Here is a 108,309-nt window from a genome sequence, read left to right as displayed (position 1 = left end):
AAAGGGAAAAGGGTAACAAATTGTAATTCCGTTAAACGTCGCTTTTGAATTAGTCGAGCTCAACTAAAACAATTGTTGATACAGCAAAAAAAAAGTGTGCATGGAATATTTGAAGCAAATATGGAATATTTTTTATAACACTATTTGGATTGCAAAAATGTGTGAGCTCCGATGGGTTGTTTTTATAATTTTTTCTACTCTCCGGCTGAAATGGTCCGTAGAAAATGTGCTAACTTTAAGCTTGTTAACAGAGCTGCAACAAGTGGGCTCTAAAAAATAAAGCGGCATCTACGTCTAATGAATGGAAGTGTTAAAACGAAAGTATTGAAAAAGTCAGGTGAAAAATATGAGAAGTATTTGATATGTACACTCAGCGAAAAAGGGACCATGAATTTATAAACTAATCAAGTTCGGACAAGGTTAGATCTTATTAACCTTATAAAGTTTGTGCTTTTAGAAAAAATTTTGAATCCTAAAATTTCACAAGATTTGTTTTACGCTTGTGACAAGTCTTTCCTATAGTCTATCTTATTATTAATCTTTTGATCAAACTTAGATCTGGAATAGTCATGGTTAACATGTTCTTAATATATAATATATTAAGCGAAAAACTCTATTAATTCTACGTCGGATATATTCGAATTTGGAACAGCATTTTTCTCTGAGTGTACCATGTACAGGAGGCATGCCAGCAGTTAGGTAGGTATTATGACATACAAATTAGCAATTCCTGAAATAGCTTCAGGTTGCAAGCTCTGGGTGGTCTTATGTACATTTCAAACTGACAAACTGCTTGAATAATTTATTATAAATAATAAATAATAATAACATACATTCTTTATAACGTTTATCTTTTAAGTTATTTATAACTTGTGCATTCGCTAATTTAGGATTTCGAAAACGACATCTCTCCCCATCCATCACTCTCTCTCGCTCTCTCTCTCTCTCTCTCTCTCTCGCTCCCCCCCTCCTCACCCCCACCCCCCGCACTGGTACGTCAGCTAGATAAGTTTTACTCAAGAGACAATGACAATAATAATTTTCGCTAATTATGTCAATAAAATATGTACGAGAGCAAGAAACCCAAAATAGATAATGCCTCTACATTCCAGAACGTAGACTCGTTCCATGGCGTCTATATAAATTCAGATCACACTTGAAGATGTGATTGTTGGCCAATTCTTTGCGATTGCGCACGCAGTTATTAAAGACCTGTGGGTGGGGTCTACCAATAAAATCGGGCATTTTTATTGTGGGTATAATAAATTCACATGCCCAAGGACTTGGAGGGGGGGTGAGTATCTTTACATAAGTCCAAAATTATAACGCTCTAATCAGTTGTATCTATTTGCCAAGTTATTTATGCGCTTCACGATGCGAAAAAAAAATGTTAAAAACCAACAGACGAGAAATAATTGTCAGATACTGTTTTTTTTTTTTTTTATTTTCCCCCATCTGATTGTTGCGGCGTGTGTGCAAAGTTTATTTATGAAAGTACTCGTAATTTATAAATCACGGCGTTTTTGTGTTTAAGTTTGCAAATTTCTTTAAGTATGGGAAAGCACGATATTTCAGCACGAGTCGACTTCAAGCTATAATATGCCATTGTACGGACTTGAATGGTTCCTAAATCATATAAATCATGCATATATGTATATACAGAACAAATTTATTTAAGATCTACTAGAAGTGTTTGAGAATATTAATATTTCATTCTCATAAATTTCCGTTGGATATGATAATGGCTTGCAAGACCTTTGGCTAATGTTTTAACTATGTTTAGTTTTATTGTTTAAACAAATTGTATCACATATGTATTTATCAAGCGGTCACATATTTACTTGTCAGCTTTAGAAGCACACAACAATTTCCAGAGTGCTAATGAAATGCACGTTCAATTATTTATTTAATATGGTAATCATAACAATAAAAATTATTGAATTTTACGCAACAAGCGTGAATATGTCATGCTAGTAAATATTTGTAAATATGGCAAAGCTGCAAAAAAGCCTTACATATTGTAATTGTGGAAAAAACCAATTACGTAATTCTCATATCGTGTAAGCCATGGATAATCTTAATCTACCTGCGCATCATTAGTTCTAGTATTATGGCATCGATGATAGTAGCTATAAATAACGGTAATTAAAGCACAGTTATCAGCTGGAATATCAAAGATTTAGTGCCCTTGCCCTGGCGTGTTAATTAAATTAGGCTAAGCGATATGATGATCAGATTTCAATTAACATGTTTCTGTCGAGAAGCAAAAAATAATTAAATTAAGTGCATGCAATAAAGCTTTTAAAGAGGCACATAAATGTTTGGTCTGTTACATATGTATTGACAAAATTATAATATTAATGCTAGATTATAAAAATAAAATAGAAAATGGAGACAGGTAGCTATTGCTAGCATTTAGTTTTAAAACAAAGACTTCGATTAAACTAAGGATTAATTGCCAAATTAAACACTTTTTACTGACAAGCAATGCAAATTCCGTGCGGGGAGAAATTTGTCCAGCGCTTAAGAAATCCAATCAGAAAGCCAATCAGAAAAACGAAACTGTAAAAATGCAAATCAGCTGATCGTAGCGCGCGCTAAAAAGCTCTCGTTTTGTAGATCAACGTCATCAATCGAAACGGAACGAATTGTCGAACTGACCGAAGGTGATAACCGGGTCCGGAGCAACAAAACACCTAACAACGGCGACAACGCCAGCGGCAGCAGCAGCAGCAGCAGCGACAGCGACAGCGGCGACGGCGCCAGCAGTCAATGTCAGAACGCGAAGCGGCCGCGTTGTCAACGGAGCTGCTCTAGAATCGCTCTGCCAGCGGCCAACTTACAGCTTACAGCTTACAGCTTACGCAAAGCGAACGCGGCTAACGGCAAAAAAAAACACAACAACAAGTCAATCGAAGCGTCAATCAAACGCATATCAATCAAACGTAATATGTGCGATCACAACAAGTGCCTGTGCCAACAACAATAGCAACTAAAGTGAGCAAATCAAAGCACGCGTTCAACAGGTGTCACAGGTGTGGCTAAAGGGAAGAGCTGTTCGCTTGTGTTACAGCTTTTATATTATTCGGATGTTTTATATGTGCTTTTGACGCTGTTATTTTAATTATATTTAAATGCAAGTAAATTATGTGTTGTAATTACAGTGTCGGAAATTGACTTTCAACAAATATAAACAACAACAAAAATAGATAACAACTAATGAGTACTCTGAGTGCTTTGTATATTACAGGAGCATGTGCTACATTTGTTTAAGCAACCACACAAAATACTTGCCTCTACTCAGTTTTACATTCATTATATGTGACTTGTTTTGAAAATGTTCTTGTTTTTATACCCTGAACCCATTAAAAATGGGTACAAGGGTATATTGAATTTGTGCAAAATCCAAATGTATGTAACAGGCAGAAGGAAGTTTCTCCGACCCCGTAAAGTATATATATTCTTGATCAGCATCAATAGCCGAGTCGATCTAGCCATGTCCGTCTGTCTGTCCGTCCGTCCGTCTGTCCGTCTGTACGTATGTATGAACGCAAGGATCTGAGAACCTATAAGAGCTAGAGACTTGAAATTTTAGATGTAGATGCTCCTAGCTCCCGCGCAGATCGAGTTTGTTTCCGATAATCGATAACTTGCTCCGTTTCCAAGCAATCGATAAAAATCGATATCGATATCCTGTTTTTTGGGCAATTTTGGTAAATAATAAGAGCTAGAGTCACCAAACTTGACATATAGCTTCTAAAATGGAATATATATATGCATTTGATGTTGGAAGAAGAGGGTTCAGGGTATCCCCTAGTCGGGAGCTCCCGACTAGAACCTCTTGTTAATGCTAAATAATGTGTTTTTTATGCACATACGTTTAACTAAAGTGCAACTTCTGTCAATCTATCTCATTTGGCAAAAGTATTTGATAAATATAGCCAAATTGGAAAAGAGATTTACTTTCTGTTAAATGTCGTTTTAGTCGGACTTTCTTTTGGTGCTGAGGTGTAGGCACAACAACAAATGTCTCCGTTTTGAAGACCTACATATACTTTTTTCCCACCGACTTTCCATATCTGTTTCAAGATATCGACATTTAATACACGAGAGTGAAGTTAAGCTTAGTTCTTCAGGCTTGAGAGTTAGCTTTAGCTATTGACTATTGAACATTTTAAGAGGCAATTAAGCAATATCAAAACTTGAGCAAGCACTTATAGACATCCGAACTCCTTATAAAACAATATTCATAAGAAACGCAAATAATCTTATCGATAAGAGCTGACAAGTGTGAAAAATATGTGGAATTTGCATTGTAATAAATAAAAATAAAATTGCTAATATAGAATGAGAAAATCGCAGGACAATAAATAAAAATCGAATAAAGGAAATATATTATTTGTATTATACAATCTCAATCTTCTGGTATAAGATTTTTCAAGTCGCAACCAATATATACTCCCAAAAACCAATATAATATAATACCCTATACCTCGTTAAATTGAAACGCAGCCCAACAAATTGGAACCGTCAAAATAACATTTTATTGGCGATTTTTAAAGTTCTTATGTACGTTTTACACAGTGCCATAAGAAAAAAAAAACCTTATGGAATCGAAAATTATTTAAAGAAACAAAGTATACATATATAGCATGCAAACGACACACATTTGTATAATGCAGTTTTATTTTTTGTACATTTTGTATTTTTACATAAACTCCCAAAGCAAAACGAAAGGCATTATTTTCCGAGTATTTGCGGCTTATTATCAGCGCGCGGATGGAGTGAAAAAAATAAAAACCGGCTAAAACCGCTTTATTCTCGATTTGTTCTTGTTACTCTTCACAAAAATGCTCTATGCAAATTCCAGAAGTTGTTGAAGGGCCATGGGTTGCTGTAAATACAGGTGTATGTAAGTGTATTTACTTATTTCCTATTTGTGCAAAAATTAATACGCTTAGGTTCATAAATCTTTCAGCCATATTGCTGACAAAAGATTAAAACATTTTAATAAATCTTTGAAGCTAAACATGTTCCAAGCATTTTTATTATTAGGAGATCGTAAATCAAAACGAATTTGGCCACTTGGCTTTGGGACTCCTGGGTTACTCGGTTTTTGGCATGACGATAAGGCCTGCTAGGGTAGGAAAAGGCCTCGTGAACTAAACAAATTATTGCACTAAGATAAAATGTTCTCGCTGTGCTATACGATATCATTTGGAGTGATTAGAGAGAGCGCAAGCTGTTTTTACACAGCTCAGCATTGTTGTGGTTTTAAGGTTAAATATGTATATTTATTATTGTTTGTTTTTATTGTCACAAATATGTGCAAAACATTCAGTTTGGTTCTAAAATGCGCATTTTAAAAAGAAAAATTTAATTGAGCACAATCTCGCCCATACTTTTACTTTCCAACGTTATTTTCGCTTGCCACAAACAACAACAGGTCCTTTTGCTGAAAACTTCCTAATCCAACTCATACTGTCTCACTGCCTGTCTCACTCTCACAATATATCTCCATTTTGTTTTAGTTGCCTTCAGACATTACATTTTGCTCATTTATCGGTTATCCTGTTTATAAGTGTAAGCTTCACACACACACACATACGCAATCCGCGAGCGCAATGCGCTCTTAATTTACACTCTCTGCATTTTCGCACTCACTTCTCCAACGCGCACAACTCTCTCTTTCTCTCTCTAACAAACATCCAACTTGTTTTGCATACCAAGTCACAGCACATTAACATGTGTGGGCGATCGTTGGGTGGCGTGTGTGGAGAGTGAGGAGTGCTGCTTGCCCATGCATAATTTAATTAGCTTAGCTAATAAAGCGGTTCATATTCTGTTATTTACAACAGGCTATTTATATTTTTATCATTTCAGGCTAGAACAATAAATAGTCATCCGATGTGACCACCTAATATTGAGCACGGTTAATTAAATTTCAAAATAGAGTAGCTGCTAATTTCTGTCTGCAGTTGCCGTTAATCCAGGGCACAGATAAAGCAGATAATGAAACTGTGATACATTTGGCAGTTTCAGTTGTCGCCGTTGTTAATTAAGCCTTCACACGCTCAAGTGCGCCACTTCAAATAGAACGCATAACGCCACACCACCCCGCGCTACACTATCGCAGTTCGAAAGAGGCAACAACAAAAAGAAAAGGAAGCAAACGAAGAGGAACAACAACAACAAGTCAGTAGCGCACAAAGCTATCACCGGTAGCCGCATAAGTCGCCGTCGCCGTCGCCGTCGCCGCCGCCGACGCAGTAGCAGAGCGGCAACAACAGTTTTGCGAAGCATAAACGCTGTCAACGCCGCAGTCGTAGTGAGCTGCGCCGCTACCGCTGCCGCTGCCGCTGCAAGCTTAACGCATTTTTGTTTTTGTTCGTAGAGAAACTTTTCGTACGCGACTGCGCGCGATCGTCGACCGCACTCCCGCACAGTGCGCCCAACTTTACTCACTCGAGTCGCAGCAGCGCTTTGGGATGCGTTGGCGTCGCTGCCGCTGCAAAGGAAGTCCATCTTGTGACTTGTGCTTGGTGCAACAAAAGTGCAGCTAATTGAATTTAATGCACAAGTAAAAGGAATTTGATTTCATTTTCACATGTGACGCATACGCCGAGCCCAGCAGAAGCGAACGCAATGCGGAAAGAAATCGCGAGCAACAATCGAAGCAACAGCAGAAACCGCACAACAAGCGAATCTGCACAGTGAATGTGAATGCAATGCCAAAATCAACATAATAAATTGAGTGCAAATACAAAACAATATAAATTAACTATATATTACAGCGACACATTAACATTCAAGTCGTCAGCTTTTTATTGTGTTATTGCAACTTGTTAAACGAAAACTCAAACATGAAGATAAATAAAAACGGACGCGAATCTCTGCTGCTGGTGCCCTCGCCGAACCACACGTTGCCCGTGCGCACGTGCTCCAATGCGTCCTCGCTGCGCTTCAATATGGGTCACGAGCGCGACAAGAGCCCAGATGGTTCCGAGGAGGGCCTAGGCTATATGCACACGCTGGTAAGTTTCAAATAGAAATAGAAATAGAATAGAAAGAAAAACCTTTATTGAAATCAAAGGGGATTTATCTGAATTTTAAATTAAAAATAATATGCATTTTTACTTTATCATCCGACATTATAGTATATTATAGTAGGAAGCGCAAAATTCTTCGAGCCTTTCATTCTATAAAGTGCCCAAACCTAAAACAGCAAGAATCTTGAATACAAATTTTAAATCTCTAGATTGCAAGGTTTTTAGGTAATCTGCTCTATATAATAACATATTTGTGTCATGTTCCTAGAACTCTTATTATTATTTTTGAAATTATTGCTACAAGTAATTCCTAAAAATAATTCTTATAAATACCCTGTATAGATCCCTTCAACAAAGTCAATCATTGTTCTCTATATTCTATATATACGTTATGTTATACATTTTATAGATTTGTAATCGTATTGATTTTGGTTTTGCATTGCGATCACATGACAGCCTGATCATATGTTCATATTCACGTACGAAGATTGTGCACCTGATCTGGCTAGGCCAGCAAGACAACCAGTTGAGTTAAGACGTTATATGTGGTAAATATGTTGTGCTACAGGTGTGGGCACATCACAGCGATCTCTGACTGCGGTCAGGTTTTTACACTCCATACCTGTTGATAGGCTTAACGTATTTGATTTTAAATACGCATTAGACTCATTGAGTTTTTTTGCATACCTAATTATTGGGAATTTACAAGGGAATCCCCTAAGCATTTTGTTGGCAATAACAAGATAATTTGAACTTTGAATCTGTATATACATTTATAATAACATTCCGAATTTCTGCCTTGTCATCGGAAGCTTTCGTTGATATTGTTTTGGTCTTTCTCCTATTGCTTTTTTGCCTCTAAATGCTGACGGCATGGCATTCAACACTTTGTTGTTATACCCTGTTGGCGAATTCAGTGCGTTAAGGGTATCTTAAGATCTGCATCAATAAGCAATTTGACTTGAAAATAACTATAAATCTATCCATCCTGATGTAAGCAACTAGAAGAGCTAGTGATAGCAAATATGGTATGTAGATACCCTATTCGGAACTACTTTAAATAATGAATTGTCAGCACACTAATCGAGAATTATTAAAAAAAAAAAACATAAACAATGATTCGTGCCTCAGAACTGATTACAGGGCATCTTCCAGTCTGTATACACATACTTTCTAAACTAAATTTGCGTCATCGAAGCAAACGCACATGAAAAATTATGAACATAATTTTATTTAATTTTCTTCGTATGGTGGGATGGGCGGCTTTAGGGGTGGCGCCCCCTTTGAAGTTGCTTGACCTTTGCTGCGAGTGGGTCATCAATTTATCTGTTTGCCTTAAGAATTTTATTCGTAAGCGTTTTGCGTGCGATAAGAAGCAATTAGCGTCTGCGAGTTGCCCCCCAAAACAGAAAATATTTATAGAGCAAACATTTACACAGATCTTTGCCGAGCTCTGATGCTTCATGAAAGCTGCCAGAGATCTTTCCTGCAGTTCAAAGGCAGATAAAATGGCACACGCTAATGGAAAGATATGGGATTATATTCATAATATATGAACGCATCTGGGTTTTATGTCTTCTTTATGTCATTTTGAACAAGTAAATGTACAATATGGTAACAGACGGACTTTAAGCACATTTTTCACACTTTCATACATAGTATTAACAAAAATGTTTAACTGATTGACGGGTAAACTTTTCGCAGTTTTATACAAATTACCAAAATTGTTGCCAATCATAAATTGTTTCAAACTTTTTTTTGTTACGCTTACCGATTGAATTCTAATTGATTGATTGATTTAGCACAATGATTGAAATATCACAATTATCGTTTCATGAGTAAACAAAGGTTGCAAAAGAAAACAACCATATGATTAGTTTTATGTTACCTCAAAAAGAAGTGGGCTTGGCCTTTTAATTAGTCGCAGGGCATATAAAATGTTTACTTTTTTCGTAAGCTCCACTGATAACAGCCATTGCCGTGGCTCATTTATCAATTATTCGGCATTAGTTGGAGAATCCAAATTGGTATTCAATTGTAGTTTTAATGGGTTTAGGTATTCGAATCGGTTATTTGGAGATTTGCTGGTTGACTTGTTTTAACCTGCCGACAACTGCGTTTGTAAGTCTAAAAGCTGTTTAAATATGTTACAAATCATTCTTATATTTGCCGCCTAGATATAAGCCTAGATAAATTGAATAAACATCAAGGCGGCTTAAGAGATATAAACAATATGTAATTAGCTTTACATTTTTGTGGCCAAATGGTTGCACTCAACTGGGCGTATGCGTAATATTTGATGCTTAATGTGTAGAGGGGCACAGTTAACTGCGGAAAAACTGAATACTCCTTAAAACTCTTTAACTAAATCATACCAGAGAAATTAGCCTCCTACTAAATATTGAATACCCTTTAATACACTAACTTATACATACTACATAAGTTGTCTTTTCGCACAAACGAAGTTCGTTTAACGGGACGTATGAGTAATGTGCAAGACCCAAGTTCGTTAAGATTTATCCCCAAAATCTAACAACGTTCACTAATTAATTATTGAATAATGAACCCAAAGCCACAAAATTACACTTTGACATTTGTAATTAGCACCTGCCGCAGCTAAAAAAATGGTTACATTTTTGTATTGAGATATTTCTGTATATGTATATACTAAGTAATATTTATTTTTGTAACTTTAGTCAAATTTAGCAAAGTATAGTATACTCATATAGCATAATAATGCTTAATAAATGATATAACTAAATCTAATTACAAACTTATCTAAAGACCAGGGCCAAAAACGTGAATATCGAGCTTGAACTCTGAACGCAGCCTTATGCTTAAGGTATGGCATCAAATTATAGTGCAATATACTATATTAATTATTAAAGTAAGTAAAGTAAGCACAATATGTTTTTAGTTTGGTTTATCTAAAGACCACGACTTGTTATGATTCATATAGAGAGAGAAGCGGGCTTGAGCTCTGGACGCAGCCTTGCCAAATCCTCCGACAAAAAGCTTTGTGGTTAATATTTAAATCAATTAATACTTTTTTTAGCCCATTTAGCTATTTTATCTTAGATTACCGGTGTCGGCTATCGGTACTGCGGTCTGAGCCATCATCAATCAAATGGGCTTTCCTATCGCCCCGGCACTTTGATTTAGTGCCGGGATCGATTGGGGCGTAAAATCCGAATAGATTTGATTTCTAGCGTTCAATTGGCGGCCCGAACCGCTGCTGCATTCATTGATTATGAATTTTTATGGCCGGTTTATTGTTAAATACAATTAACAATGTGCTTTATTGTGGGGGCCTTAAAACCTGTCGACAGCCAGTTCGCGCGTTCGGCTGCCAAACAGTTGGCACGGGCCGTAAATGTGAATTGTGCCTGAGATAATATTGTATTCCATGCTATTTGAACTTACATAAGTTCAAATTTATCTCGTGCATCTATGCAAATATTACATGATCACGGTATTTGTTTAGCGATCGCATTCTGAATTTTTAATTAATTTTCCTGCTTCTGTTCGGCTTTTGAGTTTTGCACAGGTGTTGTTCTTGTTGCTGTTATTCACGCCTTTATCTTGGCCGGAATTTGGGGGTGGGGGGCGTCAATGTTGGTTTCCGTGCCAGCGCCCAAAGATGCCGTGTTCTTTAGTTGCCGTGCAATTGTTGCCAGATTCACTTTGCGTTTTGGTCAAAACTTAATATTTCCATACAAGTATAAAAAGTAATTTAAGACTAAGCTGTGCCATGTTTAAAAGAAATCGTAAGGTTTGTTAACTAATGAACATTTTCATAAATTCTTATAAAAACAAAAGCAATAAATTATATATGGACAGCAGAGCTTTATTGCCGGAGAATTTCTTTGAAATTGCAAATTGAAATATGATCAAAATAAAGCTTCATATGTCTGAAACAATCGTAAAATAATTTTAAAGCACCATTTTGCAACATTTGTTTACATTTGCTTTTAATAATTAATCGCGTTATTGGATTAAATACCACCACTTAAAAATAAATTGTTATAATTGCAATACACTACAATTCTTCAATAAGTGTGTAAAAACATTTAATATTCGAGAGGCTGCAAAATCTACAATTCATAAATTTTAAAAAAATATTTAAATATTAATTACCTTAAAAAGGATAAGATTTTCTTTTTAAAATATATAAAACGAGTTTGTGTATTCTAAAAAGCTAAATACATAACAATATATAAGTATATTGAATATAATATATTTTATTTCATAAAAATCAAATTCTTAAAAATCTGCTTAACACTGAGTACATAAAAAGGCATAGCTTGCCTGCTTTATATATTTATTTTATCTACGAAATAGAAATCGTTTTGCCTGCTTCAAATTTATTTACTCGATTTAAAATAATAAAAACTTGTTGCTTGCTCTTTTCTGGCTTAGTTTTGCGAGCATACAGAGTTCTTTATAAAAGAATAATAGTAAAATTACTTTATTTCTCAATGGATCGAATCAATCGAATTTATCAGCGTCGAGTGTGAAAATAAACTGTAATCGCTCTCAGATCGCTTATCAATAAATTTTACAGCTCAGCGCTCTTAATTTCCGCTCTCTTTGATTCTCTTAACTAACGAATTTTTAAAAAGCTTTTAATAATAAAATTGACGCATTTTAAAGCGACATGAACAAAGCTGAAGAGCACTGAATTAAAAAAGAAATGCAGGCAATTTTAAGCTGTTGTAAAATATATACAAATATATAATAAAATAAATACTTCAAAAATATATAAGTAATGTGTTTTGTGCTTATCTTCGATATGTGTCCAAAACTGATTTATGCATGTAATAGAAGTGGCAGGCTATTCAATTTGAAACCCCTTAATCTGAATTTATGTTGTTTTGTGCACAAATGTGCACAGACAAAAACTTGACAGCTACAATAATGATATAATAGTTATTGTACCGTTAAGGTAATACTAGACTTATTAAACTAGCAGACTTTCAAATAAATAACCTCTACAATTTATTACATAATCTATCTATTTTTGGTTTCTTTCTCTATTGAGAGATAGTTCTAAAATATGATACAGCTGCAATTTGTTCTTTTTTTCGGGCCTCCTAGTTACCTACAGATCTTTCAATCTCGCTACCTGATTTGGCCATATTCCTATATCCACCTCTAGCTGTACATCTACTCTTCCCTTGTTGTTAACACTCCCGTTAGTAATTGATTTGTGGCACGTCTTCTTTGCATAACTTCCTTAAACGTGTTACTGGCTTGCCTTTTTATGGGTGCCATGGCAATGCCCTTAAATCCTTTAAGAATAAGAGCAAAATATATTACATAGGTTGTTAAGATACTTGTAATCCTCGGCGATCACCCATAAATCTGCGACAGTGTATTCAACCTAGTTAGGGTTAGGCATACCATTAATGCCGTAATTTGAACGGGCGTCGTACTAAATTGAGAAACTCAATCAAAGCGAAACTTTGCACTGCGTTCACGACACTTACAGAGAAACAAAAAGCAGAAAACAAGATACATTTGTATCTGAGAAAATGCCGCATAGAAAATCACAAACATGTGACTCCGTGCCATGTGCATAATCCACCTACACATATCTGTAGAAAACACTTGAAGAGATTAAAGCAAGATGATGTCGTCGAAAAGTCAGCTCAATTTGAGCTCTTTAAGTGACATGGCACAGTGGGGCAAGTCGCACAAAAAATAGCTAATCGAACTGTAAAATTATGTGCTCGGCAAACCATTTGCCGGCACTGTGCAGGGTTTACTATATCATAAGAAAAGTCATACTTTGCCAAAGCAGCTGTTTGCAATTGCTTTTGTCCCACTGTGCGTCGTGGTTTGTTGTCAACCCAACAGAGTCATTTTCACTTTTGCTCTAGCACAGGCGGCACAAATTATTAAATTTATGAAATTTTATTGATGTCTTACACACAAACTTTGACCGCTCAAGTGCTGATGGTTGTGCGGGTGTGTGTGTGTGTGGGAATTGGGGGAGCGGTGGGCAAATGCAAGTGGGTTCTAAGCACTTGAGACTGTAGGCTCGGGTCGCCGACTACTACGAGTACGCTGGTATTGGTGTGCTAAATTCCGTAAAGTCTTGAGCCTAAACGAGACAATATCGTCGAGTGTGCTACAGATTCAGTTGAGTTCTAAGCTCGGTGCGAGCCGCACGCAGCTAAAAGTATCTGGCGGATACAAAAGTGCAATAGATACAATCAGGACGGGAAGCGCTCAATTAATGCAATTGCATAAGCTGCGCGCTTTGGTAGAAAATATCGAAAACTGATTAGCCCGTTAAGGCTTTTAGCCATGGCAATAGCCACGCTCGGTCACCCAGACTGTTGATTAGTTCCTGGCTCGTTTTTCGTATCGATATCGCGGCACTCTCTGCTGCCTACTTATACACACACACGCACACCCCAAATAGCCACCATGGTGTACTTTGCCACTCGCGACAATCGTGATCGGAACGGCAAATCCAAAGCCAAAGCCAAACAGCAAGTCGAACGCATCATACACGATGAAGAGTTTGGCGAAGAGAACGTCGAGCTGGTCGACTCCGAGTGGGCCGATTTTGAGAAGTTCATTCGTCAGTTGCGCCAGCGACGCAACAGCAACATATCCATGGAGGTGGAGCTGCGTCATGTCCCGCGTCATCCCAAAGTCAAGTCGCAGGCATTCTATCCCTGTCCGCCGCCAGCCGAGAATGGACCCGATTCCGACTCATCGGACGATGATGATCCGTTTGGATACATCGATACACTTGTAAGCAACACAATTTCTATCTATCATCTGTCAGTGGTTCTGGCAGGTTCAGTTCTACAGTACACAAACTGTTGTTAATCTATTCCATTAAGACATCCGTTTTAGTGATAAGATTTCTCGACCTATATGTAGCTTACCTAGTAACGAGTGCGACAAGAACGTTATCTTTATATCGATCTTGAGTGGCCCATGCACCACGCTATCCAATCAACAATCATGTCTGGTTATAACCAGGCTATATATCAATTTAATTGATCTTGTTCACTTTAACAATATGTGATTTGTATAATTATAATTATCGGTACCAGACAGCAAAGGGGGAAAACATTTAAATTTCTTTGCTTAGACTCAATAACCATAAGAAAAAGCAGAATTTCCAGAGCCACAAAACGTACAAAGATTAAATTGTATGCACTAAGACGTTCATCATAAACTGGGTAAGAAAAAATATTGGGAGCATTTTCCAAAATATATTAACAAGGCATTCAGACAATGTCCACAATCGTATTCCACATTTAATTTGGTTCAGTTATATCTGATTAATAGAAGTTTAAAGTCTACACCTTTACCAATTGCAATTATTTAAATTAATTTTTTAAAATTTAGTTATATTTTAAAAATATCTATTAGAATACTTTTTAATGGGTCGTTTCATTCGAATCTGAATTTTACACGATTTGATATAATGAAATAATAAAAGATTCTGAAATTTGAACTAGATTGAGCATTAATTGTGAATTCACAACATTCAAAGGTATTTACGAATAGATTTTAGAATTTGTTTTTTTGAGAAACCTATGTGAAAAACAGGAAAATTTAATTTACAAAACATTTACACTTTTAGTACAGTCAAGAGTTAGGGTACAGAGTACCCGAATCTTCGTGTAAAAGCAATGAACAAATAATGAATGGGAATGGGAAGACGAGCAAAATATATGTTGCTATTTATAATCGGATTATAATGAATAATATTTAGTGTTAATTATAAGTTAAGAAATTATTTCAATGTAGAAGGTAGTAGGCTGCAAAGAAAAGGGTGACCATGCTGCCCAAAGAATTTTTAACATTAAATATATTTTGAGGTTAAGTTTGACAAGATCTAAGAAAACGTTATGAAAAACAGTTAAATAACAAATAACATTTAAGTGAAAAGAAAAAGGATTATTTTTTATCAAACATTGTCTACGCACAAACAAATTGTTTATTTTCATAAGTCCAATGGGATTTTGAATTTATAGCAGCTTAATTGTTTTGAAATTTATAAAGAATTAAGAAACTTAAGCTAATAACAAGTGGCAAGAACTATTGAGAGCTTTCTAAACATTCTAACAATTGAGATTTTGTCGGCATAGCTGGTTACCCTGGCCCATGCAAAGCGTTGAAAGAAAATTTTCAATAATTTTTCACACAAACGGAAAAGCTCGAGAGCGTCCGTTTTAGTTTCAAAAAAGTTTTCACAAAGTTTAGAACGTTGTGTGAATGTCGGACAAATACGCGAAAATCAATAGACAAAACTAAGAAATAAATCGTTAGAAATTATAATCGATGTGAAAGTGTATGAAAAAATATTTAAAAAATAATAATATGGATATTTATAAATATTAATTGATATTTATGCATAAATCAAAATAGTGCGTTTGGGGAAAATCAAGTTAAAAATTATGGTGCATAAATAATATGATTAAAGGCCGAGCAGCGTTGTAAAAATGTTAAAAATAAATTGCAATAAAAATTACAACTGTTGACGGGACGGGCCCCAAGGGCAGCGACATGTAATTCCGACGACTTGCAATGAGAAATATCAACTGAGAAGAAGAAGAAGCACAACAACAACAAAAACGACAACAACAGCAACAACAACATCGGCGAAAACTAAAAATAATTGGCAACAAAATGCGAAACAGAAATTCGGCCAACAGCCGCAGGCATGTCAAAGGCCGCAATACGGATCTATGCGACTGACACAAAACACGCTTGCAGCAGCAACAACAACAAGAACAACAACAACAACAACAACAACGAGAACAACCAGAGCACGATCGAATATAGAACAATCATATTCGTCTATTCGAATTGAAATTCGCAACGTATTTGTGTGCGGTAGTCAAATCGGTTTGCTTCATGTTCAACAACAGTCGCACTCACCAGGATGAGTACATTCGGGAATACGCCTTTGAGCCGGAGCTGCTGATTAATCGCGCGGATTATCTGCGCGAAGAGGAGCTTGCCCACAAGTTAGCCTCCACGCCCGTCCGCCTGCGCTGGGATGAGGCCATTGCCAAACAGAAGCAACAACAGAAACGGAACCCCAAACCCAAGCCCGCCGAAACAGTCAGCGATGACAAGAATCAAATTGAGTTCGAAATTGAAGCTTTCTACTATGTAAGCATATGTCATTCAATACCCAAGCCGGTTCGAACCTAAATTTTCTGAACTGTATTAGTAGCTTTCTTTAAAAAATACTGTTACAAATTCTATAACATTTGTGTATACAATATTTAAAGCAAAATTCGATAAATGAAACTGACTAAATATTAAAAAACCAAATTTTTTTTCCTAAAGAAAGTATGGATATGCTCAAAATTGTTAAATACTCGCCTCACGCTGAGATCGCACTTCTTCGAATCATACATAAAATAAAGCATTGTCTAGTCAAAGCAGAGACACATTGCATATACCCAGCCAAAGCAGACCTTCGCCCAGACCTCTAAGAAATTAGCGGCGCTCTTGGTTTTTGCTTTCTATTTTTTGCTTACATTTTCTTTTATTTCCTTATAATTTTCTTTGGTTTTTGCTGTTTTTTTTTTGTCGCATGCCTGAGCAATTTTTATTTATTTATGTAGTTCCTTTTTGTTTTGACCGTGGCATATGTCTTAGACACCTTTCGAAATATATATTTGGATTGCATTTTAATGGGTTTTACTTGAGGCACTCGCGGAATAAACCAACTACTTGACTATAATTTATTTAATTTTTTTTAGCGGGAGATTAAATAATAACATGTATATTCAGAGAAGACAAGTTGATACAGACATACAAATTGAAATGTGAATATTTGTAGGTATTGATTAACAAATATTTATGATAAAATATAAATAAAATAAATTTTGTTATCTGTATAGAATACACGTTTATATGGCCGACATACTTTTCTTGTAATGTACTTAAAAAATTAATTTATTAGACATTTGTAAAAAATAGGAAAAATTACCTCAATTTCGAAAAGATATCAGGTTTTTTATAATTTGTTGACGGCATTCTAACTTCTCTTTCAATTGAACTATTAAAACCCTGTTTGCTCTTTGAGTAGAATTAGGCAAATGATTTTTCCTCTTTTATGACAAAAAGACTCTAAAGCTTATTTATCTGGCTTATCATTGTCGACTTCTTTGAAAATATCTAAAGTTTTCTTTTCCTTTGTTATTGTTATGGGAATTTCCGTGCATGAAAAATCGTTTCTTGACGAAAATTCTTGGCCCATGGGATATGTTCTCTTTTTGTGTGTTTGTTGCTTTGTTTATTTTAAAAGATGAGAGTTTTTTAAGTTATTTATATTGTATATTGGACTTTTGCCTGCTGCCAAACTGATCAACAAGTAAAAACGAATGCGTTAGTAAGTGTTTGGCATTCTTGGAGGATGGCGAAAAATGTCTATTTATTTGTATGCTCAATCTCCATATACAATTAAGCAAGCGCATAAAGACGTGTAATAGATAAAGAAAATTTATATATAATATATATAAATAATATATATAATACTAATACTACACTCTACATTTATGCACAGATGTATGGTCGTTACACGAAAGATCTAGGAGAATTTGCTAAAGATGAAGCCAGAAAACTCAAACTACTCGAAAAGCGACGAAAGCAAGAAGATAAACAAAGGAATAAGGTAAATTTTAAATATATGAACAATGCAAAGACTTTATTTGTTTAATCATGTGACAATCAACATAATATTCAATGCAAACGTAATGAGCAATATATAAATACTTAAGGTAAATCTTTTGTTTGTATATAGAATATTTAAATTAAAATGAAAATTCACTTGACATCATGTTCAATGGCGACCAAATTATGAAAAGTACTCGCATTCATGAATTCATAAACGCCATTTTGATTCAGCACACAAAAATAATTTGGCATCCATCCCAATAGACAGACCCATTGACAGTAGTAGCTATATTATAAATACAAAAGCAATATCCATATAACACATAGTTTGAGAGCATTTCGAGTGCATCGGTTTATAAAGCAGCAGTGCTGGGAAATATTTACAGGAATTGCTGGGCAAGCGAGCGACGCGTATAAAGCGCATCTCATCATGGGTCTGGAAGCATACACTGGCACGCCTGGGCGAGGACTGGGTGTTCCTAGCCCTGCTCGGCATCATAATGGCCCTGCTCTCCTTCATCATGGACAAGGGCATATCGATATGTACAAATGGTAAAAGCGCATCACAAGACAACCTATAGTTGAGCCCTACGCGTTTTTACGTACTTAATCTTTTGGTCTGATATCATTTTAGCTCGCATTTGGCTCTATCGCGATCTTACTTCACAGCCCTTCATACAGTATATTGCTTGGGTCTCATTGCCGGTCTGTTTAATATTATTCTCAGCCGGCTTTGTGCATCTAATCGCACCACAAAGTATAGGTAAGTGCACAACTATCTATGTTAAGTAGACTTTGGTATTTAGTTTTGTTCTTTCAAGTAAACCGTATTTAGTAGTTTTGTTAACAGCATATTTCGAGAGTATTTTTTATGTTTTATTCAACTAATCTGCCGAACGTGAAAGTAGTCTAGTTTGTAGCTCTAGAATTCATTGATATATTGTAGTTCCTTGGGTTTTCCAATGCAAAAACTAACCTCAAAACTGAAAACTATATTAATTTTTTTACTTACTTACTTACTTCGATGGTTGTTTAGGATTTAGTTAGTAAGACCAAGATATATGCAGTTAACGTTTGCATATTTAGACTACAGATTCAAGGTTTTCAGAAGATTTATTTATCTAAATAATTTTTCAACAATTCGAACCACTCAAAATATTCTCTTTAGGTTTATGCACCCAGTTACTAGCTTCTTAGATACCTCAATGTTATATATTTATCTGTTTTACAAGTCATAGATTACCATAGATTACCCTGTACCACTGCATTCCGGCAGCTGCCCACACCAAGCACACTTGGCACCTCCAATAACTGATATATCCCCTGTGTCTATATGTTATATACTCGAATTAAACACCTTATTAAAGAATCAAGAATATTATATTTATGTACATAACCAAGCACTATGCATATACTCAATGCAAATTCCACATACATATTGTATTGTATTACCATACCTGTGTCTAGGTTCCGGTATACCTGAAATGAAGACCATTCTGCGTGGCGTTGCGCTGAAAGAGTATCTCACATTTAAGACATTAGTGGCCAAGGTAATTGGTTTAACGGCAACTCTGGGCAGCGGTATGCCATTAGGAAAGGAAGTAAGTATGAAAAATTGATGCTAGCTTGAAAAGCGGCACACACACACACACACATACGAACACACTCACAATGTTTGGAAAACTCTTGAAAATATTAAAAAACACAAAAAAAATACTAACTTCGTCTCTAGGGTCCTTTCGTACATATAGCAAGTATTGTAGCACAATTATTAAGTAAACTCGTCACATCATTCCAAGGCATCTATGAGAACGAGTCCCGCAACTCTGAAATGCTGGCGGCGGCCTGTGCCGTCGGAGTGGGCGCCTGTTTTGCCGCGCCCGTTGGTGGTGAGTACTGGAGAGATCGATTAGATCCTCATTGATTAGCTGAGCAACAACAGAGAAAAAAAACAGCAAAACGATCCACCTGCAGGCGTTTTATTCAGCATTGAGGTAACCACAACCTATTTTGCGGTGCGCAATTATTGGCGCGGTTTCTTTGCGGCCGTCTGTGGTGCAACGGTTTTTCGACTGCTCGCCGTTTGGTTTCAAAATGCGGACACTGTGCGTGCGCTGTTTCTGACCAATTTCACAACCGAATTTCCCTTTGATCCGCAGGAGTTGTTTGTGTTTGCATTGATTGGGTGAGTCTTGAAGTCTTAATTATTAAAATTAGCAATTAAGGATTCTTCTCTTTGAACAGCTTCGTTTGCGGCTTGGGTGGCGCTACCTATGTTTGGGTGCATCGTCGCTACGTCCTTTTCATGCGCTCCAACAAACGCATGAACAAATTTCTGCAGAAAAAGTGAGTACCCAAGGCGTCGATTACTTATGTCAGGCAAATTTATTGATATCTATTAAGGTATCGATATTGACCGCCAGGAAACTGCCGATGCATATTGGACATAAAGCTCCGTTACATTTTTGAATTACTTAACACGTGTTCATCCATTTCAGCCGCTTTTTGTATCCTGGTTTTCTGGCACTGTTGGTCTCCAGCATTTCATTTCCCCTGGGCACGGGTCAGTTTCTGGCTGGTGAGCTCAGCACACATGAGCAGGTGACACAGCTGTTCAGCAATTTCAGCTGGTCACGCGAAGATTTGACCGTGGAACAGGCTGCCGTCGTGACCCACTGGATGACCAGCTACACCAGCGTCTTTGCCAATCTGGTGATCTTTACCATCTTCACGGCAAGTATTATAAAATATTTAGACTATATGCACAACTAATTGAATGTTTCGTTGCGCAGTTCTTCTTTTCCATCATTGCGTCCACGATACCTGTGCCCTCGGGCATGTTCATACCGGTATTTAAAATTGGCGCCGCATTTGGTCGCTTGGTGGGCGAACTGATGGCCTCCTGGTTTCCACATGGCGTGCGCTACGGCGGTCGATTGTCACCCATTATGCCAGGTGGCTATGCCGTTGTCGGAGCAGCTGCCTTCTCTGGCTCTGTGACGCATACGGTATCCGTGGCAGTGATTATCTTTGAGATGACCGGTCAGATAACGCATGTTGTGCCCGTGATGATAGCCGTGCTGGTGGCCAATGCGGTGGCAGCGCTGCTGCAGCCCTCGATCTACGACAGTATTATACTGATTAAGAAGCTGCCGTATCTGCCTGATCTGCTTCCCTCCAGCTCCGGCATGTACAGCATCTTTGTGGAGGACTTCATGGTGCGAGACGTGAAGTACATTTGGCATGGCATCTCCTATCAAAAACTCAAGGAGGTACTCAAGATCAATAAGACGCTGCGCTCGCTGCCGCTGGTCGACAGTCCAGAAAACATGATTCTGCTGGGCTCCGTTCAGCGCTACGAGCTAATCAAGATCATTGAGAAGCACATAGGACGCGAGAAGCGCATGGAGGTGGCTCAAAAGTGGCAAAAGGAGGCAGAGGAGCGCGCCCTGGAGGAGGAGAAAAAGAAACAGGAAGCGGAGCTCAAGCAACGTCGACCTTCACGCTTCGAGGTGCTGCCCGCACCGGACATACTCAGTCTGCGTCAGATTGCCAACGATGAGATGCTGCCGCCCAAGAAGCGCGCCGAAACCATGCACAGCTCCCTAACGCCACGCAAATCCATACTGAAGAAGACCAACTCCTTCAACCTGAAGACCTATGCGCCCGCCTCGCCGCACAGCCCCAGCATCACGCCCTACACCACCATCACGGGCAACTCAGAGTTTCGTATACGCTCCGCCTTTGAGGCCATATTTAAAAAATCCACCACGCTGCAGGATGTGCAACCGGATCCGGAAATGGGCTCCCTCTCGCCGGTGGCCAGCAACAATGAGATGCAAGTGCAGCGTGCGCCCAGTGCGCCAAGTACACCCGGCATATCCAAGAAGGTTCAGCTGGTAAGTCCAATATCTATGGTTCCGTGGGGAGGGTACGCTTAACTACTAATGGAGCTAAGCTCCACCATGTGCTTTATCTGTCACGCTTATTTGTACAAATTTTGCATTCCAAGCAAGCACAAAACAATTGGAACTTTGTTACCGATCAGATCATGCTGGTAAGTAGCTCCTCTGAAAAAATGATGAAAATAAGACAAATCTATATACCCTAATATCAGCTTTGGTATTCTGATGAAAAATCTCTCTCTCTCGCTCTCTCACTCTCTCTCTTTCTCTCTCTCTCTCTCTCTCTCTTTGTCTCTCTGTGTCTGGCATATTACTAATCCTATTCTATATCTGCAAGCAAGTAAATCCTATAACAATTCAAACGAAGGACACCAGACAAATGGTAATATATCATTAAATGAAGAATCTGTTTAAGGCAGGCTTCACAGATATCGCTTTCCATTAAATCCAAATTCATTTCCAAATTTCTTATGGTTGAATTCAAATGTATATTTTTCGTTGACTCATAAACTTTTAAGCTAATTTGTTTTTGAGTAAAAGATCCTTATTGTAGGTAAAGGGTAGTCAAAGAAAAATAAAGTATCTATAATTTTCCCGAAATACGACGATTATATTTAGGGATTTTCCAAATTAAAAATCTCGTAAGATATCTGTGACAGTCCGGAATAGTCCTGAAAGTAGCTGCAGCTCTTGTTTTTCTTTTCGCTCTTTGCTTAGCTATATTTGTATGCTCAAAAATCATGTGATACAAAATAATATCTATCAAATTTAACGCTTTGTGTATGCCGCCCGATAAGGATGACAAAGATGATACCATAACAGATAATACAGATTCGTATAAGCCAATTAATTTGCCGCTCAACGATGTGAATACAGATAAGACCTGCATTAAATACAAAACAAATAAAGTTTCAGATATTAATAGACATACCTACGAACCGGCTGCTGTGTTCCATGTTAACGAGAATCACATAGATAAACAGAAAAAGCCAAAGAAAAAGATTCAATTCAGCAGCGATGTGAGAGTCAAAGATTCGCCAAATCATAGCTATACGTTGGATGAGTTATCCGATAAGCAAGAATCAAATGAAATGGATGTAACGATAGAAGATGACGATCAGAAATCGATTGTTGACAACGAACCGAATGGAACTAAGGTAAGTAGAGTCTGTTCCTTCGTCTGTGTTTATACATGCTGTGTATTGTAATCCATACTAACCGATCTAATGTATATATATCCAACATTTAACCCACAACATTTTCTATTCTCTCTATTGTTCCAATCGTAACTGTTCTTGTATACACATATATATCTCAATGCACACACACACACACACACAAACAAACAAACAAACACATTAAACAGAATACGACTATTAAAAAGACGAAATCGGTGCAATTGGTATGTATCAATTAATAGATAGATCCATCGATAAATCATATATATAAGTTGTAGCTCACATAAACTGTCACTCCTATGCATCTGCCTCTTTTAGCCTAGGGAGCGCGTCATAGATATGTCCCCGGAAGATCAGAAGCAATGGGAATTGGAAGAGATGCTTAAGCCCATCGATTTGGAAAAGACACAGATACACATTGATCCCTCGCCCTTTCAGCTGGTCGAACGCACCTCCATACTCAAGGTGCATTCGCTGTTCTCCATGGTGGGCATCAATCATGCGTATGTAACAAAAATCGGACGACTTGTCGGCGTGGTGGGCCTCAAGGAGGTTTGTTCATATCAAATACCTTAACATGCACTTTAACAGCTGCTTATTAAAATCGTATTTGACAGCTTCGCAAGGCCATCGAGGACATCAATAGCAACAGCTTTGTGGCACATCCGCGTGACGATGAGATCGACTCCAAGCCAGCGATGGAGAAACCACTGCTCGCAGCCAGCGCCAGCGACAAGGCCGTAGACATGACCATCACCTCAATGGATTCGGCGCTTTCGAATTCCGACAATTGTTCCGATATTGAAATGGAGCATCTCAAGTCTTTAAATACGCCGGAAGTAACGCTCACAATGCCGCCAACCGATACAAATGCAAATACAACAATTCAAGACACAAACAATACACAGAACATAAGCAAATCTGTTTAAGTTAAGCGAACATCTTTTGAACTACATATGTTAACTCGTTAGCTACGGCAACAATGCTTGTTTAATGCTGTTGCAAAGTCTGTAAAGATACAGTTAAACACTAAACTAAGTTATGTCATAATTAATTAATTAGATTATCAAGTTGTTATGTATTTATATCTCGTTAGTGCATAAAGTCAAAGATATCGTGATCTATTTTTAAGTTGCAAGCAATGCGAAATAAAAGTTTAACAAATATTCAAATTACCATTGCAAAACTTATTCTAAACATCAAATTTGTCTTACCTGTAAACTCAAATAAAAAGACAAAGTTGAGCCTTAAACTACGGATCGATTCAAGTCGGAACCTCGACTTTGGATTCTGTTCGTGCGCCTGGTTGTCCTCGTTGTCCTTATTTTTATTTTGGTTACATTTAAAAGTTAAGTAATTCTTATTCAAATAATTATATTTATCGAACTGAGTTAATTTTTTTATACTCAGTGTACTGAACAAATCGTAGATGCAATCTCCCAAGTTAAAAGGCATCTCGGATTTAAGACTTTAATGAAAAGTTCAGGTAATAGCTCTTATGTTTATTTCAGCTATAGATGAATTCCGGGTTTATAAAAATGATCATATTACGATCACTTGAAATATTTACTCCACAGATTTTGGATACAGGTTGTCAATAACTATTGACCGGCTTTGTCAATCAATCAACTATTCCCAACAAAATTAGTTGAGCGCTATAAATTATTTTAAACGATAGGGATCTTTAATGAACCGCTTAGCCAGGCTAATTCTGTATCGAGTCATAGATTGGTTTGCAATATTGTAAATAAGATTCAAATTTATTAGAAAAGTTGCTAAAAACAAAAATTTAACTATTGGATCTGCATCCCATCCAAAAAAAAAAAAAAAAAATTTAAATGATTTTAAAAAATGCAACTTTCCATGCAACTACTTTAGAAGAATAATAAGTATGGATTGATTATACGGATGACTTGGTCTAAAATATGATATGACTTAATGTGCTTATTTTATATAAAAAATAAAATAAACAAGTAAGCCGGGAGCTCCCGACTAGGGGATACCCTGAACCCTCTTCTTCCAACATCAAATATATATATATATATATTCTATTTTAGAAATTATATGTCAAGTTTGGTGACTCTAGCTCTTATTATTTACCAAAATTGCCCAAAAAACAGGATATCGATATCGATTTTTATCGATTGCTTGGAAACGGAGTAAGTTATCGATTATCGGAAACAAACTCGATCTGCGCGGGAACTAGGAGCACCTACAAGTTTCAAGTCTCTAGCTCTTATAGGTTCTGAGATCCTTGCGCTCATACATACGGACGGACGGACGGACATGGCTAGATCGACTCGGCTATTGATGCTGATCAAGAATATATATACTTTATGGGGTCGGAGAAGCTTCCCTCTGCCTGTTACATACATTTGGCTTTCGCACAAATACAATATACCCTTATACTCATTTTGATTGGGTTCAGGGTATAAAAATATATTGTTGAAGCATGATAGTCCATGTTTTATTTGTTTGGCTTAAAGTGTAAGTCTTTATGCTTAAGAAGTAGAACTAAATTGGGTTTGATTCAAAATGCGCGCATAATTTTGATGAAATTTACATCATAACAGCTCTTGAATGAAGCAGAGAGCTGAAACAGAATTGTCGTACATCACTTTTTAGTCTTCAAGTTCCTTCGTTTGTTTTCTCATGATAAACATCGCTATTTTACCGACAAAAATATATCTTTTCAAATATATACATTCATTATAAGTAATTGCTATATATTCAATTTTTGCAATAGATCAATTTTTGTATTAATATCGATACAAAATCGGCTTTTAACTTCGAGAGCAATTTCGGTAAGTGAACTCTCGTAAAGCACAAACAGATCTAGTATTTTTTTAATTTCAAATATAAGGAAAATTGAGATTCTGTTTGTCTCAAAACATCAGACCCTTAAGTCAATAAACTGAAGTATTTTTGAAAAAAAAAACTATTACAAATTGAGCCTGAAAAAAATGTTTTGGAGGCAGCACGAGAATATGAAAGCCCGAAAACTCCCTAAAAGCTGCTCAGACATATTTGACGAAAATTGGACTAGGGTTTGCAACGGCAATTACCCATCGAAGATTATCGAAAAATATGTTGATAAATTAATGACAGCAGGCGAGCCATATGTAGTATTCAAAATTAAAGAAAGTGTGTATCTAATATCTATGGGCGAGTCCGCAATATTCAATGAGACCCAAATTGCATTAAATGTTAATGGAACTTTTGTTAATCCAAAAACTGGGAAAACAATCGAGAACGTGGTCGCCCTTACCTGTTTACCCTATAGATTCCGCTATACTGAGGAGCTCGTGGCGAACTGTTTGTACCCCGAAAACATGTCCGATGCGAATTATACAATACTCAACTATCCACTCTATGAGAAACAATCCATGCAAGCCCAAATGAAATACGGATATCAACTGGGCGGCGTGGTTGATGATGAACCCAGTTGTGCTATCTATTCAAAGAACTTCAATTGGTGGATTGCAGTTTTTATCGGCTTGCTGCTATGCTGGGCGATCATTTCAAGTCGTTTTCGAATATAAAACAGCGCAAAATTTCTGAATGTGAACAGTAAAAAACTTCTGCTGTTAAACTAGGTGGAGCCTTAACATATTCTGTACAAATTAGCAGCACGTTAACAGAACTTCAAGGTGCGGCTTTACATAATTCAAAGATGTTAACGATATTAAAAACCGAATTGCAAGCCCCACATACTAACGGGTTTTCAGCTTACACAACTACAAGATACCCAGTAAATAATATGTAAATTAATTTGACATTTGTAATATGTTAGAAATCGGAACAATTTAAACGACACGAGAAAGCTGTTCCGGTTTTTATCTATTACAGAAATAAAACACAACAAACAAAAATAATTATTTTCCTTCTTTGGTCGCTGAAATAACAGTTCTCATTGACAATGATTGGCAGAGTTTACAAAATTTTCGATTATCTTCAAGCATATTTAATGTTAAATAAACATATTTAAATATGTTAAAAGTAAAAAACAGAAGCTTCTTTCAATTCAAAATGCGTTCAAGGTTTTTTTATAAGTAAAAATAAATAGTTAGTTTTCTGCGAAGATTTCTTAACACTCAACAAACCCCACATCAAAAACGATTTTACAGGGCAGCTTGGCGAAAAATGAGAGCGAATGTCGACAGCACCTAGTAGGCTTATTGGCCAGTTGGACTCGCACAGTTTCGCCTGCGTCCAAGTCGACTGAGGCAGCAGTCGCAGCAGCAGCCGCAGCAGCAGCAACCTGAGGGCAACAGCTGTGGAAACTCCAGCGCATTTATTGCTCTGGGTTGATAAACCTATTTTGGCAGCGCTGGCGGTCGGATGTCTTCCGCAATTGCCAAAAAAAAAAAAATAAATAAAAAAATATTAACTTAAATAAAAAGTGCAAGTGTTGATTAAATAAAACTTAAAAATAACATCAAAATATTTCGATAATTAATATTATTAGGGCACTTATCGTGTGCGCCGTTCGATAGAAATCAAAATGAAACGCCATAGCCAGGGCGACGATGTGGAGCCCATTGTCTCGTCCTCGCGGCAGCCCGTGCCCAACATCGTAGCGCCCCAATCGCCGGATACATATTCCAATGGCTCCACAGCGCGGCAGGAGCAGGAGAAACGCGAGATCGCCGGCGATGATCAGGAAGATTTTGGCTACACGCATACGCTGGTGAGCGATAAGTGGGCTTTAAAAAAATATGAAACTCGCCCGAATGTCAACCTTTTTCTTTTGAGGTTAAAAATATATTAAGCATACGACACGTGTGCACAAGTTCTGAGAGTCCTTTGAAAATAAAATAAAGCTGTGGTTTCTCATGTTGTACAACAGCTAGGTACTGCTAAAAGAATCGAACTCTTGAAGTTCTAACTCTTGCATATACATACCTTACTCTTGAAATTCTATATAACTCTGTGAATCTACATTTTCTTAGTTCCAGTTTTAATTGAAATGATGTGACACATTTTTTTAAATTAAATAAAAGATATTTTTAACTAAATTTATTCACACGATCTATATACTTATATACTCTTCCTATATACTCATCTTTTAAACTGTGTTAAATTTTTTTAATTCCAATCAATTTAATTACAACTGAAATTGATAAATTCAGAACCTAACGATCTGTTTCCACATATCCTGGCCCATTGGTGCAGAAATTAGATATCCGTATGTACAGAGTATTGAGACATAGCGAAGACACAACCCCAGCGAAAGCTTTCGCACCATTAAAGCTATCAGGCTGCCAAATTCTGAAATAGAATCTTAACGCGCGACTGGTACGAGTTTAGTTAAACAATTGTAATGACAAAAACATTATAATCTGACAAATGGGTATAACCAAACATTTTATAATAAAAAGAAATATTGAATAAACAGCCGAAAGATATTCAATCAAGCCAATTTTTTGCTAGCTGGCTGGCTGGCTGGCTGGCTGGCTGGTGTTCACAGCTTGTGGCTATTGTCTGACAACTAATTGGCAAACATCTAGTGATAATTTGTCACTTACCTGGTCTAATATTTGATGGCATTGTGGCATGACTGGGGAGCAGGCCCGAGGCCCCAATTGTTTGCATTGCTTTTTAGATATGCAAATATCCACTTTTTTTCCACCTGCTTTGATTAATGTCACGCTTTTTTTTCCTTTTTTCAAATTTGTTTTTTTCTTTGTAATTTTATTCATTATTTTCCGGGCAAGCTGCGTTAATTGTGCCTAATTAGCATCGCTTAAAGTGTTTAATTCACTGCGCATGTGAAAAATGTGACTATATTATTTACAATTCTTTTATATTTTGCCAGAAAACATACATCAAAAAATATATATATATATGTATGTGGCATGTATTGTGCGACTATCTAAATACGTTAATTTTTTAGCACCTCACATGTGACAAATTCTGTCTGTTTTTTATTTGTCCTACCGTCTAAAATATTGATGAGTCATGTCTTTTTTTTGGTTTTTTCTTGTTTTTTTTTGGTATTGATCTGTAGATGTATGGCCGTTATTCTAGGGATCTACAACAATTTGCAGGCGATGAGGCACGAAGATTGCGCAAGCTCGCCAAGTTGCGCAAACAGGAGGATAAGCTCAGGAGTCAGGTTTGGATACAACTTACATAACATATAATTAATTAACGATAAATATAACATACACACCTCCCCACTCTCCGTATAGCTGCTGCAGCTGGAGTCCAATGATCCGACGAGATTGCACAGCATGTCCTCGTGGGCGTGGCACCATGTCTCCGATCGCCTGAGCAAGGATTGGATCTTTCTAACCACATGCGCCATTATAATGGCCTTGATATCTCTGGCCATGGACGAAGGCATACGCTTGTTTGTGGCAGGTAATACCAGCTTATAGCCTGATGTCCAGATATTTTTTCACTTTTCGCATCATTTCAGCGCGCTTTTGGTTCTATAAGGATATTACTGCCGATCCATTTGCCCAGTATTTGACTTGGGTCACAATACCCGTGCTAATGATATTATTTTCAGCCACTTTTGTGCATTACTTGGCACCACAAGCTGCAGGTAGGATGTGTCTGTTAACAATTTTCCCTCCTAAGCCAGCACTATAATTTAAACTTTAAGGTTCTGGCATACCTGAAATGAAAACCATTCTGCGTGGCGTTCCACTGAAGAACTATCTCACATTTAAGACGCTGGTGGCCAAGGTTTTGGGCCTAACATTCGTGTTGGGCAGCGGCATGCCACTGGGCAAGGAGGTGAGCTAAAAGCTTTTTATAATTCGCAACTAGAAAAAGTTTGCCTCGGTTTAGGGTCCCTATGTGCACATCGCCAGCATTGTGGCGCATCTTCTAAGCAAGCTGGCAACGCCATTTCGCAGCATCTATCAGAATGAGTCGCGTAGCACCGAAATGCTGGCCGCTGCCTGCGCTTTGGGTCTGGGCACCTGCTTTGCGGCGCCCATCGGAGGTGAGGCGGAAGCTAATAAGACTTAGTATAAGTAAACTAATGAATGTCATGCATCAGCTGTGCTTTTCAGCATTGAGGTGACCACCACATACTTTGCGGTGCGCAATTATTGGCGCGGTTTCTTTGGCTGTGTGGTGGGCGCTTCGGCGGTGCGACTTTTGGCCGTGTGGTTCCAGGGCGCTGACACAGTTACCGCTGTCTATCCCACCAATATCAGCACAGAGTTTCCTTTCGATTCGCGGGAGCTTGTCTTCTTTGCCTTGACTGGGTAAGCTCTTTGTTAGACTTGTAATCATTCGTCCTTTCTTTATATACATATATACCTCGTTATATTTTTATAGTGCACTCTGCGGCTTGCTGGGCGCCTCCTTTGTCTGGGTGCATCGTCAGTATGTGCTCTTCATACGCTCCAGCAAGAAATTGAATAAGTTTCTGCAAAAGAAGTGAGTTTATTTTTCGGAAATGTGATCGAAAAACGATCCTAATCCTGATTCCTAATCAGTCAATCGGTCAGTCTGTCAATCCGTCAATCAATCGGTAAATCAGTCAGTCAGTCAATCAGTTAATCAATCAGTCAGTCGAAAAACGACCTATTTCTCATGATTCCTAATAAGTCAATCGGTCAGTCAGTTAATCCGTCAATCAGTCAGTCAGCCAATTAGTTAATCATTCAGTCAGTCGAAAAACCTTTTCTCATGATTCCTTATCAGTCAGATAATCAGTCAATCAGTCAGTTAATCGGTCAATCACTCAATCGGTCAGCCAGTCAATCCATCAATCACTCGGTAAATCAGTCAGTCAGTCAATCAGTCAATCAATCAACCAGTCAGTTAATCAGTCGTTCAATCAGTTAACCTGTCAGTCAGTTACTCTGTCTGCCAGCTAACCTGACGGTCAATCAGCCAATCACTCAATCAGACAAAAAGTTTTCTGTATATAGGTAATATCATGAACGATTAATTGAATGCCGAGTCTCTTTTTAACAGTCGCCTCATATATCCCGGCCTTCTGGCCCTGCTGATATCCACGCTGACCTTCCCCCTGGGCACTGGCCAGTTTCTGGGCGGTGATCTCAGCACCGAGGATCAGTTGATTGAGCTCTTTAGTAACTTTACCTGGACCGAGAAGGATATGAGCGCGGAGCAGGCGAACATTGTCGCCCACTGGCAAACCAAGCACACCAGCATCTTTGGCAATCTGATTAGCTATACGCTCTTCCATGTACGTAGCTCTTGGCAAAGCCAGAGGACCAACCATTCATCCATTACTCCCACTTTCCACAGTACTTCTTCTCCATCATTGGCTCCACTATGGCCGTGCCGCACGGCATGTTCATACCAGCTCTGAAGATTGGCAGCGGCTTTGGTCGTTTGATTGGCGAATTTGTGGCCTGGACTTTTCCGCTGGGCGTGCGTTATGGCGACTGCATGTCACCCATTATGCCGGCGGCGTATGCTATTGTGGGCGCTGCTGCCTTTGCCGGCTCGGTGACCCATTCCATTTCGGTGGCCGTGGTCGTGTTTGAGATCACGGGACAAATTGCGTTTGTGGTGCCCGTGCTTGTGGCTGTGCTGGTGGCCAATGCGGTTGCCTCGCTGCTGCAGCCGTCCATGTACGAGAGTGTGATAATGATCAAGAAGCTGCCCTATCTACCCGATCTGCTCTACACAAACTCCTCGCTGTACAACAAGTATGTGGCGGACTTTATGCTGCGTGATGTGAAGTACATTTGGCAGGGCATCTCCTATCAGAGCCTCAAGGATTTGCTGCGGCAGAACAAAAAGCTGCGGTCGCTGCCCTTGGTTGAGAGTCCAGAAAATATGATTCTCCTGGGCTCCGTGCAGCGTCTGGAGTTGGTTAAATTGATCGAGGAGCAGGTTGGACGCGAGAAGCGCATGGAAATGGCGCAAAGATGGCGCGAAGAGGAGATCAAGGAGCAGTCTTCTGTGCGACGCCCGTCACGCTTCGACGTTGTGGCCGCCCAGGACATGCTGAATCTGCACCAGCTTAACGCTGACGAAGCCGAGGCGCACAAGTCCATACTGAAGAAAAACAATCAGCAGTCCAGCGACTCGCTGAACAGCGTCCACAGCAATTCTGAGTCCCCGCTGCGCACGGTTCTTCAGTCCATTTTCAAGAAGTCCTCGGATCCGGTGCTCGACCTCGAAACTGGTACCAATGAGCAGCTGCCGCCCGTGGTCAGTCCATCAAAGCGTGTGCACCTGGTAAGTGCTGTTGAATGTTTTTAAAAACTTAAGTCTCTAATCATTACCCAACTCTAGATTGGCGATCGTGTCGTCGACATGTCACCCGAGGGCAAGAAGCTTTGGGAGCTAGATCAATTGGCCAAGCCCATAGACTTTTACAACTCTGCGGCACGCGTGGATCCATCACCCTTTCAGCTGGTGGAACGCACCTCATTGCTGCGCGTGCACTCCCTGTTCTCCATGATGGGCGTTAATCACGCCTACGTGACCAATATTGGTCGCCTTGTGGGCGTGGTGAGCCTTAAGGAGGTGAGTCAACCATGGCACAACTATCCAAGCTATTTCAGCCAATGATCCATTGTTTTCTAGCTCCGCAAAGCCATTGAGGACATTAACAATCAGAGCTTTGAGCCTTCAGCCCGCGAACATCCGCCAGATGTAAAGCCCCTGCTCGCAGGCAGCTCCAGTGACGAGGGCGTCAATAGCACTATCACATCCGTAAACTCCATGTCTGGCGACATTCGAGCCAATCTTATGGGGGCACAAGGAAACGGTGCAGTTAATCAGGGCGCACACACCAGCGTTTAGCTGAGGATCACCTAAGAAACAAAAAAGGTTAGCGATTACCTGAAGGAAAACTATTATACTTAGTAAGGAGCAGGACTCAAAGCACACTTGTTTGATGCAAAAATATAAATCAACTATCTATAGAAATGTTGAAAGTTAAATCCAAATGACTGGACTCATCTGGTGCGCCGCCTTCAAAACTAAACTGAAAAATACTAATACTACATATATTTTAAGAGGTTGTACCTTAAAAATGTTCAAAAGTTTTGCTTGTTATGTATTTGAATTATGTTGATGTATCTTATGTCAATAAATGTCTCTCAATTTTGTTAATAATTTTGATTGAGAGCCATCAAGTAAAACGGGCGACCATAAGGCAAACTCTATTCGGGCAGGTAGATCAATGTGATCAAAAATATTCTCAGACTAAGCGATCCACAAAAGAAATTCGTATGAGGTGCAAAGCTTCATACGATCCACAATCAAATAAAAACCCGTGGGAACGGATAAAGCTGCATATTTTAATTAGGTTATTAAATTGCGAATAAGAACTAATGGACTTCGTACGTCGAAAAATCGAATACATATTTACTTTCTTTATCATACATATTCCTTTTTAGAGCTGCGAAACTGTAAAGAATTGATTGTATAAAAAGTAATTTACTTTATAGCCAACTCTACTTTAGTCAAATTGTTATGTAACCCCTTTGACACTTGTGTCAAATTTAGTCATTTTGTCAATAGAATTCAATTTTTGATCCGTATGAGTTTTAAAATTTCTCTCACTTCCAAATCGAATTTTATAGCCGTTAATCGTTAAAAATTGCTCATTGCAGAACCGAAAACGACTTCCCCCGGGCTTAGCCGGGTAATGAATGCTTGTTAGTGCTCAGTTAAGTAAAACTCGAACCATTAAACATTTTGTATATTTTGCATTTTTATTGACTTTTTCTTCGTTTTTATGTATAAAACAATATATCTTCATTTTTTTAGTATGTTTCTTTTTGTTTTTCTTTACTTTTGCATCATTTCGATCTCTTTTTGCCGCGTTGTTGATTATTTAAAAAAGGAAACAAACAATTCTTCGCATAGAAATATATTCGGACATTATTGTTTGCATTCTTCGTTAAAGATCTTTCAAACATTCCTGCGGTTCACAACGCTCTCAAAAACTCGCTCGTTGGCTATGCACACACTTAAAATATACTCTACTCCCATTGCGACAACAGAGAGTATATTGGCTTTCTTTAATTTTCGTTTTTTTTTTTTAATGAGTAAAGCAGCGCGTTTTTAGTATAATTGTGTACGGCAAAATATTACTCGTTTTTGAATGGACATTTTCTTGCAAAAGAATAAAAACTAAAGTTAACTTGTTTTTGTTTGTTTAAATTTATGTCGTATATGTAAATGTGTGTATGTGTGTGTGTGTCAGTTTGCGTAGTGTAGTGTTGTGTATAGTATACGATTCTTTTTTTGGAGCGCTGCTTGCTTAACATGCCTCTCGCTTAGTTCCCTTTACTTATAAATGTTATTACATATATTTTTTTTGTTTCGTTGCGAAACATTTCTCACAGTTTTACAAATTAAAACAAGAGCGTTCCTTAGTTTTTTTTTTCTTTTTTTTAGTTTTTTTTTTTTTGTTTTGCCATCATCATCAAATATCATCGTGAGTTCCTGTTTACAATGCAAACAAACTAGTTGTTTTTTGTTTTGTTTCATAGGAATACATATTTGTATAAATTTGTTTTAAATTATCTGGGGTACTCGCACTTAAATATTAACAAATTTCTTTCAAATTGTAACTGAATTTATTGTTTTTTAAAAAAAGTTTGATATTAATAGGATTGTATTTTTTGTTGTATTTTATGCATAGCAATAGTTAGATTCTCTTTTAAATTATTTTTGTTTGTTTGTGGAAGTATTGTTTTTTTGTTTTTGTTTTTTTTTTTTTTATAGTTTTTAGTAACAGTTTTGTTGTTCGGAAAAATAGAAGTATCTTCTTATGTATACAATTAGTTGAGGCGCAAAGCATTCTGACATTCTCTGATCTCGTTGGGGCGTAAACGTATGCAAAAAACAAAATTATTATAATAATAATTAAACAATTTTCTGTCTCCCTTAACCTCTGTCTACTACTTTTATTAGTATTTTTATATTGTTGTTGTTGTGGTCGTGTTTTGTTGTTGTTGTTGTTGTTGTTAATGGCACAGCGTCAGTTGATAGTTTTTCTCTTTTTCTTCATTCTTCAGGTGCATTTTACATTTACATTTTATATCACAATTTTTATTATTATTTTTATTTTTATTTTGTAATTAACACATGTTTTCCATTTCAATATTGTTATTTACGCCCAGCAAAAAACCTGTTGAGCAATGTGTCAAGAATTCTCTCTGCTTTTTTGTTTGTTTTACTTTAATAAATGTTTGTGTTTAGTGTTGAAAAAATTGAAATTTAGTTGGTAAAAAAGTGTTGGGGTATGCCCTTTAAGAATTTCTTTTAATTTAGAGCACTCAATATGTGTTTAACATGCATGTTAAAGGAATGGGAATTTGTTTTTTTGTTTGTTTTATGTTTTAACATAAATGTTAAGCGCATATTAAGCAAAATTGCCTGAGTGGAGTTTAAAGCAATAGTCAGCTATTTTATAGGCAATTGTTATATTACATTTATTTATTCCAAATAAATATAATACAAATTGCGTATAAAATAGCTAGGAATTCTCAAAAGTCCAACTAGGCAAACGCAAAGTCTGTGTACATGTGGGTTTGAGTGTGGGAACTCGAACTTTTGTTCAGAGCCCGTCAAAAATGTAACTCAGTTCTTCAACTTTAATGTTCGTTATGTTTTCTTTCTTTTTTTTAAGCATTTTTGTAACAATTGTTGTTAATTGAAATGAAAATTATCAAAATTTCAACAGTTTTTTGTTTGTATTCGTGTTGTACATTTTGGTTTTCCTTAATTGTTTACAAATTTTTTATAATTGATATATTTCGGCGAAAAACAGAAAATAACTAACAATAACTTTTGCTTCTTCTTCTAGTCTCAACAGAAAAGCACAAAAAGTTAAAATTTTTTTTGGCGCCAACTGGGTTTTTTTTTTCAAAAATAGAAATAGTTTCTACGTTTAGTTGTTTGTGTGCATGTGTGTGTGTGTGTGTGTGTGTGTGTGTGTTTGTGTGTGTAACTTGCTTAAACACAATTTTCATTCATGTTTTTGTTTTTATTTTCATAATAAAAAAATTATAGCGATTAGTTACATGTTCTTTTTTCACTTTTTAAATCTTTTTTATAAAAAAAGGTTTTGTTTATATATTTGTTTTTTTTTTGTTTTTGTTTTTTTTTTTCGAACGACTGTTTGGTTTTTCTTCGTTAACTTTCACGATTAAACAGCACGTTTGGATTGCTTTTTTAAGGCGCTCTTTGCTTCTTCTTCTTTCAGCTTGTTTCTTAAGAATCTTATCAACAGAATTTTAAACTTTGCATTAAATGAAGACGGAATTTTAAGTAGTTTCTTTCTGTCAACAGTTTTTGTAGAAAGTTTCAAGAAATTGTGTATTGCAAATGAATAATTATAGTTTGTTTGCTATTTTTGTTTGTTTGTTGTTTTGAGTTTGTATATAAAAAAAAGAATTATACAAAGAAAAAGAACAAAAAAAAAAAACCGGAAAAAAAAAGAAAACATTTAACATGTTCCTTTTTTTTTTTGGCCAAAACGCCGCAAGATTTTCCACAATTTCGGGCCAAACACTTTGCTGACCACAAGCAGCCGACGCCCGGTACAGCTGCTCTTGTTGTTGTGGATGTTGTGGTTCCAGCGCCCGTTTAGCCACTGGCCGTTGCGGTCTCACAGTATTCGGGCAAGTCACCGGGTCGCTGCTGCTGACGCATGCGCCTTTGCAGCAGTAGGCTCTCGCTGGGCGGCGACAGACCTATGCCCAATGTGGGCGGCTCATCCAACAGATGTGGCGGCACCTGCGATGAGTGCGCAAAGCGCCCGGAACCAATGCGCCCAGGCGGCTGCTGCTGCTGTTGATGGGCGCGTTGCAAGCCTCTGGGCTGGTTCATGCCGCAGCTGCGCATCGGCGCATAGACGCAGTCCTGGCGCCAGTTGCGTATCTGCGTGGCGGGCGAATGCTCATCGGATGGTGGCGAACCGCCGCTGCTGCTCCCGGCGCTGTTGTGCCGCTGCTGCTGTTGCTTTACCGCCAGCGGTGGTGCTGGTGTTGGCGTTACTTTGTAGCCAGCGGCACCGCCGCTGTGCGAGAAGCTGCCCAAATAGTTGCGCTGCTGATTGCCATAGTGGCCGCCACCGCCGCCAGTGCTAAATGGTGGACGATATTTGCGAAAACCGCCGGCGGCAACAAGTGTATGCTGCTGCGGCTGCTCCGATTGATGGCTGCTGCGATAGCGCCAGTTCTCTAGCCGCTGTTCGGGCCGTGGTGCTATATAGCGCTGTTGTTGCTGCTGCCGTTGCTTGCGCGTGTAAGCGTTGCAAATGGCAGGTGGCGTGGCCTTAAAACCATTTCCAGTTAGCTTCAGCTCGTGCTCATCATCGTCATCGTCCTCGTAATCGTCATCCTCCTCATCAATGTCGGCGTCCTCGTCATTTTGATATGCATCCAATGCAAAGTAAACATTTCGCTGTTGTTTGTTGGTGTTGCCAGCAGGCAGATGTTGTTGTTGTTCTGTCTGCTGCTGTTGTTGTTGTTTGCCAAAAGTCGTTCGCATTGTTGTCCCCTCAGCTGCAGCTGTCGGCGCTTTCGAATCATTAACATGGTTATTATCTTTTGGTGGGCATGTTGCACTTGCTGCTGCTGCTGTTGTTGTTGTTGCTGCTGGCACTGCCGCCGAGTTGACAACAATATTTGCAGTCTCATAAATTTCAGGTAGCTTTTCATTTAAATCACTAATACTATCCAATAGTTTAACATAATCATCATTATCATCATCATCATTATCGTAATCGTTATCCCTTTCATTGCCAGTTGTTGTTGCTGCTGTAACTGGTGTTGCTTGCTTTTTGTTGCTGCTGCTGTTGGTATTGGTGTTGGTGTTGGTGATTGTAGTAGCACTAATATCACTTGATGCTGTTTGTTGCTTTTTAGCCCCATCAACATCATCGTTCTCCTGCCTCGCCTCATCCTTAAACATTTCTATCTCCTGCGCATTGTTGCGCATTGTTGTTGTTGTTAAAGCAAATTCGCTTTGCTTCGATTTTTCCATATTATCAATAATAAGTTTATCTTTCTTCTCCTCCTCCTCCTCTTTCTCATTATCCATTTTCTGCTCCTTTTCTACTACTTTTACCTCTTCGTTCTCATCAACTTTGGCTTTCAATTCTTTTCGATTGTCAGCTTCCTCCTCCTCCTCATCCTCCTCCTCGCCCTCGTCGTACTCATCTTCTTCAGCTATGTCATCCACGCGCTGCTGCTGCTCATAAAGATAATCATCGCCCTCATCTTCGTCCAGCTCGCGCCAATAATGCTTGTAGTGCTGATAGTTCTCGCCATCTCTCTCCTCCTCTCCCAACTCATAACCTTCATCATCCTCCATCTCGTCGCCCTCAGCCTCGCTGCGGCTGCCATGGCCAATTTGGTGATGTTTCTCCTGCTGCTGTTGCAGCTCACGTTGCTCCTCATAGCGACGCGTCGCCTGTGCCCACTCATCGTCGACACCTTCGTCCAGGCGTCCAAAAGCCTCCAGCGCCTCATCATCATCGTCATCCTCCTCATGCACATTGAGCGTCTTAAAGCCACCACTGTTGTTAAATATGCCGGAGGCATTCCTTGAAGATTGACGACTGAGACTGCTGCTGGCGTTCCGCTGAGCCGTAGACAAGCGGCCGCCATAGCTGGACGATGAGGCGGGGGCGGCGGCGGCAGCAGCTGCTGTTGCCTTGCGCTGCGAGCGGCTGCGTGTGAAATGAGCCGGCGGCTTTGGATTATAATTCTCATCGCTATACGCATCCATGTAGGCCTGCGACGGCTGATAGATATTCGGGCGCTCCTTCATATAATCGTAGCGCATCGAAAAATGCTGCAGGATCACACGCTTCACGGCCATTGCAGACTCGGCAAACTGCGAGATCTCACGCGCAGACTGATGATTGCTGTGGGGAGAGGTCAAGGGATTAAAGTTAATGTATGCTTTCTTTAGTGGATAAGTCGAACCATACCGTCTTATATTGTTGGGCGTTTGAAGCGCCTTATGGCGACCCGCCTGCTTGCTTACTGGTGGCTCCTGTTCGCACATGCGTATCCAATTATGATGGAGCACCGCTTCGGCGCTGAGACGCTTGGAAGCCTGCTTAACTAGCAGACGGCAAATTAAATCTTTGGCCTCATCGCTCACATCATGCCACTCGGCTTCCGGAAAGGAAAAACGTCCTGTGATAAAGGAAAATATAAATTAAAATCGTTTCAAAATTTGTTTAAATTTTTTTGATATACCCTCTTGAATGGACTCAAAAAGCAGCTCCTGGCACGTGCGACAGTTTTCACCGCGATTCCAGCCGCAATCCTCGCCGCAATTGCCTGAAAATGGCGGATAGCCACAAAGCAAAATGTACGCGATAACACCCAAGGACCATAAATCGCAGCGCTTATCATAATAGTTGGCCTCGCCGACAAACAGCTCGACAACTTCGGGCGCCATAAACTCGGCGCTGCCGACCTGTGAATATGCCAAAATCGATTAGCAATCAGGAACAACTATATATATTATATATTAATCCAAGCTAACTCACTGGTGTCATTAGCTGCGGCGTGGCGGCTGGCGATGAAATGTCCGTGGTGAACTTAATACCAGAGCCCAAATCGAAATCACAAATTTTAATTGGGCACAGCGAATCTGTTTTTACGCACAATATATTCTCTGGCTTGAGATCACGATGAGCAATGCCCTTCTTGTGCAGAAAATCTAAGCCGGACGCGATCTCTTTAATGATCTGCGCCGCCTCATGCTCCGAAAAACAGATATGCTCCTGGATACGTGTCAGCAATGGGCCGCCGTTAATTTTCTCAAACACCAAATAGAATTTCTCATCATCCTCGAAGAACTCGATCAATTGCAAGATGCCCGGATGTCCCTGACAGTGATGGAATGTCTCCACTTCGCGAAAGACACGCGCACGCGCATGTCCCGGTATCTTATCGATAACCTTCACAGCATACTCCAGATCGGTGTAAATGTTAACACATGTTTGCACCGATGCATACGCGCCCTCGCCCAGTATTTCGCCCGTCAGCTTGTACAGCTCTAGAGTGAGAAAAGAGAAATCGGATTCCATTACAAAAGATCTTGGAGAATTGTCATATATATATATATAATACTTGCCCTGAAATGTTGACGAGTGCATCGAGGAGCTGATGCGTTTCTTACGCCTCTTCTTTTGCATCTCCTCCTTGTGCCGATTGAGCTCCGCCTGACGCTCCACTTCGGTCATATTGGGCGCTTCGCTTGACTCGTTGCCGGACACATCTTCGCTGCTGTAGCGCGTTAACTCATTCTGACCGTCTGCAAAATGGAAAAATTTGAAGAAGATATTTGTTATTATAAACTCAAGTTTAAAGAAATAACTAACTTATTTGCAGTTAGTCGAGTATTTAGGATATATGATGAAATAGCAGGCGTTCGATCTTTATCTATGATAGATCGAAAATTACTGTAGTTGCTGATTGCAACTGCTCTGCACAACGTTTGAAAGCGAACTGAAGCATTTGTTAAAACTATTGCCGAACTAATTGTAGGTCCAAAAATTAATTTCGTTATGCACAATAAGATATGTTTATAAAAAAAGTTGTTTACACTTTGTTTTATATCACAATGTTTATTATGTATTCTTTTTTATTCACATGATTTACCGATTGCTTTTGATTTTGATTTCTTGTTTATAAAATCTTGCCGATTAGAAACTATAGATGCATATATTTATATTTATTTTTATTTCCTCTCTACTTAAATCTAATTTCAAAAATTTTCCTTCGGTTTCTATCATAATTTGAAACAACGTGTAAACATTTTGTCACTTATTCTGCTATTCAACTCGTCGTGTTTGAGTCACCTTTTTTTTTTTAAAGGGGTTCCTACTCGGCTCGCCGTAGATCGTATCGTAAGAGCGTAACCAAAGATTGTAGGCAGCTGTTTGCAAATGATGACGAAATCCCCTTTTATGGAATTAAAATACCATACGAAATTAGAAATTGCACCATATAATGCTTTGATTTACATATGAAAGAAGCAACATTTTGAATAAATATTTATAAGGGTGTCGGTGTAATGAAGAAACATAGCGAAAACTAGCCGAACGAGAGCAACTTTAGCCACTCAGGTGACAGTTCCGAAAGTATTATAAAAATATAAATAAAAAGAGATTATGTCTGGGAGAGCACAGAATCCAGAATCTAAATTCATTGCTTAAAGAAAACTTTATATTTCACATACACTTTACTAAAAACAATCGTTAAGTCAGCCTTTTTTGCAATCATGAAAATCGCATAGAAGGGCAGCTGAGCTAACGGCAAAAATAGTATTTGACTGTTGTTTTAGTTTTTGTCCTGGGCATCGATTTGTTCGAAGAGGCACACAATCGAATTTGTCTAACATGTATACATATACTTTATAGTGTCAATAATGTCTTTTGCTTAATCATATTTTGCCACTTTAAACCATGTATTAAGACAGAATAATAAAAAAAAAAGGCAAGCAATTTTATAGTTTTCAAATATATCCCAATAAATGCCAGTGTAACTTTCTAAACATCTGTTGCTGCCGTCCATCTCGAAAACTTCAAAGCGTGACACTTTGATTTTTTGCCAAAATAATTATTATCAAGCCTGCGACTTCGTGGGCTGCTAGCGTTAAATCGAGATTCAAGAAATGTTAATCAAATAAGTCAACAAGTACTTATCAAGAGACACAGCTACAACAAAAATATATAGACATGGCCCATTGGGCGGCTTTGGCTTTTGGCTTTGCGCTCGCTCGGCGCACAACAAACACCAATACACATATTTGCGCACATTTATCGGCGACCACTTGCCATATTTGTATGCCTATTTTCAAGTTTTTATCAATGCATAAATGTTTATAAATAAACGGGTATATTGAAAAATAATATACATACATTTATGTATATAGTATAGATAGATCGCTATAGCGAGTACATAATTTCAGCGCAACTGCGTAGAAAGCAAATCGCATGTCGTAAACAAGTCACCACCGATGCAAAAGCGAGCCAGTAAAAATAATAAGAAAAAAACAAACAAAATAAAAAATAAAATATGTAAAATTCAAATAAAATAAATGCTAAATGGGCAGGGCAGGGCACATAACAAAAAGTGTATTAAAAAAAACGAAGGGAGCGGGAAAACGGAAGAGGAAAGCGAGGAGCGGGGCCAGTGACTGAGCAAAGCCTGACAGTAATTATTACAATAATGTTGTTTGTAATGATCATGATAATAATGATAATGACGAAACGAAGGCGACGCATTGTTGAGTATCTATACTCTTGGAAAGGATATTATTATTTTTGCGTGTAGTTTGTAACGCCTCGAATATGTTATGTTATACATATGTATATCAGTATAAATCCAGCATATAGCTGCTATAGGAACACAACAGATTATTTTATCCATATACATAGGTCTTTTATCAGCAATCGATTGATAGTGGAATATTTTCATAAACACCAGCGTGCAAGGGTATTTGAACTTCGGCGTGCCCAAGATAAACGTTCTGTCATTTTTAATTGTCATCATAAACCGGGCACACGAATCGGTTGTGCGTTCGATGTTCTATTTATAGATACCATGGGGCTTTCGAGTCTGTCTGGCCACTTACTTAAACGCGTACAGGCAGGGGGTGGAGTACGGGGAGGAAGAGGAGGAGGGGGAGGAGGAGCAACTGACAGATCGCTGGCCCAGCCAATCGCCAATCTTCAATTGCATTGCAAATGCAAGGCGCAATCAGCAGCATATGCTGTGGAGAGTTCAATGGGGTGTAGTTGAGTTGTGGGCGTAGCGGGGGGGCTGGTTGTCCATTATAATAATAATAAATCTAATGCTAATATGCATTGTTGCATTCTGTTGGACTTTTGATCGCCAGAGGTAGTTGGCCTTTTGCGAGTGGCTCGTGATGTTGTTGCTGAGACACATAATAAAATAAATAAACGACCAGACGAGCCATTCAAGTACTCGAAGAGTACATATGGATACTTAAGGATTATATAGATGGTGTGATGGAATGCTTGAAATAAATATATAAAATAATAAATAAATAATGCACATAATATAAATACTTAAATGAATATGAATGAATAAATATGATTCAAACAGATCAGAGCTTTGCCGTAATTTTCTTCGAAATGAAAAGATAGTTTTTCATGTACTTCAGCTACAGAGCTCATAAGTGATAATTGGTTTTTCTGAAGCTTACTAAATGTATTTGCCAAAGGTAATACTTATCATAGACTAGGTAAAAATTGCTCGATTAGTGTTCACTATTGGAACTTTACTGTCGGAATAATATATAAAGCATTTCCCTTACTGATCAATGATCAGAATTGATATGTATATATAAAAAAAAAAAAAACAAAACCCGCACCTCGAGGCAGCCAAACAATTTTATTATTTCCACTAATCATAATCTGGATTGTAACTACACGTTTTGGATATAAAAAAGAAATTTTCTAAAGCGATCAGTGATCAGCAATGAAATCGAATGCATTCAAATTCTGTTTGCTTATAATTTTACATTCTTTCACTCTTAAGCACGCTTAGGATCAAGCAGATGGCACAGTTCAGCGAAAGGTTTCCCTCATTTTCTATAGATACTGAAGAACTGAAGGCGATCGATCATTCTTATCGCATGCTACATAAATCCAGTTGTCAATCGCATACACGTACATGCCATATTGTATATAGTGTTTTCTTGTGTGACCCAATTTCTTTCTGATTTCATTCTATCGTATACTCTTCCGCCTTCTCGACTGCTGGCAGCAACTATTTCTCTAGAACGCAATATACGCAAGCACCGCAAATACGTTGATAAACAAATACTTTTAAATATTTAGACAAGCTTTCATTTTTCTTTTCTAGATTTTCCGCCTTTTCTTTTTGGTTCCGGTGCAGACCACCCCCCCCTTACGTATCCAATAGTCAATTCGCGGACGTCATTTCAGTTGCTCTCATCGAATGATATTGCGATTATAAAATTCTTCTCGTTTTGTTGTTTCTTTGATTTTAATTGTGTCTCGCCTCGAGTGAAATTTTGGCTGAGAGCCCACCAAAGTCTACATCCCCCGAAAGGCGTCATCCTGCGCTGCCACGCCCAGCGCACACACGTTGCTTGCGCCCACTTGACGCACACACACACACACATACACACATAAACGTTTTAATAGCTGTGGTTATACGGTCCTATCTAAATTTAAATTTGGCCTAATTAGTGCGTTTTTTTTTTATTTCTGTTGTTAATTCTTATCAATTACGTCAGTTGAATTGTGGCAAAAACAAAGACGCGTGCTGCAAGAAATAATAAAAATATATACATATGTGTATTCTTTCGCTTTGATTATATATTTTAAATGCTTTCGTTTATTCCTCGTTTTTTTTTGGCGCCTCTTGTGATATTTTTTTTTTTGCGCATTGCTTTTCGAATTTTTGTGCAAATCATTTTGTTTATTTGATGCATATTTTCTTTTTCTGTTCATTTTCCACACGAACCTGTTTTCCTAACGATTTGCTGTCGTAGGAAATTTAATTATGATAAATTGCCGCCGATTTGTTGCCGAAAAGCTGTTGACAATTTACATGGATTTTCATTTGCTTCGAATGCTTTTGCTTCTGCATTCTTCTAGAAACTATTTAAAAGTACGTTTCCCTTTCTAGAGAAGTGAAATTCATGCTGAAAATTTGTTGTTTCGTTTCTTAGCAGAAAATTATTGTAAATGAAAAGATTCTCATCAAAATCTTCAAATTGTGCAAAAATGTACTATCAATGCTTTTTTATAAATTGAATTAAATGTTATGTGACACGTGCAATAAATAGATGCAACGCTTTTTAATGCGATTAAATCAGAAGCTAATCTTTCGGAAGACATCACCTGATGTCTTTATTCAATCGATTAAGAGACGCCTTATGAAATATGTTCATCGTATTTCATCAGCTTGTTTTTAGTCAAAAAAATAAACACCTCAAAGTTGTGGACATTTTTTTGACGCGACAAAGACAGAGGAGAGAATCATTCGATGTTGCCAGCTTATCTAAGAACCGGGAGAAGCGTTAACAGTTTTGTATTGCTTTTGACCTCTCGCATTACCGATCGTCGAATCACCTTGAGTGAGGTTCGGGAACCCTGTTATATATATAGTATATATACCACGTAAGAGACCCTATTGCGATAAACATAAACGGTTTGTCTGTTTTGTTTTTAGTTTTCGTTATACGTACGTCAATTCGAAGCCGTAGAAAACTGAATCTGAAGTGAAAAACAAGCTTAAAAATAGTTGCTGCTTTTTGCTTTCATCATATTTCTTTCATTCTAAATTCTAGCTTCTAGTTCTTGAGTCAACTTATCTCTGACGTGTTTGCCGGCCGGTAAAGCGGCGACGGCGACGTGGATTGCGGAGCAGGGGCTGCCGAGAGCATATTGAGACTTGAAGCCGTCAGTCGTCGGTCGTACTATCAGGTTCTAGCTATGTCTCAAGTTTGCGGCATGTGCCGCGACTCTATTTAAATTTATTGCGTCGTACTCGCCCAGCTCGCACTGAGCCGCAAAAAAAAAGTTCATTTAAATATTTGTAGAACAGCAGATAAAGTTTTTAAATTAAATAAATAAAGAAAAATCGAAAGTTCGCAAGTTCAGTTGAGAGTGTTTGACTAACGGATACCCTGTACACAGTGAAAAAACTGCTCTAAAGATTTGGACAGAGGTCCTCCTTGATTATGGTTTAATTATAGATTTTTGGAATGGGAAGAGTTGGCTGGATTCAAGCATATATGTGTATACACCTTTGGGAACAGAGTATAAAGTCGAGATTGCTTGATTAACGGATACCCTGTACACAGTGGGAAAACGGTTCTAAACATTTGGGCAAATGTCCTCCTTGAATATTGTTAAAAGTCTAGAATTTTCGATATATACCTTAGGGAACAGAGTAGACTTTGTTGTCGACTTTGTTTGATTAACGGGACACCCTGTACACGAAGAAAAAACAGTTCTTAGCAGTTGGTCAAAGGACCTCCGTGATTATGGTAAAGCAAGAGTTGCCTGGATTCTAGCTTATATACATCAAAAGAAGCAGAGTATCGACTCCAACGCTTTATTTTTCAAATTAAATGAATATATGACACCGTAGCGTGTTCTTTAGCGCGCGTCTACTGTCAACTTCAGGTGGGTTTCTCCCACACAAATGTTTAACTCAACTTACCCATGATAACAAGGTTTTTTTTTAACGCTTAGACAACAATATTATCCAGAGCTCTATGCATGCATATACCCCTCATTCATTTTTTTTTGTTAGGGTGTTTGTTTGCTGAGCACACATAAAAAGTCAAGAGGAAATAAATAAATTGTTTTCTGCTGCTGCTGCTGCTACTGCCATATTTTTGCATTAAATTGCCAGAACAACTCTATAAACAAAACTATGCAACAAATATTTGCCAAGAGATTGAGCCTACGTATACACGTATGGATATGAATATATGTATAAAATGCAAGAATTATTAAACTGCGTTTCAGATATAAGGCCATAAATAGGCTATTAAAAAACAAAAACAACAGCAATAATAACAATAAAATTGCTGTCATGTGTTTGCCCAAGAATTGCAAACTGAAACAGTTGTTGCTTAAGGCCGCGTCTGTTACTTATTTCTCTAGGTAGAACTGATGATGCAACATGTGGCAAGTAAATAGAACATTCTAGTTAAAAGCGAGACGTAGATAATTCATTTCAGTTTAGCCTGGGTTAGGAAACCAACATCGAAGCCAAATAAATGCCAAGAATACAAGAATTATATGACTAAAAAACAGCTACAGATTATTTGAAAAACTTTTCCACACACTACGAAATTCATTTAGTATACCCTGCAGCTATACGGGGTACAGAAAGTATTTACATCTAAGCACATGTCGCTTGATGCGAGCCCCCAGAGCCTATAGGAACTATAGACAACAAATGAAAATAATAATGGGGCAAATAAATTATTCCAAAAACTTGTTTTTAAAAATAGAAACCTTTTTAACGCATAGAAGGAGACATTTCCGACCCCATTAAGTATATATATGTATTCTTGATCAGTATCGAGTCGATACAGTACAATATGTAGGAACCGGCTGGATCGGACGACTATATCATATAGCTGCCATAGGAACGATTGGTCAAAAATCAAGTTATTGAATAGAAAACTTGTTTCTTTTTCGAGATGTATTCACGAAACTTGGTCTGCAAGAGTATTCGGCATGCCGAAGATAGCTCTTCTCTCTCGTTTTACATTTATTTAAGCTTTTACAATAACCCAATTTACTAAAACAGTTAGAAACAGCCTTTGTTGTTTATTAAATTAATTAAATAGCTAAAAAGAACGATTCTCATAAAGAACTCGAAACAAGGTCAGACTCTGAAAACAAGTCACTTAAAAATAAACAAGCAGAGAAGAAGACGAAGTAGTAAACGAAAATAACGCTTGACTAATATCAGCTCATAATATCAGACGATCTGATTGCGCTCCTCTTAAAGCACAAGGCGTCTGCCAATTTTGAATTGAAAGCCACTCCCCCGCCGCCTCTCGTCCCACCGGCTTATCAAAACGAAGCTGATAGCAAAACAACAATCAAAGAGGAACAGCACTATCAAACGAACATAAATTGAAAGCAAATTATGAGAAGAAAAAAACATAAGAACCTTGAAACATTTTAGTTACGCTGCAAGCAAAACAAGTATAAAAAAAAAACATGAAAACAGCAGTAAAGTGCTATAAACAGTAACAACAATAATTAAGAAGAAAAAGAAGTAGCAAGGCAAAATAAAAAGTTGTGTATGAGCCAGAGCGCCAGAGAGCACCGGTACTCAAGATTAACAAAGCGTGGCAAAACGAAAATGAAAAAAAAAGGCAACAGCAGTAAACAAATTATATTGTAGCAAAAAACAATGTAAGCAAAGCAAAAAGATAACTTGAAGCAAGAAAGTTCCCAATTGGAAAACACATGCGGTTGGTTAGATGCGAGAGCGAGGCAGCAAAACGAGCAAAGACCATTCAAAGAGCAAGCTCGATACACGCGCCGCTCTCTTTAGCTGTCACGCTCTTTTGCTGCCGTCGCTCAATCTCATGGCGTGTTACTTCATACGGGCAGCAACAAACACAAATCCACCCAGAAGAGGAAGAAAATTATTGCGCCGCCGAATAAAATTGTAAAAGCAAAAGCTGAATAAAAATGGCGAGAAGTAAAAGAAAAGAGCAACAAATAAGCCGCCCGGCAAAGCGTGTGCGGGGTGCGCTAATATTTGTGAATGTATTTGTGTGTTTGTAAAAACAAAAGCAAACTAAAATGCATAATTATATGAAAAGGAAAATATATAATCACTAACTCATACACACATATGTACCTACAATGAACGGATATTTGTATATTTGTGGCTATGCCTGCCGGCGCAACGCTCAAGGTCGCCATTTCTGCTATGCAGGGGGCGTTAGGGCGCTGCTATGCTTGCCTGCGTGCTTTGTCGGTGTGTGCCAGACAAAAGAGAGGAACAGCAAAAGAAGGCACGCGCTACTGCCTCAACTTCCTCGCTCACTTTATTTACGCCTTCTTCGCCCTCAACTAGACTTTCGTTGAGCATGTTTGCTGCAACGCAATTTCGTATTGGAACGTACAGACTGCTCTGGCTCAACGGGGCTGCTGCGAATAGTATTTCGTAGGGTTGTCAATGTCCGAAATAAGAAAAAATAATTTATGCAGATTCAAAGGTCGTCAAATGCAGGTCCTGGTCTCCAGATTTTGAAATTGAAACTAGTTACACTTGGTAGTAACAATAGAAATTATTTCTAATTTTAATAGTCTTTTTCTTTTAAATCCCCATCAGGTGTTCGTCTGCAGCGATTTCATAGCTCAGCTACCTTGGAACAGAACAGAAAGGCATTAGCCCCTCCAGTTAGGTTATAGTTGTAGTTGCCAAGTACTCTAATTGGAATTGCAAAATGTTGTTTACCGTTTGTTGTACTCATGCATATGCATAGCAAAATATTCACAGGCCATTTATTTTTTTTTTTTTCCTTAATTTTTTATTTTTTCTCGCAAAACAATGGGAGTAGAAAGAGTTGAATATAATAGTAGCAGTAACAAGGAAATGCAACAGCAGAAGGCAGAGCAAATAGCAAATGACTCACACACACACACGCGCAAAGTTAGCGGAAAGGCAACGAATGAAACAAAAGGCAAAACACAAATGCAAAACCGGCATTTTAATCGAACTCTGTTTTAGTGAGCACACTTATTAATATCCCCATACGTATGGATATGGGATATATGTATGTACATACGTATGTATATGTGCATATGTACATATACATATGTATATGTACATAATCTACCACTTAAAGCTTCTTAAATGTGTAATTTTTTGTATTTACCCAACATGTTTGTGGTTGTTGTTTTTGTTGTTGCTGCTGCTGTGCTTTGCTTTTAGCCGCAACGCAATTTATCTAAGCAACGCCCGCTGCTCAGTCAACGTCGCTGCTAGCGTCGCACGTTTTTTGCTACTTTTTTGGCGTAGCTAAAAACTGCTTGTACACTTTTTGTTATGACTGTTGAAGTTATTTTTCAAATTTTTTGTATGCAATTTTAAAAGGCAACCGTCATCTTTAAAGCAACCACAATTCGATATCGAATCGAACGAGTGCTGATGAATGAACGTTGCCGAAAGCACGCGGAAAAACTTTAGTTACTGAATGGTGTGTGGGAGAAGACGACGTGGTTTTTTTTTTTTTGCTTTTTCTGTTGTACTGCGGCCGCTGCGGGAAATAGTATATATGTATATGTGCGCGAATGTGATAAAACCGAATGGTGGAAAATATATAAAACAGAACAATTCTTAAAACACGGACGAAAATGTAGCCGGACTGTCGTCGCGCGGCGCAAACGAGGAAAGAAACAAACACGCGCCGTCGAGCAGTCAGCAGTGTCAGGCCCAGGCCAGGCGGCAGCAGCCGAAAAACTAACTCAACGAGAGAACGCGTCAGAGAGCAGCTGTGAGAGAACAACAGCACAGAGGCAGGGCAGAGCGCACATCACTGCGAGTGAGTGCCAAACGCATTTCTAATAAGAGTATGGGCGAACTGCCCGCTGCCTTGTAATGTAACTAACGGGCAAGGGCGGAGGTGTAGAGCTTTGGAATACTTGTGTTCAGCTTCGTGCTCTTTGCACGTGCCAAAGAGCGAGTTAGTGCACGCTGATGTCGCAAATGTTTGTGCATATTTTTTGTGCTTACGTGACTTTATGACACATGAAGCGGTTTAAGAGATATGCAATACTAACATATGTAAGTACATATTGCGGTTACACTCGTTATGTCAATAAGTACACATGTATATACGTACAATGTACGCAAGCTTTTGCGGTTTTTGTTTACACAATAATTTTAACATTTAAGCCGAATGCAAAAACGAGCAGCCGGAAGCAAAGCTGAGCCGGTTTTAAGAATTTTTGAGTTAGAAATAAATTTGCTTATGAGTCGTCTTCAAGCAAATTGCAGTATCAAATTGGTGATCCCCTGCTCAGTTGGGACCAATAAAAACAATCGAATACTTTGGCATGGAAAGTTTTTCAATTTGATTCAATTTAGAGAATCATTGAATCGGGATATCTAAAAAAAAAAAAATCCACAGCGAAAAAGAGTGAAACTGAATGGCGTATGAAATTTGGCAACATGGCATGGGCGTGTGTGAAGTGGGAAGCGAAAGATGATGGCAGATCGTGTTAAATTTTTAACGAATTTAAATTGCGTTCTATTAAAATAAACATTACAAATACATAGGCAGATCAGAAAAAGAGCGTTAAAGAGAGAAAGAAGGAAAGAGAGCAGCTGACGATAACAGAGGGAATATTAGAGACTGACATAATCGCAGCAGTAAAGCACGTTTTTTTTTGTTTTTGTTTTGGGTTGGCCAAGTAATCACGCGCGAGAGAGCGAAAGGAAAGCCACACCACAGTATAGACGCGCAGACCGACAACCAGCTGAGCCAAAAGGCGACAGCCGCTTTGTCGCTGCAGCTCAAAACACAAACAGCAGCAGCAGCAATAACAGCAAAATAACAACAAAAGCGACAAGTGGTGGCCACAACACAGCCGTACGGTGCAGGACAGAGCGGGCGGATGAGCCGAGCAGACACTGGGAGAGAGAGAGCCCACTCATTGGGCTGCGCATTGAAAAAGACCGGTATGACCACGCAAAAAGCAGACATCGCCAGCAACGAATGAGCGAGTAAAAGACAAAAATGAACAAACAGACACGGCGCTACCACTCGTTCGCTCTTTCTCTCTCTCTCTCTCTCTCTTCCTATCTTTCTCGCACTCTTGCTTATACCTGAATTGATGTGTGCGGCACGCACACAAGCACAACATCACGTAGGCTGCTGACGTGCTGTTGAGGGCAGCGTAAAAAACGAGGTTAACGCAGACATCGACACCACTATATATACAAATACACGCGCACCAATATCGTCGCCTGATGTGCGAATTGCGTTCAAAAACAAATAAGTGGAAGGGCAAAAAGCAAAGCAAAACAACAAAAACACTTCTTTTTAATGGTGCTTTGTTTTCTCAAAAGAAAAAACGACAAAACGAATAAATATGTTTGAGGCTGGGATTTATTTTCCTTTTTTTAACAGTGCACGACAGCAACAGCGTTGCCATATGCACAAAATAACTTTGCAGGGCAGCGTTTACATTTGCATATATGCACGTTGCTTGCGTGTGTGTGTGTGTGTGGGTGGTGGGAGTGGGGGGTGTTTGTAGCAGATGCGTGTGAGAAGCCGCACGTACGCACGCAATTTTTGGGTGCTTGTTGTTTATACAAAACACAACCAGTGTGCACGAGGTTCTTGACAATAATGATGATACACTTTATATATGTATGTAGCTTGTCTGCCACTCATTAGACGTGGCACAGACCAACGCACGGTGGCAATTGGCCAAGCAACCACCCACAAAGTAGTCGTCAAATAGCACATACATATTCATATATATGTACATGCATATGCAGCAACTTTCATTGTTGCTTGCGCGAAAATTGCAAAGTAAATTATCGGCACAGCGACAGACGACGCCTTCGCCTTTTCCCCACCAAATCCCGTTTTTTTCCGCAAGGCGCGTGTATCCAGCATGCAGCTGCAAATTGCTGAATATACACAGCGATTCACTCGCTCCCTCCCCCCACACACACACAGCCTTCAATTCAATTGATATGCATTCAGCTCAGTTAAGGCGCTGATAAACGTGGTTTTTATTGTTTTTTTTTTTCTCTCAGTTTTATTTTGTTTTTTTTTTTTAGGTTTGTCATCATCAACCTCTGCCGCCGCTGCTGTTGCACTAGTGGCAGCGCAGTCGCTACACGTCAGCAGACGTTGGCTCGAACTCGGTCAGCGTTGCTAGCAGAGAGCGGGCGGCCGCAGCGCTCATCGCTTTGTCTTTGTTCGCATCGTTCGTTCATTTTTGTTTGCCCGCTTGCTTTGGCTGTCGTTCTATTTTGGGTTGCTGCTGCTCGTTGCTGCTGCTCGTTGCAGCGCCAAAGTGCAATAAACGTCATCAAGGTTATGCGCTGTCGCTGCGCTGCTCGCGTCGCTGTTGCAGTTGCTGTTGCAGTAGCTGGTTGCCGCAGCGCTAGTTTCGCTTTACAGTTTATTAACATTTTGATCCGTTTTCATTTGTTAAGCTCTTTGCGTGTTGAACAGCTCGCAGAGTGAATCATTTTGTATTAATTGCCTGAGCACTCAGCTAAGATAGCCATGCATATGGCCGTCTCGCTTGCACGCGTTCAGCTCATTTCTCTACATGTATGTGCTTCACAAAAATGCAAATGAATTTTGTTAATTTGTCAATTCCGGAAATAAGCTTCGGCGCGCAGCTAGCCCAAAAGCAACAACAATAATTCATTTCACGCTGCCTGCCCACACATCGCCGCATCCCTACCTCTTACCCCCGCCTCAACCACTTTCAGACAGACTTGATAGGCAACATTCTGGGAAGTTTCTTCGCTTTTGCCTGCGCCTCTCTTCTGAGGGCAGCTGTTTATACGTGGTGCGCATTTCCTTCCAGCTGTTCGCAGACCTACGAGGCAGAGACAGGGGGGAACACATACTCTATCTTATCGCTGGCACTCTTTAATTTTCTTTTCCCATGCTCATTGCACAGATAAGCCAATGGTTTATTAATTTTTGAATATACGCGCATTTGGTACTTGGAAGAAGGATTCATTGAAGTGGGACTGTTTCGATTGGTGCCCAAGAGATAAATGCAGAGGCCTTTAAAAGCTAGTGCAAGAGAGTCCAATGTTCTTTAGATAAGAACAAAATAAAATGTAGGATACAATAAAATATTACTCTTATAAAGCAACATGAAGGCAAACAATGCTATATGACAAAAATATTATGCCAGATTTGGAAAATGTTGGCTTGGAAAAATGTTGCCGAAGAAAGATTTTCTCTTCCAATAATAACCATATTTTGTACATAAAAGAAAATTGATCTCGCGCAAAACGTACGAATAACATTACAACTGGCGAGCCTCCATTTTCTTTTTACATTTCTTATTCATAACACAGATCTTATATATTCTACATTAAGGTATTTATTAAGTGATGCAAGCTTGTTATTGACGTCGCAAAGTTCATAAAAGACAATCAGGAACGACACGTGTTTGGATTATATATATACATGTACGTAGTAAATTTGTATATAATTGTTTATTTTTATTTAATTTAATAGAGGCGACTGAGGTCTGGAAATGCATGACATAAAGACGCGACTATTATTCAAGCAAATCAAAATGATTATTGTCGTTAAAACATTTATAAGCGGGACTTGCGGTATTTGTTGCCGTAAGACCGCAAAATATGTGGTTCCCGAAGGTTATTGACTAGGTAACAGTTTATGACCCAAAATTGTTTCTTAGTTGTTCGACTTCTCTACTTCTTTTTGTAGAGAAATGATATGGAATGAGGCAAACCGAATTTTTTAAACAAATTATCAAATGCCAAAGCTGGGACAAATTCGTACGCATTTTAATAAGCTGTGACCCACTGTAGATGCGTAATTGCTTACGAATAACGAGTGATAGGTTTGCGCAAATCAATAGCTGACGTGGCACAATTGATGGGCAAATTAATGAACTTGTTGCCGAAAATTGTATGTGCGGGATGGATATACCCTACAATCCATATTCACATTTTCTAATGTCAAAGACCTCATTTGCTAGAAACGTGTTAGCAATTCTTAAAAGCAGCATAGAAAACTCTATTCAATGGTCTGTTGCCAGGGGCCTCAGCTGTTTGAGCGCAGCACTAAAAATATAGCATGAAAATGTATGCGTAATGGAAATGTGAACACACACGCACACTGATGCAAGTGCATTGCGTTTCCAGAACAATTTCGAACTGAACAATAAGAAGAAGAAACAAGTGGCAGGCATTACACAAACAGGGGCATAAAAACGTAACAGAACGTAACAAAAGAAGAGGCAGAAAGGTGGACGGCACACACACGCACACACACACACAAGGGCAACTAACACGCAAGGTAAAGGGATGAAGGGCGCCGCGCTCTTCAGTTATGCGTCTATCTCTCTCGCTCCCTCTCACTCTGTTCATGTGCGTGGCAACGAGCGGCAGCTGCAAAAAGTTTCAATGCACAGTGGCTACAAAACCACTTAAAATGTAACGAAAAAATATGTACATAAATACATACGTTTACTGACAAGGGAAAACCAAAGAGCACGAGAGCGTAAGAGTAGCAAAAAAGGAGTTAAGATTGGAGAAAAAAATAACTTGAAATTGAACACTCACCTGATTGACTTTGGCTGTAGCTGTTGTCGGTGTTGCTGCAAGAGACATTGCTGCCGCCTACGCCGCTGTCTGCGGAGCCGCTAGCGTTGTTGTTTGCGCTGCTGCTGCTGCTGCCGCAGCCGGTGTTGCGTCGCAGCGACGCAAACTCCTTGGCAGCAGCTGTGCTGGTATTTTTCTCCTCCAAAATGCGCTCAACCATTTTTTTGGCCTTTCGGTTTTTTCCCTTAAACAATTGGCACTCACACAGTCTCTCTGCTTCAATCGCACAAGCAAGCAAATGCACGCACTGCTTTTTGTTTTGTTTTAATTTTTCCGGTCTAACAGCTGCAATGCTTGGGCCTGCACCTCCTCACCGCTCTTACTCGACGCTAATAAGACACAATGTTGACGTCAACGTCGCTGCTGCGCTGTGCTCTCGCTCTCTCTGCTGCGGCTGCGGCGTTAGTTGTTGTTGCTGCGCTCATTCAAAATGGTGGCTGATGAAAAGATTTTTCTGCTGCTGCTCTGCCAAGAAATGATTTGAATTCTAGCTACTGCAGTTGATGTTGCTGTAATTGCAGTCGGCGTCGTTGCGAATTGCGCAGCAGCATGAAAAAATGTTTGAAGGAAAATTTAATTTGGCAATACAATTTTTAGCCACTGTTTGGCAGCTGCTGCTCTGCTGGCGTTGGCTGCGCTGCACTGTTGTCGGTCGGTTGTTGGTAATTGTGGTTGTTATTGTTGGATTTTCTCATCACATCGGGAAAAGCGAGCAAAAAATTGAATATTCCTTCTATTTTCAATTAAAATGAATCTGCTTTTCACTTTTCCTTTGTGGGGGCTTTCTATTGGGCTTTGATAGTGGTTGCTGTTATTGTAGTTGCAAAAATTTGATAGAATATTGCAAAATTGCTGTTGGTTATTGCCTGGGACTGACTGTGGTGGTGTTTGGTCGTTGTAGCTGTTGTTAAAAATTTTCTGCTGATTACAACACAAAAAAAATCGCTGAAATAGCGGACAAAAGCCGTTTTCTTTGCGTTTTTCGCTTTAAATTATCTCTTTTAGCTACCGATCCATTTTTTAACGTTCGAAGATGATTTCCGACTGACTAAAATTAGCGATGCACCGTGGAACAAATATCGAAATATCGATATATTTTTCATTTCACTACTACATTTGCGATATTTATTCACTGAGGTACTCGATGTATGCATGAAAACGGAAAAAGTGAATTTACAATTATGTTAGTAGAACAAAATGCATTCTATTTTAGTATTGCTATTAGTTATTTAATTTTATGTTTTGCTAACGTGCTTGCTATTTGGCACTTAAGAAACAGCTTATTATCGATTGCATATTCTGTTAGCTGAGGAGCGTGCACTCTGTTAGGTGTGGAGCAAATATGTTAAGTGGTTAGCAAACGTTAAGCCGCCTTAATTTCCCGCTTACCAACACACACTTAACGCGTTTTGTATTTAAATAAATAAAAAAATCGCACAAACAATCAAAATTGCAGTATTTCTTAAATTTGAAGCAAAAAAACGGTGCTTCTCTGGTATATCATTTTGTAGCTATGACTTTAACCGCCCCCCATTTTAGGCTCCGCCCTGTGGGAGGTGCCAAGCACCTTACAACCACCAATCACATTGTCCAGGACTTGCTGCAAGCGCATTTATCTAATGCGCCTGCGTAGATCAACAAAACGTCCAATTGAAAATCTGGTTTGAAACAATTCGACATCAAGTCAAGTGTTTCCAAAATTTAGTTTCTTTTCGCTTGGCATTTGCAGCGCTACCAAAGCCAACGGTCGCAACTTTTAACAATTATCACTTTGAATTGAATCCTTTCTGCTGCAATGGCCGATGATAGTGCGGTGGTTGGGCAGGTTAACGCGGCCAAGCGGCCACGTCTAGCAGCCGGCTCAAAGTCGGCGAAACCCATCGAGACGCAGCTGGCCAAAGCCTCGAATCGGGTGCCCAAGTGCGCCCGTTGCCGCAACCATGGCATCATCTCGGAACTACGCGGCCACAAAAAGCTCTGCACCTACAAGAGCTGCAAGTGTGCCAAGTGTGTCCTGATCTTCGAGCGACAGCGCATTATGGCCGCACAGGTGAGCTGTTGCAGAGAGAAAGTGAAGAGTGCGAGTATCGTGAATGTTATTTATTTATTATAATAGTATATACAAAATATTAACTTATTGTTACATTTAACTCGACAAATATTTTAGGGCTTAAATGAATTTTTAACAGATCTTAAATTAGGAGTTGACTCCAATGTCTTCCCTAAGGCAAAGTTTGATTTTTTCTATTCTTTGTTGTTACGCGTTTTGCACATTGATTGCTGTAATATTCAGCTTATTCAACAAATCTTCAAACTATTCACTTGTAACCTTGGAGTAAATGAAACCTCTTGTTTGCCCCAAGCCGACAGCTCCTGCTATAATTATACGCTTGTTAACTCTTGCAGCCTTAACTGTATACACTATCATAATTCTTATCAGACGCTTCGCACATATTAATAGTTATTCTATTAGTATTGTCTTTGGATTAACCACCACAATGTTCTAATTTCAAAGATAAACATGCCACTGGCCAACTGCCTCTGCCCCTGCCCCTTTTTCTCTGCTCCCGGCGAGCAAATGCAAACAAATGAAATACGAAATGCTGTCTAGATTTGGGCTAAACTTCTTCTGGTCTCGGACTTGGTGAATAATGAGGACGATGAAGATGATGATGATGATGGAAAGTTGTCAAAGCGTACGAACAAATCGAGCTAAAATATCCGCTTACCAAATGTTTGCACAACTGTTGCCAGGGCTCGCATTACATTAGGGGGAAATGAACTGGGCGAACACTGTTCCTAAATTCACATAAATTGAAGTTTTGAAATCGTTGCGTGCTTTTTACTGCCTTGCATAAATCAAAGCTTTTCAAATCAATTTTGTTTTGTGTAAATATCGTTAGTATTTTTTTTCTAGGGCTTAATTAGATTAAGTTTAATTTAGCTTAAGCCTTGAGCAGCTTTTTAATACAAACTTAACTGCTTTCCATGAGCTTTAAACAGCTTTTAGGAAACAGCTGCTAAAAAGTTAAAATATCAAAACTTATAAGCAGAAAACTTCACAATTTTTTAGAGTTGTTGCCCTATAAAAGACTCAGAAGCTTATTTTGAGCTTTTACTGCGCTTTTTTAAATACTGTAAATACTTAAAATCTTACCTATTTTTTTAATATTACTAACCTAACACTAAAAAAGAAAAAGGTTAGGATTAGCTTTAAGTCTTTCCCCTAAAAAAATCGTATTTTGATCTTGTTCTTTGATCTTAATCGTATACTTGAGCTTTTAACAAGCTTTTAATTGAAATAAAAACTTCAATACAAAAAGGATAAAACAAAAGCTTTTATAGAGCTTTTAAGATAATGGACTAAATGTATCTATTGATTTATATTTAACCACATAATGTGCTTGCATATTTGACAGCGCAGCAAGCTTAACTATTTCATTCCCTTTTTGGGCGGTTTCTGTGTTTGGGAACACCCTGCCTCGATGCGGGTGTGATACCCAAAGGAATTGCAGATGTTTTTGGCCGTTTGGCGCTTTGTTTTGTTTGTCTGTTTGCTGCACGCAAAGTCAAACAGAGATTCGGGAAAGTCGCGTCCAACACTTGTCGCATATTAATTTCAATCGGCATTTGGCCATTCGCAGGTTGCCCTCAAGCGCCAGCAGGCGGTCGAGGATGCCATCGCGCTGCGCCTGGTGGCGAATAAGACGGGCCGCAAAATCGATGCTCTGCCGCCGGGCAGCATCTTTGGACTGACCGTAACGCAGCCCAAAGATCAGGCTGCAGCAGCACACAGTCCACAGGAGGCACCGGAGCAGCAGCAGCAGCAGCCAAAGCCAGTTGTTGCGGAGCCCGAAACCTTGGCAGTGGCCCAGGATCTGAGTGCACCACGTCGCGAGATCGTCTCCCAAACGGCGATTGATATGCTGGCGCAGCTATTTCCACAGCGCAAACGCTCCGTGCTGGAGCTGGTGCTCAAGCGCTGCGACCTGGACTTGATACGCGCCATTGAGAACGTCTCGCCGCCGGCGGAGCAGACGCCGGCCGAGCTGTTGCCGCCGCCGTTACCGCAGCCCCCGTCGCTGCCCTTGCCGCAAGCACTGCAGCTGGCCATGCCGCCGCGCAGCAGCGCCTTCAGGCCAGTCATAGCTGAACAGGTGAGCCGCTGCAGCAATTACCAACTTTCCCATACTCTGTTCACGAATCAGAAAGTGTATTTTGGGTTTGTATCCGTTCGACTCTTAATTTGGAATATACATACATACTCTCATCTTTAATCAAGAAGATTAGACCTATTTAGTAATGGGTATATATAGAATACGAAATTACAATTACGCATACGCAGAATAGGTTTCTAGTTTTTGAATATCTTTTCTCCAAACATTGATAAATATCGATTTTTGAAACTATGTTTAAATATATCTAGGGAAATATATGGGCTAGATGCGGTATGCATCTACTTATGCCAGAGAGAGAGAGAGAGAGAGAGAGAGAGAGAGAGAGAGAGAGAGAGAGAGAGAGAGAGAGAGAGAGAGAGAGAGAGAAAGAGAGAGAGAGAGAGAGAGAAAGAAAGAGAGAGAGAGAGAGAAAGAGAGAGAGAGAGAGAGAGAGAGAGAGAGAGAGAGTGAGAGAGAAATTCCGAATCTATGCACTCGAATAGTTTATATGTTTATGTTGCATGTGAGTTCTTGTCTCCGAGTCGGAACGCCTTGACTAGATAAGTTACACAGACGCCGTGAACAGAGTATTGCGCAGTCGGTTCCAGTCGACTTGCAACGTTCTTCATTGTTAAGTCTCCAGTTTGCATTGCTATTGCAGTATGCAGCAAAGGCCTCGTCGACGGCAGCCGCCGCCATTTGCGCGTATCCCAAGTGGTTTGTGCCGCTCTCCTTTCCCGTCACCATGGGCCACCTGTCCAACTTGGCGCCGCGCTGCAACCTGCCCAACTGCAACTGTTTGGAGAGCTATCAGTTCCACTAACCACAACAACAAAGCAAAAATTATGCCAAAATTAATTAATTTATTTAAAGTAAATGTAAAGCAAAACTTAAATTAAATCTTTGTTGTATTCTGGTTGGCTACGTATCCACCTGATGCGAATCGTCCTGCTCCTCCTCCTCGTCATCGTCCTCGTCTTCATCTGCCGACAGGTACATGCGATCCTCGTCTTCACTGTGCGCCTGCTGCTGTGCCCCTCTGCCAGTCCCCGTTCCCGTTGCCGTCGCTGCGCTGCTGTTCGAAGTGGGCGTGGCTGCTGCGCTGCCGCTGCGTTTGGTCTGATTGGCACGCCGCCATTTGGCGCGCCGATTCTGAAACCAGGTCTTCACCTGGCGATCCGTCAGCTTCAGCTGCAGCGCCAAATGCCGTCGCTCCTCGGGCGACAAATACTTTGAGCTGGAGAATCGATTCTCGAGATTTTTCGTCTGCTGCGACGTGAAACGGATTTGTCCACCTTTGCGCTTCACCCCGAAGTTCGACATGTAGAAACTGGCGCCCGGATAGGCCGCATTGCAGTAGAGGGCAGCGGCAGCGGATGCGGGATTGCTGAAGCCTGGAGAAAAAGTTTGGCCACATAAATATCAAGGTAAATCACAAATTGCAGTCTTATTTAAATGGCAACTTTTTTTTGCCCGTATAACCCTGTAGAGGCTGTTATAATTTGGTCAAAAAATGTGTAACGCATGGAAGGAATCGCCTCCGACCTGATCAGCCGAGACGTGTCCGTCTGTCCGTCCGTCCTCCTGCCTGTCTATCTGTTTCTATGCGAACTAGTCTCTCAGATTTTATCTTTCATTTGGGCGTCTTTCTGCTGCAGCCTGGATCGGACTACTCTATCATATAGCTGCCAGGGGAACGATCCCTCGAAAAATAGGTTCTTCTAGGGAAAATATTTTTGTCAGTTTGTCAGTTTCAGTCTGCTCCTCATATACATATATGCAAAATCTCATCAACATCGGACCACTATATCATATAGTAACAATCGTTTGAAAGGAAGGCTCTTCTAAAATAACAAAGTATTCTGTGTTGCAGGATATTTTTTAGTCGAATTCAGCATTTAAAGCTTCAATATGTTTACATAGCTGCACAAGGCAAGGGTATTAAATCTTCGGCGTGCCGGAGATATATAAACTTTCTCGTAACAAATATTTTACATATTTTTTATTATTTAAATGTATATCACATTTTCTCTACTCACGGGGGAGTTCCATTGGGAATACATTTTTGCAAATTTTAAAATTTCATTTATAACTAACTTAAATCTTGATATGAATGTGTTCCAATTTTGTATGCACCTATGAAAGCTTTACGTTTAAATGTAATAAAAGTAGAGCGAAATTTTCCGAGGCTTTTGATTGGCTGCCTCGCCAGAGTTTAGTGCGTCTCTTTCGCACACCCAGAAGGGCCGTCGGCCGTGTTATTTCACCCACTCTGCACGCATGGCAATGGGCAATGGCCACGCCCACCAGTAAATGGAGACAGCGCCGCTGGGAACTGGCTGGAAACTGGCTGGGGCTGACGGCAATCGAGAAAGAATCAATTGCCATAATTGTTATCGCGGGGGCAGCTGGCCAACAACTAATTCGATTGTATATGGGCTCGCATAATGGAAGAGTGTCGAGTGGATGGCGTGATAAGGTGCCTAGGTCCAAAATTCGTATCGCTCCCGAGCGAAAAAAAAAAAAATGCCAACTGTCGGGCTGCAAACGGAAATTCGCACTCACAATTCTAATTAAACGGAGACAACTTTATGGTAGAGAGCACGACGCTGAGATAACTATCCATACTTAGAGCGACTGAGCTCAGTCCATGGGGAATATCTGCACGTATAAATTGAAAACATTCGAACTGGAAACATATCGTAAAAATTAATAGCGCTTGCGATTTAATGTCATAATTTAAATTGTACAAATACAATTATTAACGTTTATTTTTATTAAGTGGCGTATTGCGCGATAAGCCCTGAAACATGGAACCAACACCCCTCCCCCCACTTGTGGTTACTTTTTTGATTTTTTTTTAGATATTTGTTTTTTTTTTTTTTTTTTTTTTGATTTCTTGCACTTGAGAACAATTTGTTGTTAATCGTTCAAATATTGAATGAAGAGGCAGCGACACTTGTGCCCAAAAAGAAAACAAAATAATATTGAAAATGGAATTGAGGAACCCGTTCGTATATACAACAGCGGACGCGCCTATCTCAATCTAAATCGAATGGCAATTGTCGCCAGAAGATGATGGACAGCGCCTATTAATCGCCACTAATAGCATTTTTTGTTCAGATAAGCCCGAAAATATGGTTTTACCACGGATTCGGACACGAATCGCACTTGCTCTGCTTGTTAGGGAAAGAAGAGTGAAAATAAGTTCAGTATTATAAAAAATACTGAGTAAAAATACTAAGTAAAAGAAAAAATAGATTTGAAAAGATCAATAATAAGAATATGATTACCAGGTAGGGGAGAAAATAAAAAGTATATTTTAAATACAAATCAAGCTCTTCTCATTAGTTTAATATTATGAAAAATACTGCGATCCTAACGAAAAAGTAAAACTATATTTTTAAATACAAATCTAGCCGCAAGTCAAGATCTTGATATAAGTAAAAATATTATCAAAATATTCTCTTTGTGAGGGAACAAAATACAAAATATATATTAAAAGCCTTACATTGATTCAATATTATGAAAAATACTAAGTAAAAATTTGAAGTAAGGAGAAAAGTACAACATATATTTTTAAATACAAATCAAGCTTCTCAGTAAGGAAAAAGCGTCAAAAATATATTTTAAAATACAAATCAAGCTTCTGATCCTAAATACTAGTTCTGTGTTTTATCTATATTTAACACAATATATATATTTATTCATTAAATATATGAATTAAGATTATATTCATTCTTATTTAACACGCAAAAGCTTTATTTAACGAATAATTCACCTTGTCTACAAATTTTCAAAAGTATTTTTGTATTTTTTTGAGATGATGCGAAATTTAAAAATGAAAAACTAAAGAGTTACTGAAAATCATTCCTTAGGCTTTATGCACCTGAGTAACGAAAGTTTCAGCAATTCCCATAACAAAAGATACTGTGGCTTAGAGAACAATAAATTCGAAATGGGTTTGAGCCGCGGCGGTTCGAACTCGGAACTACAACTTTGCCTTTTACTATGAACAAAATCTTAGCCGGAATCAACTACCGAAAACAGCCGAACCTAATTCAATATCACAGAAAATAAAACATCTGAAGCCTGAACCTAATCTGAAAAAAGGAAAAATATGACAAGCCAAGATTTGAACTGGGAAAAAACATCATGAACCCAGCTTCGAAAAATGTGACGAACCAAGATTTGAACCCAAGCTTGGATTTATTATCTATAAAGGCAAGATACATACTTTGTTTTTTAAAAACACATTATTTAGTATGAATAGGGAAAAATATTATCTTGAAAAAATATCTTAAGCCTGTATCTAGCCTGTAAAATTTGACGAACCAAGTCTCGCAGCAAAACTTAGATTTATGAAAGAGAAAATGCCCGAAACTTTGGGTTTCTTATAAGCCTTTTCATTAAAATAATCTAAAGTTCTATTGAAGATTATTGAAAATTTCTTACGATAAATACAGCGTCAGTTAGGCTGGGAACGGTAAACTTAGTGCGCCCTAATCCACAGAATCAACATATATGTATATATTTACAGGGTGTCTCTGGAACAGTCTCACCCAAGGAATGCCATATTACTTTAGCTGGGCCATTTGCTTGTCTGGCTCTCACCTCAATTTCAAATATTTGTCATTGTGATAAGGCTCCCGAAAAATAGTGCGTGTCATATGAGAACGACAAGGGCCTTCGGGCTGTGGGGGGGAGTGCAAGGGATCGAGCGTAGTTGATCCATATGCCAGACGACGGGCTAATCTGGCCGAACACATTGCACTGGGAACTGCACACAGCAGGAGAGGGAGCTGAGAGGGAGTGGGAGAGGGAGAGGGAAAGGGAAAAGGAACTTCAAGTGGCAAGCGTTGGCGCCAACACTTGACTTTGACAAACATCGATGCACATTAATCATGTGTTGGGGGCAACTGGTAATACCATAATATTTAATGCGGCTAAAAATGTTCGAAATGCATTTAAATATGCGACTTGCTTTTGAATACTCAATCAGCAAGGTCGTTGCGTATTTAAATGAAGCTAGTTTGATGGATATGGCGTTGGGATTAGTTCTTAAGGTATTGGGGGGCTTTATAATGCCAAGTTCGTTGACTTGAACTTGGGCAAGTCGACGCCCCAGAGCCAGGAGCCGGGCATGTTTTCAGCTCCGATCTGAAATGATATTCCCACGAATTATTTTTCGTTTATTTTTGTTTCTTCTTCCTCCTAGCTTAATGCAATGGAATCAAAAGTTTTTGAAGCGATCAAAATTCCTTTTCTCAATATCTTGAGCATTAGAAATTACGATTTGAGCAAATGTTAAATGATTTTCTTTACATGTTTTCAGCTCTGATCTGAAATGACATTCCCAGTAACTGTTTTTCGTATATTTTCATTTGTTTTTCCTCCACATCCTAGCTTTATGTAATGGAATAAAAAGTTCTTGAAGCGTAAAAAATTCCCTTTCTTAATATCTTTAGCATTGGGTTCCAATAAGTAAGTTTTCAACACATGCTAAATGATTTTCTTTATCAAATTGGGCAAGTCTTATTAGATATTATAGTTGGACTTTTACCCGCCTAAGTTATTAATTATGTATTTATATCGCTCGTTCATTATGGGTGCTACGAATGCCCTGACTCACATCCGGTATTTCATAACCCTGCATGATCGAATGATACCTTTTTAGTAGCCATTTGTATTAGCACCTCTATAGAATAACTTTGGACTTTGGTAGTATACTATACATGCAGTCATTATTATATTTTAAGTATTTGAAATATTATTATTATTTTTTTTTTAATAGTATTTAAAGTAAAATCTGCTACAGATGTAGTACAAGATCTATGCAAAGATAGAACTATGTTCATTTATATAAAATTAAATATATAAAATTAAAAATTTTAAGCTAATACTTGAGACAGTAACCTCTAGATAATACTAGAATGAGGTTTGAATTATTAATCTAACTATTTATTTTATAGATTGGAAGAAAGATTAATTACATCTGCTTGTACTTATCCTCAAAGAAGTTATAGATAGCACGAACGGTTAACTTATGCCATTAATAATTTCCTTTAAATATCTTGTCTCAATTTTAGCTTTTCATTTTAATCTTTAAAGAACCATAATTTCTTTGATTTTTTCAGAATTTCTCAAAATTCGGCTATTAATTGTTAAAATTCAGTAATTTTTGCTCCAAGTCCTTGAGTTTCTCAAGTTTCTCAAGAACTGTTCTGATATTATACAAGTACCCGCTATAAGAATGATCTCCATACTTAGATATATGACATGAGGCGCCAAATATTATAACAAATATGTTCCTCTTCAAAAGGAAAAATTCCCAATATCTTCAATTGATAGTTCTTTGCTTTGGTCTAAAATCATGAGTATTAAATTCTCCCCTGATATTATAGTTAATCTGAAGCATATATTCTCATAAATAGCTCACCTTCACAATCCAGAAACGGGCTGTACTGATCACAATAGGCGCCTGGCTGTGCTGCCGCAGCGGCGGCCACCGCGGCGGCCTGAAAGTGGGGCATGAAGAGCGAAGAATTCTTCTGTAGATTCAGCATTTGCTGATAGAATAACGAGGCGGGATCTGAGTAGACGGGATTGAAGCGCAGCGTTGTCGGCGTCAGCAAAGTGCCCGTGCCGGGCTCCAGATTCTTGAGGGCATATTGTGCGGCCATCGCGTCGCGTGACAGATCGTATATGGACGTTGGACCGGATGTGGGCGCAAAGCCCGTGGCAGGACCTGCGGCGCCAGGACTCAACTGTGTTGAAGGTTTTTTAATGTTCCCTTGTGTGGCTTGTGTCTTATGCTCCAGAATGTTGTCTATGGAGAAGGCGGACCTATTCGCTTTAATTGTGTTGTTATCCATGTTCTTGTTTTGCTATTGCTGTTGCTGGCGATCCAACAAAGAAACAAGCGCCGGACAACGGTGAGAGGTGACGCGACTTGAACGGGCGCCGACGATGAACTAATTGCTGGCCGTTCGCAGGGTCCAATAAATTGTACTAAATCTGATTTCACAGAATATAATAGATTGTACATATACATATAATGTTGTGCTAATGGGTATTGATATCTATATTAACAATAATATAACCGACCCTATGTAGATACGCATGTACATAGATAATGAATGGGGGGCTACTATCATCGATAACGTCGCCGTCGCCCCGGTAGGCAGCCCCGATCTGGCCCGATGGCCCGATGGCTCGTTGACTCGGCCCTCAGTAGTTGGCAGTCCAATCGAGCCGATCCACCAGTCATATAAATCAAAACACTCGGGGCTTATTAAACACACACACACATGCACACGCACGAGCATTGCCAACACTGGCTGCGGCAATGTGTTGCCATCTCGCTCTGTGTATGGCCATCTCAGTTGCACGACAATATTGTCGGTACTTTTGATCGAGTAATTGTTAATCACCCGCTTATCAATATCGCTCGGACGTCGTTGTTTGTCGTTTGAATCCCGTTGTTCTCATCCTCAGAGCACAACTACTGTTCGTTTTGCTATATACCCTGTAATATAACCAGAGGCTGGTCTGTGCTCTGATAAGAATGTTAGTTCCGAAAAATATTGTATTTATCCATAAAATATACTAATGGATGCCGAGCGTTTCGAATTGATATTAAGTTAAAATGAGCACCAACATATATTTCAAAGGAATTTTCCTTTCATTCATTTGTTTACAGTACTGTTTTTAAGTGTTAGAAATTAAGCAATTAGTGTACTAAAAAAGGCGAAAACAAATACTGACACGTTACGTTACGTAAAAAAGAAAAGTTGTTGCGTCTCTGCGTCTATTAATCCTTACTTCAGTTATTTATAACAGTTCCACTTTAAATTTATAGTTCTATTGTGTATCAATGTGGATTAGCTTCTTCTTAAAACAAGTATTATACTATACGATCTCAATATTTTGACTTTGATATTTTCCGAGTGCATCCAAGTTCAACATTCTACAGAGTAACATGTAGTCGTGCAACAGCCCTGCAATCACCCACACTCTCTGCTCCCATGCGCTTATTGTAGTTGTAAACAAATTAAAATTACCAATAGGCTCTCACCGGGTGGCTGCCACCTCCCCCGCAGAACTTTCCACGAACCGCTGCGATCCACAAATGTCGCTTTTGATTGAGTAATCGACTTGCTGCTATGATTTGAGCCCTCTGGTTAACATTTCTGTATTTTTGGGACTTTCGAAACAATTTATGCGTTTATACAACTGCTGTACGGTGAGGCACACAGGGGGGGGGGGGGGGTCTCTTATCAGACGGGGTAGTCGGGGTCCCCTTAAAGCCTCTGAGATGATGGATTACTTTTGATTTTAGGCATTGGCGTTCGCGATAAATATACAAAATAAATGCGCCTAATTGTTGTTATTGTTATTTACTCGCTACCTGAGCGCGATATTGTTTTCAGGTCGCCGTTTGTATCTTTTAGATACGATACGATATTATTCCCCTTCTGGTAACATTTTTGTTTAATTTCCTTTATGTCTAACTGTCTTTAGCTATCGTATGATATAGACCTACCCGAATACAACATATAAATGTTCTAAAGAAAAGAATTTATCTGATTTCCACAAAAGTATCACGATATTGAGCGTACTTTAACGTATCCAATCAATTCCGATAAGCTTCTAGTTCCGGTAAATAATAAAAACCGACTAACCTCGTATAACCATAAAAATTTCTCTATAAATAACAATAAGCTATTTTTGATTACCCGACGGGTTTTTTTTTTGTGACATTTTTGACTCAAATTCGGCGAAAGATAATCAAATTTGGTGATTCAATTGGTTCACATGAAAAAAAAGAAGGTAATAAAAGACCAAAAATCAGGTAAAAGAAGAGGCACACGAGCAATTGATAAACAAATTTTGAAATACTTGCCAGTTTATCGCAAGCATGATAATTTTATTATTTAATTCTTAATGTTATGAATGAGCCCGAGCATGACAATAATATTTTGATAATATGGTGCTATCAAAACTGAAAAAGTTCCATTTAAATCCACCCACAGGCAACATAGAATGGCCTTTAATGTTTGTAGCTTAAATATTTTGTATTTTATCAGTAGAAGCTAGATAGATGGTGTTCCCATTTCGAGCAAACGTACTAATTTAAAAAGTCAGTGCTGTAAAATGTTTGCTTATCTCGTTTACATGCGCCCAAATGTATGCTTTGTTTTTTAAAGCAGTTAGCCGAGTGGAAAACGTTTTTCTCGTAGATCATATATCTATTTACTTTAGTAAGCTAAGCTTGTATTTTTCATGTTCCTGTCACAGTCAACAGCTACTTTGAATTGTTAAACTAAGTTTCGTAAAAGCTCGTGTTTGACTCTAATTACTATTAAGCTCATTCCCATGTTCTTATCTAGTTTCACAAGTTGATCTGCCTGTCAGTGCTTGGCTTAAGAGTTGACAAGCAGATAGCCTTGCAGAGTTGCCACCATTGCACATATGAGAATTGTATGTAAACGAAAAACAGCTTGTATATGCCAGTTTAGTCTGTTGATAGGTTATTTTCAAAGCAATGACGCGGCGTTGCCACATTTTTATACAGTTACCCAGCAACTTGACAAGAGGTTAAGAGCTCGAGTGGAAAATACCTGGATAAATACTCATGAAAACTCTATTTTGCGCACGGCTTTAGCGGCCATTTTGAATAATCAACTACATGAATCACAATTAGTATTTAAGTTGCTTATAGGCATTGAATGGTATGACAATCGCTGCCTTCAAGATTGCTGCATAAACAAGCTTCCGATTTGTACTTATACAAATAACCAAATAAAAACCTTGATAAAAAAAATAACCGAAATTGTTTCGAATGTGAAACCTAATAAACAAATGCTTTGTGATAAATATAAATGCACCCGATTCGAGGGAATTGATCGCCGTCCGTGGGCCCCAAAATGCCAGTTGGCAAATAAATGATAATGGTATGTCGTCGGCGCGGCTTAAGTTTCGTCAAGTGACACTAAATTATTAGCAATTATCGGAGACAAACGGTTCGAAACGACTTTAAAATTGGGCATAAATTTGCAGTACAATGAAACTTAAAAATAAAATTAAATAATTTAGGAAGAGCTCTTAGAAATTTATTATGTGTCTGAAAATTGAAGCCCAGCCATGTGATAAGAAGCGTCAGAAATATAATTCTGATAGGCATGCTACAATAATTGGCATGTTTCACATTTTGAATGATCGTCAGGGGCGTCAATACATCAAATTTCAATCATTCATGCTAAGACTTAAATATGTTGGCTCTTTATTTATATAACTTTATTCATTCTCATGCTTCAACCATTGCATTATTCATACATATTTATATATGTTCTATTGATTTCTGGTTCTTACAGCTTCGTATTCAGACATTTTTATATTCATATTTATATATATATATTTGAATGTTTTTGTAAAATTGTTGTTTTACAAGTATAAACTAATTGATTAAATTGTTTGCGCAGCATCGTCCGAATTATCCTCTTTTATAACATTTATTTATTTAATGCACACGAATAAATATTTATATATATAGCACTTAGTTGCTGCACGTAATTGTAAAGCAGGTTTCTATTTATTGAATTTAATCAGTTATTGCATTCGCTTCTTGTTTAAAGTACATTTTTTTATTTATATTTATAGTATTTATATATTTATATGCTTCACAAGTTGTTCTATGTTGCAGTAATTGAGAGTTGTTTTTGTATGTGTTTGAGTATTACGCTTGGCTTTATGTGTGAGCTTTCATAAATTATAATGCGAAATAAATAAAATATATTAAAATGTCACACACATTAGGCTAACACTTTTAAATTTAAATTCATATGTTTTATAACTTCGATATTGGATTAGATCTGTTTTAACTTTTTGGTTTGATAAGCACTACACATTACAATGCCGATAAAAGTTCTGAGTATTTGTTGTTAAAAATTAGGCAGCCTAGGCATACAATAAAATTATTTGAATTAGAATAGAAAATTCAAGTAGCAAAAAATGATTAGTATAGTTAAAGTTAGGAGTTAGTTAGGAGCTTTTGACCTTCTCAATTTGTATTAATACAAATTCAAGCAGGTAATTAAGTAAGTTTAGGATAGGTTAATAACGTTTTACATATTTGTGTAGATATATATATATATATATATATATATATATATATATATATATATAGGTATGCTCATTGGTATTTGATTAGTTATTTAAATAGCTATCAAAGCTCTCTAGACCAGATTGGCCACATGCGTTGTGTCCATGTGCTGTATTAAGACGTGTATAAAGGACATCTCCTTGCGCGCATTCTCCAGTATCACCTTGGGATCATCTGAAGTGCAGCGCAAACAATTTGGCGCAAACACCATGGCCAGATTTGATGAATCCATTTTGGTGCAGCTAACCACTTCCGAATTGGAGAATTGTTGCAGAAAGTGTATTAAATACGTTAGGACCTATTGAAAAAATAAACCGAAAATTATGTTAGCTAGCGCGTTACTAAAAAGTAGGATTTGTTAACTGACCAGTTGATTAATTTGTGGCAACTTATTAACTATTTCTTTGGCTTTATCGGGATCCTCGGTATTCACACAATCCTCGTAATAATCATCGGGTATGAGCGGATCGTACAGTTCACGATACCACAACTTAAGGAGACTAGCGGGCGCATGTGCATCAACTACAGAAACAAATTAAGGGGTAAGTACATATAAATAAAGTCTGGTTCAAAGTTAACACACCCATAGTATTCTTATAGTCAGGAACATCCCATCGATCCAAGCGATTCTTCATGCAATTGACCTCATCCACATCAGCGGATACACGAAAAATGCCCTCCGTTTGTTTGCCATTGAGCAGCAGCACCTAGAAAATATGTGGAATATTAAGGAGCTGCATGCCAGACTTCAGATAGGTTATTACTTACATGCTCTGAGAGCGTGGTTTGTATCCAAGGCAGTTTACGCAATGGAAATTTATCCTTTTGTAGATCCATCACCTCGGATAGCGTATTGCCAAACATGCTATTTCGAAGGATTTGTTGCTGTAAATAAAAAAAAAGAAATTATAAAACAATAATTAAAGAAACAAACAAAAAGAGGGGCATGGCCATATCAGCTGGGCTGCTGATTAAGAATATATGTACTTTATGGGTTGTAAGGTGTCTGATTCTCAACATTTATCTTTCCATAAGTATAGGATATTCTATGTAAGGGCATTAAAGGTACTAAAGAAATTATTAAAACAAATGCCAACTAACCCGCGCCTGTTCCACCTCATCCTCGGTGGGCTTCTTAGCCAAACGGCGACCGCTGCTGCCAATGCGATCCAAGCGGCGACAACAAACAGTTGCATAATGCGATATCTGCACATGTATGGGCCATTTGCACACCTCCAGGAAGCCGGTGGCAAACGAAGGATCACGATGACGATTTACATAGCTGCAAATGAACAACCGGATTAGAAGCTATAATGGGCTAACGAACTGGTGGCACCTACTTGAGCAGCGTGGGCTGAAATGTGGGTGACGGCGGCACAAAGCTCAAACAAATGGCCATTAGCTCCCAGCCGCGTATAAGTGACTCGCGTTTGGGATTCTCTGTGGTCTGACGGCATAGCTGCACATAAAGCTCATCGCGTAGTCTGCCAAAGAAATAGATATGATAAGACTTTGAATTTGAAGTTAGATCGAGCTCTATACTAACTGCTGCTGCGGCAGGGAGGCGGTTATGATATCTATGGCCACCGAGTTCAGGCTCATGCCAATGCGTGCCTTGCGATCGCCCATGTAGATTTGGACCAGCTTAAACAGCTCAATGGCCGTCTTTTTGTCGGCCTTATCGCGCGACAGGGCCAACATGGGTCGGGTAATGGCCTCCGCCGTCCAGCTGAGCATATCGCGCACCGATGCCTTCTTGCGAAAGATGCCCTTCGAGTGCAGATTCAAATTGTCCGCGGCGAATTTCTCAATATCACATTCCTTCATGCACGCCAACGTTGCGGCGCCGGGCGCCCGCTCGCTAGGCGGAAAGATCTGCTGTATGGTGGGCTTTAGCGATGGCGGCGCCAGCTTATGATTGCCGCCACGGCTCAGGCTGCTGCTGCCCGCCGCTGATTGTGCGACAGTTGCCAAGAGCTGCGACTGCTGCTGCTGCAACTGCTGGGGGTGCAACTGCTGGCCATGATTGGCTTCCTCTTTGGTTAACTGGCCGGTGACTAGACGAGAGATTTGACGATTGGGCGAGGGCAGAGTTTGTGATTGCTTCTGCTTGGCGCTAGACGCATCGCTGGGATCCAAATGCAACTGCTGCTGATGCGGTGGCGGCGGTGGCTGGCCCAAGCCATGACCATGACCTGCGAACGGATAGGAGGGCGTATTCGAATACAGCTGTTGATTGTGCTGGTTATACTGATGGCCCTGACCCGCGGACGATGCGGGGCTGTGCGAGACGGTGTCATAGTATGAGATCTGATAACGGGCTTTGGGCTTGGGCGCAGCAGCGGGCTCCTGATTGCTGCCAATACCCTCCAGCACGGCCTCCACGTTATCGGAGCTGCAGAATGGTAAAAGAGAATTAGTGAATCATATTAATATATTAAAAGTATTTCAGTTATATGGCTTACATTTCCTCGCGTCCAGCTGGATCGTATGGCGGATACTGATAGGCATAGTAGGACACGCTGTCGCCCATATTTGCATAGTCATCGATCATGCCATAATTGTGCTCCAAATAGCCGCCATGCGTATCCGAGCCACCATCAGAGTCCTCATTGTCCGGCTCATGACCAGACAGCGAATGCTCCGACTGACTATCCGAGTGGTACGAGTCCGAATCGCCTACACCTTCGCCATCGCCGCGATAATCGTAACCACCACATAGCTTGGCCTGCTCAATGATGTAGTGCTTGAGCGGCAGCAGATGCGGCATCTCTTGGCCACAATTGCTATACAGCGGCGATATGTTGCCATTATCATACTCCACATCGCTGCTGTCCGCGTGCAAATGTTGCTGCGGTTGATGATGCGTCTTGGCGCGACGCGAATCACGTTTCTCACCAGCATTTTGTAGGGGATGATAGCCACGCTTGTCCAGGCTGGAGCTGGCGCTGTGCCGCAAGGAGCTCTGACCCGGATAATGATGCGATTGCGAGCGATTTGCCGTCGAGCTGTTCGATTTTTGCCGCCTGGCCGCTGAATCATTGGAGCCTCTGGACGAGTGTGTTAGCATACCAAGATTATCTGAGCCACCGCTGGGCGAAATGGGCGCCGTTTTGCCCAACGACATGCGCTCCAAGCTGAGCCGATCCAGGCCGCAGCCGGGCTCCTGAATGCGCGGTGAATGCTGCAGTTGCGCCAACTGTGGTGGCGGATTTGTGGCACTAGTTTTGGCCTGACGCGAGCTTTTCGTTTGCGGACTAATCGGACTCTGCGGACTGGAGTCGCTCGAGTGCTTTTTGTGGCCGCTGCTGCCGCTGCCGGCGGTGCTGGTGGCGGTATTGCTGCCACTTGCCGCGCCGCCATGCCCCTTGGTATTAGTTGTGTGACGTCGCCGTGAGAGCGGTGTATTTTCCACCGATTTAAAGTACTTTTCGTGCATTGAATCATCACTGGCAGCGCCACCATAAACAGCACCGCCAACACCACTACCGACGCCGCCGCCGCCGCCATTAGCCTCGGCGCTGCTTTTGCGATACGATTTGCTGTGATGTCCAGCGGCGGCAGGATTTATAGAGGAGGACATAAAGCTGCCGGAGCGTGCCAGTGCGACCTTGTACTCGCGATCTGTCAAGATGAAAACGTTTAATTCGATATTTCATAGATAAAAACATTTTAATTAAACTTACCGCCCATGGCCGCGCCAAAGGATTTGCCCGAAGTGGGCGCACCTGCTCCGCTGCGTTGTGCGTTGCGTTGTTGCTGCTGTTGCTGGTGTTGTGCGTAGTTGTACTGTCGCTCGGCATCTGGGGATATCTTCTTCTTCTGCGCCTGCGGCGTATGTATCGAATGTGTGGGTGAGGCAATATCGGATGACTTGGAGGAGCAATAGCCCTGCATATGGCCGGGCAGCAGTTGATGATCAAAGTATTTATTGCTGTCAACGACGGCGACACTACCACCAACATAGGATGAGGACGTGGCCGAGCCATGCGGTAAATTATGTGAACTGACGCTTTCTTGTAACATTTCAAAGCTGATGATAGCGAGAGGGAGAGAGAGAGAGAGGGAGAGCGCGAGATGAAAAAACTATGAGATAGTTGTTTTTTTTTTTTTTGGTGAGTGTATGTGTGTGTGTGTGTACAATGTAAGGCATAAGTGTGTAATGGCAGGTGTTTACCAAAACAATATTTAACCAATAAAATCACCTTTGCAACCATAACTATGGTATGCTAATCCTAGCTCGAAAAGAGCCCAGTTTTATAGTAGCATGCTTTTATGGATTGTTAGAAACATTCCTTATTAAGAAACAATCTACTTCCTGCCTTGATTTTTTGTTTTTATTGTTAAATTCGAGAGCAGTTGATTGTAAAGTTTGGAGATAAAAGCAAATAGGGATACGCTACGTGACGGAAAAAGGTTTTCCTTAAAGTTCTCAAAAAACGCATTAGTTTCTTAACGCAAAATAGTTTTATACTATATGGAAATAGGCTTATTAATATAATATGTGATTGTAATATAATGCAGGTTTTGGCGATCCTAGTGTAATATTAATCATAATAGTTTACGTTATGTGCCTCTTAAATTGGTTCATAAAACATTTAAAAATTTAAGTCGAATTAAATCTTTGAAGGTAATAGAAAATGTTTTCATTTCTACTATGTTGGTTACGATAGATATTTTTCCATAATGGAAGAAATCCTACTATTTCTGGTAAATAAAATGCCGTATGTTTCCCCAGCTACCGAAAGGTTACATTTAATGAGAATCTCGAACTAAAGAACTTATGGAATTTAACATGAAATATGTGAAATACCAATTTGCAGTCTATAACTAATTGTGTTGAAAAGCATACAAGATCTGACATCTATGCACAATATAAATGCATTACACATACGCTTACTATAACAATCGTTTAACATAAGCTAACATGACCATTTTATCCCATAGCTTTATGTATAAAGCAAACCTTAACACCAACCTTACGACTAGCAAGCACTTCCAAAAGCCAAACCAATTAAAACCCAAACTTACGCGCCATTATCCTTGCCAGCGCGCTGATGTTTCTGCAAGGAGCCCAGACGCAGTGCCTCATTGGGACCGGGAGCACCATTGGCGGCATCATTGAAGCGCCGATAGCCATGGGCGCTGGAGAGACTCGAATCGCTCGACTTGCCCGATTCTTTGTAGTGATTGCAAGAATCTGTGTGAGAGAAAGTTTAATGAGAGATAATTTACAAGCGAAATGGAAGTGACTTACCTTGCGAGCGTCGGGAGCCGTAGCCCTGCAGTTGCTGCTGCTGTGGCGGCTGCTGCATATCCATCGAACGGGCTGAGTCACCTGTGCCGACGCTGCAATAAAAGAGGACCAGGTCATAAATAAATCAATGGCAGGTAATTTTAACGGAAGCTCACCGAAAGCTTTGACGCCCTCGTGGACTAGAGATCATTTCATTGCACGCGGAGCTGCTCAGCTTCTCCTCGGAGCTGGCCATGGTTCCGTTGCCGCGCGGGCCACGCCCCTTCTTATTGGCCGCCGACATGGGCGATGGCTGCTGCTGCTGTTGCTGGGTTTGCTGCTGCTGCTTTGCCAGAGATTGCTTCTGGGGCGTGGTCTGCTCCCGTCGCTCGCTGGGATCGGTGTTCTGTTTGAGCGTCTGCAGCTTGGCCAGAGGTATGATGTCACACTTGCTCGGCCGATGCCACACGGTCTTCTGCGTGGCCGCATTATAGTAATAGAAGCGCTGCGTATTCGTATCAAACAATTCCCACCATTGCGATGAGTCGGTACGCTTAATTGGCACATCCTGTACAGAGTCAGAGAAAAGCAGAGAGTGAGAGAGAGAGAGAGAGTGAGAGAAATGGAAATGAATCCAAGCGAATCAAATGAGCAAATCTCATATTTCAAAACTGCGTTTCATAAAGCTCTAATGCACGAATGTGTGTGTGTGTCTGTGGGTGTGCGTGTGAGTGGGAGGTGTTATGTACAATTATGTGTGTGCTGAAATTGTCGAGTGCATTGGATTATGCGCTTATTGAATGAATATCATTCACATCGTTCATGCGCATAAATCATATCATTAACATATACTTGAAAATGATAAAATCATGTTTTTCTTTTTCTTTTTCAGACTTAAGTAACATGTTTTCTGCACATTTTCCGGATTGTGTTAGTGGATTTGGCAAAAGCGTTGAATCAAGCATTGATATAAATAAAATCCAATAATTCTCTAGTTGGATTTTCGCTAAAGCAATCAGTTCTTTGTGTCTCGTCCGTCATGGACAAAACCTCTAAAATCTCGTCTTAATCTGCCACAGTGATAACCCATATATGAACACATATTTTCTTTTGAATAATTATTTCCTGGAGCCTATAGAAATACTAAACGTAACGAATAATAATTAGACCATATATCATAAAGCATCTTACAGCGTCAGCATTTTACGAGTTGCATCCTATAGGTCTCTGGGTAATGGGCACGTTTGCACAAACACTCAAGCAAAAGCGCCCCACTTCCCTGCCCCCCATCCCCTCGTTACAGTTTTATATTTCAAGAGTCGTCGCTCAAAGCCTCTTTCGCCGTCGCCTCCCCCTTAAGCAGATGTCTGTCGTTTGCTTTACCAAATTTTTATCCAACAATACTTTGCAAAACAGTTTTAACTCAAGGGTTCTCTGTGAATTGGGGCTTAATCAGCGAATTTCGACCCAATCAGCGGCATCTTTTGGCCTGTTTTATTGTGGGCTTTATAATCATGACATCAGCTCTTGAAAAAAATGCTCAAGTCTACTTTTTGCCCAGGCTCAGTTTTGTTTTTAGCTATCTCTTTCTGTTTGCCAGTAGCCCGTCCCTGTCCGGCCCGTGACCAAGTCAGCTTCATTTTTCTGCGTTGACCTTGAACTTTGCAGCAGCAGCAGCAGCTGCGCCCCAGTGAAGCCACCCCCCACCAGCTCGCTGCAGCCGCAACAGAGGCCAATAGACAGGCCCTGACCCAGGCCCAAGCCCATGCTCAGGCCCAGGCACAGGCGAGGCCCTCATTTTTTCTCCTCTTCTCATCTGCGACATTGTTGTTGTGGTTTGTTGGTTTGTTGATAACAGCAACAATGCAGTCCGCCCACTGCGCGCTTTTGCATTGAAAGCTTTCGGCTCGGCTGCCTTTTCATTTCTGGTTTTCATTTCCATTTTCATACGTCGCGCGCATTGCATAATTTTTTGTGGGCGCACCCAGCGCGTTGATTGCGACAAGGCTAACAGCAGAGAGAAGCGAGCAGCGAGCAGGGAGAAGCATCATCATCGGTACGCTTTTTGCATTGTTGCGTTTCCAGCTGTCAGTCAGTCAGTCCGTCAGTCCGTCAGCCAGTCAGTCATTCATCCATGCAGCCGTTGAGCCGGACAGTCGGATAGACTGACGGCGCTTAAGTGAGTCTATTTCATTGTGAGACCTTCCACTTTGAACCACCCCAGACCGCCTACCGCGCCACACTCTGTTGTATATTCCAGCGCGTGCCACATGCAGCAGAGGCCACAGCAAAAGTAGCGCAAATAAAAGTCTTAATTGCATCATCACGAAGTTTGTATGCCCTAACCGCAATACTTCTTATATTACAAGTTAATTACGATAAATGTAATTCCGATATTAACAAAAGTCAGATAAATCGATAAATTGTCTAGTTGATTATCGATTATTATTAGCTAAAAAGCTAAAAATGCAACACAATACAATACAGACTGTGACAAGTTTCAGTATAAAACATCAAATATCGATAAATTTCCAATATATTTATGACGCTCTTTCGATAAATTAATATTATATTAGTAAAAATGTATCGATAGTTCCGGCAGTACCTACTATAGTTGTTTTTATTTTCAAAATGTTCTTTTGAGATTAAACTATGCAAGCGAAATGAATTAAAACTTCAGTGTTCCCCTCCTGATTCTTACACTAAATAAAAACATGGACTGAAGTCTGCGTCTCAATTCGCTGCCTTCGACACGTCCTCATTTCGGCCTTGTGCGATATACCGAATATTTTGTAATTATGGAAACACAACAACTGCATCAACAATAGCAATAACAATAACAACAACAACAACAACAACAACAACGAGGCTACATCTTTAACTCATTGATGGAATTTGTGTTTTTGCCTACATTTAAGAAAATGAAATTAGAGCAACGCGCACACTGTCAAAATATCTGAGGAAAATCTGTCAAAATTAATATGCATGGATTATATTTGTGTACAAATTTACGGAGCAGTGGATAAAAGCATAGCAGAAAAGCTGACAATATTTATAATTATTACTCATACGCAAATACGCACCACAATATTTAACTATGAGTCAAATGCATACGATAATATTTTTAAGATTTTTAATATATACAAACTGTTTTTAAAAGAACGAAAGAAACCGAAAAAAATGATATGGCGCTTTAAGAGAGAGATGAACAAGTTTTTGTAAATGGTTCACACATTGGAATGAACGGAAATATGTTTCTTATAAGACGAAGAATCAATGCAATGCAGATTCAGACCATTTGTAACTTTTTATAAATTTTTCAATTCTTTACGGCAGCGGAAGATGCGTGGAAATGGCATAGCTATATATATTTGAGCGAAAGTCCTGTAATATTATGTAAAGCCTGGCAAAGCTTTATCAAATTTAAACTCAATTAAGCGCTGGTAAAAGATATAATTCTTGTTAGTAAACTTTATCTCAAGGCGGCATATTTTTGGCATTTAATTGCCCAAATTCCATTACTCCAATGAAATTCAATTGCTTCGAAAGACTCATGGATAAGGTGCATTCCTGATCATTATAAATTCATTAAATTTGCTAAATTTAGATCGCATACCATATTATTCTCTCGGCCCTATTGAAAAACAATTAAGCTTTTAATCAGTGGCGGAAAAATACAAATGGGCCGTGCACTGAAGGCACGCACAACTTCTAATCAGCTACGAATGGGGCCTATCGGAGCAGCCCGCCTATTGCCGAGGTCAGTAATGGAACCCAATCCCAAGCCCAAACAACATAAATGGGCAGCACATCTGTGAATCATGCGCAAAGAGCGGGAGAGGTTGGGACCATAATAAATGAATGGAACGTACACAAAAATTTGTAAATTAGGTCATCGTCGATATTTAAAAAACAAACCAAAAAAAAGGAAAAACAAATAAAAATAAGAAAAAAACATAAACTTCAAGCGCAGCACAGGCCTAAAAATAACACCAGCGATAACATCTGACTGCAATAACAACAATTGAAATATTTCAAGAATTTTTGCAAATTTAATTGAAAATATGTCATCAGTTGGAATGTAACTTGAATAGAGTTTTTATAGAGTTTATTAATATTGATATTCATGCTTTCTTCATCATATCATATTTAAAATATCTACGTAATTTAATATAAAACTAAGTGTTCCGGAATTTAGAATTTTCCCTTTAATTAGAATAACTTCGGGTCAAGGTCTTCTATTTTAATCCCAATTATTTAACTGCAAAATTTCTTTCAGAATTTCAATAATAGCCCTTTCTACAGTTACTAGTATTTAACTAATTTTGTATGGTGTTTAAGCAATTTGTAGAGCATTAGAAAAGTTGCATAGACTCGACTGTGACACAGTTTTAATTGCCGTAGATTGATAATGAATTGAATTAATGGCGCGTGCACAGTTGTGGACAATATTTCTAAGCAAAATTGTAAAATCCATCAAAAATATAGATATATAAGAAAATATTGCTAATTATAGATTATAGCATTATAGTATTTTCTTGGTTCGAAAAACTTGTAGCCTCAGGGGAACTGATAAAAACATGTGTTTGACATTACAAATTATTTTTTTTATTTTTTTATTTAAGCAAATCCGACGAAATCTTTGAGAAAGTAATTCCAAATAAAACCCTCGAAGCGCCCAGTTTCCGTAAATGATGTTTCTTAAGTCCCCTATAGTTCCATTAATGACGCAAGCTCTCAAACCGATTCGATTGAATCAGCTTTGGATATGAGAATTGGGAAACATTCAACGAATTTGAATGACAAATAGTTTCATTTTCAATATTCTCCATTCTTTCATGTGAGGAAGCATTTGTTAAAATGTGCAACTGATAAAAGAGAAATAGAGTAAGCATTCACTTAAGCGAACACCTAGAGTTCAAATGATCCATTTGGGGTAAACAAGAAACACGATGGCTGTCCGTCAGTAGAGCTTTCACTGTACCACCGAAATATTAAACTACTATTATTATTTAATTATTAATAGATATTAGCTTAAACGCAATCAACAAGTCGTAATATTTCCTGTAACCGATGCATGACGTGCGCCTCGAGCCGGGCAATGTAACTACCTCTAATAACCGAAATCTATTAGCGATATTTATGCGCGTCTAATTGCCAATGTAATTGCCAACAAATTTATGCAGGCCGTGCAACTTGGCCAAGCTTATAACCCACTTGGCAAGAAGAAGAAAATACACAGGAAGTCGCTGCGGCCAAAAACGGTAATGGCGATAACTATGCGATAGTCTAACAATATACATGCAATGTATAATGAAAAAGAAAACTGAACAACAATTTGAAATATTTTGACGATTGCGTAGCACGGCCCCAAGCCCAAAAGACACCCTCTGCGGAGCCACTGCAGCCTTTACGAGCTGCGTTTCTATTAGTTTTGGGACGCTTTGGCTTTGGCGGACGCACGTAAGCATTATCGTTGACTGCTTCTTTGCGCTTCTCTCCTCTTCTCTTGTGGCGTTTTGTAACACTAAACGAGCGTGTGGGCAACTTTTCTGTGCTTCTTTCTTAACCGGAAGTTTTACAAAGGCAAATGAGCAAAAAGTATGAAAAAAAAAAAAATAAATAAAGCAGCCCGACAACGAGCACTGAGGGGAAGTAAGCCAAGAGTTATAATAAAAAGCTTAGGTGCAATTTAAGGCAAGCAAGCACGAGCACGAAATACCCTTTTATTGGTGAGAAAATGATGAAAAAAAACTTGATTATGGTTCAGTTCGGGGTACAAAGTTCATACTACGAACCATCCGAACCAGCCGTGATCCGGTTCAAGGTTCCGTTTATAGCAATATGAAAAACGGTGCTTTCGATACGGATTTGTAGCCTTATTGCAATATACCCCATTTCTCATTATGCTTACAGGGCATACAAACTATAGGCAGTGGACTCAACTTGCTGTGCATAAATTTCAAATCACGTACAATGAACGCAGCAATTGTTGCTGTCTTTGTCTTCTATTATTGTTTTTGTTGCAACTGCTGGTGACACAAAAAAAAAAGAGCAGCGGCAAGAAGAAGCAGAAAAAAGTAGCGACGACGTCATTAAAACAAAAAGCTGCCAACAGCAAAGCGACAACAAAAAATAAAAAAAAATTTGTTGCTAATTTAAAGCGCGTTTGCAGCTGGGTGGGCGTGAGAAAGAGAGAGGGGGAGAGAGAGAAAACGCTAGGCGAGGGTGAGAATGTAAAAGAGTCCATGTGTGTGTGTGCGTGTGTGTGTTGTGTTCCTTTTGTGCCCTGTGCCTGTCCCTGTGCACGGTATGCTGCATCAGCTGAATAGATTATATTGCGCAGCTAAAAGGATTCTTCGTTCACTTCCTCATGGCAACTCGGCAATAACTGCAGTGACATCTGCGTCGGCGCCAGCAACATTGCTGCAGCAGAATTTAGGGCATATGCTAGAGCTATTCGTTGTGCCAGTGGGGTGCAGTGGGGTATACTCGAAAAGAAGATTTTCATATATTTTGCTGTAACTGTCTGTTCTGACTGCTTGAGTGACTGTTATAAACTGTTAATAAACGCATAGCCCAAATTTAATTTTTGAACAATGTTGATTTTTTAAGTAGTTACTTTTACAGAAAAAAAATCGGACTTTATAATGTGGACATATCAAAATCTGTAATAATATTAATATCTGTAGCTATATTTACTTATATTTCTATTTTTTTCAAATTTATTTTATAGCTATAATAAAATTATGTTTGTACGAATTGTGCCCAACACAATTTGTAGTGTATTAAAAGGTGCGACCTGTCGATAGTGATATTGCGATTGACGCTCACATCCTGCAGCGCAACACGCGGTCACACAGCAAACCAGGCAAAAGTGTTGTGAAGTGTGGGCGATGACTCAAAAGAGAGCGAGAGTGACAAAACCCGAAACACAGCGTACAAAAACACAACACACACAGGGCACACACACACACATTGACGACAGAGTGCATTCAGAAGGCTTCGCTTTTTAGCTGCTGAGCAACTGCTTAGTGTACATACACATACGCATGTGTGTGGGCATGTATGTGTGCATCTACATAGCTGCAAAAGGGTCGCAACAAATCTCAACGTAAAATGGACAATAGCACCCTAGTGAAGCCAAAGGCAAGGCAAGCGCCATGCACTGCATGTCCTGTGCACTAAGGCGGCTGCACTATGCATGCAAGTCTTTTCAGTAAGGACACGCACACACACACACACATACATAATCACACGCATACATGAAAAACGAGGACGCAGTCGAGGACATTGCAGCGCCAAACAAGAAAATCGATGATATTTTCACTACTTCCGGCAGTACAAAAACAACTAAGCCTGCTTTAATCGAGTGTGATCCAATAGGTTATACTCTGTGTTAACAATCAGCAACAGATGTGCCTCTTCTTCTTCACTTAACACTTCATTACGAAGTATATATTCATTAATAACTTCTAATAACAAAATGATGATCAGCAACACTTACATTTGGGTTCCGAATGGAATCGAATATCCCCATATTCATTATGTAAGTACAGGGTATACAAAAAGAACTAGCAAAGCTAAAAAACTCAGAGGTATGTTATGACATGTGCTGAAAGAACTTTTGCTTCTCTTGGATTTGTTTGCTTTAGAGCTTTGCCTCTCTGGCCAGACGCCTAAAGTTATTAGACTGCGACACCTTTTGGTAACGCCGCATTGCAAAGGGGAAACGGGTGGGTGGAGCGGAGAAAGGACAAAGCGTCTAAAGGAGCTGTGCAAACAGCTCGCCGCCGTCTCTGATGATGATGTTTTGTGTGCTCAGAAAGCAAAAGTTGTGACTGCATGCGAGGAGAAGGGAAAAGTATGTACATATGTAACATATATACATATATATATAAGCACATGTGCGCTAGATGACAGTTGCATTCGATATTGATCCGTCTATATTTCTCTTTAATCCACTGTCAATAGATTTCAATCCTAAACTGAAGTAACATCAAGTTATCTATATTTTTTCTGTATGCGAGAGTTTTCAGGAAATCTGATTAACGATCATTAAGGAAATACAGTCAAAGAACTCAAGTAACGGGTAACTTGCTTGGACCGCTTTATCGTTTTAATTGGGTAAGAGAGCGTTTTCTAAAAAAAAAAAAAGTGTAAACTTTTAACCAAGATGTTCTTAACAGATAACATAGCTCATGCCCTGTGCCAATCGAACGAATGTTACGCAAAGAATTGATTTAAATACAATTAATTAACATTGTTTACGCCATTGACGAACTGGGTCAAATAATTTTCCATACACATGTGTTCATATGTGTACGTATGTGTAGGTTTTGCTGTAAAATTTGCAAAACAAGTGACCCATGTCAATTAAGCAAAAGCCGAACAAGAAGGCACAAGTTTTGTGCAGCATAACGAAGATTCTAAGCCCTTACTACAAAGTAATTGCTCCCAAATTGGAACAGTTCGCTGGAAATAAGTAAACTAATAAAAATAAAATCTCAAAAAAAATGTTAACTGCAGAGACGGTTGTTTTTAAAATAGAAAAACTTTGATCCTAAATACGATTATTTTTTGAAGATTAAAATTTTAAGATAATTAAATAATTTACGTTAAAATAAAAGCTTGATATTGTATGATTGCCCCGGAGTATTGTTGCTTAAATTATAATACACAAGCTAAGGGTATATAATATAAAACTGATAAAAACAAATGAGTTCATTAATTCCAATATGGCAATTGGCGTGCGAGTGTTAATGAAGCGTACTGTATGTACGATGTGTAAATAAAATAATTGATTTAATTATTTGCACGTAGATCCTAAACGATTTGAGAAACTTACCTCGGGTGGATCCCAGACGCACTCGCCAGTTGTTAAATTGGCGTACATGTGCTCCTTGGTGCGTGGTTCGATAATTTCTACCCATTCTATTCTGTAAGCCAGAAAGAGAGCGTGAGAGTGTGTTAGAAAACGTAACATAAATAAAGATATTAAAAAGGCGAGATGCGAGTGTGTTGCTATTTTAAAGGCAAAAAGCATCTCTGGAATGCAGCACACAACGCACTGTGGAAGGTGAAACAACAACAACAATTGAGTGCACACGCAGACGAATTTCATTCAATATATCATTCATTCATTCATGAATGCAAACACGCAAAAGATGTGCTGCAAAAAAGGCACAAGCCAGAAAAATTACCCAAAAATAAAAATACCACCCACAAAAAAGTACCACCCAAATTGCCCTGTGCGTGAGTCGTCGCCCTATTTTGTGTGTGTGTGTGTGTGTGTGTGTGTGTGTCCGTTGCTGGTTTTCCCCCATGAATGCCTTGTTTTGGGCTTTTCTCTATACACAAGCATACAAATATATTTTGTCAAACATTTTCCGGTTTTTCCTTATTCGAAGCTGCAGCTAGAAACGCCGCGCCGTCCTTACACACACATGTAGGCACGCCAAATATATATACAGAGAGCGGGCGCTCTCTCTCTCTTGCTCTCTCGTATTTGTATATGTACTTGAACGGCCGCGGTTGCCAAACAAAACGACGCTTGTTGCCGCGCCTTGCAATAAATCGATTTTGCAGGCCAAAATGCATAAATTTTGAGGCAACTAGCATTTAATTAAGCGAAGGGGGAAAATGGCTAAGTGGCTGCGGTGGAGGACGGGGTAGAGCGACAAAGGAGCAATGCAATCCACACGCACACATTTACGCACGCACGCACACAGAGACAGGCTGCGGTTGGCGTTGCCATCGTTGGGCTAGCTTTAAGGGGGAGGAGCTCCTGCTGTACAATCATTTGAGTTGCGTTGCGTATATATTTTCGCACTTCTCAACACACGCACAAAACAGTTGTATGCTTTGTTATAAGGCAACTTTTTAAACAAAACATTCAACAATATACTCGTTGTTGTTGCTAACATATTTGTATACTCATTTCAACACTTCGTTTCGTTGTTGCTGTTGTTGTTCTTTTTTTTCAGTGCTGGATATAGTGTAACGGCACACACCTTTCACAACTTGAACTCATTTTTCCAACGCTTTATTACACTTGGCCGCTGTCGTCGCTGTCTCCTTTTGATATTTCTGCAGCTGCTTTTCTTCTTCTTTTCTTAGCACATGCACCCGACTAACTCTCAGCGCATAAACACGTACAACAACTTAATATATTTTCACTACAACAACTACACTTTTATTTGATTCGTATTCGGGGGCTGGGGCAGCGAAATGCAATTTTTCCTTTTCAATTGATTTTTCTTCCACTCGCACTCCTTTTTTCACTTTGCGTTTGGCGTAGACGCTTGGCGAACACTTTCACATTTATGATATAATTTACAGGCCATATTTTCGCTTTGCTCTTTGCTTGCACAAATGCATTTTCTTTTTTTTCAATTATTTATGTGACCGTGTTTATAATTAAAAATAATTCATCCGCCTTGCATTCACACGCCGCCGCCGCTGTTAACCAACTGTAAACGTCAGCTGTTTTCGATTGAGAGCACAATCGATAAGAAAAACTATATCGCTTTAACACTGCTTACAGTCTCGTTAAATGTTAACATACATGTAATCAGCAGCTGTTTTCGATTTTAATGGACAAGTAATTGTCGATAACGTCTAAAGAACTCGGCCAAACATTTTTCCTAATTCGAAGAGGTATTCTTAATTGACCTTTACATTTCCGTAATCTAGGCAAAACATGTATTCGCAATCGCCTTAGACAATCTGCAAACATAATTGTCAGAAGCAGGGTGACCAATTTTACAGAACTAATGGATTTTTGCTTAGTTCGTCTGGCCACACTTCTTACAACTGACAATAAGTTCAACTACTTTAAATAATTTTCAATGAAATGATATTGAAAATAAAGTACACTTTAATAAAATCAGGTAGACTTCATTTATTTTTTACGTTCATTGAATTTTATTGAAATTTTGCGAGTTAATACAAAAACAAAACTGAAAATATTGCAATTAACATTAAAAACGCCCGCTCACCATTACAATGCCATTGAAAAAGGTTTGTTTAATACTATGGTTAACTGATTTTTACAATTACTTTAAGAGTGTCTCGGTTCTTGTCTACAAAAATGTAAAATAATAGTCACATTTAAAATTGCATAATTCTAGACAATTCTAGACAAGTGATGTTAGATTATGACGTACATATTGTTTGGAGAAGATCTCATGCATAAAATGTTTTTATTATTTTTATTTTTTTTATTATTTTTTATATCGGCTTTCGACGTAATAATTTCGAATAATTATGCTTTTATATGCTTGCATTTTTATTGCATTTTATGTAATTAAATATATATAACGTACATCTACATCACGAATCACAGCAAAACTTTATATTATAATTTTCTTTTATTTCCTTTTCATATAATTTACGAGAAGCTTTTGATTTTTGTTTGGTGTTTTGAAACTATAAAAACAATAAAGTTTGGAAAGTGCTGTTATTATTGTAGATACCATAGAAAGGTGGTAAGAAATTCAATAAAAGAGAAGGAGGAAATTATAAAATTTTAATAGGGAAATAAGCTTTAAGACTGTTCATTTAAGCTGTTTGCTTCTTAGTTCGGTTGATTGAGATTTTATTTATATACTCGTAGGTAAGTATGTCAGTGCACGTACAAAAGGTATTCAATTCATATCCATGTATATAAGTATGTATATATATATATTTGCTTTTATCTTTTTGTTTTCGTTATAACGTTTTTTTTTTCGGTTTAAATTTATATTGTTTTATTATTGTGACAAAAAATAAACATTTTTCTTCTACTAATAAAATTCTAGAAAAGCACAACACCTTTATAATGGTCTTTTGAAAATACCATTTACATTTATGTAGATTTAAAATAAATACACACACATTTTAAATACATATATATATATATATATATATATATATATATATATATATATTTATTTATTTATACATATGTGTATTAATATATACTATGTATCAAGAATTGTTTATTTTTTCACTTTTCACTTTTATGCATAGCATTTAATAAGGATTGAAAAACATTATTGTTTTTCAAGGGGATGGAGAAAGGGGTAGGAGGCAATCTGAAAAGTGCTCATCGTTGTCGTTATTCTTCTTCTTCTTCTTCTTCTTCTCGTCAATTCTGGCAAACGGACACAATAGTAATGTGAAAAGCATTGATTTTCTGGGTGGGTACCGGAAATTGTAGAACCATATTTATAGCAGCATACAGCATAGAGAGTTAAGAAAAAGAGCTTTCGCTATAAGCAAATCATCTGCTATTTGTTATTCAGTACTGTCTGAAAATGCTAATCTATTTTATATATATGTATATATATATATTGTATAGTTTTCCTCTTTATATATATATATATATATATATATGTATGTATGTATGCTCCATATAGGCATTTGTCACAAAAAAATCAATGCCATACATGTGTTTTATATAAAAAACGCTTTGAGTTAGTTTCAATGGTTTGATACGAATGGAGGGCAGGAATCATTTCAATTTACTTGGTAATTCTGTATTCTGTATTTTTAAGTGTATATAAACATATTACTTGTCATTGTTAATCATTGTTATTGTTATATAATATATGTATGTATATTGTTAAAAACCGTAAGGATTTACAGGCTAGTCAAGTGCATGTAAATATCGTACACATTATGCATATACATATAATTAAGTTATACCATAATAATAGAAGAAAACTCTATATAGATAGATATATATGTATATATATTTATATATATATATAACTACATATATGCATCTGATGCTCGGCCAGCGTGCTACTTTTAATAGACAAGTCACATTGATTCAAATTCAAGGAGGTTTTTGGTTTAGGTTATGATGTACATACATATATACCATATAACATGGAGCCTGTTTAAACACGATTATTTTTTCTTTTTATTTATTTTTTTTTCGAAAAAGGCAAAACTACGGAACTGTGGAGCTGTGGAGCTGCCGGAGCTCCCCTCTCAAAAGTTTCGTCTATATGTATATGCGGCTGTACGTATGTACGTATGTATGTATGTATATATTTAGCGAATTGCTCACGTCTACGACAATACAGTTAAATAAGCCCACCAATATATGTATGTATTTATATGCATGTATGTATTACGAGGCTAAATTCATATTTTAATTATTATTATTGTTATTGTTATTATAATTGTATGTCTGCTCATTTTGTATATATGCATATATAAATGTTTTGTTAAACGTTACGTTCATATTTGTAGTTTATATTTTAGTCGATTTCAAAGATTGCTTATATGTTTCAGAGTTAGTTGCTTTGTTTATATAGTTATTTAGACTAATAATGAAATAAAAATGCTTAAACAGTTGCAACGCAAAAATTATATGAGTTGAATATTCATTTTTTAAAAAGTTGTTTTTTTGTTTGTGTACTTTTCTTTGCTTAGTGCAAAAAGAAGAAGAACTTCTTCAGTGGGTTCAGTTCGTACAATATACAGGACTTTCCAATGGGTACGTGTAGAATCTGACAGCCGCAGGCCCCCATGTTGTTCTATCTCTAGTGCAAACAACATGGCCGCCATGCACTTTCAAAATCAACAAATACGAATTGGATATATATATATATATATATATATATATTTGATTTTGTATTGTTGTAAGTATTAAATTAAAATGCAATGCCAGTATTATGTATGTATGTATGTATATAAGAAAACATAAAGCATAAACAAGTACAAATATAATTTTTTTTTTAATTTTCTTTTTTTTTTTTGTAATTTGCAGATATAGTGTTAATTAATATAATATATATATGTGTGTGTATGTATGTGGACAGCAACATTTTAAAATACACCATTTAGTATAGGTAATGTATGTTTTGTATATATAGTATGCACTCGTTTTTAATGAAGCTGTTGCAATGTAATGCATAAGGAAAATATAAGCACAGGCGGCAGCTGAGACCAAAATGTCACCCGAATTACATTATTGACTCAGTTTTTTTTTTTTTTTCAATTTTGTTTTTGTTTGAACTTGCACTGTACTACATAAAAAACAGTACATTTTGAATTGATTTTTAGTTTTTCAGCTTTCTCGTCTTAAACACATTTAACAAAACTATCGATTATGTTATCGATAATTGTGCATATTATGTTGTGTATTCCTTATGTACGTATGAAATCTTGGTGGTATGCATATTTGATTATAATTACATTGTTGTTACAAATAACTGTATTTTTTAAACCATTTACCATTAACCGTTACTTACATACAACTACCGCCTAAGTAGGGTGCTACGACAAGCTATTGAAGTGTTCTGGTTTAAAGGGAAGCGTTTTGGCAGTTGGATTCGTTGCGCGTTATATCAATTATTTAAATAGGCTATCCGTGAGTGTTTTGTTGTTGTTTATGTTTGCGTGTGTGCTCCATTACTTGCTGCACCTGGACAACGTGGCGAAAGCGTTTGGTTATGGTTGTGTTGTCTTTGTTGCAAGCATTGCCCTAAGCGGCCTGACTCTGCTGCGAGTTGGCGCCGGTTGCTGCAACGGACACTGCCGGATTACTGGTAACCGTGGCAGCGTTGCCAGATATTGTGGTTGTGCCCGCAGTGGCAGCTGCTGCCTGCGCCTGCTGTTGCTGTTGCTGATGATCGGCACTGTCAAAGTAATCGGAGGCATTGCCGCGACAAATTGGGCACGTGCGATTCGACTGCAAAAGTTAAAAATCAAGTTAGTAGCTGCAATAGCTGGACGGTGTCAAGAAATTTATGATTGATATTTCAGAATCGAATATTGTACACATTTGACAATGCGTTTCCTTCTAAATCTAAAATTGTTTTATTTGTAAGCAGTAAGCAAAAAATATAGTTATTAAATTTTCATTTTAAAATAGTGGGTGATTGTGATGACAAACTTCATATTATTGATAAGAGCTGATAATATATTAAAACGAAATAAACGCTGCCGGTATTTATAATTTTTGTTTTCCGCAGTCAGTAGAGCTGGCAACGCTGGTGGGCAGGACACATCAATAAATACAATTTGCCAAATGGCAATCGTCCGTTTACACAAATTGTACAGTGTTGCCAGCTTGGAATGCACTGCAGTTCTAACCAGAACATTTTTAAAATATTGAAAATTACTGATTCAACTTACGCGCAGCCATTTATCCACACACTTGGCATGGAACTCGTGGGAGCAGGGCAAAACGCGCAGTAGCTGCCGCAGCTCGAAGTCGCACATGCAGACCACGCAGGAGGATTGATCGCCTATTAAGGGTTCATAGGAAAAAGAGGGTTATGTAAAGAAGACATTAAAGAAATGAATAAGTCTTACCATTATGTGCTTCCGGATTGTACTTGTAGCTGGGCAACTGATCAACTTCGTTGCGTGTGAGACCGCGCGGCTTGGCCTCGCCCAGACGCTCGGCCAGACTGAGCAGCGCCTCATAGTTCTCCGTCTCATTGGTGTCCGCGGAGCTCAGATCGTGCTGGTTATAGGGAGATAGCGGGAACATGGCACTGCAAACAAGCAAGATGGTGAAGGATAAAAATAAATTAATGCTAAAAAGGACATACAGGAAATTGAGCAAGAAGCCTGGATTGATAATGCCAGCGGTGGTTTGGATCTGCACGGGCGCCTGATGAGGTCCCAACGATTGCGGCGGCAGGACATGCCGATGAGGACCATGATTTGCCGGCCAGAAGCGCGGTAAACGCCTATGTGGCGGGAATGTGCGTCGCTCCGATGATATGATTATCTGCTGCGGTGCTGCCGCCGCTGACATCTGGGTAACATGGGCAGCAGCTGCCGCCGCCGCGGCATTGGAATGTAGATGCTGTGCGGCAGCCGCAGCGGCGGCGTTCATCGAAGCGATGTGGATGTGACTTGCCGGCAACTGATGTGCATGTGGATGCGGATGCGGCGCTTGTCCACCCACTGGCACAGATGCAGCAGCTGCTGCGGCTGCTGCTGCCGCCGCTGCAGCGGCTGCCTGATGCCCGTCCAGATGATGTGCACTGGGCGGCTCAGTTAATGTTAAATTAGCCACCGCAATCGCGGTCACATCTCGTTGCTGCTGCTGTGCCGTAATCGTTGCCTGCTGTATCATGTGCTGTGCCGCGGCCGCAGCAGCCGCCACCTGTGTGGGCGTCGGCACCTGGGCCACCTGTAGTGGGGCGGCGGCCAGGCCGGCGGGCGCCGCCGAGAAGGGCTGCGTATAGATGCCGTGCAGATGGCAGGGCGCCAGACGCGCCTGTGCTGGCAGCGGATACGTGCAAAAGGAGGCCCAGATGGGCTCATGGCGCAGCGCCAAATTGAGGTCAACCATTACCGAGGCGGGTGGCGGTGGTGGCGGCCCAGCGTTCACTCCCTGCTGATGAGTGGGAGCCTGCGGCGGTGCCGGTACCTGCTGCAATATCGCGCCAACGGAGTTGTTAGCGGGCGGCCCTCCAACAACATTGCCGCCGGCATTTCCCACCGACGGCACGTTGCCGGCCAGATCCCAGGGTGAGCGATGCGTGTGCGTGTGCGGGTGTGGATGCGGATGCGGTGCCTGCTGCTGCTGCTGCGGCGCATAGTGCGGCGGCTGTGGCTGATGATGATGCATTGGATGGTAGTTGGGTGGCGCCTGCTGCTGTTGTTGCTGCGAGTGGTGCAACTGTGGTGCGTATTGCTGCTGGTGCTGCTGTTGCTGCTGCTGCTGGGTGGAGGTGGCCACATCACGCAGGCGTGGCCGACGCAGCGGTGGACTGCCTTGTTGCATCTGCGAAAAAGAAAAATACGTTAGAGATTTGACCTGACATTGAGCCTATTGCTCGGAGTTTCACCATGACACGTTGTGAGCGCCGCGGTTCCCAAATGGCTGGCGGCGATTGACTTGGTCGTCCCGAAATGCGGCGACGCTTGCGCGATGGACTGTCCGAGTTAAGCCCGTTGGGACCAGGTCCGAGCCCATTGTTAAGCGAAAGTGTGGAGCCAGACAAACCAGAGCCGGAGGGCACATCGCCCATTAAACCTGGACCAGCGGCGGATGTGGAGGCACCATTGTTATTGCCATAACCATTGCCCATGTGCTGATAGTGTGGACCATTCCGGCCATAGCCGCTGCGCATAAAGCTGTAGCCACCATCTGATCTATGATCCAGACCCTGTTCCGAGCTGCCATTGCCAAAGTGCTGCAAGAATTTGAAATATAATTTAATCTGTGGATATAGCTAATGCGAATCTGGAGCGATGAGGGGAAAATACCCTATAAATAGTGAGGTGTAAATACCCTGTAAATATGCTTAAGAGATATAGTTTCTGCTTGATTATTGCATCGGAATACAATATATAGAAATTCTTATCTATCCTAATTTTTGGTATGGGCACAACAAACGAAAAAGTTATTTAAAGATAGAATTACTCATAGTATGCAGAGCAACAGGGCATCTTCTAGTTATTATTATCTTGCGAAAAGGTTTTATTTTTTATTTAATAAATATTTTGATGAACTGACTTGCTAACTCACATTATTGTTTGGATTTCTATCGTAGTTTCCATTGTGACGCCGATTGTTATTGTTGTTGTTGTGACCATTGCCCGGATGGTTGTTGTTGTTACCATTGTTGTTGTTGTTGTTGTTGTGATGTTGCTGATAGTCGCGGGACAAAGCGGGGCAAGCTCGACGATAATTCATGTAATCGGGATTGTTGCCATTGCTTAGCCCATTCGTATTGTTGCTGCTGTTGCTGTTGATGATAATGTTGTTGTTGTTGTTGCCGTTGCGATTGTTGTAGTTGCGTTGGCTGTGATGCCCATGGCCCGTTGGTCCTGCCTGTGGGCCAGAAGGTCCTTGGCTATGGCTATTGATAGGTGCGTGGTTAATATGAGAATCAGTCAATTGGTTGTGGTTTATCATAAGAGGCGACGGCGACAGTTGTTGTTGTTGGGTTTGAGATCGTCGTTGACGTTGTTGTCGTTGTGAACACATTTGTTGGGGTTGTCGTTGTGGTTGTTGGTGTTGTTGTTGTTGTTGTGGCGCAGACGACCCATGAGGAATTATATCGGTACAAGAATTGACATTCACAACATCAGTAGGGTTACTATTTGTTGTTGTATTGGTTGAATTGAAAGTTGTTGCGGTTGTTGAATTTGAATTCGTACGTGTTAGCGGGAGGGATTGGCGATTAGTCGGTTGATGTTGTTCTTGTTGTTGTTGTTGGTGTGGTTGGTGATGTTGGTTGTTGTTGTTATTGTTGTAGCTGTGATGGGTGCTGTGATATTGATGATTATGATTGAAATTATGGACATGATTGTTATCGTGATTGGCTGGAAGGGATAGCAGGGCAAGGGGCGTGCTACGGCGCTGCTGATTTGGGTTTGGTATAGGCATGAGCGTGGGTGTGGGCGGGGCGGCAACAGTTAAACATAAGCGTGCTGGATTCAGTCTAACAACGGACACGGACATTGAACCAAAAGCGGGCGGCGCACTCGGCGCACTGTTGCACATATCAATATAGCTGTGAAAGCCGTGATTCACAATTGGGTTCTGATTGGGATTGGGGCACTGATTGGGATTGTGGTTTTCATTGTGTGGTGTTCGTAAACTATTCAGATTATTGCTGCTAATGTTATCAGTGCAATTGTTGTTATTGTGTGCAGTGTTGGTAATTGAATGATGATAACTGTTATGATTAACGTTACTGTTACTGTTATTGTTACTGTTACTGTTATACTGTGTGTGGTTATGTTGGGCTTGCGACTGATGACTGTTTTGTGGGGCATTGCGACTGTGATTGAGGTTAAGGCTGTTGTTGTGATGATGCGTTTTGCTATTGTTATAAATACAAGTTCCGCTAGAATTACTTGTTTGTACATCGCTGGATTTTCGATTTAGGTTTGCAATTGCGTTTTTTTTTTTTTCAGATAATATGTAATACATATAATAAGATATACGTATATAATATATATATTCGGTTTTACGAGATACATTTGAAAATTGTTCAATCAAATCAATGCAGTAGCAGTGTGGTGGTAGTATTAAAACACAACCCATATATAGTTATTTTTGTATGCATATACATGTACAGGTAGTAGGTAGTAGTAGTAGTGTATATATGCAGAGTGATAGCCACACATATACGTTATTTATATAGTTTTTTATTATTATTATTTTGCAGTTTTTTTCGGTTTTTTTTTTTTTTTATGAAGAAGAAAGAAAAACGAAAAAGATAAAAATAATATATATGTAAATGGCAAAATGCAATAATTAGATTATTAGTTTAATATAGATATATATATATATATATTTATGTAATTATATAATATCAATATATACACACACATATAGTTTATAATAATATTATGGCAATGGGTGTATATGTAGCGAGAATTTGTTATTAATAATATTCAATAGTTAACTACATATACACACATATACAATATGCATTTAGTAGAAACAAATACGTACTAATTTTGCACAATATGTCCTTTTTTATTTTGTTTTTTTTTTTCTTATTGTTTTTGTTGTACTTATGCATTTTAAATAGAAATTGTTAGTTTGCTATTTTATTTATTTATTTGTTTGGCTTTCGCTTTAATGCACACTACGCTTACGAAAAGAAATGAATAATAATTTTAAAAGAAGGAATTAAACAACAAATGCGAGTATCACAGTTTTTAGGACACTTTTCAACGCAACACTTTCACTAGCTAAACATGAGAGATAGAGAGAGAGAGAGTTATATGTACTTATAAGAGAGAGAGAGAGAGAGAGAGAGAGAGTGCTGTACATGCTCAAAAGTATACAAAAGAGAACGCAAAAAACGTAAACCGTTAATCCAAGTACGAGTACTTTCTTTTCAAAAAAAAAAAGCTTGGGGAGCATGTGGGTGTGGCGCGCTCTGAAGAATCAGCTTTGGGCACGTAACGCACGACGTAATCGTTAACGTAATGTAAACGTGAGCACAACAGCATGCGAATGCAAAGCTTAAGACAATACCATAGAGTGACACAGGTCGACAGATCGAGCTGGGGTATACAAGATAATGCCTACACACACACTTGCGCACACAAACACACAAACACACATACATACAGACAACAGCAGTAGGGTGGGCGTGAGCCAAAAAGCGCCAAAAATTATACGTTAACGTTTAACACTTACGCACTAATTGCAAAAGCTGCGACTGCAACTCATTCGCTTATGTGTCCAAAAAACTTAAGAGGAGAAATCATATGGTATATGCTTAAATAGTTAACTATTTTAAACAGACAGTGTGAGAAATGTTCAAAAATTATAGATTATAGTTGTTGCTCTGATTTTGATGTAGCGCTCACACACAATCAAATATTGAATATATTGATATAAAGAAATATACGAAAGGTATTATAGTAACGCATTTACTATATATTTTAAGAGTTGTTTAGTAGCTTTGGTTTTTCGACATGTTTTTGTTTTTTTGGAATTTCTAGTTGGGTACATTAAAACTGTTTATTAAACATTCTAAGCCGCAGTGTGCATAATGCAAATAAATAAGTAAAACATTAAGCTGAGTTTCTTGATCATTAAATATGATTTTTCAACTTTGTCAAACAAATTTTATATTTTTACCAGCACCAAAAATGCAGTTAAGCGTTTATACAAAATACACCAATCTATAAAATTGTATCAATAACAATCAATAAACTCAACTAAAATGCATTATCATTCATAAAATGTTGAATTGAAAAAATATTACAACTAAGTATTTACTGTACGGTTTGGATAAAGAGGAAATTTTGTAACTAAATTTTTATATATATATTATATTTGGCTTGCACTTTGACGGTTGCATTTATAATAATCACATGGATTTCAAACATCACAATATTTGTTTTCAAAAGTATTTAACTTTGGTTTAATTTGCTTTTTTTTTTTGTAAAGTTCATTTAGCATAAACGTGAAGCGAAACTAAGCGCAAAAAATTAAAAAAAAAATATAATTATACAAAATATGTTTAAGAATAAAAAAAAAAAGGAAAGCAAATATCAGCCCAATGAGCTATACTATTGTTAAGTAGTACAGTTGTGCTTTTGGTCAGCTGATTTAGCTCCACTTGGAACTAGTTCGCGCTGCGAGTGGAACGACTAAGTGTGGTGTTCTTCTTGTTGTTTTTATTTTCTTGACTGAATATGCATGAAAAACACTTTCAGGTAAAAAGTAGTCTTTGCTTTCTCCTTTTTATAATTCTACTCGTTTTCCCTGAGTCGCATTGTGTCCAATTCATGTACTACTTGTAGTATCTAACCTCACATTAAGATTCATTTTTTATACTACAGCTATAAAGACGGTATGAATAGGTAAAGCGATTAATGTGTATGTATATTTTGATACTAGCGGTAAAGCTCCATGGAGAGAAAATTATTTTTAATTTTTTTAAATTATAATTCAAACTCTTTTTTACAGACATTCTGCAGGAGTTCTGCAGGAGCACTCTAAAGATATATAAAAAGCTGTTTTGTTTTCTTAATATCCATACCAAAAATCGTTAAAAATATACATTAAAAATGACATACACACGTAGCATTAAACTAGTTTTTAAATAAAAGCAAACAAGTTATATGCAAATTGCAATAGTAAATTATTTACCAACTACTAGTACGAATTTACACAGATATTAGTCTTATATTTGGCTCTCGGCCAAGAAAATTGTTTCGGCCCAAACTTGTAGAGTAAATGTTTTTGGTTTTTTTCTTTTTTGATGATGGCATGCTTGGTAATAACCGTTAAGCGCGCTTTTCAGTAGAGAGTATTTAAAAGTATTTAATAAGTACGAGAAATGAAGAAGCTTTTATTTTGGACAAAGAAACAACTACTTAAAAACTTAGGACATTTGCTACATATAAAGTTTTGTTCGCCATTTTCAAGTGCTCTTCATGCATTTTTCATTGGGTTTTTTGAGTTTTTTTTTATTAACGGTTGAAAATTAAAAATTTTCTGATAATAGTTCTGTTAGATGTAAATATATATGTATCTACTATGGAATTTCGCCTGGTATGTATACATATTTGTAATTGAAGCGGTTAGAAAATGTACATACGATACAATTAGGAATGTATTGTTTAATTTTTATTTTTTTTTTTTTGGGAGCGAAACGAAAGTTGTGTATTGTTTTTAAATTGAATGTAAATGCAGTAATAATAGATACAACGATAATTAGTAGTTAGAAGTAATACAAATGTGCCAATTGACAAGAACAAAACATAAAGAAAATGTACAGTACGAAAGAGAACAAAAATTACAAATGAACACGAATTTATAAACGTTGAGAAAACAACAAAACAGCTGCAGCTGCAAACCATTGTGCAACACGTGCAGTACTGCACAGCTGCCAAAGAGAGAGAGACAGAGAGAGAGAGAGAGCGCAAGGTAGAGAGCGGATTTGCACTCTCTTTATTTGCTGAGCCTGCAGCTGTATTGTTGTTAATGCAAGTTTTTTGAGTGCTTCGAAAATTCAACGGTAAAAGGAGGCCAACGAAATGTTTTGGCTTTGGATGATAAATTTTGTTGTTTACTTTTTACTCTATTGGACAACACGCAATTAATTACAAAATTCTCCCTTTACCCTAAAAGCGATTTTTATATCTGAGGTGTAGTTACGTAGAAGTAGTTAGATATATATATATAGAGAGAGAGAGATAGATATAGATTGAAGAGTAGAGAAAACTGTTCTATAGTTGTCGTGGGGAGCGTGGGGAACGAGTAACAAGGATGTTGTTGTTGTTGTTGTTATTATTTTTATGGCAGGTCGTAGGCATAGTACGGTGTGGGATTGCGGCGGGATAAAGGACTCTTGGATGGGGTACTTCAAATTCGCTTTTATGTCACTTAAAGCTAACGTAATTTGCAAAATTTATTGGTATTTTTTAGTTGTTTTTTTTTTTTATATTTATATATATTTATTCATATACCATAAGCTGCGTAGCTCTTACCAATTTGAGTTTCTGCCATCGATTGCGTCTTTGTTATTGTTGGCATTGTTGTTGTTGTTGTTGTTGCTGCTGTTGTCATTATTGTGGCGATTCAGATTGACATTGCACCAGGGACTATGACCCGGCACAAGGCCATTGTTGTTGTTGTTATTGTTATTCCGCTGCTGCGGCTGTTGTTGTTGCTGCTGCTGCTGCTGCTGTCCGTGTGGATGCGGCGAGTAGACCATGCGGCCGCGCTGGGAACGCGCCGATGAGGAATTACGAGAAAATGGCCGTCGGCTGTTGCCCGAATGATTCGCATTGGAGTTCAGCATGTTGCGGCTGCTGTTGCTGCTGCTGCTTGAGACTTAGTTGTTGTTGTTGTTGTTTCTAGTAATTTGTTTATTCAAACTTTGTTTTGTTCATTTATAGCTGCAAGTTGTACAAGAGGAAAAACGGAAAACGTTTGCGTTTTGAAAAACTTGAACTGAGTTAAGTTTAAAGCCGCGCCCGCGCTCCAGTACACAAAGCAATAACAACCAACAAAGCCAACATGCTCAAATATTATATATAAATATAAATAAATAATAAACAAAACCCAAACGATACGAAAAACAAAACATTTATGGATAGGGCTAAACACTAGTACTTACTGAGAAAAGAGCATAAAAATGTGTGTGTGTGTGTGTGTGTAGTGGTAAATATGTAAAGAAGATAGAGTATATAAACTTTCTTGATCATAAATAAAACAGCAACAATTTGAGTTTGGTTTTAAATCGTGTAGCTTTAATAGTTTGTCAATAATTGAAGAAAAAATAAATAAAATGTAATTTCATGATTGGATACGTGCGTGATTAGTTTTCTGGGTACTACATAAATATATATATAGAGTATACAATATGCCTGATATATGCGTTTTATTATATGGGAGAAAATTCTTGTCATACAGAGCTAAAAGTTATATATTTTAAATGCATGGCTGTGTGTGTGTGAGAGAGTATGGATGAATATATACGTATGATAATACAATAATAAACAAAACACATTATTAGTAAATGTTCTCTTTTTTCCCTGGGAGTCGGGTGGGTTTATTACAAAATTACTTATCAGTTGTTTGGGAGTAGTTAGTACTATTTAGAGCTTTAGAGTTGAGAGAATATAACACTTATCTTACGTGTTTGTATGTTCTGTATTGATATATATGTACGTACATGTTTCTAGGCAACAGTACAACTTTGATAACATATCTATGTATACTTAGAAAGCTAGTACAATGGCTTTACAGCTACCACAGCGTAGGGTTATCACGAGACTCTTTTGTTCCAGTTCTAAATTCATATAACAATGCTTTAACAAAAACAGTCTTTTTCTTGGCAAATAATATTTGATATAAAAATACTTTAATTAACTTAGCTTAAGTTTATCTTTACTGCTCTGACCCATATATTCATATTGAAATCTTATGCTGCTTTAGGTTTAATTTCAGTGATTTTTCAATTTCTAGTTCTCACTCCGTACTATTGCTTCTTTGCCTCTATCAACTGCTTTTTAAAACTACTTAAAATATTTGCTTGGCTCTAGACCAGGGCTCTTTAAAATTACCTAGATCAACTAGGCGTACATTGGCAATTCCAGGAAATCACATGGAATAGAGTCGCACGTCTTCAATGCAAACAAAAACATGAAAAGTTCTTAAATCAATTTTTGGTTAGTCCTTTCGATACAATACTTTGTTAACGTATTAAATTGTATTAAAGGAAAGCTTAAACAATTACAATCTCATTTAGCAATTGAAAAAAAGGCGCATTGCCCACTTTCAGAACTTAACTTTCGTACAAACTAATACAACTATTTGACTATTTGAAAAGCAACAGAAAATAATTTGATATTATAAGGTCTCCTGGAAATGCCCATATCTTCATCAATTCAGATTTGTATATAGTAAATTCAATTGACAATCTATCAAAGTTGTACTGTAAGATGTATATACATATATGTGTGTGTGCAAAAACAAATATGTGTGTATGTAGTTGTTGTTGTTGTTGTTGGATGGTATAAATGGGGTTAGAGCAGTATTGGAACCAAAGAACGTAGGACAAATACAAAAAGTTACAAGTTACAAGCTCTAAGCCATGCGAAGTAAAAGAAAAACACAACTATTTGTATTTATTTGTAACGTAAGTTTGTCTTTCATTTCGCATGACTTATTTTTAATAGTACATATTTAAGATAGTATAAATGTTTATCAAATTTACAAACACAAGCTTACAATCTAAAGCCGAGTCTTTTGCCAAGTTGCAGTAGAATGTTGTTGTTGGTTGTTGATGGTGGTGGTGGTGGTTGTTGTTGTTGTAGTTGTTGGTAGTAGTAGTTGGTAGGCGGTACGAGGAATAATACAATATATATAGATATATAAGTTGGCATTTATGGAGGCGAGCGAGCGATAGATAGCGCTCTATTTGTTTTTTTTTTTTTATGTTTATAATTTTAACATGAGCTTGAGGCTGAGGTTGAGGTGTGTGCAGTTTGCGCTTGCAGTTACAGTTGCAGTTGCGGTAGTTGGTCAGTGAGATACAGATACAGATACAGATACAGATACACGCGCGGCAAAATGGCAGTCTTATGTGCTATATCGTACTTAGCATACATTTTGGTTTAGTTTCAATATTTATTTTTACATGTGGGGATAGTCAATAGATAAAAAACACTTGATGAACAGTTTTCATTGTTGTTGTTTTTATTTTTTATTTTTTTTTTGTGTGTGTGTTAAAAAGCTGGCACGTCTGGCCACGGCCATTAACAAATGCAAATTTACCACCAAAACCAGCAATAAAATATTGTATGTATGCTAAAAACAAAGAAAAAATAAAAGTAAAAGAAACATTTGCAATTACATTCATAGTTTTCGAGACTAATTTACTTTTTTAAGAGGGTTTCCATATATAGCCTTGCAGCAGGGATTAGAATCTTATATTATTTATTGATCAATTACAACAGCCGGGACGATATGTTTGTGAGACATCATTAACAAATTTGACAATTACAATCTACTACCGGCTTCTGGCATATGTCATCGACAGTGTCGTCGACATCGGACCACTATAACATACAGATCGTAAGGGAGCAATGGGTCAAAAATTGAATTTTATTGTGGACTTTACTCAACAACAGACGAACAAGCGACTGGAGTGTTAGGTTATCTCAATGAAATGATCGCCAATCTCCTGTTTATCTGCAAGGGTATTCAATTTTCGACATTCCGAAAATAACTAAATGATTTTTTTTAGTTAGGTTAGTAATAAATACATAGTATACATGTGTAATATGTGTTTTTGGACATTGCTATGAATGTATATATATAAATATATATTTATATAAAAGCGTGGTTTTAATTGCCAAATAGTAAAATGCTCATGTTATGTAAAGTAAAATACTATGTAAGTTAAGCAGGCAGTTAAAATATATATATGTGGGTATGTATGTTTGTATGAAACAAATGCACACACTGGTCACATGAGCAAATGCAGAATCCTAAAACCTGGCAACAAAAACAAAATACGTTTATTTGTGTTTACATATAAATGTACATACATACAGATGTATGAACGCATTTATGTAAAACACCTCACTTTTGCTTTAATGTATGTGTGAGCGTGTGCTGCTGAGGGCCAGGGTCCTACACAAAAAAGCTGAACACACTTTGCCACCCTCTCAAAATGAAAACAATAAATTATCAAAAGGAAAATATGCACATCTGTAAAAGTGTACATATGTATGTATGTACATCACTCGTCTTTTATTCTCCACACAGCTCAAAGCCAAATTATGGTGAGAGAATGAGAGATAAGCAAAAGCAAACCAAACAGACTGGCAAACACACACACATACACACATACATAAAGCTGAATGAGAGTGCGACGGCAATGAGCAGAAGAGAAAAGCAAAAACCCACCTAACCAAGTCTCGCTGTCTCTTGTTGTTGCTATTGCGTAGTCATGGTAGTCGAACTTCAACGACGATTGCTCTTTTTTGAGACACACTCACACATACGCACATCGATTATATGAATATATGTATACCATAAAAATGTTTGCCTGCCTTTTGTTAACTATGCACATACAGATAATTACGTTCCATATTATTGCATATACGTTAACAAGATTCACAATAACGCGCACACCACATACACACAGGCACAAACGATTGCAAAATCAACGGGGGAAAAATAAATAATTTTACACATCAACGCGAGCGAGTAAAATACCAGCACGAGAGCTCGCTCGAACAGACAAAGAGGTAGTGTGGTAAAATGCTCAGACGGACCATTTATTTGCTCCCCCGTTTACTTGAACTCTCACCATTCGTCTGCCTCTCTCTCTCTCGCTCTTTGTGAGGGGAGCCAAAGCGTATCAATTGTAAATGCGTTGTGGGTATACATAGATATGGGTAAAAAAAAATCGAAACTTTATGCCCCACAGTGGCTTCGAACCGCTCCCCTTTGACCATAGCTCACTTAAATCAACACAAGTTCACATATTTATAGGTGTATATGTGTGTGTACACATGCATTCAAACACACATACATACGCACATATGTATATAAATTCACAATGACAACCACTTCGTCACCATCCACAGAAAAACTGGCATTAAACAATTGCGTTTTATATAATTTCACTACGTCTATGCGTTAATGTTGAAGAGCACTATTTGCATTAGAGAAAAGCTCAAGAAAAATAGTCCTTTTTAAAACAAATTACACTTGGTATAAAATGTATCCAAATTTTTTATGGGAGTTTACCTCTGCACGATTCTCGACCTGACAAAGCGCTGTATATGTATGCACATATGTATTTCATACTTCAACAAAACGGTCACACTAACTAGCAGAGTTGTATGGCGCATATATCGAATATGTTTAGGGTACTTATGCACATAAAAGCAATCAATACAAACGTGCGTCAAATTAGCGGCGGTGACTTAGCGTCGAATTTTGGTACTTGTTATCGGAAAACTATCGGTCACTTTCAAATGCATTTATTTATGTTTTTAAGCACGAAACCAAATAAATTTAAATGCAGAATTGCAAAAAATTAAATTATTTACTATCTACATTCATTTATTTTTGAATTTTAATTTTTAATATGGGTAAACAAAGGGGTTGAAAAGTTAGGTTTTCGCCATTCTTTAAATATCTTACTTCAGGGATAATGGCCCCGAAAACCGCATATACACGATTGAAGTCTATAGTTTCACCTATCCAATCGTGAAAAAATTATAAAAACCGATCAGCACGTTTTTAAGATATTTGTACTACAGTGCAGCAACCTCGTTGCTAGCCCCATACAAAATGACCGTAAAAAATCACCCTTGCACTTGAACCCTAATAACTTTTCTCAGGGATAATGGCCCTCAATGCACGGTATACCAACTTGAAGATACATGTTTAAGGAAGCTTTACGCATTAATTCTACGCAAATCGATCAGCCAGTTTTTTAGAAAAATGGCAAAATGTAAGCACACCTCATGTTGTTCATTCAAAATGCCTATCGAGCTACTAGATCCAACGGGAACCGAACCACTGCTCGGAATCAGTGTTGAACAATGTTATAAAGTATTGGGCGGGAACAAATTAATTCAAAATACTTGTATATGAAAGAGAAATGCAGTAATATATAAAATAATTGTCATTTTACAATAAAACATTATCTTTGGTAAAATAGACTGCTGCAAAAGACGACACCTATGCATTTAAGTATTTATGCACGTATAATAACGAAAAGGTGGCAATCTTTCAACCTATATTATTCTATTTCTCCGATAATGGCCCCAAATGCACGGTAGTTTAACATATAGATCGCGAATTATCAATCATTTTGCTTTTTACATCAAGAAAATCGTCCAGCCAGTTTTAGAGAAAATCGCATTTTTCTATTTTTCTTATTATACCCTCTGTTATGCAAAAAAAACTAGCTGGCAACATTACATACTTAACATATTCATTTATCAAAATGGCGACGATATTTCGACCTTTATTATTCTATTTCTCCGATAATGGCCCCAAATGCACGGTAGTTTAACATATAGATCGCGAATTATCAATCATTTTGCTTTTTACATCAAGAAAATCGTCCAGCCAGTTTTAGAGAAAATCGCATTTTTCTATTTTTCTTATTATACCCTCTGTTATGCAAAAAAAACTAGCTGGCAACATTACATACTTAACATATTCATTTATCAAAATGGCGACGATATTTCGACCTTTATTATTCTATTTCTCCGATAATGGCCCCAAATGCACGGTAGTTTAACATATAGATCGCGAATTATCAATCATTTTGCTTTTTACATCAAGAAAATCGTCCAGCCAGTTTTAGAGAAAATCGCATTTTTCTATTTTTCTTATTATACCCTCTGTTATGCAAAAAAAACTAGCTGGCAACATTACATACTTAACATATTCATTTATCAAAATGGCGACGATATTTCGACCTTTATTATTCTATTTCTCCGATAATGGCCCCAAATGCACGGTAGTTTAACATATAGATCGCGAATTATCAATCATTTTGCTTTTTACATCAAGAAAATCGTCCAGCCAGTTTTAGAGAAATTCGCATTTTTCTATTTTTCTTATTATACCCTCTGTTATGCAAAAAAAACTAGCTGGCAACATTACATACTTAACATATTCATTTATCAAAATGGCGACAATATTTCGACCTTTATTATTCTATTTCTCCGATAATGGCCCCAAATGCACGGTAGTTTAACATATAGATCGCGAATTATCAATCATTTTGCTTTTTACATCAAGAAAATCGTCCAGCCAGTTTTAGAGAAATTCGCATTTTACTATTTTTCTTATTATACCCTCTGTTATGCAAAAAAAAACTAGCTGGCAACATTACATACTTAACATATCATTTATCAAAATGGCGACAATATTTCGACCTTTATTATTCTATTTCTCCGATAATGGCCCCAAATGCACGGTAGTTTAACATATAGATCGCGAATTATCAATCATTTTGCTTTTTACATCAAGAAAATCGTCCAGCCAGTTTTAGAGAAAATCGCATTTTTCTATTTTTCTTATTATACCCTCTGTTATGCAAAAAAAACTAGCTGGCAACATTACATACTTAACATATTCATTTATCAAAATGGCGACAATATTTCGACCTTTATTATTCTATTTCTCCGATAATGGCCCCAAATGCACGGTAGTTTAACATATAGATCGCGAATTATCAATCATTTTGCTTTTTACATCAAGAAAATCGTCCAGCCAGTTTTAGAGAAATTCGCATTTTACTATTTTTCTTATTATACCCTCTGTTATGCAAAAAAAAACTAGCTGGCAACATTACATACTTAACATATCATTTATCAAAATGGCGACAATATTTCGACCTTTATTATTCTATTTCTCCGATAATGGCCCCAAATGCACGGTAGTTTAACATATAGATCGCGAATTATCAATCATTTTGCTTTTTACATCAAGAAAATCGTCCAGCCAGTTTTAGAGAAATTCGCATTTTACTATTTTTCTTATTATACCCTCTGTTATGCAAAAAAAACTAGCTGGCAACATTACATACTTAACATATTCATTTATCAAAATGGCGACAATATTTCGACCTTTATTATTCTATTTCTCCGATAATGGCCCCAAAGGCACGGTAGTTTAACATATAGATCGCGAATTATCAATCATTTTGCTTTTTACATCAAGAAAATCGTCCAGCCAGTTTTAGAGAAATTCGCATTTTACTATTTTTCTTATTATACCCTCTGTTATGCAAAAAAAACTAGCTGGCAACATTACATACTTAACATATTCATTTATCAAAATGGCGACGATATTTCGACCTTTATTATTCTATTTCTCCGATAATGGCCCCAAATGCACGGTAGTTTAACATATAGATCGCGAATTATCAATCATTTTGCTTTTTACATCAAGAAAATCGTCCAGCCAGTTTTAGAGAAATTCGCATTTTTCTATTTTTCTTATTATACCCTCTGTTATGCAAAAAAAACTAGCTGGCAACATTACATACTTAACATATTCATTTATCAAAATGGCGACAATATTTCGACCTTTATTATTCTATTTCTCCGATAATGGCCCCAAATGCACGGTAGTTTAACATATAGATCGCGAATTATCAATCATTTTGCTTTTTACATCAAGAAAATCGTCCAGCCAGTTTTAGAGAAAATCGCATTTTTCTATTTTTCTTATTATACCCTCTGTTATGCAAAAAAAACTAGCTGGCAACATTACATACTTAACATATTCATTTATCAAAATGGCGACGATATTTCGACCTTTATTATTCTATTTCTCCGATAATGGCCCCAAATGCACGGTAGTTTAACATATAGATCGCGAATTATCAATCATTTTGCTTTTTACATCAAGAAAATCGTCCAGCCAGTTTTAGAGAAAATCGCATTTTTCTATTTTTCTTATTATACCCTCTGTTATGCAAAAAAAACTAGCTGGCAACATTACATACTTAACATATTCATTTATCAAAATGGCGACAATATTTCGACCTTTATTATTCTATTTCTCCGATAATGGCCCCAAAGGCACGGTAGTTTAACATATAGATCGCGAATTATCAATCATTTTGCTTTTTACATCAAGAAAATCGTCCAGCCAGTTTTAGAGAAATTCGCATTTTACTATTTTTCTTATTATACCCTCTGTTATGCAAAAAAAACTAGCTGGCAACATTACAAACTTAACATATTTATGTTAGGGGCTGCCAACTTATGAAGAATGCAAACATAATGATATGGAATATATAAAGATGCCAGCTTGTGAAAATAAGTAAAAGTATACATGACGATGAATATTATGTAATCATGATATTTATATTAAATTAATATACTTTATATATATTGAAACATTCTACATCTCTATGTTTGCATTCTTCATAAGTTGGCAGCCCCTAACATAAATATGTTAAGTTTGTAATGTTGCCAGCTAGTTTTTTTTGCATAACAGAGGGTATAATAAGAAAAATAGTAAAATGCGAATTTCTCTAAAACTGGCTGGACGATTTTCTTGATGTAAAAAGCAAAATGATTGATAATTCGCGATCTATATGTTAAACTACCGTGCATTTGGGGCCATTATCGGAGAAATAGAATAATAAAGGTCGAAATATTGTCGCCATTTTGATAAATGAATATGTTAAGTATGTAATGTTGCCAGCTAGTTTTTTTTGCATAACAGAGGGTATAATAAGAAAAATAGTAAAATGCGAATTTCTCTAAAACTGGCTGGACGATTTTCTTGATGTAAAAAGCAAAATGATTGATAATTCGCGATCTATATGTTAAACTACCGTGCATTTGGGGCCATTATCGGAGAAATAGAATAATAAAGGTCGAAATATCGTCGCCATTTTGATAAATGAATATGTTAAGTATGTAATGTTGCCAGCTAGTTTTTTTTGCATAACAGAGGGTATAATAAGAAAAATAGAAAAATGCGAATTTCTCTAAAACTGGCTGGACGATTTTCTTGATGTAAAAAGCAAAATGATTGATAATTCGCGATCTATATGTTAAACTACCGTGCATTTGGGGCCATTATCGGAGAAATAGAATAATAAAGGTCGAAATATCGTCGCCATTTTGATAAATGAATTTGTTAAGTATGTAATGTTGCCAGCTAGTTTTTTTTGCATAACAGAGGGTATAATAAGAAAAATAGAAAAATGCGATTTTCTCTAAAACTGGCTGGACGATTTTCTTGATGTAAAAAGCAAAATGATTGATAATTCGCGATCTATATGTTAAACTACCGTGCATTTGGGGCCATTATCGGAGAAATAGAATAATAAAGGTCGAAATATTGTCGCCATTTTGATAAATGAATATGTTAAGTATGTAATGTTGCCAGCTAGTTTTTTTTGCATAACAGAGGGTATAATAAGAAAAATAGTAAAATGCGAATTTCTCTAAAACTGGCTGGACGATTTTCTTGATGTAAAAAGCAAAATGATTGATAATTCGCGATCTATATGTTAAACTACCGTGCATTTGGGGCCATTATCGGAGAAATAGAATAATAAAGGTCGAAATATCGTCGCCATTTTGATAAATGAATATGTTAAGTATGTAATGTTGCCAGCTAGTTTTTTTTGCATAACAGAGGGTATAATAAGAAAAATAGAAAAATGCGAA

At 38.3% G+C, this 108,309-nt stretch overlaps 7 protein-coding genes and 1 long non-coding RNA gene across 25 annotated transcripts; 4 read left to right on the top strand and 4 right to left on the bottom strand.

Annotated features, from left to right (window-relative positions):
* The first annotated feature begins 2,664 nt into the window (after positions 1 to 2,664).
* On the top strand, positions 2,665 to 23,969 carry LOC115766058 (chloride channel protein 2). Of its 15 annotated transcripts, none has more exons than XM_030709843.1 (17): positions 2,775 to 2,997; positions 5,884 to 7,034; positions 17,605 to 17,712; positions 18,101 to 18,266; positions 18,349 to 18,477; positions 19,182 to 19,315; positions 19,447 to 19,603; positions 19,689 to 19,899; positions 19,959 to 20,060; positions 20,213 to 20,447; positions 20,507 to 21,613; positions 21,727 to 21,771; positions 21,957 to 22,001; positions 22,417 to 22,776; positions 22,986 to 23,021; positions 23,116 to 23,349; positions 23,415 to 23,969. In XM_030709843.1, the coding sequence occupies exons 2-17, from the start codon at positions 6,864 to 6,866 to the stop codon at positions 23,724 to 23,726; spliced, it is 3,552 nt and encodes a 1,183-aa protein (XP_030565703.1). In that variant the 5' UTR covers positions 2,775 to 2,997; positions 5,884 to 6,863; the 3' UTR covers positions 23,727 to 23,969. The 15 variants fall into 15 exon arrangements, with proteins under 15 accessions (XP_030565714.1, XP_030565703.1, XP_030565702.1 ...); XM_030709842.1 differs by having other exon boundaries at positions 2,775 to 3,035; XM_030709844.1 differs by lacking the exon at positions 2,775 to 2,997 and having other exon boundaries at positions 6,961 to 7,034; positions 18,082 to 18,266.
* A 3,332-nt stretch (positions 23,970 to 27,301) lies between these two features.
* On the top strand, positions 27,302 to 32,550 carry LOC115766026 (chloride channel protein 2-like). Its single transcript, XM_030709797.1, has 12 exons — positions 27,302 to 27,487; positions 28,808 to 28,915; positions 28,992 to 29,163; positions 29,222 to 29,350; positions 29,411 to 29,544; positions 29,599 to 29,755; positions 29,813 to 30,023; positions 30,097 to 30,198; positions 30,742 to 30,976; positions 31,039 to 31,980; positions 32,038 to 32,271; positions 32,332 to 32,550. Exons 1-12 carry the CDS (start codon positions 27,302 to 27,304, stop codon positions 32,548 to 32,550), a joined length of 2,829 nt encoding a protein of 942 aa, XP_030565657.1.
* Positions 32,551 to 36,175: 3,625 nt separating this feature from the next.
* LOC115766231 (probable serine/threonine-protein kinase MARK-C) lies at positions 36,176 to 55,645 on the bottom strand. 2 transcript variants are annotated; one of them, XM_030710089.1, is made up of 6 exons: positions 54,585 to 55,645; positions 39,865 to 40,044; positions 39,275 to 39,786; positions 38,979 to 39,201; positions 38,705 to 38,915; positions 36,176 to 38,638 (listed from the first exon to the last, which is right to left on the bottom strand). In XM_030710089.1, exons 1-6 carry the CDS (start codon positions 54,781 to 54,783, stop codon positions 36,352 to 36,354), a joined length of 3,612 nt encoding a protein of 1,203 aa, XP_030565949.1. In that variant the 5' UTR covers positions 54,784 to 55,645; the 3' UTR covers positions 36,176 to 36,351. The 2 variants fall into 2 exon arrangements, with proteins under 2 accessions (XP_030565949.1, XP_030565950.1); XM_030710090.1 differs by lacking the exon at positions 54,585 to 55,645 and adding an exon at positions 49,159 to 49,669.
* LOC115766232 lies at positions 50,016 to 59,655 on the top strand. The gene is made up of 3 exons (XM_030710092.1): positions 50,016 to 50,066; positions 58,268 to 58,780; positions 59,442 to 59,655. Exons 1-3 carry the CDS (start codon positions 50,031 to 50,033, stop codon positions 59,601 to 59,603), a joined length of 711 nt encoding a protein of 236 aa, XP_030565952.1. The 5' UTR covers positions 50,016 to 50,030; the 3' UTR covers positions 59,604 to 59,655.
* Positions 59,656 to 59,701: 46 nt separating this feature from the next.
* LOC115766025 (hematopoietically-expressed homeobox protein hhex) lies at positions 59,702 to 65,655 on the bottom strand. The gene is made up of 2 exons (XM_030709796.1): positions 65,220 to 65,655; positions 59,702 to 60,174 (listed from the first exon to the last, which is right to left on the bottom strand). Exons 1-2 carry the CDS (start codon positions 65,653 to 65,655, stop codon positions 59,702 to 59,704), a joined length of 909 nt encoding a protein of 302 aa, XP_030565656.1.
* A 3,432-nt stretch (positions 65,656 to 69,087) lies between these two features.
* On the bottom strand, positions 69,088 to 85,609 carry LOC115766171 (filaggrin). Its single transcript, XM_030710012.1, has 14 exons — positions 85,194 to 85,609; positions 84,029 to 84,119; positions 75,357 to 75,748; positions 75,202 to 75,293; positions 74,976 to 75,144; positions 73,631 to 73,977; positions 72,410 to 73,568; positions 71,491 to 72,339; positions 71,285 to 71,428; positions 71,046 to 71,226; positions 70,713 to 70,829; positions 70,528 to 70,651; positions 70,312 to 70,466; positions 69,088 to 70,242 (listed from the first exon to the last, which is right to left on the bottom strand). The coding sequence occupies exons 1-14, from the start codon at positions 85,211 to 85,213 to the stop codon at positions 70,018 to 70,020; spliced, it is 4,065 nt and encodes a 1,354-aa protein (XP_030565872.1). The 5' UTR covers positions 85,214 to 85,609; the 3' UTR covers positions 69,088 to 70,017.
* Positions 81,986 to 83,643, top strand: LOC115766173. The gene is made up of 4 exons (XR_004018188.1): positions 81,986 to 82,729; positions 82,836 to 83,044; positions 83,155 to 83,307; positions 83,370 to 83,643. It is a non-coding gene; the product is annotated as an uncharacterized LOC115766173 (long non-coding RNA).
* Positions 85,610 to 88,946: 3,337 nt separating the features above from the next.
* LOC115766172 (uncharacterized protein DDB_G0283357) lies at positions 88,947 to 102,918 on the bottom strand. 3 transcript variants are annotated; one of them, XM_030710015.1, is made up of 9 exons: positions 102,896 to 102,918; positions 100,364 to 100,942; positions 98,116 to 98,526; positions 92,672 to 94,022; positions 91,989 to 92,336; positions 90,738 to 91,924; positions 90,496 to 90,680; positions 90,316 to 90,428; positions 88,947 to 89,869 (listed from the first exon to the last, which is right to left on the bottom strand). In XM_030710015.1, the coding sequence occupies exons 3-9, from the start codon at positions 98,427 to 98,429 to the stop codon at positions 89,663 to 89,665; spliced, it is 3,705 nt and encodes a 1,234-aa protein (XP_030565875.1). In that variant the 5' UTR covers positions 98,430 to 98,526; positions 100,364 to 100,942; positions 102,896 to 102,918; the 3' UTR covers positions 88,947 to 89,662. The 3 variants fall into 3 exon arrangements, with proteins under 3 accessions (XP_030565875.1, XP_030565874.1, XP_030565876.1); XM_030710014.1 differs by having other exon boundaries at positions 90,496 to 91,924; XM_030710016.1 differs by having other exon boundaries at positions 90,496 to 91,924; positions 92,672 to 93,005.
* Positions 102,919 to 108,309: the final 5,391 nt, after the last annotated feature.

The sequence above is a fragment of the Drosophila novamexicana genome, unplaced genomic scaffold (genome assembly GCF_003285875.2).
Source record: "Drosophila novamexicana strain 15010-1031.04,08,12 unplaced genomic scaffold, DnovRS2.1 tig00001062-arrow-arrow-pilon, whole genome shotgun sequence".
In the NCBI taxonomy this organism is placed as follows: domain Eukaryota; kingdom Metazoa; phylum Arthropoda; class Insecta; order Diptera; family Drosophilidae; genus Drosophila; species Drosophila novamexicana.
The sequence above is the reverse complement of the archived record's forward strand: the minus strand, read 5'-3'. Positions and strand labels throughout refer to the sequence as shown.

Bases quoted from the DNA above. Each gene is read 5' to 3' on its own strand.
- LOC115766058 (XM_030709839.1), top strand. From the start codon at position 13,485: ATGGTGTACTTTGCCACTCGCGACAATCGTGATCGGAACGGCAAATCC. The intron at 20,448-20,506 runs GCAAGTATTATA...TTCGTTGCGCAG, and splicing joins TGATCTTTACCATCTTCACG to TTCTTCTTTTCCATCATTGC. The intron at 22,002-22,416 runs GTAATATATCAT...CCGCCCGATAAG, and splicing joins CGAAGGACACCAGACAAATG to GATGACAAAGATGATACCAT.
- LOC115766025 (XM_030709796.1), bottom strand. From the start codon at position 65,655: ATGGATAACAACACAATTAAAGCGAATAGGTCCGCCTTCTCCATAGAC. The intron at 60,175-65,219 runs GTGAGCTATTTA...CTTTTTCTCCAG, and splicing joins CCCGTTTCTGGATTGTGAAG to GCTTCAGCAATCCCGCATCC.
- LOC115766171 (XM_030710012.1), bottom strand. From the start codon at position 85,213: ATGAGTTCAAGTTGTGAAAG. The intron at 70,467-70,527 runs GTGTGTTAACTT...TTGTTTCTGTAG, and splicing joins TGACTATAAGAATACTATGG to TTGATGCACATGCGCCCGCT. The intron at 70,243-70,311 runs GTCAGTTAACAA...TTTTTTCAATAG, and splicing joins TGCCACAAATTAATCAACTG to GTCCTAACGTATTTAATACA.
- LOC115766172 (XM_030710014.1), bottom strand. From the start codon at position 98,429: ATGCTGAACTCCAATGCGAATCATTCGGGCAACAGCCGACGGCCATTT. The intron at 91,925-91,988 runs GTGAAACTCCGA...TCTTTTTCGCAG, and splicing joins GGCGCTCACAACGTGTCATG to ATGCAACAAGGCAGTCCACC. The intron at 89,870-90,315 runs GTAAGTTGAATC...TAACTTTTGCAG, and splicing joins GTGTGGATAAATGGCTGCGC to TCGAATCGCACGTGCCCAAT.
- LOC115766231 (XM_030710089.1), bottom strand. From the start codon at position 54,783: ATGGTTGAGCGCATTTTGGAGGAGAAAAATACCAGCACAGCTGCTGCC. The intron at 38,916-38,978 runs GTATATCAAAAA...CCTTTATCACAG, and splicing joins TTTTGAGTCCATTCAAGAGG to GACGTTTTTCCTTTCCGGAA. The intron at 38,639-38,704 runs GTATGGTTCGAC...CTCTCCCCACAG, and splicing joins ACGCCCAACAATATAAGACG to CAATCATCAGTCTGCGCGTG.
- LOC115766232 (XM_030710092.1), top strand. From the start codon at position 50,031: ATGAAGCGGTTTAAGAGATATGCAATACTAACATAT. The intron at 50,067-58,267 runs GTAAGTACATAT...GGCCATTCGCAG, and splicing joins GATATGCAATACTAACATAT to GTTGCCCTCAAGCGCCAGCA. The intron at 58,781-59,441 runs GTGAGCCGCTGC...TTGCTATTGCAG, and splicing joins GGCCAGTCATAGCTGAACAG to TATGCAGCAAAGGCCTCGTC.
- LOC115766026 (XM_030709797.1), top strand. From the start codon at position 27,302: ATGAAACGCCATAGCCAGGGCGACGATGTGGAGCCCATTGTCTCGTCC. The intron at 29,545-29,598 runs GTGAGCTAAAAG...GCCTCGGTTTAG, and splicing joins GCATGCCACTGGGCAAGGAG to GGTCCCTATGTGCACATCGC. The intron at 30,977-31,038 runs GTACGTAGCTCT...CACTTTCCACAG, and splicing joins TTAGCTATACGCTCTTCCAT to TACTTCTTCTCCATCATTGG.